Source organism: Zootoca vivipara, chromosome 13 (assembly GCF_963506605.1).
Source record: "Zootoca vivipara chromosome 13, rZooViv1.1, whole genome shotgun sequence".
Lineage (NCBI taxonomy): Eukaryota > Metazoa > Chordata > Lepidosauria > Squamata > Lacertidae > Zootoca > Zootoca vivipara.
Window position 1 is genome coordinate 23,868,490 of NC_083288.1, and position 141,797 is coordinate 24,010,286.

Below are 141,797 nucleotides of genomic sequence, written 5' to 3' on the forward strand. Positions count from 1 at the left end.
AGTTAATGCGATAGAAACTTATTATTCCACCCTCCTCAACCCAGCAAAATGAATTTGCTTCACAAAATTGTTTGCTGCACATATTGATGCTTAATATATACTGAAAAGTTACCAGTTCGTTCAAAATTCCACTGACATTTGTATTTGCCAAAAGGCAATGATCCCACCTCCCCACCCCAGTTATAATAGCAGGCATCAATATTAAATTTCAGGTTGTAAAATGTAGAGCTTCTGTATAGTTGTATGGCCAAACTAACTTCAGAGCTATTACACTAAATTTAAGCCAGGGTTGTTGAGTGGTTAGAGCAGGCATCATAGCTGCCAAGTTTTCCCTTTTCTCGCCAGGAAGCCTATTCAGCATAAGGGAAAATCCCTTAAAAAAGGGGATAACTTGGCAACTATGGGTCAGGGATGATGGATGCTACAGTCCAAAAAACCTGGAGGGCATCAGTTTAGGGAAGGCTGCTCTAACCAATCCACACACTGGCTTAAATTTTGAGTAAAAAATTCACAACAACAACAAAAACCGTGTATTGTGAGGACCATGCCTGTACACAAATATCAACACAACAATAATTAAAAATGTTAAAATTCATTGCATACTATCCCAACAAAACCCTCATCCCAAAAAACAGGAAGAGAAGGAAAACAAGCAATGAGTTAAACAGACGATGAAGGGGTCTTTACTTTATCATCCATAAATCTTTCCCTGGCTTTCATGGCCTTCATCACCGCTACCACATGGGTAATTCATGGGTTAGCATCAACTAACAAAATTTTTACTCTGTCTTCAGGATTGATTATAGTGTTGGGTATAATTCGCAGCATCGCAGCTCTAAAGCCCGAGTAAATGGGGCAATAGAGGAGGTAATGTATATAATGTATTCAACCTTTGATTATTTGTGAATATTCAATCAGCATTTGAGTGATAATTTTCAGCTAAATATTGAATTGGGAAACATAACTGTTTTCAAGCTTAAAACGGGTCACGTTTCAAATCTACTAGAGTTGTGTGTGGAATATCCTTAGATTTTGATTTTGGGGTGGAAAATAGAAATGTGCTACTCCCCCCCCCCCAAATTCAGTGACCTTGTTCCTTCTTAGCTACAGGAGCTTTGGTACCAGCCACCCCCAGTCTTAGCTTCTTTCTCCTTCCTAAATGGGTTGTAAGAGGGACCCCCCTAGCAAAGCAGGAGTCCTTGGATGAATACAACGACACAACGATGTGATATATGCAAATCATATCTGACTACAGAATAAAGTTACTGGGGCAAATCAGTGAAGCTGAGAATGAGGACAATGCTTCTGGGACATAGGTGAGCCCAGCCAATCAGGGATCACATAATGAATAGAGCGGCACCACCAATACCACACAGTCAATCAAATTTGTCAACTCGATGACATCACCGAGGGCTAACGAAATCCATTTCAAACAAGATCAAGCCAGGCAGATATTTCTCAAGAAGTGTCAACATCCTTCAGTAGAAGGAGGCACTTTTCAACACTCAATCAATCTAAGTTCGAAAACTGAGTAGTTTTGTCTCATCCTTAAATTTACGAAATTGCATTCCAGCTGTGGAACAAAATTAGGCTGGCTCAGGAAAGCCGCGTTTCATCCTGTAGGCAAAAGAGGCTATTATGCACTGCAGCGCCGCATTCTGTTGCCAAGTACGTCTCACAAACAACACAACATTTTACTCCTAGTTGGGTTTTTTTTTCTCCCAAAGAGCTGCTGACACGTGCAGCATCTTCTTCAGATCCCATTATATCTTTGCCTTTGGGAGATTATCCGTGGCACGGATAATTACAGTATCCAATGCTACGAGTTTAGAAGAAAGGGGAGGGGGGGAACCACCTCACACACAAACCAAGAAAGGAGCTCAACCAGTACTTGGCGACACCCTCTGCAGAAAGTATAAATAGAGACCTGGTGGGGCCCGGAGCCTAGCAGTCTTCCTATCCATCCAGCGGTGCCTCTTGCTTTCTGCTTAGCACTAGAGATCCCCCATCACTGTCACAATGAGCTGTAGCGCAAGGCACACCGTCTTAACAGCTGGAAGAAGCAGCAGTGGCAGCTGCAACCTTGGTGGAGGAAGGGTGGGGGTCTCCTCGGTCTCCTCCGGACGATACACTTCCTGCGGGCTAGGCAACGGGAGAGCCAACTTCTCTGGCCGGAGCCATGTCGGAGGAGGTTCCACTTGTGCCTACGGAGCGGGAAGAAGCCAGTTCTCAAGCGGAAGTTGTAGTGGAGCCTTTGTTGGTGGCGGACATCTTGGGGGAAGTGGCGGCTTAGGCGCCGGCTCCCACGCTGGGAGCGTTGCTGCTAGGAGTGCTGCGGTTGGTGGTGCTGGTGGCGGTCATGCTGGTGTGGTAGGAGGCATGGGTGGCATGGTCGGAGGCCCCCATCCTGGGATGGTTGGTGGCATGGGTGGCGTGGTTGGAGGTGTTCCTGCTGGCATGGTTGGTGGCATGGGTGGCATGGTTGGAGGCCCCCATCCTGGTATGGTTGGTGGCATGGGTGGTCCTGCAGGAGTTGGCGGAATGGTCAGTGAACCTTTCTGCGGAGGCATGTTCTCCAACCTTGATGGGAAAATGACCATGCAGAACCTCAACGACCGTCTAGCTAGTTACCTGGACAAAGTCCGGTGCTTGGAGGAGGAGAATGCTGAGCTCGAGTGTCGGATCCGGGAATTTTATGCCAAGCAAGGCCCGCTCTGTGAACCGAAGGACTACAGCCATTACCACCAGCAAATTGAAGATTATAAGAACCAGGTAGGGTGCCAGTGGACAGCCAACATTGAGTCACTCTTGCATGCTTTCCTTTGAACATGACTACAGACCGCAGGCCTTGGCTTAAACTCAGATCTGAAATGACAGTGGTGTGAAGTCAATTCATGAAAGATGAATGACTGAAGTTCTTCTTAAGCTTGTTCTTGGAATTCCCAAACTCATTCAGTAGATAACTCTGTTTCCTTAAAACTCGGCATTGCTATTTTTCCAACGTTGAAAGATTTGTTCAGATGTATGATGTGGACTGTACGAAACTAGAACTGCAATCAGGAAGACTTTAATTATTTTTTTTAAAAAAATCCTACAAGTTGATTATCTTCATTTCATATTGGTGTACCACCTATAATGTTCAGCTGCAGTTTCTACTGCTATCATTCCAACTGTGTAGGAGCCTGTGGATAGTTTGGGTGGTTTGTGGTGGCATGGGTGGCATTTTGCTAGGCCCACAGTGCAGTAGTAGACTGTGTGGTGGGGCATCAGGGCTTACCTGACCTCCTGAAAGCCGAGTCGCTGCTGCTTACCTGGAAGGAGTGGAGGCGGGATGATGTGCCAGGGAGGTTGCCATGACACAAATGCACTGTCAGGAGTGTGGATTGGCTTTGCAGATGTGCTTCCATTGCACTGACCTCCCCACCGTGTCTCTCCTTTCCCTCCCCTTCCCGTTAATCAGCATTAACTCAGCTATTGGAAGATCAAGTGAGCACTGCTGCCTCACCATGCTGTCTGCTACTGGCATGCATGCGCGTAAATGGCGTACTACAGGTGAAACTCGGAAAATTAGAATATCGTCGAAAAGTGCATTTATTTCAGTCATGCAACTTAAAAGGCAAAACCAATATATGAGATAGATGCATGACATGCAAAGCAAGATATGTCAAGCCTTTATTTGCTGTAATTGTAATTATTTGTCGTTAGGTGGGTCAATTATAAATGGAATGCAATTAATGAAATCTAATAGCGATGTTTATTTTTGTATTATTGTAACTATTTGTTTTATTACTGTGGAATTTCCAAAAGAAAGCATTTGTAATAATAATAATAATAATAATAATAATAATAATAATAATAATAATAAATTTGCATTAGTGAAATAAATGCACTTTTCGACGATATTCTAATTTTCCGAGTTTCACCTGTATGTGGAAATAGCTTCTACAAGTAGGAATTTAAGTGGTCTCTGTGCTTCTTGGCACACCAGCCCTAAAGGAAGCAGTACGGCTACAACGTATTAATTTCTACCCACTTGTGATCATGGTGGCTTGCTGACTTGTGGTTCACCTGTTATGCACTGTTATGGACCAGTTGCACACATGGCTGAAGACTGGCATGAAGATAGAGTAAGGCTTATAAACATCTGGCGTGGATGGATGCACTTTAAATCTTAATACTAGGTCTTCACATTCAGGGGTGGTAACTGGTCTCTTGTTAACTTTGTCTGTACCCAGCTCATTTGTACAAGTGTGGAGAACAACAAGCTCCTCCTGTGCATTGATAACAGCAAGCTGACTGCTGATGACTTCAGAACCAAGTGAGTACTTCTCAGAAAGCAAGGGGGCGTATGGAACAAATCTGTGTGCGTAAGATGGGGTCCCATTGTTCGGGTGAGGGAATATTCTCGGTGGCTCAGGTTGTCTGCTGTTGGGACTGTCTGAAGATGGGGGTGTTTGTCCTTCCAAGCATCAGGGACTGGAAGTGTCTATTCTGTGGGAATACATGGAGTTCTGCAGAATTGAAGGCCATTTCTGCTCTAGGGCGGGGAACCTTCTGAGGTTTCTGGGCTACAAGTCCCCTCACCTCTCATTATTAGCTATGCTAGCTGGGAATGATGGGAGTTGGAGTCCAAACAAAATCATCTTCTTTGTTGAACATTTCCCTGCGTCTCCTCTTTCTATAATCTGTGGCATACAATCTCAAGTTAGAGATGCATTTCTCACAATGTGGGAAAGCCCATCAAAGCTAGCAGCCCCCTGAAAGCTAGGGGGTAACAGCAATGATCACAATTGGCCTTCTCTGCGGAGGGACCAAAGTTATAATCCAGCAACGAATAATGGAATTCTCGTGCTCTGCTCCTTGCGGCTTAGGTATGAGACGGAATGCTGCCTCCGTCAGAATGTGGAGGCCGACATCAATGGCCTGCATCAGATCCTGGATCAGCTGACTGCCTGCAGGTCTGACCTGGAAGTGCAGTGTGAGAACTTGCAGGATGAGCTGTGTTGCCTGAAGAAGAACCATGAGGAGGTGAGGGACACCATCTTCTCCTTTAATGAAGTCAAAATGGAACATGTGGAACGATGCTTTCTTGATCCCAAGTGCATTTTTGAACGTGGCACAGCTTTATAAAATGAGTAGATTGGATCTAAGACTTGGATAGCTGAGTGCGTTTCCAGCCACTGAAGAAACTTTGATCTATTAAGTGGCAGAGCATCAGTCACTAGCAAAACTGCCTAGAGCAGGAGTGGGCAACCAATGACCCTTCAGTTGTTGTCAGACTACAACTCCTATCATCCCCAGACATCAGGACATGCTGACAGAGGCTGATGGGAGTTGGAGTCCAATGGAAACTGGAGGGCCACAACCTGACCACCCCTGGCTAGGGACTCTTCCTTTCACTTTCATAGTTAACATATCACTACAACGAGGGAGCCTCTTTATATTAAGGGATATTCAGTCACGTGCATTTTGAAGTGGCACAGCCCCAGAATGGCACTGCCATTCACTGTTGGTCCAGAGAGGATCTATCTCACCTCCTTGAGACAGATCTCCTGTTTTGAGTCTTCATTGACTTCTATTATCATGGTAGTTCTCATCATTGGGGGGGTAGAATGGATAGTAGAAAATGGGAGGTGAGAATCTGCCAAGGGGGTGGGCAGCGGTTTCATTTGGCTTGCAACCTTATTTTGCAGGAAGTCACCTGCCTGAAGAGCCAGTCAAGCGGCGATGTCAATGTGGAAGTCAATGCTTGCCCTGGACCGGATCTGAGGAAGATCCTGGAAGAGATGAGGTGCAAGTATGAGGCAATGATAGACGGCAACCGCAAGGAGGTCGAAGCATGGTATGGATCCAAGGTAAGGTGTACACCTCCAAGTCTATAATACATAAAGCAGAGGTACAACGGGGACTGTAAAGAGTTCAAGTAAAATTGAGAAGTGCAATGGACAGTCAGTGGTTAATTCCAAATATTTCAAGCCTGCTTGGATGTCAACACCTAGACATGGAGAAACTATTTACACCTATTTCTAGTTCCATGTGGGCTGCTTGCTTAGTTACGCATTGGGGGGGACCACTCTGAATATGCTCAGAGGCACTCTTCTTTCACGATCTCTTACATTACTACAGATATTATACATTCTCTATAGACTGCTCCTCCATCTCATGTTGGCCAAGCAGGTCTACTCTTAAGGGCAGGTGCTTTTTGGACAAATAGCCAGCATGGGAATCTCTGTCCAGATCAGGAGTCTAATTCAGGGGTGGGGCTTAGGGTGTTGTATAACCTCTGCTTACTCTGGGCCCAACCCACATCAGGACCTTTGCGCCTGCAATTGATCCTGCCAAAAAGGATCCCATTCATTGGGACACTTTCATGAGTACTTTCCCCTTTGCATTGTCACATATTTAGAAGGAAGCCCCAGAGAAACCCTCAGCGAAGAGAAACATAGGCAGCTGCTGTACACTTAGTCAGACCATCTGTCTTGTCTAGCCTGACTGACAATGGCTCTTCCGAGACTTCAGGCTTTGAGATGTCAGGGATCGAACATGGGACCTTTTGTGTGCAAAGCTGAGTTGCATCCTTTCCCTAATTCCATGCATTACAGATCGAGGAGGTGAATCGTGATGTCTGCACCAGCAGCCAGGAGATCGAAGAAAGCAACAACAAGGTCACGGAACTGAGACGCCAACTGCAAGCCCTGGAGATCGACTATGATGCCCAGTGCAGCCTGGTAAAAGAGAGAGCAAGAGCTTCCCTTGGCATCACTGGAGCTGCATGCTGTTGGGGTGGCAGTTCATTGCCTTCATGCAATGAACTGGAGTGGCACAAGCCATGACTGGAGAAGGGCAATGAGAAAGAAGGATGATGGGGAGCTGGTGTGCTCATCCCTGCTCTCCTCTCTTGGGTTTTACTCTAGACTCTAGTTTCAGAATTCCCAAAGAAGGCTTTAATCCAGCTTCACCTGATCTTTCTCCACCCCTTTCCTTGCCATTGTGCTTTAGTGGCTGAAACTGAACAGGGCAACCCGATGCACACTTGCATCGCTCTGTGCAAGGAAGTGTAGCCCCAACACTATGCTAATCACTGGGGCATGCAATGCATGTGGCTTTGCAAGCCCAAATCATCAGCTGTGACATCAGGTGATTGACAGGCTGGCAGCCAGTTTTCCATACCTGGGGACAGCCACGTTCACAGCCCAGCTCACTTATGGATTTTTACTTACAGTGTAAATCCAATGGGAGAAAAAAAACTTACAAGGAAACATTTCTGATGCTAGTCTGTGTCCCTCCCTTTTGCCAGTTATGGCCCCATTCATGCCATACATTTAAAGCACTATGATTCCACTTTAAACAGCCATGGCCTCCCCCAAAGGATTCTGGGAGCTGTAGTTTGTTGTGAGTTCTGAGAATTGTTAGGAGACCGCCCCTCCCCATTCCCCTTCCATAGTTTCCCTCCCCTGTGAAGAGGGGTTGATAGTTAAAGCACTGTGGCAACTGTAGCTCTGGGAGGGGACTAGGGGTCTCTTAGCAACTCTCAGCACCCGCAACAAACTACACTTCCCAGAATTCTTAGGTATGATATTGCTTTAAATGTATAGTGCAGATGGGGCCTAGAAGCATTCATTCATTCATTCATTCATTCATTCATTCATTCATTCATTCCACTTATATCTTTCGCCCCAATGAGCTGAAAATGGTGTACACAGTTTACCCCCTCATTTAATCCTCACAACAACCCTGCTGAGTGGAATTAAACCCTTTTTATTTTGTATTAATTAACACAATTGTTATGCTTATCTTCCACAACTGTACTCCTGTTATAAAAGAGAAACAGTGGGTTCTGTTTTGTTTCCCAGAGGGACACCCTGGAAGCCTCCTTGGCTGAAACAGAGCACCGCTACAACAACCACTTGGGCGAGCTTCAGGAGCGCATCTCCTGCTTGGAGCAGCAGCTGGCAGAGCTGCGCTCGGAAATGGAGTGCCAGAACCATGAATACACAGAGCTCCTTGATGTCAAAAGCCGCCTGGAGCAAGAAATTGCCACGTACCGCTGCTTGCTGGAGGGCGGGCAGCATGATATTGTGTAAGTAGCGTGCAGAGACGTCAGTCACCTCCAGACTGTCAATGTTTTGCTGGTGGGATTCAAGCACCTACCAGACATTCAGGTTTGTGCAGTTGAAGCAGCTTAATGCAGCTTAACAAATGCACTTTTCCAGAAGAGACTTTTTAAAGGATGAGGGAGCAATTCAGGCCAATGTGCATTTAAAGACAAACCTACCCAACTCACACTTCTCAAAACTGAAACACAGGCATTTTTCGAAATTTGGACTTTGCTGATTTTGCAGTGCAATTCTTCAGTCAAGTAACAACAACAACAACAACTTATTATTTATACCCTGCCCATCTGGCTGGGTCTCCCCAGCCACTCTGGGCAGCTCCCAACAGAATATTAAAAACACAATAAAACATCAAACATCAAACATTAAAAACTTCTCTCAACAGGGCAACCTTCAGATGTCTTCTAAAAGTCAGATAGTTGTTTATTTCCTTGACATCTGATGGGAGGGCGTTCCACAGGGCGGGCGCCACTACTGAGAAGGCCCTCTGCTTGGTTCCCTGTAACCTCACTTCCCACAGGGAGGGAACCTCCAGAAGGCTCTCGGAGCTGGACCTCTGTGTCCGGGCTGAACAATGGGGGTGGAGACGCTACTTCAGGTATACTGAGAAATGTGTATAGAAATGTGTGCTCTCTCTTACACACACAAAATACTAAGTGCTATTTTTATTAAAGCATCTAGTTCTTTTGGATGTGGGAACTCAAGAGTCAAATCCTCGCTCTGCTCTGAAGCAGCTTGGGTAATCTTGGGTGAACCGTTCCTTCTTAAGGCAAACCCAAGTCACTGGTTTTTGTGTGTGTGAAGGCTGCCCCAAACTCCTCGAAGGAACAGCAAGCACTTAACAAAGAGTTAAGCATTGATCCTCACCACTTATAACCTGATCACTTTGGGGGCATGTATGTCACCTGTATGGGAAGGATCATACTAGGGTGTGGAACAGTTCACAGGTCCTTCTCTTTTGGCCCATCAATTTCTCCCCAGGCCTTGCCCACTTTCCTTGGCTTCCTTTCCGCCACTGCTGAGCTTAATCTATAATAAGATGAATAGCATGGAGGGAAATCTCCCCCCTGCACTGCCCAATTATTTTCAGTTTACAGCTCAGCTGTGAGGAAGAGGGAACGTGACTAAGTCCAGCTGCCATGCTGCCTTTGGAGGAAGGGATTAAAGGATCGCACCCTTTTTCAATGGACAGTTTGCTATGCTTTCATGCCACACAGTGAAAAAGGGACCTCGTTTTTCACCGCACAGCGTGGTATTGAATAGGGTTGCTTTCTTATTATTGAATATAGGATTTAGCATCATGTATCCAAGTCATGGGAGGTAATAAGCTGCAATCAAGTCCATATGACGCACAGTTCATTTTAGGACACAAGTGTGCCCCTTCTTCAGGATACTCTTCAGGTGCTAGATTTAATATCTTATTTGTTTCATAGATAGCCTGCTGTCCCCTTGACAAGCTCAGAGTGCTTTGCATCAGGTTTCCAGGAAGTCTTTCATGCAGGCGATTTACATAACAGTTTCAGGACTGTGTCGCCTGTGGTATTAAGGCACACTTTGCCACCTCCTTGCTAAAGCTAAGCAGGTCTGAGTCCAGTCAGTGCCTGGATGGGGGACCCCTGAGGAGATACACACATACTATACTCCCTTGGATTCCACATAGGAAAAAAGGTGGAAAATACATGTAAGCAAGTTAATAAAAAAAGACAAATAACTGCGTCCTAAGCAGCAGATCTCCCATCAGAGATGTGGATGTTGAGAACTGTCATGGGTGCTTTAGTGGTGATTCCTGCATGGCAGGAGCTTGGACTAGATGACTCTCAGGGTCCCTTCCAATGCTGCAATTCTATGATTCTATGACTAAGTGCAGGTGCAAGTGATTCTTACACCCAAACAATTTTCTCCAGCTTATAAGGAAATATTCAGCTTAGATAGAACAGCAGCTGATGGCCAATGCGCAGGGCTGGGGCTGCTGCTGTATTTGTCAGAATTGATTTGTAGCCTTGCTGATCAAAACTCTTCTTCTTTCTCTGCAGTGGTGGAGGGGGAGGAGCGGCTAGAGCCAGCAGCACATCAGGTGGAAGATCTGGCGAAGTCCGGACATCCCACACTTATGTGACCCATTCTGCAGGTCATGCGCACCACGGGGGCCATTTACACCACTAGATTGCAGGAACAGAATGCATAAGGTAAGAAATGCCCCCCACTCTGTTCTAGCCTTTGCACCCCCAACACCTATAAGGAAATGGGGGGTGGGAAAACTCTATAGCATTTGGTCCCTGTGTCATGTGCTGGCACAAAGGTGGTGCCTGGGGTAGAATCTGGTCCTCCAAGAGCATTTTAATCAGGAGTGGTGAACCTGTGGCCCTCCAGATGTTGATCATTGGCCATGCTGGGGGCCAATGGGGGCTGGAGTCCAACAACATCTGGAAGGCCATTGATTCTTGGATCAAGGCTGGATTGAGTAGAAATTCTGACTGAGGCTCAAGCGGATGGTGGTGTAAGGACAGGCAGAATGTCAGAGCTATGATGTCTTGCATATGTTTTATTATTTACGGCAAGTAAAATGTCTTAAGCTTGCAATTAAAAAAGGAAGGAAAAATGGATGGGAAGGAAAGAGGAAGATAAACAAATTCAGGCACTGGTCTCTTAACAAAGCTGGTGAAGGGGTCCCTGGAGTCCTAATATTACATATGCAGTTATAGAAACCCAGGAGCTGACATACTTGAACCACTGAGTGATAGTTTCTCAACTGACTGAGTCGTGTGGTTTCCTTAGAGGAACAATTCCTGGTCTACTAGATAACTTCCAGGATCTGCTATCTAAAGCCTAGTTTCCATATGCATTTTCCTCCCATTTGCATTCAGAGCTATAAAAAGATGCTATCTCTAAATGGGCCAATCATTGTTTCAAGAGTTTTTGAGTTTCTGGGCTTTATGGAGCAGAGCCGTCTTTGAGAATAAGGGAGCAGGAGAAGAAAATTATTCGAACTCGCACAACTACATCTTGAGCTCATTGCAAATCTGTGCAGTTATTTTATTTTCTGAGCTAGTTATGTGTGCCTTAGAGAAAGTGGGCCTAGTAAGGACCACATGGGTGAACTGGCTGGTCACAGATCGACATGCTATGAACTATTTTACAATGTACCTACAGCTGGATAGTAATGGATCTCTGATTTGCTGAATGATGCAGTCATCTAAAATGTATTACGTGTACATGAACTTAAAATGTTTTCTGTTGAATAGAATGGTAATGGACAGCACCATTGTGTTTTTTTTTTGCCATAGTAATTCAAACTTGTTTTTTCTTAACTTTTCTAGAAAACTGCCAGAGAATGGGCAGAGAGCATGCTACCCACAAGAGAAGTATTCCTAGTAGTTCATCCAAGCTGTTGTTGGTCCATCTGCCCAGCGGTATCCTTCAAAGTTGATCAGATGCCCTACTTCACTGTCTCCTGTGCTGCTTCCCCATTATTTCCCAGCATGCCCTTTGCCCAGACTCTTGTTTCTTACCCAGCATGCACCAGTGCCGTGGTTGGCAACCTGCTGACCACTGAAAACAAAAGAAGTCCAAATAAATAAATAAACAAATAAACCCCTTGCTTCCCTCTTGATGCTACCCAAGGCTTCTGCATACAAAATTGTTTTTTCTTTTCTTTTCTTATCCAAATGTTTTTTTAAAAATCATATGGAGAATGCTGAGCCCTCCCCGCAAATGTATTAAATTATCCATGCTGTGGAGAAAGTGGATGGGGAGGTTTTCTCTCTTCCTCATGACAACGAATGGTGAAGCTGAATGGTAGGGTAAACAATACCTTGAAGACTAACGAAATTATTATGGCAAGAAACTAACACACACAGCTAACGTGGAAATTGCTGTCTGGTGGGAGATTCAGGACACACAAAAGGAAATTCTTCACACAGTTCATAAAAGCTTCAGAATTTGCTACAACAGGATGTACTGATGGTCACCAACTTGGATGAATTTATAAGGGGATTAGACAAATTCATGGAAGATAAGACCACCCCTAGCTATTAGTCATGATGGGTATATATTATTTCCACTATGGGAGGCAGGATGCTGCTGAATACAGTGTTGCGGGGGGGGGGAGGAAGAGTGGGAAAAGACTACTGTGCTCATGTTCTCCTTGCGGGCTTCCCAAAGTCATCTGGTTGGTCACTGCAAGAACAGAATGCTGGACTTAGATAGGTTAGGTGTGGTAAGCCTGTGGTCATTCAGATGTTGCTTAGCTACAACTCCCATCATCCTGACCCTACCCATTGGCCTTGTTGGCTGGGGCTTATGGGATTTGTAGTTCAGCAACAACATCAGGGGGGGGGGGAGGTTCTCCACAACTGACCCAGCAAGGCTCTTCTCATGGTCTTTCTTTCTTAGACAGGGGGAAGGTTTTAAGTCCAATTCTTGGAAGTTAATAAATTCCTGTCAAACTTTCCGGCTACAGGCAAGTTAACTGCATCACCGTTCTCTTAATGGGGCAGACCGACTTCCTTTTTTAATATCCTCCCGTGGCCAATTCATTTCAATTATTTTTTTTAAAAAATTCTTTCCCTTACCCATGGTGTCCAATGTCTTCAAATCCTTTGATTTGGGAAAACAAGTTGCGATGAAAAACATGGACGCCATTTTCCAGGACCCTGCTCCCATGCAAGTCACGTGACCTGCATGAGACCACAGCCCCGGAAAAAGCATTTTTGTGCATGGTGCCCAAAAACGGGCATTTTGGGAGTACCGTGCAAAGATAGCAGCCCTGAAGAAAAGCACTTATTTCAGGGGCACAAAATCGTGTGAGATCATGTTGCCCAAAATGGCTGCCATGCTCTTGTGAAGAAAGAAAACCCAGGATGTCCAGGTTTTACCGGGACAGTTGAGGGATATGTACCATATCTTTAAAGCACATTCAAGGCACATTCCTCCCTCAGTAATCCTAGGCACTGTAGTTTGCTGCTCACAGTTACACTTCCCAGGAACCAAAAACATATGACAGTGGCAAGAATTCTTTAAGGGGGAAAATGTGCTTTGAAGGTATATTGTGTACACAGCCCTTATCTCTGTACAGTGGGCCGTGGGCCAGCCACCACATGGAAGCCAGAGGTCTCTACACTTGAATCTCTCCATGCAGGTGAGCAAGTGGCCTTAGGACAGTGGAAGGACATAGCCCAGGCAGGGGAAAGATCTAAAGCAGGGTGTGGTGAAGCAGGGCTGGTGAAGGGTGTGCAGCCTGGAATCAGGCCTAGAAGGCCGCATTTGACCCTCCGGTGTGAAGTTACCCACCCTTGCTATAAGCAGACATTTGTAAACTGTGGAATCCTCTCATAGCTCAGCCCTGCATTCCTCTAAAGAACCTCCACCTTACTGCCCCTCTGCTAGCACGAGACTTTTCTATTCTGTCATGGAGATTATATAACAGTAGGGCAAGTCTGCCGTGACTGTTTGTGTTGGAGGAATGCCAGTTGGAGGATGCAGGTATTTATACTAAGAATGTCGGATGCTCTTAAAGGATTACAATCCAGCGCAGTGTGATGCACTCCTGGGGTTACCACAAGTTCTCTTACATCAGATAATCATCAAGATAAATTCTCTTACATCAGCTAACCTGGAGGAATCAGCTTGGTTGCCAAAAAGTGCAGAATTAGCTGTGAGACGTTCTCATTAGCATCTTGGTCAAAAGCAACTCTCACAAACATACAACATGGAGATGTTCACACTTGCAATTGAGATATTTTGCTGGGCTTGGCTGGGAAGAATAGCTAAACCTAGATCTAGATCTAGGGAAGTAATAGTACCACTGTATTCTGCTCTGGTCAGACGTCACCTGGAGTACTGTGTCCAGTTCTGGGCACCACAGTTCAAGAAGGATACTGACAAGCTGGAACGTGTCCAGAAGAGGGCAACCAAAATGGTCAAAGGCCTGGAAACGATGCCTTATGAGGAACGGCTTAGGGAGCTGGGTATGTTTAGCCTGGAGAAGAGAAGGTTAAGGGGTGATATGATAGCCATGTTCAAATATATGAAAGGATGTCATATGGAGGAGGGAGAAAGATTGTTTTCTGCTGCTCCAGAGAAGCGGACACGGAGCAATGGATTCAAACTTCAAGAAAGAAGATTCCACCTAAACGTTAGGAAGAACTTCCTGACAGTAAGAGCTGTTCGGCAGTGGAATTTGCTACCAAGGAATGTGGTGGAGTCTCCTTCGTTGGAGGTCTTTAAGCAGAGGCTTGACAGGTGTATGTCAAGAATGCTTTGATGGTGTTTCCTGCTTGGCAGGGGGTTGGACTGGATGGCCCTTGTGGTCTCTTTCAACTCTATGATTCTATGATTCTAACCTTATCTACCTCCTTACCATGACTCCCACCTCAGCTTGGTAAAGAAAGGTGGGAGAGATCTCAGCAACATATCTAGAGAGAGCAATACTTGGGCTTCAGAGCACCTGACATGAGCTCCATTTCTTATTAGGTGGCCATGACTGGGCTGCTTTTTCCTCTTTTTTGCCCCAAAGCAAGGGCATTGGGTAGCTGGTTGTCCTCTCCAGGACAAATGTACCATCTAGCCATTAGTTGAGGTGGCCCCGCCTATGGAAACCGCATAGCTTCATTGATGGTGATGCAGCAGAATGTGATTCCCCGTCCAAATTCTGCACCAGGGACTGTCAAAACCTTGCACCCAGAATCAAGGATGCAAACCACACAATTTGTGTAACATACTCTGATTGTGACATTCAAGTGATTCACACAATTTTGAATTCTTAAGCACGCCAGAAGAACGTGTGAATGAACAGGAAGAAAGTGTGAATATGTGGATGTAAAAGGAGGTGGGTGGGTGGTTGAGAGACAAAGAACAAATCAGATGGTCGGTGTTTTCAGGTGTGAATCAGTCACATATTGGTCGGTTCAGGTTGTCCAACTATAGTGGATTGGGTGGTCTTGTGGCACAAACACACTTCCCCCAAAGATCAGGCTTTTGTGACAAGGATAAGGAAAGTGACCCGTGGTTCCTGAGGCAGTGAAGCCAAGTCTGACAATGGGATCTGCAAACGAAGCCATTTTATTTGTTGGATAACTTCCCTGCATCTGCTCTTTCTATACTCTGCAGCATATGATCTCAAGCTGGAGATGCGTTTGCCACAATGTGGGAAAGGCTTGTCTTAAAGCCCATCAGAGCTTGTGGTCTTGTGATGCCACAGTGGCCAACTGGATGTTTCTAGAAGTCACAGCCCTCCTTCAGTAGGGAGGGAGGGACCTGTCAATTTCAATTCTCTTGGTTTCTCATTTTTCCAGTCTTAAATTCAGTGCTCCACATTTCTTCAACCATTTATGATTTTTCTAAAACAAAATCCCCATGAATATTCACCAGCATTTTAGTGCAAATTTCTCTGAATAAACACATTTTCCTGTGCAATTTAGCCCAAGGTACACATTTTTGCAAAGCAATTTCTCCTAATGCAGGCATGGCCAAACTTGGCCGTCCAGATGTTTTGGGACTACAGTTCCCATCATCCCTGACCACTGGTCCTGTTAGCTAGGGATGATGGGAGTTGTAGTCCCAAAACAGGTTTGGCCATGCCTGCCCTAATGTAACAAATTTTTAATGATATTTTCACAAATATATATGCATTTTTATGCCCTCATTACCCTAGTATATGCATATTTGTACACATTACTTTGCTGGAGAACTGCATTGCACAATTCAGAGAAGTGGGAATTTCAAAGGATGGCTGTGTTTTGGTTCACATAATGCTTCTGAAAGTGTGGAATTGTCAGGTTTGCCTTTAAAAGCGCAATTTTTTCCCTCCCACACCCCTACCTTGAAATAAAAGTTGTACAAGTGTCCTGAAGGAAAAGTGTGAGTAAAATCTCATGATGAATAATATTACCTTATTTTTAAAGCAAACAAGCATTCTGCATAAGCTGCAATTAAAGTAATAGGTCTGCCTCCTTGCCCAGAGGGGCTTTTGAACTGGGTCTTTGAGTCTTTGCTGACTTGCATTTAGGGAGAAGCTGTGGTGCTGTTTCCCCATTGGGTAAATTGAGTTGTTTACCATAGTAGGGCAAGGCAAGGAGATGGGGGAGAACTAGGCTCTCTCATTTGTATTTCAAGATAGCATGGAATAACAAACAAGAATTGCAAGAAGAACTGAAGAACTGGTGTGTGGCCTTGAGCAGTGCAACATTTCCCCTCCCACAGAGTTGAGTCCATTCCCAGAGCTGTCTCTCCCTCCCCACCCACAATCCCATTGGAGAACATTGCTGCTTCCCCTTTTGTCTGTCTCATCACATAATCATGGGTGTGGGAGAAATGTAATTCAGTTTGCATCTGAAGACCAACTCACCAGTTCCACACTTTCTGAAACAATACACAAACTAAAACATAGCCATCCTTTGAAATTCACGCTTCTCTGAATTTTGCAGCGAATCCCTCAGCCGAGGGATGTGCATGGAAATGGACATACTGTGGCAAAGCGCGCACATAAATGCATATATCAGTGACAATAGTATGAAAAAGTGCATTGTATTAGGCAAAACTGCTTTGCAAAAACATGCTTATTGGGAGAAATTTGCAAAATGCTGATGAAATTTCACGAGGGCTTAAATAATTGTGTTTCAAATTGGCATGCAAATGTGGAGAACTGAACTTGAGATCGGGAAAATGAGAAACTGAAATTAATGTACTTTCCGATCCCTAATGGCAAAGCAAGACATTTTAAGGTTTTGGCCTGAGCAAGGTTGGTGGAAGTGCCTTTACTTATTTATTTTCTATACTGCCTTTCACTTGAGAATCACAAGGTAGTTTACTATATAATTTTTTAAAAAAACCACACAATAACTGTCGGGGGGGGGACACCTTCCTACAGGGAACCTCCCTCCTTCCTTCCTGCCAACCAGCACTTCGCCCAGTGAGAGCAGCAGCAGCAGCGGGTCAGGTGGGGGAAATGAGGAAGTTAGCGGGATGGAGGAAGCAAGGCTCAGCGATGTTGGAAAGCCCTTGCAACGCCTTGACCAACAGGTGGAGGGGAGCAGGCAGCCCCTTCCAGTGCCTGAATTAAGGTGCGCCATTAAAAGTAAGGTTGGGAGGAGGCGTTTCGGGGTGCCTAAGCTCTTATGCTGGTCACGCAACAGGAAATGTCCACTCCCGGATTCTGTGAGTGACTAGGAGGTTATGTTTTCTGCTATCTCTGCACTGTAAATATTATGCACAATAAAACCTTTAAAGACAAGCACGGACTTGGGCGCCTTTACTTGAGAGTAGCTGCAACAATGCCATTACAATAACAAACAAAACAATACACCTTCCCCAGTTTAAAAGGTCATATATTGTTTAATTTGCCAAAACTCAGGAAGAAGAGGCATGTTTTTCCTGGCACCTAAAGATAAGTAATGAAGGTGGCAGGCAAGCCTCCCTGGGGAGAGCATTCCACAGGTGGGGAGCCACTGCAGAAAAGACCTGTTCTCCTGTTCCCACCCTCTGGACCTTCCATTAACAGGGCACACCAAAACTGTCTCTGCTTATGATCACAGGGTCCAGAATGGTTGATATGGGGAGAGGCGCATCCTTGAGGTATTGTGGTTCTGAGCCATTTCAGGCTTTGTAGGTCAAAACCAGCCATTTGAATTGGGCCCAGAAACTGATTGGCAGCTAGTGCAGTTGGGCCAAGATTGGTGTTATATGCTCAAACCATCTTGTCCTGGTGAGCAACCTGGCTGCTGAATTTTGCACTAGCTGAAGTTTCTGAAATATCTTTAAACGTAGCCCCATGTATAACACATTGCAGTAATCGAGCCTAGAGGTTAGCAGAGCATAGACAACAGAAGTTGTCCCTGACCAAATAGGGGCATAGCTGCCAAGTTATCCCTTATTTTAAGGGATTTTCTCTTATGCTGAATAGGCTTCCTCGCGAGAAAAGGGAAAACTTGGCAGCTATGAATAGGGGCACAGCTGTGCCACCAACTAAAGCTGATGGAAGGGACTCTGAAACAGATGGCTTTTAGAAAACGTCTGAAGGCAGCCCTGTTTAGGGAAGTTTTTAATGTTTGATGTTTTATCATGTTTTAAATATTCTGTTGGGACCCACCCAGAGTGGCTGGGGAGGCCTGACCAGATGGGTGGGGTATAAGTAATATATTATTATTATTATTATTATTATTATTATTATTATTATTAGCAATGGATCCAGAAGTACCCCCAAGGTAGCGAATTGTCTTTAGCCAGCATCGATTCCGTCTCACAATATGGACAACAAAAGGGTTTCCCCCTCAGTTGCTTCAAGGAACTGGCGTTTCCTCTCCTTAAGAAAAACAAGGCAAACTTTTGATGATTCTGTACAACTTTAATAACATCTGGTGTGGTAACTTTGTTTAAAACGAGCAGTTGAATGTGTGAAGAAACTGCTTGTTTGGTGGGGTATCTGGAGGCAAATTGCCAGTGGGACGAAGGAGAAGCCAGCAGCAAACCTGTGAGAAGAAAAATCAACTCTCCTCCCCAATGGTGACACCCTTAGCAAAAGGTATAAATCGAGACCTGCAGGATAAATGCGGCACACTCTGACTGAGTGTCAAACCTTGAGTGTTGTCTTCTGCTTTGGGTTGGATCTCCAAGTCGCTCTCGCTATGAGAAGCAGCGCCGTGCACAGTCCAGTAATTGTGGGAAGAAATAGCGCAAGTGTTGGCTCGAATGGGAGGTCCATGTTTTCCTCTGTCTCTTCCAGCTATCACACCTATTGTGGGCTAGGTAGTGCCAGAGGCAATTCCTCCCGCTTTGAAGGTCGTTCCACCTATGACTATGGAATTGGCCAAAGCAACTTTCTGAGCAGCGGTTGTAGTGGTGCATTTATCAGGGGTGGCCATAGGAGGAGAATGAGTACAGGTAGTTGCCCCAGCGGTTATCCTCCATTTGGCTATGGGGATGGGCTAGCTGAAGTCAGGTCTGATGGAGCTGGCAATGGAGTTGGCGGGGTGGGCGGTAATCCCGAAGCTTGCGGCATTGCCTTTTCTTCTACTGACGGAAAGGCGGTCATGCAGGACCTCAATGACCGCTTGGCCAGTTATATAGACCAAGTGCGATGCCTGGAGGCTGGAAATGCTGAGCTTCAGTCCAAGATCAGTGATTTCCATGCCAAGAACAGGTTGGCTGGTGAACCGAAGGACTACAGCCACTATTACCAGCAGATTGAGGAGCTTCAAAGCCAGGTAGGAATGTCATCTCTCAGGAACACTCAAAGCATTCCCGGTGGCCTGGTTTACATGACATGATAAGCCCAACGATGGCTTGCTGGGGTCATGTGGATGTGTGGGTGCCTACAGAGGGACTTAGAGCCTCTTTGCTTCTCCACAGTAATTTTTGGTGCTGTACTGAGCTAAGCCAAGGATCGATTTAGCACAGGCATGGCATAGGCAAACTCTGGCCCTCCAGATGTTTGGGACTACAATTCCCATCATCCCTGACCACTGGTCCTGTTAGCTAGGGGTGATGGGAGTTGTAGTTCCAAACATCTGGAAGGCCGGAGTTTGCCTATGCGTGACTTAGCATGCTGTACAAGCAGGGACTTGTGGCTAAGCTCCGTCCTCACCAGGGATGGCCAAATCTGTCAAGTTCAGTTTCTCCTTGTTTCTCATTTTTCCAATCTTAACCTCAGTTTTTCACATTTCCATATCGGCCTGTGATTTAAATAAATAAATAAATAAATAAATAGATGCCATTGTGAAAACCGAGCAACATTTTAACGTGAATTTCTCCCAATATACACGTTTGTGTGTGTTATTCTAATACACACATTTATGTAAAGCATTTTCTCTGAAAATAATGCATTTCAGCATATCATTTTTTAGCAATATATGCATTTCTGTGGACACTTGACCCCAGTGCATGCATTTTAAGACCCATCACTTGGCTGGAGAACTGCACTGCAAAGTTCAGAGAGCTGCGAATTTTGAAGGACGGCTGTGCTTTGGTTCTTGTCCTGTTTCAGATCGCGGAAATGAGGTAGGCTTGGCTTAAAAAGGGAACCTAATCGACTTGCTTCCGCATCCCTTGTCCTCGCTAATCACAAGCTGTAGGAAAGATTATAGCTCGTGGTTGGTGAGGAGAGTTCTTAACCATGAATACTGGTCCGGATTGAAGGCTAAGCCAAACCATTGTTTGGCTTACCCCGTTGTGTGAACCAGGCCAGTGTGTGCATTGTAGTTCTTGTGTTGTAGGCAATGAAAGCCATCTACCCAAACCAGCTCTTTCATCATTCAGCTCTGGACTTCATTCTTTGGTCTTTGTATAGATCAGGAGAAATTAACAAATTCCATTTCTTTCTTCCATCCCACCCCAGATAGTATGTAAAACAGTGGAGAACAACAGTATAATTATCAAGATTGACAACAATCACCTGAACGTTGAAGACATGAAGCACAAGTGAGTTACGCATCGCTCTGAACGTCTCCTCTTGCCTTTTGAGCCCGAAATCTTTTTGTCACTGTTAAATTCATATTTGCAGAAAAATTGGGTTAGCCTGGGAAAGACAGCTGGAATGGGTGCATATACAGGGTAGGTGTGCAGATGTCTTTAAGACCGTAAACACCACACTAATTTATGTACACTTTAACCAGACACATGCATTTTTGTCATAGCTGCCAAGTCTCCCGCTGAAAAGTGCGGGATCAGCAGCGGCGCGGCACCGGAAGTCGCTTCTATGCATGTCTGGACATGCGTAGAAGTGACTTCCAGTGCCGGCGCTGCCTGATTTCCGGTGCCCAGACATGGGCAGAGCGGCACCCGAAATGGAGCCTCCTTGGCAGGTAGGAAATCCGGGGGATTTCCAGGATTTTTTTTCTATTTGGGATAACAGTGGGAAACGGATTAAAATCCGGGGGTTTCCTGCGAAAAACGGGAGACTTGGCAGCTATGATTTTTGTACAACCTCCTCGGTTGGAGAACTGTGCTGCAAAATTAAGAGAAGTGTGACTTTTGAAGAATGTCTGTGTTCACATATTGCTTCTGAACGTGCAAATTTTGAAGAGCCACTGTGTTCCAATCCCTGTCTTGTTTTAGAAAGTGCTGATGGTGCAAACTCGCTTTAAATGAGCAATGAGTTAATCTTATCTCCCATCCCTGCTCTGGAGAGGGGTTTTTATTGGGATTGGGGCAGTGGCAGAAAGACGCGAACTCCCTCTCCTCCTCTACCCCCGCCCCGAGTGGTGACCCCCTGCTCAGGTTCACCCACCACTACACTGCTATTTATTTAATAAGAAATGCATGTAAATTGCATTAATGCAATTAGCGTTGCATCTAGATTGGCCCTTGCTAAACAAGGGACCCAGGCCTGCTAACTTTGTCAGTAATCCCAGTTCTTTTGCAATGTCTCATTTAATTTAATTTGATGTTAAGAAACTCAGAGGAGGAGCACTAGCTGGGACAGAACATAAAGATCCCAAATTGCTTTTATCGTTCAAATCACACTAAAGCCAGCCTTTAGTCATTTCCGTTTATGGCAAACACCCACCAATTTTAGCGTGCCACGAATGAATCAGGGCTGGGCTTATCATGAAATGCATAAAGCTAATTCGTTCATTCTAGGCTGGGCATCATTTCCTAATAATAATAATAATAATAATAATAATAATAATAATAATAATAATTGTACCCACTCTGGGCAGCTTACAGCATATACAGAAACATAATAAAACATCAAGCATTAAAAACTTTCCTATACAGGGCTGCCTTCAGATGTCTTCTAAAGGTTGTATAGTTACTTATCTCCTTGACATCAGACAGGAGGGTGTTCCACAGAGCGGGCACCAACACCAAGAAGGCCCTCTGCCTGGTTCCCTGTAACCTCACTTCTCACAGGGAGGGAACTGCCAGAAAGCCCTTGGAGCTGGACCTCAGTGACTGGGCTGAATGATGGGGGTGGAGATGCTCCTTCAGGTATACAGGGTCGAGGCTGTTTAGGGAGTTAAAGGTCAGCACCAACACTTTCAATTGTGCTCAGAATGTAGTTTCTCCCATGCTCTGCACACAGGCTTCCCATGGGCCACTGGTGGGCCACTGTGAGAACAGGATGCTGGACTGGTTGGTCACTGGCCTGATCCAGCAAGAGCTCCCATGTTCTTACTGTGTCTCAATAAACATATAGCTCCAGCAGAAAGCAGTGGATCATTTCTGTGGGTTTAGCTGAAGTACCTCTGTCAGGTGCACAGATTTTGAAGGCCTGTAAAAACAACAACCCCAGCTTGCTAAGAAGGCCCAGCTAACCCCATCTCTCATAATTTTCCACCAGAAGACGTATGAGTTTTTATTCAGCCGGGTCTTGTGTCAAATTGTCATTTTACTGGCCTTACTTTGGTGTTTTATTGTATTTTCATTTATTGTGTTATCATTGTTTTGTTATTATTAGCCCCCTTGAGCATCGTTTGGTGGAAAAGCCACTTCCGCATTCAACGGAGGTGGGGTTGTGGGCCTCCCGACTGTACCATCACGTAGGGGCTGCGAGCTCAGCCCCTGCGCGGTGGAGGGTTCCTGCCTGCGTCACCCCCGGGCCGACCAATAAGGTCGGTCGGGGGCGGGGCTCAGCAATTTAAAGCCCCCAGCAGGCGGGAACTCGGCCTCTTTACCTCCCTGTTCGCCGGAGCGAACACCTCACCCCCCCCACCCTCCCTTTAGGCTAGGAAGATGCTGCTATGGACGTCAGTTGGTTGCCTGGTTAGTCAGGGACCGGGTAGGACTTTTCCCGCTTGGGCTAGCCGAGATGGGTTTTTCGCCTACCTCATAGCAATTCGTCACAAATTTGGTTTGGCGGTTAGGTGTTGGAAATTTGCATAACAACAAGATGAAGGAGGGGCAGGTCACGTCAGCAACTGCCCAGAATTGGAGAAGTAATTATTTAAAGGAATTCTGGGGGCGGGGCTTGGTCCAGAGCCTGGAGACGCCAGGGCCGTAAGGCACGCCCCTAGGGTGGTCACAGGAGGAGATCCGGTGGATGTACATCACTGGGCTCCTTTCTGGTGGCTAACTTCTCACGGGCTTCAACACACGGGTTGGAGTCGGATATAGTCTGATAGGTTCCAACACCTAAGCCAATACCGCTCATCATCCATAATCAATAAAGTTGTGGCCTTAACCACCCAATTACAACTTATTCCGTGTGTCTTTATTCTTGGGGAAGGAGGGACATTGCCACACAATGCAAGATACAAATAACAAATAAGAAACCAACACATTTTTTTTAAAAAAAATTACTGTTGCTCCCTGATGTCTAGCCTCTGAGTCAGTTGTTGCATTTGAGCATGTCCATACTCAGTAGTGTTAAAATGGGGGAAATCTATTGAGTTTAATTTTTAGCGGCTGCACTGGCCCTGCAGAAATAAGCATGGTTACTAAATAAATAGAGTGCAGCTAAGTCTGAGAGCCCTTTCCCTTTTTTTGGTCAATATAGGCTTGATACTGAATGTGGCCTTCGTGAGAATGTGGAGGCCGACATTAATGGCTTATACCCCATTTTGGATCAACTGGCCAGCTGTAAGACTGACATGGAAGCTGAGATGGAGTCACTGCAAGAAGAACTGTCTGGTCTCAAAAAGAAGCACAAAGAGGTACATGGTTGGCTCACCAAAATATGAGCCCCCCGTTATCATAAAAACAATGCATGTATGAATTGCTTACTTTATTTATACAAAAAAATGGCACAAGCCACTTAGTGCCACAAAGTGCCCCCAAACAGATTACATTCATGATTTCAAACACACACAAATTCAAAGAGGATTGGGCAAACTCATGGTAACTAGCCATAAGGTCTATTCTCTTTCTCCATGTAGTAAGTTACGCTTCTGTATACCAGCTGCTGGAAACCGCAGGAGAGGAGAGTTCTCTTGTGCTCTGGTCCAGGCATCTGATTGGCCACTGTGAGAACAGGATGCTGGACTAGATGGGCCAATGGCAGCCTCTTCTTATGTTGTTCTAAAGGTAAAGGGACCCCTGACCATTAGGTCCAGTCGTGACTGACTCTGGGATTGCGGCACTCATCTCGCGTTATTGGCCGAGGGAGCCGGCATACAGCTTCCAGGTCATGTGGCCAGCATGACTAAGCCGCTTCTGGCGAACCAGAGCAGCACACGGAAACACCGTTTACCTTCCCGCTGTAGCGGTCCCTATTTATCTACTTGCACTTTGATGTGCTTTCGAACTGCTAGGTTGGCAGGAGCTGGGACCGAGCAACGGGAGCTCACCCTGTCATGGGGATTCGAACCGCCGACCTTCTGATCGGCAAGTCCTAGGTTCTGTGGTTTAGCCCACAGCGCCACCCGCGTTGTTGTTCTACAGGAAAGGTTGAACAGTTGATGCTGTGCACAGCCAGCCCTTTCATAATATGACAGCAAAGGCATGGTTCTCATCCAAGTTCTCTTTGCAGGAATTAATCTGTTTGCAAGAATGCTCAAATGATGTCAACATGGAAATCAGTGTCTGCCCCGGTCCAGATCTGAAGAACATCCTGGAGGAGATAAGATGCAAGTACGAAGCAACGATCGACTCAAACCACAAGGAGGTTGCAGAGTGGTATGAAGGCAAGGTAAATGAATCCGCCCCATGTAAGGAAGCAAAACTTTAAAATGAAGAAGAAGAAGAAGCCTGATGGGAAAAGGGCAGGGGCTGTAGGAGACTCCAGGGGGATGCTGGTGGTAGGGTGCTCTGCATTGTTTTGTTATTCACTACTTTTACACCCACACCTTCCCCCAAAGATCGAGTGTGGTTCCTCACACCTTCTCCATTGTATCCTCACAACAAGCCTGTGAGGTAGGTTAGGCTGGGAGATGGTGACTGATTCAAGGTAACCCTGCAAGCTTCATGACCTTGCATGGAGATTGGAACCCAGGTCTCACCACTGCTCTTCCCTTTGGCTAATCAAAGAAGTAGGAAGAATACCGTGCAGCAGTATATCCAAAAGCGCAATGTTATTCAGGTTGCAATAACTTGAGCCTCTAAAAAAAGAGGGTGTGTGTGTGTGTGTCAAATCCTGGCTCAGCATCTCTAAAATAGAAATGAATGGGCTCTTTTCTTTTCTTTTGTTCTGCCAAAGCCAGTGTCCTCCCCCCCCCCCGCATACTGAATAGTACACAAAACCTCTGAAAATGCTGATGTTTCAGTCAATCTGTGTTTCAGCTGGAGGAAGTGAACCAGGAAATCTGCACCACTAGCAAGGAAGCTGAGGATGGCAGCCATAAGGCCATTGATCTGAAACATCAGCTGCAGGCCTTAGAGATTGATCTCCAAGCCCAGTGCAATCTGGTAAGGAGGGCGAGTGTGGGATGCATCTTATTGCTCTGTCCTTTTTGCAGCTCAGAGCAACTCACATGGTGGAGTTACGGTGGGTCCTTCAATCATGCCATGCCATGGGGTCTTCTCAGTCGGGACATTCAGTTGGTACAGATGCTTGAGTGCATGAGGTGAGAGTGCTCAGTTAACTTAGGTCCAGTAGTGGTTGGTGGGGCAGGACGAAGCAGAGTGGCATTGGAACACTGTTGTAATCATTAATACATAAAATAATTATCTCAGTGATTGAGCTGCGATATAAGGTTTCAAAAGTCCCTAAGCTTCTCTAGGTTGTTCAGGGCTTTGTAGATTAATGGAAGAGACTTTGAACTTGGCTTGATAGTAGATGAGGCTTCAGCAAAAGGTAAAGGACCCCTGGACAGTCCAAGTCCAGTCAAAGGCGACTAAGGGGTTGTGCTGCTCATCTCACTTTTCAGGCTGAGGGAGCTGGTGTTTGTCCACAGACAGCTTTCCGGGTCACGTGGCCAGCATGACTAAACTGCTTCTGGTGCAATGGGACAGTGTGACAGAAACCAGAGCGCACAGAAACGCTGTTTACCTTCCCGCCGGAGCGGTACCTATTTATCTAGTTGCACTGGTGTGCTTTCGAACTGCTAGGTTGGCAGGAGCTGGGACAGAGCAACAGGAGCTCACCCCATTGCAGGGGTTCAAACCTCCAACCTTCTGATCGGCAATCCCAAGAGGCTCGGTGGTTAGACCACAGTGCCGCCCGAACCCCCGCACACACACACAGATGTTATAGGCCATGTTGAGCATCATTGGCAGTCTGTTCCTCAGCAACTGCTCAATAGCACCCTGATCCTGGGGGTAGTATACAGACATCATGGTTAGTAGCCATTGATAGGCTGATTTGATTTATGTTCACCTATGTACTTTCTCTTGTTCCCCCCCACACCCTTAGAGAGACACACTGCAAGTGTCATTGGCTGAAGGAGAACATCGCTACAATGCTCAACTAGCCGAAATACAGGACCGCATCTCCTGCATGGAGCAGCAGCAGGCAGAGCTGCGCTTGGAAATGGAGGGCCAGGACCGGGAATACAAAGATCTCCTGGATGCCAAGAACCGGTTGGAGCAAGAGATCCAGACCTACCGCAGCCTGCTAGAAAATGTGCCCGGCAAAGTACATGCCACCCCATGAAAGAACGGCCCAATTTCTTATCCCCTACCATTTCCGTTGCATGACTAGATTGGGACTGAGGTTAATTTCCAGCATATGCCAACTATGTTGAAATAACTGCATCTTCATTCTTGGTTTCAGTTTTTAATGGCTTCTGGTCATTTCTACTTCTGAATAAGGCTGAGCTGAAAGAGGGGGGGAATTCTGCAAACATGTTGGTCAATACTAAAGGAAAAACTCCTTTTGGTAACATACAGGGGACTGCAGTGAAAGCGGGAGAAAGTGCTCAGGAAGCATTGCTCTGCGTCAGCCTTCTGTTGAAGTGATCCGCTTTCTGTATTTTATTTTATTTTTGTGCATCTGGCAGCTATTCTGCTAATCCACACAACTTGCTCATTTTGCTGTTTAATCAACCCACTTGTTTCCAATAAAGGCTAACAAAGGCTTTGCAACTGAACCTGATCAGCAGCTTCGTGATGTTCTGACTGTGTGATGGTGACAGCCATATGAGAAACCACATTTAAGAGGCATCACAAAATGACAGGTTGCATTCACCCTACACTTTGGATGTCCCCATAAAACTGCCTTAGACAAGACTAGTTCAAACGTGTCATTCTCATGAATAACAAACCATTACGGCTAATGATAATAATACAGATGGTCTTTGAGAAGGAAAACAGGTGCAGATGAGTTAGGCCTCACTTCTCTGCTGTCATCCGCCAGGCAGGTTCTCGGCGAGTTTCCATCAACTGCCAAGTCAATACTAAACCCATCATCACCCCAGCTTCGTTGTATGCCATGGTTCTTCCAAACAGACCTGCTATGCACCAGGTAGACCCACCTGCAGGCATGGCTTCCAAGTCCCCTTTGCTACCTAACAGGCAGCTGATGGCCTTGAGACCCCAGCAACCACATTCAACCCCACCTCTGAGCTAAGTCTACACAGCAGTGTAGAACTGTTACAATTCTGGAGGCCATGCATTCAGTGGCATAGCATGGGGGAGGGGTAGCCATGGTGATGGTCTGGGACACATTTTAGGGGTGCAATTTGGGAGGATGCAAGTTTGGAAAATATAAGTTTTAAAAGGCCACAAGAATAGAGAACCGTCTGGGTGGGGGCCTTTTTCCTTTTCGTTAACTATACACAGAAATCACACGATATTGGAGGAATCAGGGGCGTAGCGAGGCGCCGCGACACCCGGGGCGGCAAATTGCCATGCCCGGGGGGGGGGGGCATCGCTACATAATGATGCATGCGTCTCAACGTAAAGGGGGATTGCAACCCCCCCGCGAATTCAAAACGGAGCCTGGACACTCCGCACCAGTGGGCTATCTACCTGGACACTAGCCACTCCGTTTAAGCTCCATTTAGAAGTCATGGGGGTGCGACCCCCTCTATGTTGTACACATGCGCAGCATCCTGCTGCACATGCATGCTAGGTAGAGGGGGATCACCCCCCATGACTTCTAAATGGAGCGTCTAGGCTCAGGCACTGATCGCGGGGCGGGGGCATGGCCCCGAGTGCCACCCCCCCTCCAGCAAGCATCCGCACAGTGCCCAATTGCTTGCCCGGCGTGCCTGCAGCTCCCTCCCCCAAGGCTGCCGTGCAGAGGCGAGGGGCGGGGGCGTGGCCCCGAGTGACACCCCCTCCAGGGCAGTGCCCGGGGCGGACTGACCCTGCCCCCTGCTTGCCCGCCCCTGGGAGGAATGCAGATTGATCTCTGGAATGATTTGAAGGGCACATGGCTGTTTCCAGCAGCTGCATTATTGGGATTTTGCAAACTCCAGAGCTTGGTGTTGCACCAGCTGCCTGCACCCAAAAAACACATGTGAGCTGGGTGGCTGCAGAGAGCAGGTTCCCTGCAATGAAGTTGCAAGGCAAAGAGATCATGTGATGCCAAGAAGTCTCTCACTCTTGGAGTTAGTTTTTGCATTGCTCCAGCAAGCAGCAGCCAGCTCCTTGGGAGATTAGGATGGAGAAGGGCGAATTTGGGGTTTTCTTCAGCTGTATGCCATAATCATCACAATTACAACAAATAAAGGCTTGACATATCTCGCTTTGCATGTCATGAGTTTATCTCTTGTATTGGTTTCACCTTTTAAGTTGAATTACTGAAATAAATGAACTTTTCGACGATATTCTAATTTTTCGAGTTTCACCTGTAAATGTCACAGATTGAGTGAGGCACATAGATTGAGATATTGACTTCTATCCTCCTCACCTACCTTTCTTTCACTTGCAAAATCCTAACATTTAAAAGTCCACTGAAGAATGTGGCATGTCCAAGGGTGTGGGGAAGGGCTGGGAGTCTGTGGAACAGGCAGAGTGAGGCCTTGAATGCCAAGACAAATGCTTTGGGATAACAGAATGTGCCTCTCAGCTGGAGAGGAGACCTTTGAAATTCTTCTGGAACTTTCCCCCTTTAACGTTCAGGAAGAATGTGAAAACATTCCTATTTACCCAGACATTCAGTGGCTGAAGAACACCATTCCTGACAAACCTGCCAAAAGAATGCTTTTAGCTGTAATTGTTTATAGATATAAGACAAATTTAATTCGCTCCAGGACTCAATTTGTCCTATGAAAAATTCGTCTTGCCAGTCGCGGTTTCCCATAGGAATTCATTGAAACTTAATCAATGCGTTCCTATGGGCTCCGGGGGGCTGGCGGCGGCATGGGACGGGGCTTCGGAGAAGGCGCAGCACTTTTCTGAAGCCCCATCCCATGCCGGCTGTGTGCGAGACGGCGTCGGGGAGAAGCGGAGAATTCTCCGCTTCTCCCCCCCTGCTGCGGACACCCGGGAGCATCGGACGTGCCTTCGGAGAAGTGCTGCACCTTCTCCGAAGCCCTGTCCCATGCTGGCTGTGTGCGAGGCAGCGGGGGGGGGGAAGAAGACAGGCGGGGGCAGCCCCCGCACCGCCGTGCTTTGGCTCTTGGGGATGGAGCCAAAGTACGGCACTGCTTGCCGGAGCTGCCGCCGCCTGGCTTCCCCGAGCTAAGGGGAAGCCAGGCGGCGGCAGCCCCCACACCGCCGTGCTTCAGCTCCGTCCCCCGGTGCCGAAGCGTGGCGGGCGCTGCTTGCCGGGGCTTGCCAAGGCAGGCGGCGACAAGCCACGGCAAGCAGCACCCACTGCGCTTTGGCTCCGGGCGCTGCTTCCCGGGGCTTGTCGCCGCCTGCTTGGCAAGCCCCGGGGAACCAGCTGTAGCGCGAGAAGAAGGCAAAGGAAGATCAGCTGTCAGCTTCCCGCGCTGACAGCTGATCTTCATTTGCCAGCTTCCTGCGCTACATTCTATGGCTGCACTTCGCAGGACGAAGCGGCGGCCATAGAAAACCTCGCCGTCTTGCGAGTCCCTTGCACAACGCAAAACTCTTTCGTCTTGCGAGTTTTTCGTTGCGCAAGGCATTCGTCTTGCGAGGTACCACTGTAGATATAGATATATATTTATACTGAAACTGCTTGTAGATGTTTCTCATTGTACTGTAACTGTTTTTAGAAAGCTTTAAAACTTTTGGAGTGTTTTGTTTTGAACTTGTGTATCCATTTGCTACTTGAGGAGGAAGGTCAGGATATAATTCCACCATGATGTGATAGCCTCCTTTGGATACTGGATTTTTTTTTAAATGAATCCGCTGTGACACCAAGAAAAGGGGATGAATTAGAATAAGGGACACCCTGTCAGCCAACATAATACAGCCAAATATATATTAAAGGCAACCCCATCATTAAAAAGAAAAAAAAATGCAGCACTAACATTTTCCAGGTTGTAGCTGCACCTCCTGAACTGTAATGAATACATGAATTAAGTAAACATGTAATATAGAATTAAAATTTAATTCCTCTCTCTGTGTGTCTAACACGCAAACACAAATTAAAAGCCCACATTCATTACTTTTCCTATGTTAATTTCTTCCTCAACATTACTTCCCTAGCACATCAAAGACATGGAAAAAGTCTTCATCAGATGGTGCCTGCTAGGCATTATGTAAATCAAGCAAGCTCATTATGACAGGACAGGCAACAATATATATATATATTTTAAAAAAGCTTTGCACAATTGCTGGTGGAAGCAAAGCATTTCTCAGGGAATGGAAGAACTTCTTAGATATTCTGTTCTCCTAGTGGGACTGGGGGTTTAGCCAGGCATGCCCATTTCTAGGATACAGCCATACCTTGGTTTTTGAACAGCCTAGTTCTTGAATGTTTTGGCTCCCGAACGATTGAAACCTGGAAGTCAGTGTTCCGGTTTTTGGATGTTCTTTTGGAAACCAAACATCCAACAGGCTTCTGCAGCTTCTGATTGGCTGCAGGAGCTTCCTGCAGCCAATCAGAAGCCGCGCTTTGGTTTTTGAACGTTTTGGAAGTCAAACAGACTTCCGGAATGGATTCCATTTGACTTCCAAAGTGCAACTGCACTCCATTCGACACCCCCTTGGTTTTCTCCAACAATTAGCAAGCCTTCTGTGGCCACAGAACATGCTTAGTTCTTAGAGGATGCTTTTCGTCCTCTTCTTGTTTCTTTTCCCACGTTTTTTCTAACTACCACAAACCTTGGGATTCATCCAAACCTGCTGCTATCCCCCTCTTGTGCATGGCTTGTGGGTTTTTTGTTGTTGTTGTGCAGAATCCATACCCTATACAAATTACCAGCAGAGTCAAAGCACAAAGCAGGGGTCAAAAGTACACACAGAACATAAGTCAGAAGTCAGGCAAGACGAGCATAGCTGCAATTACATGTCAAGGCATAAGTATATATGTAGCGTATTATTAAGGAATTAAACCTTTAGTAGTTTCTGGAACACATTAACCCATTTCACAGACAGAGAACATTGAGAATGAAATTAGTCCTGAAAACAGTTAGTGAGTCCATGGCAGAGAATGCAAAGGCATGTCAGAAAAGGTTATTTATGTATGCAACAACTGCGGCCCATTTTCTGTTAGCCCAAAAATGGAAAGTGAGCAAGGTTCCAACTAAAGAGGATTGGCAACTTAAGTAGACAAAAATGTTCATGGATGCAGAAAACTAACCTCTTACAGCAGCCTTGTGTTACTAAACGATTGCCTGGTCACCATCTCCAGTGCAGTCGGGCTGGGATTGGTGCTATGTGCCCTGGCTGTTTTGCCCTGGTGAGCAGCCTAGCCACTGAATTCTACACTAGTTACAGCTTCAAAACTGTCTTCAAAGGTAGCCCCAGGTATAATGAACTGCAGTAATCTTGCCTAGAGGTCACGAGAGCACAGAAGCAGAAGGTTTGTCCTGTCCTGATTGGGGCATAACTGGGCCACCAGGTGAAACTGATGGAAGGCACTTCATCATAGGCGCCAACTCCCAGATTGAAAAATCCGGGATCGGCACGGCGTGGCACCGGAAGTCGCGCTGCAGCCATTTTGGAACTGGGCAGAGCAGCACTGGAAGGCGCTTCTTCACATGCTCTGCCCATTTCCAAAATGGCCGCAGCTCCAGAAATGTCTTCTGCGCATGTCCAGAGTTTCCAGACATGCGCAGAAGGAGCCTCCCTGGGCCGGTAAGAATCCGGGGGATTTACGGGGGTTTCTAAAATCCGGGCTGCCAGCGGGAAACGGTTTCGAAAAACGGGGTTTTCCCGGGGAATACAGGAGACTTGCCAGCTATGCTTCCTACCACTGAAGCTGCTTGAACCTCAAGGAGCAGAAGGGGACCCAGAGGTTGTGTTGTGTAGGTAAAGTGGTTTGTTGCAGACAGTTTGTTACGCAATTCCATCACGGATGCGACACAGTGCAATCAAAACAAAACAAAACATTATGCTAACACCTGTCCTCTTGCACAGCCACTCCCCTAAACCAATTAGGATTCCCCGAGTCTCCCCTCCTTGCCCACAGGACCTTTTCATCCATGATTTCAATTTTGGAGTTGGCTGGTATTTGCTGAGCTTGTACTTGGGGAACGACTTGAGTGCTGCCCTGAGGGGAAGGATGAGGAACTGTCTGCAGAGCTGAGTTTCTGTAGGGACCAGTGGTGCACCTCGGGGCGGATTGCTCTCAAACCACCAAATCATTTACGGTGCTGTTGCCAACCAAGCTTGTAAAACAGGGATCGGAGAACCTTAATACTTAAATGGGGATTAAGTATTCTACTGAGATGTCAAAGAGGAATCGAGGAAACCTAATCCCTTTGCTGGATACGTGGCAGCAAATCCACAAGCTCAGACGTGGTCTGTGTTGCACCACTTGTCCCTGAGGCAAGGTGGGGCACCTGCCTTGGGTGGCAGAATTCAGAGGGGCAGCCGATCTGGCCTCCAAGGAAAGCATCACTCACTGCTACCACAGCTGCCATAGTGGCAGCAATGGCTGTGATACACTGCCTGGAGGCTGGATCTGCTGTTTTCTTGGCAGCCCCCAACAACGCTGTCTCTACAGTGGTCTCTTGGTGGATAGGATGAGCTGCTGGTCTCCTCCCATCCCTAGGAAGGAAATGGTGGGGTCTCCTGGGTTCTGCACCTGCCCAACATGTTTCAGACAGGCTCCCCCCCCCCTGCAATGACCTTCAGGGGCATAGGAAGATAGGGGTGGTGGGGGCGGTGCGCCCCGAGTGACGCGATCCCAGGGGCGCCATCGCCGCTGCCCGCCCCAAAACGTGTGCCCTGCCCCTGTGTGCAGTGCGCCCCGCCCCAAAATGCGCACCACGTCATGGCGCACCCCGCCCCCAGAACATGCGCCACGTCACTGGGGGCAGCACGCCTGCTCTCCGCCCCCAGTGGCGGAGCATGAAGCTCCGCCGCTGATGACCTTTGATTTTCAGGTCAACAACTGGCTAAGTTTGGTTTGATTCCACCCCATTGTACTCAGTGTAGATCTTCCTCCCCGCCCCCTTGATGTAGGTCTTCACTCATCTCTTTTGTGGTTTGCCTCAGGTGGCAAAATGTCTTGGACTGGCCTTGCTGGTGCTGGGTTACAGACCCAACTGGAGGCCATCCCTTCTGACTGCACTTTCCTGAACTTAGGGTTGAGCTCTCTGTTCAGAGTCCCCCACCTTCCCCTCACTGTCTCTGCCTACTCCTGCACTTCTCACCTTGGGGGTTATCCCAGTCTTGCTTTGAATAAGGTGTTGAGTCTTAGAGAGGCTGCCCATAGCCTCAGCCTGGTCTTTATACCAAGATTGCAATCATGGCTCAAAACACAATGGTTTTTCCAGGTTATAGAGATTAGCAATAAGAGTGATTAGCAGAAAGCGTGTGTTAAAAAAAAATGCACTCCTGAAAACAGCATGCAAATTTCTCACCTATCATATCTGGCCTACAAGAGTAGGACATGGGAGGATCTGGTGATCAGGTTCCTCACTTCTGCTATAGAGGTAAAGCACACTTTAGTGGGGAGACTAACCCACAGCTGTGGAGCCACTACCAAAAAGGATCTTCCATGGAGCCTTGCATTGTGCACCTCATTCAGAGGAGACCCTCACCTGTTGACTTGAATGAATGGGCAGGTTTAAACAGGAGAATGTGGTTTCTCAGATATCTCAAGTGTTCAAACAAACCCTACTGAATCTAAAGAGCACATTAACTGGCTCATGAACTGCTAAAAGGTAAAGGTAAAGGGACCCCTGACCATTAGGTCCAGTCGTGACCGACTCTGGGGTTGCGGCGCTCATCTCACTTTATTGGCCAAGGGAGCCAGCGTACAGCTTCCAGGTCATGTGGCCAGCATGACAAAGCCGCTTCTGGCGAACCAGAGCAGCACACGGAAACACCATTTACCTTCCCGCTGTAGCGGTACCTATTTATCTACTTGCACTTTGACGTGCTTTCGAACTGCTAGGTTGGCAGGATCTGGGACTGAGCAACAGGAGCTCACCCCGTTGCGGGGATTCGAACCACCGACCTTCTGATCAGCAAGCCCTAGGCTCTGTGGTTTAACCCACAGCACCACCCGCGCCTGCTACCGTATGACAAAACCAAGAATGGCTATCAGTTTGTGTAGATAGCCAAGGTTTCCCCCTGCCAGCCACGGACACTTTTCCTAAGGGAGACCCCACACCATCTTGACAACTGCTAAATTCTCTTGCCCGGCATTGTGAATTTGTCCTCCGCTGGATCAGTTGCTGGTGCTTCATCACGAGAAAGAAGCGCCTCGCAGCAGCCTGTTTTCTTTCGCCAACACAGCTTTTCCGTTGCCTTTCCCTGGCGCCACTTGTGATGGTACGTTTGTAATAAGGAGGTACAGCAGAAGGTCCCCTAAAGGGCTCAGTAAGTGCATTAGGCCCAACTCAAAAGCCAATTACTGTTAATAGCTGCTTTCTGCCCATAAAAGGAAGAGTGCCCTTTCTGCGCGCTGGGGAGGAGGAGAAAAAAAAGTGCTCTGAGATATGCTTTAAGGGGTAGATTTGAGCCAAAGCTCATGCCACTTTGGGCGTGCCTTCAGTGTGGCTGGGAACCTCCTTGGGCCGTCACTGGAGTGCAGGTGCAGATCTCTGAGATTCCATGAATGTTTCAGGTGATTGCTGTCCAGCTGAGATGGGATAGGCAGATTCTCCTTCATTCAACTGAACCTTACACCCGCTCTGCACATTATGTTTTCCAGATCGACACCTATTGACTTTTAAGTGCACACCTAAATACGTGTCAATGGGGGGTGGGGAGTTGATGTGATGCTAATTGACTGAATGCAAACTACGTACAAGTTTTTGTTGAAGAAAGACAAGAACATCACAAGAGCCTGCTGGACCAAAACCAATGGCCCATCTTGTCCAGCATCCTGTTCTCATAGCGGCCAACCAGATGACTATGGGAAACTCACAAGCAGAATTTGAGCATTGTCCCCTTCCGTGGTTCCCAGCACAGTTGCTGTCTCAAACTGTGGAGGTAGAGCTTAGCCATCATAGCTATTGGTAGCCGTGGGAGCAGGTTTCATAGTTTAACTATGTGCTGAGTGGAGAAGTATTTTCTTTTTTAAAATTATGGGATGCCAGAGTGACTTTGGTGGGGATTGGATGGGAGAGTTTGTTTGGTTTTTTTAAAAATGTTTATTGATTTTTTCAACAATACAACATAAAAAAACAGAACAAGAAAAACACAATACATACACAACATAACAAAATATCACCATTACAACAAAAACCAAAAATTTCCCAATCAATCTTATATCACATATCTTTGTCGACTTTCTCCATTCCCTCCCAACTACGTTTCTATATATCGCTTCCTTAGTACTTTCCAAATCTTGATTCCAATCTTTTAAATAATTATTTAAACCTATTAATACTCTTAATACCTTATCAATACAATAAATCTCTTATACTTATCTTAAAATATAACTCTATTCTGATTAAATCTTAAAAATTCAATATCATAATAACACTTAACTGCATCTTAATACACAATCTAACACTCTTCTACAACCTCCTTTTACTTCCAAATCTATAGCTAAATACAGCTAATCTTACAGTTCTTCTCTAAATAAACTTTAAATTTCTTCCAATCTTCTTCCACTGATTCTTCCCCCTGGTCCCGGAGTCTCCCAGTCAGCTTGGACAGTTCCATGAATTCTATCAGCTTCATCTGCCATGGATGGGAGAGTTTTTGAGTGCTTTCTGCAATATGTCCTTGATGCAATCATAGTGCAATTGCGGTAGATTTATACTGGACTGTCCACACATCATTCCACTTTATTGGATATTCAGCAGTGTTTCCCCATTCTTATTGCATTATTGTTGCTTGGAGATAGACTCTTGCACTGTGGTGTCAGAGAATAAGAAACCGTAGCATTTGTGGTATAAAAAGTTACAGGATTTCAGCAGGACGTTACAGGACGTTCACAGAATGGAAATGAAGCAGTATGTCTGCCCTGAAACTTTTGCAGGCAGAAACAGCATTGAAAGTGGGATTGTATATAACTGCCCTGATACCACCATGAGCACAGATAATCATCATCACAAAGGGAAACCAAGCATCTAGAAGTTAGCAGTGGAAAAGATCTTCTTGGCTCATTTTTGCCACTGAAGCAACAACATAAACATAATGCTTGAATGGCAGGTGCTTGTTTTTGTGGGTTGGCGACAGGGGAGAACCGAGGCTGAAATGGCCTTTTTGCACAGATTCCTGTGAAATCCACAGGGCTTCCTAAATTTGGCATTTCATAATCGGAGCTTTTAAAAAGGCTGGAGTTCACGTCTTCCGAGTCAGACTGGAACATCGAGACAAACTGGAGTATCGCTCATACTGAACGCTGGCTGGCACCAAACCCGAAAGCTTCAAATGCGAATTGAAATGTAGATTCTGAATTTCAGCTTCCTTTATCTGAACATCTGAACAACTGTGAATATGAATGAGAATTTTCCCCAACGGCATCACATTAATGTGTTTTTCAAGAAGCTCCAGATGTTTTCATACTGTCTTCCCTTGGTTATGCAATACAGCCTCCTGGAGCAGAGAGGATGGGACATATCCCAAATATGTTATGGATTGTTAGGGGTTTTTTTAAGTGGAGGATGCACACACAGACAGAAGGATAGACAGAAAGAGAAGGAGAAAGAAGAATGTTTATGAGTGCTTGTTGCTGGAATTGCAACAGCAGAGATCGTTCCATGTGCAACTTAAGGGTTAATCTTGTTAGTGTTAAAAGTCAACTAGCCAAGAGGGGATGGGTGGAGGTGTTGCTTAGCAACCATGCAGAGTAGCATGATGTTTGCTGAGGTAGTCTGTGCTCTGATTGGTTGCGTAGTTCTGAGGGAGTTTTCCTCTGTGAGTTTGATTGTATGTTTTCCTGATATGTACAAAACCTGAGCTAAGAAAGAAAAAATCTCTCTGGTCCTTTCTCATCAAATTATACATTGTTTTAGTTAAGTTCCCTCAGTAAAGCATTAGCAGGATTAATTTCCCTGCTGGATTCCATCTGCACTATTTCAGTGACTTTGCTAACACCTTTAAGTAGAGACCTCTAAAGAAAACAGAATAATGGATTAGAGAGATGTTGTTGTGGTTCAGCAAGTACTTATGAGATACAGAAAGAGAAAGGTGGTCAAGTGAGAAGGAAGGACAAACAGAGGAAAAGAAAATCAGCAATGTTAACAGAAAATGGAAGGGGTAGTACTTGCCTCAAGGCTATATTAGTATTCAGGGAAACTAAAAATATTTAAGTTACAGGTAGGTAGCCGTGTTGGTCTGAGTCGAAGCAAAATAAAAAAATTCCTTCAGTAGCACCTTAAAGACCAACTAAGTTTATATTTTGGTATGAGCTTTCGTGTGAATGCATGAAGAAGTGTGCATGCACACGAAAGCTCATACCAAAATATAAACTTAGTTGGTCTTTAAGGTGCTACTGAAGGAATTTTTTTATTTTGCTAAAAATATTTAAGTAAATCAGAATCTTTTACCAAAAATCCAACATTATTTGGGGAAAAACCAATTACACAGATTTGACCAGCATGAACTTTGTACCCATAATTTCACCTTCCTGCACATATGCAGGAGACAATGCTTATAGAGCGTAACTCATATAACAAGGGGGGAAACACAGCTAGTTATGCATTATTTCTGTTTCAATTTTTTACAGACTTTGGTTTCAATTTCTTGATCTCTCTCTCTCTCTCTCTCCACTTCTAATTTTGAATAATAATTTTGAATAATTTTAAAATATTGATACTTTTTGTACAAGATCTTTGGGTCTTGGAAAGGAAGAGGCAGATTTTCTGTTTCATGCTGTCATATTCCTTCAGACTGTAAAAGAAATGTAGGCATTCAGAGAGTTAGGCGACGGGTGCACCATGGCAGAGATCTTCACTGCATGAGTAACTTCCACTCCCTGACTTGTAAAAAGCCCCACCAAAAGTGTCTCTAGTGCAGAAGCATTCAGCAAAAATACCTATGACTTGTTTTCCAGCCTTTTCTCTGCAAATATGAGGACAAGAGATCTGTTTTAAACACCGTGGGAGGTTAGAGTCTTAGGACTGTGCAAATCAACAGCTACTAGGATATAAATGTGAAGGCAGGTATGTTACGACTAGCTGCCTCTGGACACCCCATTCTTTTGTCAAAGCAAGCCTAGGCTATGGAGAGTCTTTGCAGGGTCAGATCCATAACAAGAAGTGGGTCTGGCTTAGGTCCAGGAAACACCAAGGCAGCTGGCAAGCAGGTAGGCAAAATGAACTCAGGAACATAGCAAGGGCCATAAGGTAAAGATAAAAGGTAAAGGACCCCTGGATGTTTAAGTCCAGTCAAAGGTGACTATGGGGTTAAGATAAGATAAGATATCTTTATTGTCATTGTCCCCTTGGGGGGGACAGGCCGAAGGAGCCAGCGTTTGTCTACAGACAGCTTTCCGGGTCGTGTGGCCAGCATGACTAAACTGCTTCTGGTGCAACGGAACGCCATGACGGAAAGCAGAGTGCATGGAAATGCCGCTTATCTTCCCGCCACAGCAGTACCTATTTATCTACTTGCACTGGCGTGCTTTCGAACTGCCAGGTTGGCAGAAGTTGGGACAGAGCAACGGGAGCTCACCCCGTTGCGGGGATTAAAACCGCCGACCTTCTGATCGGTAAGCCCAAGAGGCTCAGTGGTTTAGACCACAGCGCCACCCATGTCCCGAGCAAGGGCAATAGTCTAATGTAGAAGTGCAGAATCTGCGTTCCTCCAGATGTTGTCAGGCTCCAGTTCCCATCAGATCCGGCCAGCATTACAGCTGATCAGGAGTGCTGGGAACTGTAGTCCAGTAACATTTGGAAGGTGGCTGGTTCCCTGGTGTTAGGGGAAAGGTTTCTTTGTGACGTCCAACAATATCCCCCATTATGAAACTATTCCCCACCCAGCCAGGAACCTCTTTCTGCTTCCTTTTCATGGGATGTTTTGGATTTGGCCATCCTTCTAGGGACACGTACCTGAATGATTTTGGCCTTGTATCCATGGTTTGATTTGCTGCTCTGGTTGTTCCAAGGTGAAGCAAAGTGGGATTGACTGAGAGGTGTTATGACAGCCATGTTCCCATATCCCAAGGGCTGTCACATGGAAGATGACGCAAGCTTGCTTTCTGCTGCTCCAGAGAGTAGGACCTGAACCAACAGATCAGTGCAGTAGACCAGTGTTTCTCAACCAGTGTGCCTCCAGATGTTTTGGGACTACAACTCCCATCATCCCTAGCTAGCAAGACCAGTGGTCAGGAATGATGGGAGTTGTAGTCCCAAAACATCTGGAGGCACACTGGTTGAGAAACACTGCAGTAGACAGAACAGTAGGACCTGAACCAACAGTCGTATCTTGATTGTTGAACGCCTTGGTACTCATCCATTTTGGCTCCCGAATGCCGCAAACCCGGAAGTGAGTGTTCCAGTTTGCAAACATTCTTTGGAAGCTAAACGCCCAACGTGACTTATACGGCTTCCAATTGGCTGAAGGAAGCTCCTGCAGCGAATTGGAAGCCGTGCCTTGGTTACTGAATGTTTTCGGAAGTCGAACAACTTCCGGAACAGATTCTGTTACACAACCAAGGTATGACTGTAGGCGATTTCAACTAAACATTAGGAAGAACTTCTTGGCAGTAAGAGCTGTTTGACAGTGGAACAGACCAGCTCAGAAGGTGGTGGACTCTCCTTCTTTGGAGGTTTTTAAACAGAGGTTTAAAAGAATCTGTGAGGGATTCTTTAGCTTTGATTTGTGCATTGCACGGTGTCAGACTAGATGACCCTTATAGTCCCTTCCAACTCTACACTTCTATGGTTCTATGACAAGGGAAGCTCTCACATTCAGCTTTGTGTCTTTGTTGCTAGTTAAAGAAATCCCCAATGCTCATTAAGTCAAAATAAAATTAAAATGAAATCAAAATAAAATATCTCTAATGACAGCAAAAGGTTGCTTTGTTGCAATGGGCTGTAATTATTTGTTCTCCACTCGTATTTTGGGCTGTTTTATTTGATGATGCTCTCCGGTGAAGTGTTCAGTATGGGGCAAAGCCTGATGATTCATGGGACATTGCTGCAGATGATATTTTTGGAAGCAAGGTGCTGACGCCATGAAATGCCTCTCTCGTGCAACTCAGATTTCCAGAAGCAAGTTTGCCTCAGGGACAATTTTTTCTTGGCAGAGGCAGCCAGGTGAGCCAGCCCCGTGGAGGAAGAAGAAGAAGAGCAGGAAGAAAAAGCAACACCCTCACGGCTACACCCACACCGTGGAAGGTATAAATAGAGACCTGTGTGGATGCCAGAATCTGCAGTCTTGTCTTCCATATCGAGCTTTTGTGTCTTTGGGGCTTCTGCTTAGTCTTTGGGCTTCTTTCTGAAGGTCTTTCATGATGAGTTGCAGCACCAAACAGGCGTCCACCATGTACTCGAGAGGCAGAAGCAGCAGTGGGAGCTGCGGTGGAATCAGGGTTTCTTCGGGAGTCTCCGGGAGGTGTGCTGCCCCTACCGTAGGTAGCGTTAGATGTGATATGTCTGGGAGGAGCTTCTGCAGCGGAGTGAGTTTCGGAGGGGGCCTGAGTGGAGGAAGCTGCATTGATGGTGGCTTTGGTGGTGGGTACGTGTGTGCTCCTGGTGGCGGCGGCGCTCGCTTTGGTGGCTTTGGCATTTGCAATGATGCGCCCTTGATCTCCTGCGACGAGAAGATGACCATGCAGAACCTCAACGACCGCTTGGCCTCTTACTTGGACAAAGTGCGGTGCCTGGAGGAGGAGAACGCTCAGCTCGACTGCAAAATCAGGGAGTGGTATGACCGCCAAGGTGCCCTCTGTGACCCCAAGGACTACAGCTGTTACTACCAACAAATTGAAGACCTTAAAAACCAGGTAGGGAAATGTTTCCTCTGCAGTTTAGAACCAGATGTAGCATCAAGCTAAGTGAGCTAGGGAGCAGGGCTCCTTGCTCTGACAGCAGAGCACTCATTCGTTATTATTTACGGCAACAGATCTTTCCAATTTGGCTTACGAAGAACGTAAAAAATGAAATAAAATTCATTCTCCGAGGATTCTTGTCAAATCCCTTGATGCTCGAAAGTTTATACTGTTGGGTGAATGATGGAGTTTCTGGTTGGGCTTTGAAAAACAACAACATGCTTTTGATAGCACCCCAGAATAATTAGAGGACATATCATTAATTAATGTATTCCTTTTTGGGGAGAGCATCTTAGACTTTTTTTTTGAAAACGCTATTGTCTAAAACAATTAAAAGAAAGGAGAAGAAAAGAAAAGGCACCAGCTTATTGGCTGTTGGAATGGCTATATCTACAAATGTATAGATCACAAACACATCAATAAAACAAATCAAGAGTGGTGTCGTGGCCCTCAATGGTGCTTCTGCTGCAGTAGTGGTAAAACTGATAGGGAAAAAAGGATGTGAGGATGGAATGAGACTTAGGGATGTCCTGGCACAGAGCTGTGGGGTAATAGGTTGTCCAGATTTAGCCAGACATTGATGCTAAATTGATATTGTGTGATACATTCCAAGCATCATTATAGCACTTCACACAGCCATGGCTCCCCCCCCCCAAGAATCCTGGGAACTGTAGTTTGTTAAGGGAGCTCAGAGCTGTTAGGAGACCTCTATTCCACTCGCAGAGTTATAGTTTTCAGAGTGGATTAAAAGTCAATTCTCCTTCCCAGAAAACTTGGGGAATCGTAGCTTGTGATGGAAATAGGGGTCTCCTTACAAATCTCTGCACCCTTAACAAGCTACATTTCCCAAGATTGTTTGGGGGAAGTCACGAGTGGTATGCTTTAAATATAATAGTGCAGATGGGGCTGTTCATGGAAGCAGAGAGTTACACGATGGAAGAAGCCCAAAGGTCAGTTGGGCCAATACAATCCTTCTGGTTTCGGGATGACCCTGTAAATGAATCATAGACTTTGAGACAGTAGGATGAAAAATCGAAAACTGCATTTTGATGCATGAAGCTGTGGGCATCAAGAAGAAACAGATGGACAAGCTCAAACGGTTTTATTCCCCAACCCACAGATTATCTGTGCCACTGTGGACAACAGCAAGCTTGTTCTGGATATTGATAATAACCGGATGACAGCAGATGACTTCAGACTGAAGTGAGTTGTACGAGGGGCTCTGGGTGGGTGGGGTGAACCCTTTATTTTGTTTCCCTTAAATCTTAAATATGTAGTTCCCAAAGGGCCCGTAATGAGTAATCACCCAAGTCCACTGACGAGCTGTATACAGAAGGGCAAGAGCTTCCTTTGTATATAAAGAAAGCCCCGGCAGAAATATATAACACACACACTTTCTCTCTCTATTGGCCCCTGTAAAGGTAAAGGGACCCCTGACCATTAGGTCCAGTCGTGACCGACTCTGGGGTTGCGGCGCTCATCTCGCTCTATAGGCCAAGGGAGCCGGCGTACAGCTTCCAGGTCATGTGGCCAGCATGACTAAGCCGCTTCTGGCGAACCAGAGCAGCACATGGAAATGCTTGGAGCAGTACCTGTTTATCTACTTGCACTTTGAGGTGCTTTCAAACTGCTAGGGGGGCAGGAGCAGGGACCGAGCAACAGGAGCTCACCCCATCACGGGGATTCGAACCACCAACCTTCTGATCAGCAAGCCCTAGGCTCTGTGGTTTAGACCACAGCACCACCCGCATCCCTATTGGCCCCAACAATTCATCCTTTCTTTTTTTGGTTCTGTAGGTATGAGACTGAGCTGGCCCTCTGCCAAAATGTGGAAGCTGACATCAATGGCTTACGTCAAGTCCTGGATCAACTAACCCTTTGCAGGTCTGACTTGGAGGCTCAACTGGAAGCCCTCCGAGAAGAGCTGTGTTGCCTCAAGAAAAACCATGAAGAGGTGAACCTTGACCCCACCTGCCCCTTACAAAGGGAAGGAGGGCCTACAAAGGAAGGGTGTCGTCCCCGTCCCCCCAGTCAGCTCCTGGCACAGGAAAGCACATTTAATAACACCCAGCAACAAAAAAGTCACATTCCAATTAACTGGAATTTCCTTTTCAGGAGATCAAGGGCCTGAGGAACCAAGCAACTGGGGACGTGAGTGTGGAAGTCAACTCCTGCCCAGGCCCAGACCTGAAGAAGGTCTTGGAAGAAATGAGATGCCAGTATGAAACTATGATTGAGAACAACCGCAGAGAAGTTGAACAGTGGTATGAATGTAAGGTAGGTTATATACTGTACGCTGCAAGGTATTGAAAGAAAAGAAGCTTGAAATCATCCATGCATATTTGGCAGGGGTTAGTAGCAGGCAGCTCTGAGCCAGACCACACCCTTTAGGGGGAGCTGGTTTCGACCCTCTCTCCCCTCTATGTTATGTGAAGTTACTCCGAAGCTAAGGGGCTGGCGGTAGGAGAATAAGCAAGGAAAGACACTCCTTCTCTCCTCCTGAGATTCTCCTTAGCCACTGGCAGGGGCGGAGCAAGCGGGGGGCGGGGGGGCGGTTCACCCCAGGTACCGCCCTGGAGGGGTTGTCACTCGCCTCTGCACGGCAGAGTGCGCTGCAGGTGTGCCTGCCGAAATCGCCACGCGGGGGCCTGCTGGAGGGGAGGGTGGCACTCAGGGCCGCCCCCCGCCCCGCGATTGGCGCCTGAGCCTGGACCATTTAGGCTCCGTTTAGAAGTCACGGGGGACGCGATCCCCCCTCTACGTAGTGCGCATGTACAGCATCCAGGCTCCAGATAGATAGCCCACTGGTGCGGCGGGCTGCCGTCTATGAACGCTTCAGTTTATGAACAGACTTCTGGAACCAATTGTGTTCATAAACCGAGGTACCACTTTATCTACCGTGTTTAGGAAGGATGAATTCAAGGTGGAAGTGGTGAAATGAAGAACAAATATAGCGAACTTGCCTTTTGGGCAAGATTAAAAGATCTTGGCTTCATCAGGTTAGGAAAGAAGAACACCGAGAAAGGGCTATACGAATAGAGGTAGCTCAGTTTAAAGAGAAGTATTTGGTTTAGTGAATATCATGAACCAATGGCCACAAGTGATCCTTCAAGGAAGTGCAATTGAAAAGCAGAAGAAGGCAGTTAACCCTTAGAGTTAAGCCGCCCAGAGTGGCAGGGTACAATTAATAAATAGTAATAGTATAATAATAATAATAATAATAATAATAATAATAATAATAATATTTGCAGACAAACTTTGGAATCATCCTCATGAAAGAGTTTTTTAAAATCTTCATGGCATATCTTTAGTTTTTTCTTAAAATTTAACCTATACCCAAATTTGCCATATCCAACCAATTGCTCCCTGATTAATTTTTTTAGTGGATCTTTTTACATCTCCACCATCCTTACCGTCATCATTTGCGGTTGTCATTATTATATCCTCTTGCTTGGCTGAAACTCATCATGAAATCAACTCAACAATTCCCCCAATAAGCCCTAAACGCCACCACCCCCAATTTTGTGTTTGCTGCCTTTTCAGATGGAGGAAGTGAACCAGGAAGTCTGTAACAGCAGCAAAGAGGTTGAAGACTGCAACAACCAAGTCGTTGACCTGAAGCGCCAACTGCAGACCTTGGAAATTGATCTGCAGGCTCAGCTTAGCCTGGTAAGTGTTTATGCGGGGCAGTCCTCCACCTTGGACCCAATAAACCTTACCTTTGTATCTGCTTCCCAAAACTGTCTGAATTAGTCCTGCTAACAATGCTGCCTGTGCCACTAGGTTTATATTACTGTCCTAAAGTAATAGTATCAGTAGCTGCTCAACAGCTATGGGAATCTGGAAGCAGGGCCGTCTTAAGCATATCTGGCACTGTGGTGCAAAGATCCCACTGGTGCCCCCCCCCCCCATTTCCCAGCGCGGCTGTCTGGCGGGCGCATCAGTGCGGCGCCCCCTGGCGGCCCGGCGCCCTGGTGCATTGCGCCACCCAGCCTTGCCTTAGGGCCGGCCCTGTCTGGAAGGTTGTAGCTTTGAGGCAGATGCGGAAACACACACCAGCTTAGTGTGCACAGGGGGCCTTCACATACTTCCAGCTGTCTGGACAATTCCACATTCAGATCCCTCTTGCATGGGACAACTGTAACCAGCAGGCGACTTCTGACAGCATTAAAAGGGAAAGTGGGGACCTGTAGGAAGGAAAGAGGCTGAGCCAAAAAGAATCCACAGGGAGGCAGGAGTTGTGGCGAAAGCAGGAAGGAAAAGGAGACATATTCTGTGGAATTGCCTGTAACGGTTGCTAAAGTACCACAAACTATTCTAGAGAGTGTTTCCTCACACGCAAAAATGTGCAGGCATTATGAGCAAATGGCAAAGTTTAATCCCATGTAAATGATATTCTCCATCCACTCAGCAAGTTCTCTTCTTTCCACAATAGCCCAATCTCCCTCTCTCCCTCTCTCCCCTCCCCCAAACTTATTTGTGCTAAAAGTTTTGCCTTTGCGTTTTTTTTAATTCTTCAGAGGGACACGCTGCAAGGATCCTTGGCTGAGACCGAGTGCCGATATAACAGCCACTTGTGCGAAATACAGAACCAGATCTCTTGCGTGGAGCAGCAGCTGGCAGAGTTGAGGGCAGAGATGGAATGCCAGAACCGAGAATACAGGGACCTCCTGGACGTCAAATGCCGCCTGGAACAGGAGATCCAGACCTACCGTTGTCTGCTAGAGGGAGGGCAGAATGACCTTGTGTAGGTAGACCGTAAAGTTCTTGGGTTTCCCCTGTGCTTCCCCTATCGTTCGTGAGTGACTAGGGAGAAACTCCATGGAACAGATTTGCTTAGAACTGAAATGAATACTGGCAAATTTTTAATTCCTAAGAAAAGCTCTGCTGGATGACATCAAAGGCTGTTCAGCCCAGCATCCTGTTCTCACAGTGGCCAACCAGATGCTTATTGGGAAGCTCACAAGCAGGACGTGAGTGCAAAAGCACTCTCCTCACTATTGATTTCCAGAAATTGTGTCCAGAGCAGTGTGTGGCTTAACCACCTGGAGTGGGGCTGATGTATTAATAAAATAAAACAACAACGACAACAACAACAACAACAACAACAAATTAATTTATACCTGCCCATCTGGCTGGGTTCCCCCAGCCACTCTGGGCAGCTTCCAACAGATTACATCAGGCATCCCCAAACTTCGGCCCTCCAGATGTTTTGGACTACAATTCCCATCTTCCCCGACCACTGGTCCTGTTAGCTAGGGATCATGGGAGTTGTAGGCCAAAACATCTGGAGGGCCGCAGTCTGGGGATGCCTGGATTACATTAAAATACAATAATCATGATGACCCTGCTTTGCATGAGAGGCCTCTTGATCCCTAGTTTTCATATATATATATTTATTATATTTATATCCTGCCTTCCCACAGGAAGCACAAGCTGGTGTCCATAGTTCTCCCCTTTCCCATTCTATCCTCACAACAGCCCTAAGAGAAGGTGACTGGCCCAAGGTCATCTAGCGAACCTCAACGGGGATTTGAACTCGGGTCTCTCAAGTCCTGATCTGGAGTGTGCAGCCAATCCAAATCAGAGTCCAGCACCAGTATCCTGCCAGCCCTGTCCTCGATTGCTGTTTCCCACACTGCCAAATATGCTGTTTATACTGGCATTGTTTGGGAGTACATAGACATAGAGTCTGCTTAGGAGAAGTAGTCCAGCCTTTGTCCTCAAAGCCATTGCTTTAAAAAAAAAAGCCATTTTGGCTTAGGGAAGCATGAGACATACCATACCAATATGATTCAGTTCACATTTAAAGGCAAATCTATCAAATTTGTACTTTCTGAAGCAATATGAGAACTGAAACGCAGCCACCCCTCGAAATTCACACTTCTCTGAATCTTACGATGTACTTCTCCGACCAACCAATGTTTACAAAAATGCATAGATTAGGTAAGAATGAATATATTCCTGAAAAACACACCCAAGAGGCATTATATTAGAAGAAACTGCTGGTAAAAAAAAGAAGAAGTGTACCTTAGTTAAAACTGCAGACAAAAATGAGTCTGTTGGGAGAAATGTGCACTAAAAGGCTGAAGAACTTTCATGACGGTTAAAAAAAAATATGCGGAGAACGAGATGTGAGATTGGAAAAAATGAGAAAACTGTGAGAATTGAAATGGACAGATCTTTCCATCCTGACTTGGAACACATCAGAAACTGTTCAAATAACACTTTTTATACTGGAAGTGAAGCATGCATGGATTTGATATACAGTCGTACCTTGGCTCCCAAAGGCCTTGGGAGTTGAACGTTCCGGCTCCTGAACGATCAAAAACAGAAAGTGACTGTTCTGGTTTTCAAACTTTTTTTTGGAAGCCAAACGTCTGATGGGGCTTCCGCGGCTTCCGATTGGCTGCAGGAGCTTCCTGCAGCCAATCAGAAGCCGCTCTTTGGTTTCAGAATGTTTCGGAAGTCAAACGGATTTCCGGAACGGATTCTGTTCAACTTCTGAGGTATGACTGCAGTTGTCTCCTCGAAACATCCCCTCATCCCCCCACTCCAGCCCATGGTGTATGACATAAAAGCACAAGTATTGTTCGCTTCCAATGCTATTCACTGACTTTTGATCTCATCCAACGACCCGCTTTCCTTCTCTGCACTAGGGGCTCGAGCAGCGGTGGTTCAGGAGGTGGAGCCTGCAGGCAATCAGGAATAGGTGTGGCTAGAACTTCCCACACGTACACTGCCTCCTCTTCCCAGTGCCAGCCTTGCCAGCCTGATATCAAAGGTAAGTGGGGAATGATGGGGTCTCCTACATTCACCAAGTATTGAAACTTTACAGGTATTCAAGAATGAATGAACTTTCTTTCATATGTGGTGGTCCTGTAAAAGGGTAAAGGAGTATTGGGAAATAATTTATAATGAATTAAAAAAAATGTTTAAAAACATTCCCCCCCACAAAACCAGAGTCCTTTTTGTTGGGGATAATTCACATGGAAATTCCCAGGTGTCAAAAAAGGTTATTTATGTATGCCACTACTGCAGCCCATGTTTTGTTAGCCCCAAAATGGAAAATGAGCGAGGTCCCAACTAAAGAAGAATGGCAACTTAAACTGATGGAATATGCACAGCTTGCAGATCTAACATATAGAATAAGAGAACAAGAAGAACATATGTTTAGTGAAGATTGGAAAATGTTTCTGGAATATATGGGGGGATTGTGTACACCTGAAAATGTTGGCAGCATTAAGACAAATTCAACAGTGTAAATAAATTTTGATGGAGGTAATAATGGAATAGTGAACGGTTTAGTTTATATAAAATATGCAGGATACAAGATCTCAAAGTAGCTGTTTTATTACAGAAAAAATTCAGAAACAGGCTGGAAAGAGAAGTTGCTGAATCGCAACTCATTACCAAGCTTAAAACCATGGAGAGACCTGGTCTGAATAAGGACACTGGATTCTTATCTCATTATACATGATAAAGCTTTCTTTAGCACCTCAGCCCTTGTTTTTCCCTGCAAGACCAATTGCAGTCGTTAACAGTCATTAACAGTCATCAACAGGTTTACCACTCCTATCAGCCAATCACCCATTCCCACCACCCTTCTGAGTAATACCCCTCCCCACCCTCTGACTATACATAAGGGTCTGGTGACTTCTGTTTCAGTGTATCTGAAGAAGTGTGCATGCACACGAAAGCTCATACCTATGGCAAACTTAGTTGGTCTCTAAGGTGCTACTGGAAGGATTTTTTTTATTTTGCATGGAAAGAGAAGAAGGGAAGTCACTGATATTTTAAGGTTGTTTAAATGAGTATTCTAAATTGTAAAACGGAAAATTAAATAAAAATTATATATATAAACTTTACAAGTATTAATCTGTAACTTCCAGTCTAATTTAAAAACCATATGAAAACCATATAAATCCCCTAGCAAATGTCCTCTGGAGCCTTGGGAAGACTCCTTCCTTTCTGGCCAGGCTATCCTCAGCATCTCCAGGGTTAAGGAGAAAAAGGCCACATGCACTAGCTTGAAATATTCTTTCTTTGGTCATAGCTGAAGTTTCTCTCTCTCTTTTTCACTCTCCAGGGTACAGCAGATAAGAGCTGGAAAGAGAAGAGCATCTTTTGTAGATGCAGCTATTGCAATTCTATCCTGTAAACTTTCTGGGCTCATATTGAAAAGCAAGAGGAATGGCTTTTCCTAGCTACCGAACACTATAAATACCAACCATCCACCAGTGGGCTGACCTACAAGCTCACTATACTACTCACTTCTATAAGCTTTGGGATATTATTAACCATGGCTAAATGTTAACCAGCATTGTGGGGTTGGTCTTGGGCATTGTGGGACTTCAATAAAACTATGCTTCTGCCTGATGCAAACGAAAACTTTGTGTCTCTGTGTCATCATTGTGTGGCGATACCCCGATCCCTCCCGGAATAAATAAAGACATAAGGTTAATGGGCGTAAAAGGCCACAACTTTATTGATTACGGATGTAGAGAGGTATTGGCTTAGGCATTGGATCTAACTGTCTATATCCGACTCCAGCCCGCTCTGCTGGCAGTCTGTGAAGGGTTAAGCACTGTTGGGTGAGCCCTGCAATGCAGATCAACTAGGAACTCACCCTGGGGCCACCTCTAGGGGGCGTGCCTTAGGCCCTCACCTACCTCGGCTTCGGACATGGCCACGCCCCCGGACTCCTTAAGGGAGTACCCTTCAGCATTTTGGGGGAGGTGATGGCAGCATCCTCCCCCCCCCACACACCTGTAACCTTTCAACCAAAGTTGTGACGAGTTGCTACAAGGTAGGCGAAAACCACCAGGGCGGAGCCAATTTGCCAAGTGGGAAAATTCTTACCAGGCCCCTCAATGGTGACCAACCAAGGTACATAGCAATGTCAAAAGGAGAGCCTTGCCTAAAGGGAGGGTGGGCGGGAAAACGAAGCGGCTGGGGGGTTCAGAAAAGAGAGGCTGACTCCCGGCTGCGCTCGCTTAAATCAGCATGCCACGCCCCCTTGGAACATCCGGATTGGACGCGCCAAGGGAGCACCTGTCCGGGAGCCAGCCAATGGGTGGGGGGTGACAACCATCCCCCCAGCACGTGAGGGCCTCGTGGCGCCCACAATCCCCCCTCCTTCTATGGCGGAAGGGGCTTTAACTTACGGCTGATCATTTGGAGTTATATCTGTTGTTCCTTTAGATGCAGACCCCATAATGACAGGCATCCCAAAAACCCGCTCTCCCCAAATATTATACTTGTGTAGCTCTTCTTTCATGGGTCCCTGCAAAATATAGTTTCTATTTCCACCCCAGGCCAAATTCCTAGTTTTTAATAAGGTTTCCTAATTATGTTTTTCCCCCCCCTTCCCTAAACCATTTAAGGTACCGCACGTGTATTATCTCAGCAATCTTTGCAATTATAATTTAAAGTATGCAGGTATGGTTCCCCCATTTTACAGATACGCCAGACCTCACAGAAGTGGGTCCATTTCTCTTCCCTGCCTCTGACTTTGTGATGTGATTTCCACCTTCGTTTACTCAAAGGCTTCATGATGTAATCTTCCAGGAAGTTATTTTAATGACATAAGGTTCACACGCTGGCACTGACTGGCCTTTCTCCGTTTCCCCTTTAGAGGGCGCTCTGCTGCCAGCCTCGACAAGGGCGCCTCTTATTTCATTTTTCTAGAGGCTTCAAGCTGTGTTCTAAAACATGTGCCTGCTTTTTAGTGTGTTTTGCTTTGCTAATTTGGGGATTAAGTAATCTTTGGCTGCCTGACAAAAATGTGCTCAATTATAAATATGCCTGAATGTGGGCTTAGCATATTATTTGCATTCTTTATTTTTATTTTTATTTCGTGTTTGTGGGGAGGGAATCCAGTTCAGTATTGCAGCACTGCAGGTGTGCATCCCTTGTAAACTTTCCACTTAAATGGTTATTTCTAGAAAGAGGTGGTTGTAACCTTGGTTGCAGTAAAGACAACCCTTTCTATTGCTGTTGCTGCTGCTTGTGTTGTTGTTGCTATTTATATAAGAGAGGAGTGGCTAAGCTTTCCTTCGCCTGGTTCACCCTTGCCCAGTCCTCTGGGATGCCAGGGGGTGGGGGTGGCCAAAAGTGGGTGTGGCCACCAGGGATGAGTGAACCTGTCAAATGCATTTTCTATCACTTTCTCATTTTTCCAGTTCCATTTGCCACATTTCCAAATCAGTTTGCAATTAAGAAGAAAAATCCCATGAGTATTCATTTATACATTCATTCATTCATCCAGTTAGTATATAGCCCTATACCCACAGGTCTCAAGGAGGTTACAACATAAAATCACTGTCAGGGGTTCTTGTGACTACTCTAGAGTAACGACGCTCCGCATGCTTGTCTTTAAACAGTTTTTATTAGTGCAGTCTATTTACAGTGAGACAGGTGTGTAAAAACATGTCTGCTCATTCCGATGCAGAATCCGGCACTGCCCCCCCCCCCCACGTGATTTTCTCCAACATAGGAGTCTCGGGACAGTGAATCTCCTCCCTTTCTTTCTCCTGCGTAATTCCGGAACCGGAGGAAAGGGTCTACGCTCCATGCTTTCCTTTCCCCCATTCTCTCCCTCTCTTTCCTCCATCCTGTGTAGCCGGGGCTCTCCCATGCTGCTGGAGCCCTGGCTCTCTCTCTCCATTTCCTGACTGGCCTCCTCAGAGCCCTCGCTTCCATCACTGCTTGGGGAGGAGCTACTTCTGATGCAAGGGGGAGGTTCTCTGTACTTTCTTCCCCTTACAATCACAATATATAAACACATTTTAGTGTGGATTTCTCCCAGTTTTCACATTTGGACATGCAATCTGGCCTAATATACTCGAGTCTAATGGGCCACTGAATCTAATGCACACCTCAATTTTCAGAACCTTGAAACAAAAAAAGAGGATTTTCTGGTGAATGTAAATGTGCCATCGAATCTTAATCACACCTTAATTATCACAACATGACTTGGTCGGAAAAAGGCGTGCATTAGATCCGAATAAATATGGTACTTTTTTGTGGCAAAGCATCTTCCTCTAATATAATGCATTTTTGTATGCTATTTTCACTAATATTTACTTTATATGCAAGTTCAGCATGGCACATGAAATTTCGTAAATGTTATTTGGGACTCAGCTACATTAGTCAAAAAACCATCGTGCTGAATGCTTTTTAAACATGCAACACCAGATGGTGGCTGGGTTTTGGATCATGTATTGTTTCAGAAAGTGCAAATGAAGCAGGTTCAGCTTTAAGTGTGAACTAATCTTAACTTCTCCCTCAACCCTTTTGATCACCCAACACTCTCGCATGTGCACCCACCCACACAGACAGAGCCCCCCACAGCTGATCTGTGCAGACCTGATGAGCAGGAAGTGCAGAATTCGCATCCCTGTCAGGGCACTGTCCTGGGCAAAGATATTCCGGTGCCTCCAACAACCACAGCACTATGTGCACTTTATTTCTGCCTGACTCTATGCTGCTTCCTCCAATGTCTTGGGGGTCCACAAAAATTACTTGGTGGTACAGTTCAGGCCCTCAGATTAGGAGTGAGACGCCCCTGAGTTAGGCTTTTGGCTAATATCCACCCAAGATTGCCAGATCAAGATCCTGAGAACATTTTTGTTCCTTAATGAGACACACAAAAGAGAGGAAGCAGTTAGTGGTCAGATGCAAAGGGCTGAATTCAGCTAATGAGTTCTGCTAATGGAAGCTAGTGCAAGGAGTTCCATTAGTGCAATGGGGTTTTTCACCCCATCTCCGCCCCCTGTGAACCCCAGTGCCCCCCAAAATCGGCTTGTGCTGGGGTTCACGAGAACCCTGGAACAGCATGCGAGGATGGAGAGGCAGGATTGTTCCAACTGGCAAGCTGAAATTATTGTGCTGACAGAAGGATCGCCGCAGTGCTATTTTGCAAACTTCCCTTAGTGTCTCGTTTCAGCCAGTTTCCTGCTGCAAAAAAAATGCCCTAGAACCAGAGCCGTAGCTAGGTGATCTTGTGCCCCTGGCAGAACCGTCCAGATTGCGCCCCCTAACCACTGACAAATTAGCTCTTCTTTTTGCCTCTCCTCCAACCCTCCCCCATTCAATTCACTCTCTATTAAAAACCTTTTCTTATGAAGCAATAATCAATATTTTTATTTATAGACATGTTTACGGACATATTTTTGCACGCGCCCTCGCCTGCGCCCATGGTGGGGCCCCACCTTGCCACCCCCTAGCTACGGCCCTGCCTAGAACATGCCTTTGGTACCAGGGCTTTCCTATACAGATTATGATCTGCAGAGGGTGCTCTCAGCTGAATTTAGAGGTTGTGATGGGAGGTGAAACAGAATTAGAAATTCTACTTTGAAAAGTCATAAGGAATTCTGTACAATAAAACTGAGCGAACTACGCCAAACAACTGATTCAAAGATACCTGAAGGTAACAGCCTCACGGGTGTGGAACTCAGCATGGAATTTTAAATGATGAGAAGTGGCTTGAAAATCCCACCCACATATGCATAAATACTAATTGAAGTGAATACTGTACACATTTCATCCCATGCATTTTCTTTTAAGCTCTTATGTGTTCGGGGATTTTTTGGCTAGACAGTCTCATTCTACTTTATAAACTAGGCCCTGATCTACAGAGCATAGCTGAGAGTATAACATATGTAGACCACACCAGGAAGATGGAAAGATAGCTGTTTTTATTTCTTGGTTTGTTTTGACACAGTTCTCAGTCTGGTGTCTATTTTGGAATTGTTCCCGTAAAATCACAGGCATAGAGCATGCTCAGTTCTAACTTTTCTAAAGAATCACTTTTCCCATTTGCCCACATAAACCTATCGTATTTTTAATTTTTATGTATTTTTATTAAAGATTTTCTTGGTTTACAAAAGTATGTACAATGTCTCTCTCTTTTTTCAAGTAACATTTTTTACAGATCAGTTTTGTTTGTTGAAACATTAGGAAGAAAAGGGGGAGAGAGGTGGAGGGGGAGAGGTGAGTGGGGGTGGGGTGGCAATGTTTCTATTTTACATAATATATGTGGGGTTTTGTGTCAGCGTCGCTTGTACAGGTTCTTTGCTATTCTCTTGTGTTCCTTTGGTGGTGAGAGAGGTTGGGGTTGGCCTAGGGTGTGGTTGTTCATTTGTGATTGGCTGTGGTGATCTTTGTTTTCATGTGTGAGTGGATTGGGTGGGTGTTTTGGGTCAGGTTAGCCATATTGATTTGTATGCTGTTGGTGGGCTTTTGTCATTGTCATGTTGAGCTGTGTATGCGATGAAGGGGAGCCATATTTAAACCATCTGCCTTGAGGGACAGCAGAACACCACAGTCCTTTCATTTAAAACAGTGGTTCTCAACCTGTGGGTCCCCAGATGTTGTTGGACTACAATTCCCACAATCCCTGACTGCTGGACCTTCCCACTAGGGATGATGGGAGTTGTAGTCCAACAATGTCTGGGGACCCACAGGTTGAGAACCACTGATTTAAAAGATCAACCCATTCTTTGTTGTTGTTTAGTCGTTTAGTCGTGTCCGACTCTTCGTGACCCCATGGACCATAGCACGCCAGGCACTCCTGTCTTGCACTGCCTCCCGCAGTTTGGTCAAACTCATGTTCGTAGCTTCGAGAACACTGTCCAACCATCTCGTCCTCTGTCGTCCCCTTCTCCCATTCTAACAACCTCAAATTGCAGGTTGCAGCTACCCACTCCAACCACTTGGAGGAGGCAAAGATTAGTTGTCCAAGTTTGCTAATTGACACATTTGTGGACATGAATCACATCGCCCACGCTGACCTGCAACACTTGCTTGCCACCCACACAACAAGACAGGTGTGCTGTGTTCTCCTGACACCTGGAGAGCTGGAGACATCTCATGAACACCCTGCCTAGCCACCAAGGAGCACTTCTCAATTTCTTTCAATGCAGACAACAAGATGTACATAACTATGGTGCATCTTTCCCCAACCTGGTGCCATCCAGGTATTTTGGACTACAACCCCCATCAGCCCCAACTAGTGTGTGGCTGTTGGGCAGGGATAATGGGAATTGTAGTCCAGCAAGATCAGAAGGGCATCAGGATAGGGCTGGCTGGTGTAGTGCTCTCCTCTCTAGTCTTTCTCTCCTTCTTTCAAGTCATTCCTTTCCATTACCAGAGGACATGCCCTCGCTCTCAGGCTAACGATTCAGGAGACTATTTTGTTCACTGAACTTATATCCCACCTTTCCTCCTGAAGGAACCCAGGGCAGGAAAATTGTTCACCAGCTGATTGAGATGGTTCATCAGCTAGGAGCATCAGTCACTGTCCCTAAAGATCAGAAAACATTTCAGGCCAGAAGAGTCATCTGCTCTCCTCAGATCCCATAATGTGAAGCATAGGAGCCAACTCTTAAGAGGCCAAGGTCCCTTCAGTGCCCCCAAACAAAATATTTGAGGGAGCTCCCCCCCAAAGTTGATGGGCATTGCCATTCAAATGGTGTGTCTTGTGATCGATTATGCAAGGTGGGGCTTACCTGAGCCCCCACAATATTTTATTCAAGTTGGCTCCCCTAAGAAGGCTGCATCAATACCATCAAATGGATTTGCTCAGCTTAATTTGGTGTCTTCTGGGGCAGGTTTTACTTTTGAATAGTCTTCCCTTTCCCCGTCAAACATTTGTTCCAGAAAGTTTCTAGGTTCAGGAATTGTAGGAAGAACCATCTCTTTAATCTGTTTACGGTAAATGAGAAAAACGACAGTCAGGACGGCCACACATAATGGAGCAAGAATGTATGGGATACATGATGTGTGGTCTCTCTCATCCCAGTCCACCACCTCGCTCCAATCACTGGTCCAGTTGTTGAACTTTGCTCTCACTCGAAAAGTGTGGCGTGCCTTAGGCTTGAGACTGATTGACATATTAGTATTGTGAGTTGGCTTTATCGCCGATCCTGAGTTATTGATTTCTACATCATAGTTCATGCCACTCCATAGGGATGGTTTAGTCCAGTTTAAAAAAACACCTCCATTGTTCTTTGTGATGTTCACAATCGATGGAGTCTTCAGTCTGACTGGAAATCTGCCTTCTCCCGATATTTCGCTTAGGATACACACAGGCTGAATGTCCTTGGAATTGCCTTGTATTGAAATGCTGAGTTCCGTCCAGACATATTTCAAGCCAAATGCACATCGAAAGGCACCCCCTTGCTTGGTGTAATTTGTGCATGGCTGTTCTCTTTTGAGGTCTGGGATCCACAAAGTCAAGCTGTAGTTTGTGTCACGACTTGCATTCTCTCCACGAAGCCATGAGCACTCCAGGTATCTCTCAATATGCCAAACACAGCTGACATTAACCGCTCCTGTACCTGGAACACCGTTGTGTGGAAGAGAGATATTAAGCCACTCTCCTTCCTGTTTCTGACATACCGTTCTGACTCCAAAAACAACTTCTTTACCCAAAGGTACCTGCACTGTTCGGGAGGTGTTTGTAAAAAACACATCTCCGACCCAATTTCCTCCGGTCCTTATAGCACTCCGATACTCTACATCGCAGGCACCTTCCATTCTTACAGGAGCCCACACCACATCCAACTGGCAGCGTGTTTCATTGAGGGTATAACTCACATTTGATGGGCGAGGAAGAGCCAGCGTGCCTCCTTGGACAGTCCCAGTGAGGGTGACAAGCAACAGCACCAGTGTCCCCATGATGTTTACCTGCCCCATCTCGTCTCCTGATCTTGACCGAGGGCTGGCTTTCATGGGAAGGGCTGCTGGCGGGGCTTCTGCTCATTGACGCGTCAGCTGAGGTTCGCTCACCTGAGAGACACAGACAGGGAAGACAGGAAGTCACATATAACAGTTTGATGGAAGCCATTACTTCCAAAGGCATTTCCTTGGAAGTGACTTCAGCTGAATCGAACCATACATTATTCGTACCGGTACTTGGCTTCACTTATCCCAGCTTTCAGCTGCAGCAACTGGAGATGGCACTCTGGGTGTGGCTGGTTGTGTGGGTGAGAGACCGACATCACGGTTGTGTTGAGCAACGAGACAGAAGGGGGCAAATCCTTCTCTGTAAAAGTTGCTAAATCTTGCTGCAGTAACGCAGCCATCTAAATGAGCACGTGTCAAAAGCATGAAGGGAGGCATATTGGGAATGAAGTGCATGAGAGATATACAACACGCCAGGCATTTCAGAACAAACAAGGCCAGTGGGGGCTGATGCTGTGTAGTCCACTAGAGAATCAGCAGGCAAAGCTCAAGATGTTCTAGGCTGGGATAAAGGAATATATTTGAGATATCAGGTGTACCTCTTGCAAACTCAACAATTTGGACGGATATCCCTTCTGTCCAATAGCTGGGCCTGTCTGCTGATACCGCAGCACAAGGCGGCCCTCCAGACTGGTGCTCTATTGTGAGCATATTCTGTAAGATGTTATTGACAGAACAAATAGCCCATTAGTGGGGGATTCATTCTGCAGTGTGTCCCCAATGCTAACACATTATTAGGGTCTGGTGGAGCTATAGCGCAACAAGAGCAGGACAAAAATAAACCAGAATATTTGTGGTTTAAAGGGTTACAGGGTGCTAGCAAGAAATTACAGGGTATGCACTGACTAGAAATGAAGCTGTGTGACCACCCCCCAACACTTTTATAGGTGCAAACAGTATTAAAAGTGGGATCACATATGACAGCTCCAATAGCGTCACATCAGCATGAATGTGCAATACAGGCCCGGCTCTAGGGGTAGTCCCGGTGGCACGGGGTGCCAGGGCGCCGGGCCGGCAGGGGGGGCACTGCGTGGCGAAGCACCGGGGGCACCGGAGCGATCTCCATGCCACAGCGCCAGGGCGCCCGACCTCCTTGAGGTGGCCCTGGTGCAACAGAAAAGGATGTCCAGAGGAGCCCACGGATTCTAGTACATGTTATATAGGCAGATGCAAATGTTAAACACGCGCGCGCGCGCACACACACACACACACACACACACACACTATAAAATGTAACATGGATGCACAAATTTCAGGCTTGCCAAATCTACTCCATCTTTTGCTAAAATGCCAAGCTATACCAACCAACCAAATGCAAAATACAGGCAACTGGAATTAAAGAACAGGGTGCCTCTGATCACATCCTGAGCCTAGGAATTTGCTTTCACTTCCAGAACTGAAGTAAGCTCACAGTCCTTTCCCACACAGAAGTCCACTCCTGGTTACAAGCCCCCCCCCCCGCCCCCGCCGGCAGCCTAAGAACAAGTTTTGTCATTGCAGTGGTTCAGCAATTGAGAGACAGAAACATTGCTGGTTTTCTGGTTTTCTGCAAAACCAATAAGGCATCTTCCAGTAGATCCTGATTTGCCCACCTCTGGAGAAAGATTCCATCCCTGTATGCACTTTGAAATTCTTAAGACTATTGCAGTGCATCTTCTTAATAATGGCAGAATATCAAAGGGAGGAAGGACACCAAGCTCAAATATCAAGGAATATTACCTATAGGTGGCCCACAGTTCTCTGACAGAGGTACAAAGCATCAAGAAACCTTTCTGTTTGAAAAGGTATTGGGTGACAGACAGCAGCTGATTGACGCTGTGTTTGCATACCACCCTCAGCAACCCGTTTTTACATATCTTATGAAGCAAACCACACATGCTGCTGGAGAACAGTGATAAGATCTCCCCATTTATTTTGTTTGACTTTATAACAGCTCTGCGTGTATGCACAGCTGCAGCGCTGGGAGAAGATGTGCTTTAACCCTTCCCCCCTTGCCATTTCCCTGATTTGAATATAGCCCACCTCCTGGTTGCCACATGGGCAGGGGAATATAGGCTTGTGCAATTCCCTCATCCTATCACTCTCATCTTGATTAATTGCATGGTTTAGAAAAATAAATAAATCAGGAAAACAGCATGGTGAAAAGTGAAACACCCCTCCCTCCAGATCAAGTTTGCTGTTCCTTTCATCTGCTTAACATTAAAAGATGTGGATCAGATCACTAATCACCACCACCACATGCAGCAAAAACACATTGCAGGAATTTCCAGTCTGTTTACATCCACACCATACTTTTAAAACCACTCTTATACCATTTTAACCGTCATCCTGAGAACTGTAGTTTGTCAGAGGTGCACACACTGAGCTACAGTTCCCAGGATTCTCCATGAAGAGCTCAGGGCAACGTAAATTCTGTGTAGATTGTTTCATTATAACGTTTAATCACTGGGCTTGTTTTCATCTGGTTGGAGTCAGGAGTTTCCTGTGGTTATTCTGTTCTCAAGATAAAAATCATTGAGTCACTTCCTCCTGACTGGTGGGTCCTCTAAGCCAGTGTTTCTCAACCTTGGGTCTCCAGCTGTTGTTGGACTACAACTCCCATCATCCCTGACCACTGTCCAGCTAGCTAGGGATGATGGGAGTTGTAGTCCAACAACAACTGGGGACCCAAGGTTGAGAAACACTGCTCTAAGCCTTCCATGCCAAACCAGGTAGCTTTTAACCACTTTATCCTCACCTCTGTCCTGTGAATTCGAAGCACAGTGAACTTCATGACCAACACAGGATTTGAATACGTACAACTCTTCCTGATTCAAACGGAAAGCATTCTCAAATGCTGAGTTTGGTCAGTCCTTTTAAGTAAGGGGTGGGGGCTTAAGGCATCGTGGCACCTGAAGTGAATTTGAAAATTGCGCTCCAAGGATTGTAGTTTGTTAAGGGTCCAACACACAGACGGAAGAGTCAAGCTTACCTCTTATAGCAAACAACTGTTGATGGCATCCGCCTGTCTTGGGAGACAATAGAGGAGGGCATCTTTGGCGAGTTACAGTGCCTACTATTGCGGGACCAGGCAACAGGCTCCCCATACCCCAACCCATATAAATAAGAGACCAGTAAGACTGGTTTGGGGTCAAAACAGGCCACAACTTTATCGAATACAGATGAAAGAGGTTTGGCTTGGGCATGGGGCAATCTACCATATTTTTCCATGTATAACATTGCCCCCGTGTATAAGACCCCAAATTAAGGAAATGGGTAGTGATTGCTCAGAGTTGTTAAGCTTTGGGTGGAGGGGGATTCATCCAATCGCATGCCTTGCCAAAGCCGCCAATCGCCCGCCCAATTGCCGCCGCAGCTAATCGTCAGCAGGCCTTGACGCAGCCACCAAGCAACTGCCCAATCGCCACTGACAATCTCCTGCTCGTGGCTGCCACCAATCGCCTGTCCCTCCTCTGCACTATAAGACGACCCATAATTTTAAACATTTTTAAAAATAAAAAAAACATCATCTTACACGCGGGAAAATATGGTAAATACTTCCGGCCTGCCTGCTGGAAGTGACGTGTGGTCAATCCAGGCGGGAGTTTCTAAGGTGACCATCCAATAGGGTGACCCCTGCAGAGACCGCCATCTGCGGGAGTGCCTTTCGGCCCTGGCTCCACCTGGGCACGCAGACATGGCCACTCCCCCCAGATCTCTTTAATGGGACCCTCCAGCGTTTGGAGGGGCAGGTGGAGACTACACCCTCCCCTCCATCCAAAACAAAGGATTGCCCCAATGCCCAACCAGTTGCTATGAGGTAGGCAAAACCACCAGGTCAGTGCCAATTAGCCCGGTAGGCAAATTCCTACCTGGCCCCTTAAAGGACAGTGACCACCGTATCCACAGCAAAGTCATTGACTATCAGCTTAAACCGAAGGTAGGTGAGCAGGGGAAAGCGTTGAGGAAAGGAGCAGGTAGTGCCTCAGGGGCAGGCTGCTTAAACAGGCAAGGGCCAGATCCGAGGGAAGCCCAACGTCGGCTCCATCAGCTTCACCCTGTCACAGCCCAAGTCCCAGCCTGCATCCCCATTTGCCAAAGCAGGGTGCAGGCTAGGATCTGATTCCTGATAGGCGGCGGAGGCTTCTGCTGCCCCCTGCCTATCAGGAAGGGCATGGCAGTTCCAGTGCCCACATCGGGGCCCCAGGGAAGCCTCTGCCGTCCTGCAACGCCGCCACACCAAGAGGGGTGAGCGGACTTGCAGAAACTTCATTGCTGTTGTATATGGGGCTTTTCTCACTCAATACACAGTTTAAAACAAAAGACAGTTCAGGAAGGGGAAAGGAGGGGATGTTGGCTGCCCTCCATCTTAGTTTTCTGTAGTTTGCACACCAGTGGCAGCAAAAACAAACAAACCCCAGAAAACTAAGGGCTTTTTGTTCTGTTTTGTTTTGGTTTTTTTTGCAGGGGAGGGAAAGCAGCCAGCACCAGCAGCAGATCCAGGGAGCTGTGAACCGCTCAACACCTGGGCGAGAAGCACACTTTGCACTTAAAAGGAGACCAGTTGAAACGCAGGAGGTTTATTTACAAAGGGGAAAAGGAATTCAAGAACAGGAGAGTAGAGGGACGCAGAAGACTTACTTGTAAGTCAGCCACGCCATTTAAACACACGCGGGAATGGAAGACTTTTGCTTGCTGGTTTCTCCTTGCCCTAAGGAGCGGAGTCGGGGAGGGGAAACCAGGAAGCAATGCTGGAGAGGAAGGCCTTGCTGGAATTCTTAGTAAAAGGGAAGTGCAGTGCAGGCAAGACTTTGCTTGCTCATCTCTTTCCACCCAGAGGCAGGGAAACACAGCTGGAGGAAAAGCTTCAGCGGCTCATGCATGGAGGCAGCAATCGTTTCATCTTACTTCATGGGTGGGGGGGCTGGTTCCGCTTTTAAGACCCTGCTATACTAAGGCTGGCAGCAGCAGCAGCACAAGGTTCCCATATGGGCTGAGCAGGCTGCAATCCAGGGCTGCATAAACAGGGTATTTGGGGGGGGGGCTTGGCTTCTTGTCATTTTCTTTCTTAAGAAAACAGACAGATTTCTGTCAGAGCCAAGTTGCGCAGTAATGTTAAGCGTGTGACGTATCTGTCTATGACTGTGTAACAGTCACGCAAGTGCTAACTTACTGTTTACTAAAGTTCGTGGAAGCTTTCAAGCTACTCAGAATCGTAAAGTCAGCTATGAAGCAATACGATCGCTGCCTATCGTTATAGCACGCATTCTGAGAGCAAGTGAGGACTCATTTACATGTCGCTGTGAGTCGCAGTAATACTTAATTTAAACTTTTTGTGAAAATTAAAACGAGGAAGCACTACGAAAGTTTGTGCTAGTAAAAGAAAACAAGAAGAAGAACGGAAGGAAATGCTCAAAACATTTAAAGCCAATCACGTCATGTGAACTGGAACAACAGGCAGAAGCAGCCCTACACAACCCCTCAGATTCAGAACATTTGTGTTTACAAACAGAAGGAAATCAAGTAGATCAGTGTTTCACATACTCGGGTCGCCAGCTGGTTTTGGACTACGTACAACTCCGACCATCTGTAGCTAACAAGACCAGGAGTCAGGGATGGTGGGAATTGTGTGGTTTTTTTTGTAAATACTTTTTATTGAGGTTTTTCACCAAATTTTAACATATTCAGAAATTTAGATTACATTTTACATTTTCAGTTTTAACCCCCCCCCCGACTTCCCCCGCCTTTCCTTTCTGGTTTAGAGTATATTATTTCTGTTCTGCATATAATTTTGTGTACCTTCTATGATAAAATAAATTTATTTCCTACTCTATTAACCTCTTAGTCCCTATTTGTATTTGCTGTTTGTATTTATGCATTGCAAGTGTATTACTCAAATCGTGCAAGTGAGTTCATTTCAATGTATTGCTTTTGTATATCTAAAGAAGAAGAAGAAGAAGAAGAAGAAGAAGAAGAAGAAGAAGAAGAAGAAGAAGAAGAAGAAGAAGAAGAAGAAGAGTAGTAGTAGTTTGGATGTGATATCCCGCTTTATCACTACCTGAAGGAGTCTCAAAGCAGCTAACAATCTCCTTTCCCCTCCTCCCCCACAACAGACACCCTGTGAGTTGGGTGGGGCTGAGAGACTTCAGAGAAGTGTGACTAGCCCAAGGTCACCCAGCAGCTGCATGTGGAGGAGCGGAGACGCGAACCCGGCTCCCCAGATTACGAGTCTACCACTCTTAACCACTACACCACACTGGCTCTCAAGGTTTCCAATCCTTTTTAAAGTCATTGGGCTGGGAATTGTAGTCCAAAAACAGCTGGAGACCCAGGTTTGGGGAACACTGGACTAAATGATCCTCAGGGTTCCTTCCAACTCATCTCCAGTCTTTACTGAGCATTTGTTCTGATCTGCTTGCAATGAGGTTGTACAGTGGTACTCGGGTTGCAGACCCGATCCATTCCGGGGTGCCGTTTGCACCCCAAAAAGTCTGCAACCTGAGTGGCGCTTTTGCGCATGTGCGTGGCGAAACCCGGAAGTACCGTAAACACTTCTGGGTCCGCTGCGTTCGTAACCTGGAAAAATGCAACCCGCAGCGGACGCAACATGAGGTATGACTGTACCGCAATGAGCATCCATCACACATCCCTCCTGATTTGCCTGCAAGGTGATTGCACATCTTCTCATTAATTGTTTGCTCATCCCACACATTTCAGTACATGTCCTCATCAGTTTCCTAACTGCAAACAAAACACCCCAAAAGTTGAATTGTTGCACCAAGGTGACAGAACCTTTAATCCACTTTAATTGCACAAACTTAAAACCCTGGCATGCTCTTGAATCCCTTCTCCAAAGCATTGACAGTCTGGAGGTGACCTTACTTTAGAGTAGGAAATATTTCCACATTCCCTCGTGTTTCTAAACATGGATGTGAAAGGTTGCAGCACTGGCCTGGGTTTTCTTTGACCAGTTAGTTGGTCCAGATAGGATTTTTTCTACTTACGAATCTTTAGATAGGGTTGCTTTGACTTACGATTTTTTTCTCCCAATGCATTCCTATGGGATTTGAGTTACAAATTTTTTCGACTTACGAATATTCGTTCGGAACGCATTAAATTTGTAAGTAGAGGTACCACTGTATGTTCTCACCAAGACTTCTCAAACTATTTTCGTCTAACCACAGCCTGGAAACACAACGAAGTCTTGTGTGCAGCAAGGAAGTTTATTATAGTAGCAACAGGTAAATCTTGCCGCTCAGTGCCAGGCAGACACCCAATGACAACAAAGCATGACCACAAATCATCTGCAGCATGCTTCCAAAATATAATTATGACATCTTTTCTAAACACACTGCCTAGGCAGGTGAAGGCACTGCTGAAGTCATCTATTGATTTAAAACCAGCTGCTTCAGGTGATGCACTGACAGTGCAGGATTTATGTACAGTGGCACCCCGACTTATGAAGATGATCCGTTCCGCGGCCATCTTTGTAAGTCAAAGTCTTTGGTTGTCGAAGCGTTGCTTTTGCACATGTGCGATTTCGTGCTTCTGCGCATGTGCCGAATGCGCGCGCAGGACACACGTGGTGAAAAGGCTTCCGGGGTTGTCGACTTCAGAAGTCGAAACCTTCAGAAGTCAAATCGTTCGGATGTTGAGGTACCACTGTATAGGCTAAGTAGGCCGAAGCCTAGGGCCTCTAAATCTAGGGGGCGTCGCCAGCCTGCCCTCTCCCCAGCGCCACAGTCTCCCCTCTCCCAAAATTGCAAACCCAAGACTTCATGCGAGGGCAGGGGATCTCGGGCCTCTAAATCTAGGGGGTCTCACCAGCCTGCCGTCTCCCCAGCACTGTAGTCTCCCTTCTCCCAAAAATGGAAACCCAAGATTTCATGTGAGGGCAGGGCAACTTGGGCCTCTAAAGGGCAATGGGAAAGTTTCTTTTTTAATTTATTTTAAAAAGAACTTTATTTAAGCTTCCATATTTACAAAAAAACATAATATTTACAATAACAATAACAATGGTGATAACAATAACAATACCCATAATGATAATAAAAGAAAAGACATTTTAAAATTCAGTTAGAATATTTCCCGGAAACTCGATATTACTGTATATATAGATTGATATTAGCATATAGAAATTTTCTAAATGCAGTCCGATTTGTATTTTACTTTGTCTCATTTACCGTTTTTTTCCAGGATGTCCGCAATTTATTGTAAAGACCATAGCTGCCAAGTTCCAGCCTGAGAAATAAGGGACTGGACCAGAAGTAGCAGACCGGAAGTAGCACTGCTGCCATTTTGGAACTGGGCGGAGCATGCTCAGAAGCTACTTTTGATGCTGCTCTGCCCTGTTCCAAAATGGCCGCCGCACCAGATGTCGCACTGCAGCCATTTTGGAACTGGGCAAAGCAGCATCAAAAGTCGCTTCTGAGCAAGCTCCGCCCAGTTCCACAATGGCCGCCGCGCCAGAATAAATCAGGGAAAAACAAAAAAATCCGTTTTTTCGGCTGGGAACAGCTGGAAAAACGGGGGTTTCCTGGGGAATACGGGAGACTTGGCAGCTATGGTAAAAACCCCAAAGAGAAAATGGAGGATACAAAAGAAGAAAATAAAGAAAAAGAAATAAAGTAGAAGGGGAAAAAGTTTCATGGAGAAGACTATCAATCGCTAGTTGCCATGACGGCAATGCTCTGTTTCCAAGGTCTGAGGGAATAATTGCCTAATCCTCTTCCAAAGCCACTCAAGTTACTTCCGGATAGAGAGCACTGGTCTTCCCGAGAACCCCCGACAAAATCAGAATCCCTCCATTGCAGAGGACTCGGTTGTATTGGACTCCAACTCCCATCAGTCACAGTCAACAAGACCAATGGCCAGGGATGTGGGAGTCATCGTCTAGCAGCATTGGAAAGGCAGCAAGTTAAGAAAGGCTGAGTCTCGGGCCACATATGAAGAGATTTTGATGAAATCAGATAAAGGTTGCAAATTGAGGCCATATGATGAAATAAAAGAGGTTTTAACTGGATGGTTGCAGTACCACCAAGTAAATGATGTGTTTTCAAAAGATAAAAAAGTAGGTTTTGAAGAAAAAAGGTCCAAATTTCAAATAGAATTGTTGGAAGGCAGAGTGAAATTGTTGTCAAAAATGTATAATTTTTTGCCAGAATGGTATACTAAAGATGAAATGACTAAGGAGGTGATGATAAAATGGGCAAAAGATTTTGGGCACAGTATTGAATATGATGCGTGGTTGAAACTATGGAACGAAACATTGAAATTTACTGCATGTACCTCCTTGAAAGAAAATGTTATGAAAAAGATGTACAGATGGTATTTAACACTAGTAAAATTAGCTAAGATGTACAGGACGAGTAGTAAAGCATGCTGGAAATGTAAAGAGAAAGATGGACAGTTTTATCATATGTGGTGCACATGCGAGACAGTAAAAAGTTTTTGGGAAAATCTATATAACGAGTTGAAAAAGATATTTAAGTACACTTTTACCAAAAAACCCGAAGCTTTTTTATTGGGACTAATGGGTTGCTAAGGGGGACCAGAGACTATTTATGTATACCACAACCGCGGCGAGAACTTTATTAGCCCCAAAGTGGAAAATGCAGTATGTACCGACTATTGAAGAGTGGCAGACAAAAATGATGGACTATGCTGAACTGGCAAAGTTGACCTGTGGGATCCGAAACCAGGGAGAGACAAAGTTCCAGAGAGAATGGAGTAAATTCATTGACTATATGGAGAAAAACTGTACAAGTTTAAAGACACTTGCAGGACCGAAATAAATCCTACGAAATTTGACTGAGTTTGCAAAAGGAACTGTGAGATAAGAGTGAAATAATAAAGCCGTATGAAGGGAGGGAAAGCTCAATAGAGTGAAAGGAGATGAGATGAGGAATATATGATGTAATTAATAAGTTTTATTTTTGTGCATGTGTGTGGAAAATCGAATTTTTTTTTAAAAAAAGAAAGGCCGAGTCTCACACTCTCCCCCAGTGTTCACCTAGCAGAAAAAATTGGGCTCCTTCCAGGAAGCACATGTCGCCCACTTAACTGGAAAAGCTTCGCATGTGCCCAATAACATGAAACTTTCCCTTTGCCATTTTCAGGCTTTCCATCATGCCTTGTATTTGACAACACCATTCTTATATTAATATATAATGCTGAGCACCCTTCAGCTCATTCACACCCCACGGTAGCTCCGAGGAGAATATATATCCTTTTGAGCACATTTTTCCAAATGGGGAACCTGAGGCTGGGGTTATTTCTCACAAAAGATGCAATTTGCATATGAATGCTTTTGGAGTGGTTCCCATGCAAGCAGAAACCAGGCACGCACGTGGCTCTCTCGGAAAGAATCCTGACAGGAGAACTGATCAAGAATCTAGAACGCTCCTCCTCAAGAATTTCATGTGGGTGCTTAGTTTCGGCATCACATTAGCCAAGGAAGTTGCTTTAGAGCAGGCTTTTCATTGTCCTGTCATGGCCTTAGCCTTACGGAACAGGCCACCCAAGGAGAATCCAAGCTAGCAATCATCCTGTCAATCAGCGATGCAAAATAGGCTCGGAGAACATCTAAACCAGGGGTCCCCAGACTACGGCCCCTGGGCCGGATGCGGCCCAATTGGCCTCCCAATCCGGCCCGCGACGACCCCCGCCGCCCGCTGCCGCCGTCCGCTCTTACGGCGCGCAGCGCGGCGGCGATCTTCCAAATCAGAAAAAAATCGCTGAAAATCCTTTGTGCGCATGCGTATGGGCCTCTCCCGACCCAGAAGAGGTCATTTCCGGTGCACTTCCGGGTCGGGGGAGGCTCATACGCATGCGCACAAGCGATTTTCGGCGGTTTCCCCCCCCGACCGTGTGTGTGTGTGCGCATGCGCACAGGCGCGCACTCCCCCGCCCTCCGGCCCACTGCGTGCGCACTCCCCTGCCCTCCGGCCCGCCGTGCGGACGGCGCGGCGGGCACCGGCCCGAAGCCCGGTAAGTCTGGGGACCCCTGATCTAAACCTCAGCTCCCCTCCTCTTTTCTCCACCACTTGCAAAGCCACACTCGTTTATTTACATTGTATCTCATGGGGACTTTTAATTGTAACTCACACAGGGAGCCAATCTCATCTGAAAAGCTGGGTATACAGTGGTACCTTGGTTCTCAAACTTAATCCGTTCCGGAAGTCCGTTCCAAAACGAAAGCATTCCAAAATCAAGGCGTGCTTTCCCATAGAAAGTAATGCAAAGCGGATTAATCCGTTTTAAAAACAACCCCTAAAACAGCAATTTAACATGAATTGTACTATCTAACCAGACCATTGATCCATAAAATGAAAGCAATAATCAATGTACTGTACTATAAAACAAATAAGACAGAATTGTAGATGATAAAAATTAAAAATATTTTTTTTCTTACCTGCACTGATGATAGTAATTGTTTGGATGGGGGGCTTTTATCCATTTTCACAGTCACACAATCAATCAATCAATCAATCAATCAATCGTTGAACCGGGTTCCACACAGTCCTTCCATCAGCTGGCTAAGACTTTCCTTTTCAAACAGGCCTTTGAAAATTGAGGTGCAGATGATGCTGACCACGAGGCCACGGACAAACTGTTTTTAATTGCTCACATTAAATGAGCTTTGATGTAGCTTACTTCAGGGTTGCCATATTTCGAAAAGTGAAAATCTGGACTCAAAAGTTGTTGAGCAACACTTCCGATATGGGCTGCCATTATCAAAAATTCTGCCCAGACGCCATTTTAGATGGATGAATCCCAGCTATGTCCAGGAAATTGTGAACGTATGGCAGCACTAGTTTTAGGGTTGCCAGACTCAATAGTGGACAGGACTTCTGTGCCTTTAATTGCCCTGCTCTCTTTTGAGTCTGGAAACCTTAAAGAGAAACCAGCAGATCCTTTGTTTAATTTCCAAACAAAGGATCTGCTGGTTTCTCTTTAAGGTTTCTAACTAGTTTTTAAGGTTTTTAACTAGTTTGTTTTTATTACTTTGTTATTAAATATTGTAAGCCACCCCGAATACCAGCTTTGGAGAAAGGTGGGGTATAAATATATTAAACAATAAAATATTAAATATATCAAATATATTAAGCTCTCTCTCTTTCTCTGGATGTCGTTGGACTAAAACTACCACCACACCTGACAGTTGCCAAATTACCTGGTGCTGATGGGAATTGGAGTCCAATAGCATCTGAAGAACACAGGTAGGCGAAGGCTGACCTGTACAATTCTATGACTCTTCTGTTTCAACTTTCAAGTCCCTCTCTAGGAGGTCACTTATGTGGGCCAAGCAGGCTGTATGCAATTGCATTTCTACCCATAGATCTCAAATAATCCTTGCTGCAATGTTCATGTTATTGCAGGGCTGAAGGCGGCTAAGTCCAAACTTGCAGGAGACACTTGGGATGTAAAATCGTGGAAGTGATCAGAACGAAACACGGAGCCACCCAGGAGAAAATTACACCGTTGGGATTTTAAACAAACAAACAAACAAACTCACACAGACCGGGATTGTTCGAAATAATGATAAGTCTCCTTTGGCAAATCATGCCTGGGATCAGCAAATAAAGCCAGGCAAACCCACATGGGATGGAGAAACACCTGGAGTAGAAAGTATAAATAAAGATCGCTTTGGACAGAATCCCCACGGAGCCGTCATGATGAGCTGCATCTCTAGCTTCAAGCAGACATCTATCTGTGGTGGTGGTGGTGGTGGTGGTGGCGGTGGAGGAGGAGGGTATTCCTCAGCCTCCTCTAGGAGAAACACTTCCTCCATGAGAAACAGCCAAGGGTTTTCTAGTGGAAGTTATAGTGGAGGAAGATCTGGCTCTGGAGGGGGGATATGCCACGGCATGCCTGGAGGGTTCGGTGGTGGATTGGGTGGTGGGCATAGCTATGGAGGTGGTGGCAGCTTTGGAGGCGGCAGCTTTGGAGGCGGCTCTGGGGGGTTTGGGTTTGGTGGTGGCGATGATGCCGGGTTCCTATCCAACAACGAGAAGAGCACCATGCAGAACCTCAACGACCGCCTGGCCTCTTACCTGGACCAGGTGCGGAACCTGGAAGCAGAGAACAACCAGCTGGAGCACTTGATCAAAGAGTGGCATCAGAAGCATGGGCAGAGTGGCACACCGAAAGACTACAGCTCTTACTACGACGAGATTGACAAGCTCTCCCATGAGGTAGTGTAATCACCCTTGCCCGTCAGAGTTTCTAGCCAGGGCAATCAGAATAAGGTCCACTATTTGACTGCTGATTCAGGACTCTAAAGTGTTTTATATACAGTGGTGCCTCGCAAGATGAATTTAATTCGTTCCGCGAGTCAATTCGTTTTGCGAAAAATTCGTCTTGTGAATCGCGGTTTCCCATAGGAATGCATTGAAATTTCTTTTTTTGCCCATAGGAATGCATTAATTACATTTCAATGCATGGGAAACCACGATTCGCAAGAAGAATTTTTCACAAAACAAATTCGTCTTGCGAGTCACCATCAGATCGCAAGACGCATTCGTCTTGCGAAAATTCGTCTTGCAGGGCATTCGTCTTGCGAGGTACCACTGTAATCGACTTTTTATTTTGTTCATGGGGGTTATGGTAAATGGATTGTGAGAACTGCTCTATAGCAGGGATGAAGGAGTACTGCAAATGGTTTACATTTTAAAGCGAACCAAACCAGAATACTTTATTCCAGATTTATACATATGGAGAAATGTGTATTTTAGGGAAAGTGGTTTTTTTTTTAAAAAAAGAACAAATTACAAAAATTTGTTACTTTAGGGGTAGAATGCATATAAAATGTGCACAGTTTCGATGTGATTTGTGTGTGTGTGTTTTTTTAAAAAAATTCATCAAAAAGAAAAAATATCAGGAAACAGATCTATGATTAGAATATAGCCTTGGGGGAAAGTTCCCACTGGTTCTTTTTAAAGAAGCTAGATTATTGTCACATACCAACCCCTGGTGCCAGTGAATACTTTTTCCTTAAGGCACCTAGGACTCAGCTACATTAGTCAAGAAACAGCATTTTGGATGCGTTATAAACATGCAACACCAGATGGTGCTGGGGAGCAAAAAAAAAAATTCTAACCGATTTTCCATAGTGTTTTTTCTTTTGTTATAACGCTTTAATTTCTTAGTTTTATAGTGTTTCCCCCCCTGTGTGTAGATCCACCCCTAGCGACATGTGTGTTTTGTTCAGATCACAATTGGGAGGGACATAAGAATATAATGAAGGCCTTGCTGGAACAGGAAAAAGGCTCACCTAGTGCATCATCCTGTTCTCACAGGTGCCAGTGAAAAAAACACAAGTGCAATGACATTCTGCAGTTTCCAGCAACTAGTATTTTACTTTATTGTATGTATTTTCCCATAAAATTTATGCACCGCTTGATTGGGGGAAAAACACACACCTCAGAATGGTTTACAAAAGATAAAACATTAAGAAAAAAATAACAACTCTACTTTGAAACATGCAAAAGCTAAAATACTAAAAGAGATAAAAATTGCCTCTACTTTCTAAGTGCTTCCTCTACCTCTCCCCCTCCCTGTATATCCCATGAGCCTCCCTAAATCTGTTCTGGAGTTTTCCTCTGGAGCAGAATTGGGGAGGGTGTGGGGCGCATGGGAGAGGAGAGGGAGGGGAAGCTCCATAGGGAAAGTGGAAATTATTACGCCTGCAGATCTATTTTGTTGGGTGCCACCCTACAGAATGAGAAGGAGAATGAATTGGCTTGCTTGAGGTCCCACCAGCTTGTGGTATCCTAGAGGAAAGCGCGGCCACTTCAATTAAATGTTACTGGGAATTGTGGGGAAGAGCTGCAGCTCGATGGCGGCCACAAGTTTTAAGTAGTATCTAGTTAAGCATTAATGGCAACAATCAGAATGTCAATCAGAATGCCAGCTTTCCATACATTATTTTTTTTAAAGTGATGCTTTGCGCCAGGTATTTCTTCCCTTTGTATCACTGTGGGAAATATGGAGGTCCCGAATCCTTAGCAACCAAGTGTGCCCTTTCCCCTTCTTGCAGCTGGTTGATGTGATGGCCGAGAGTAACAAGATGCTCCTGGACATCGATAACACAAAGATGGCTGCTAATGACTTCAAGATGAAGTAAGACCATTATACAGCGATGCTTCCTATTGGGCCACATCCACACCCATGCTCTTATACCACTTTAAACAGCCATGGCTTCTCTCAAAGAATCCTGGGAATTGTAGTTTATTGCAGGTGCTGTGAGCTCTTAAAGGTAAAGGTAAAGGGACCCCTGACCATTAGGTCCAGTCGTGACCGACTCTGGGGTTGTGGCACTCATCTCACATTATTGGCCGAGGGAGCCGGTGTACAGCTTCCAGGTCATGTGGCCAGCATGACAAAGCCGCTTCTGGCGAACCAGAGCAGCACACGGAAACGCCGTTTACCTTCTCGCTGTAGCGGTTCCTATTTATCTACTTGTACTTTGACATGCTTTCGAACTGCTAGGTTGGCAGGAGCTGGGACCAAGCAATGGGATTTCACCCCGTCGCAGGGATTCGAACCACCGACCTTCTGATTGGCAAGCCCTAGGCTCTGTGGTTTAACCTATTCCTCTCATAAAGCCAGGGTTTTTTTTTCCTGGGGGTACGTAGAGGCACGCATACCCCTTAACATTTTGTGAATCTAAGTTTGGCCTCATTGAGGGGCAGTATTTCAATATGAGTAGGAAAATGAGAGTACCCCTAAACATTTTTTTTCTAGAAAAAAAAGCACTGCATAAAGCTATTATTCCCAGAGCTCCCCATCGTTCACCCTGGACACTGAGGTCCAGCTCCAAGGGCCTTCTGGCGGTTCCCTCACCGCGAGAAGTGAGGTTACAGGTAACCAGGCAGAGGGTCTTCTCGGTAGTGGCACCCGCCCTGTGGAACGCCCTCCCATCAGATGTCAAGGAAATAAACAACTATCTGACTTTTAGAAGACATCTGAAGGCAGCCCTGTTTAGGGAAGATTTTAATGTTTGATCTTTTATCATTATCATTATCATTATCATTATTATTATTCTATTGGGAGCTGCCCAGGTTGGCTGGGAAAACACAGTCACATGGGCTGGGTATGTATGTATGTACCGTATAAATAATTCCTGGGAAGAGGGATTGATGGTTAAACCACTCTGGTTCCATAAACAACACCAGCAAATGAAACCATAAAATCATTAAATATCTTTACAGCTACAGCAAATTAAAATTCCCATAGACTATACTTCAACACAATGATACTTTACCAGGATGACAAAATGTGTGTGAGTGTTTTGCTTTGAGTATTTGCTGCTTGCAGTTGTATATTTCTATCTTGCTTTTCCTCCCGGCAGTTCAAGTGACTTTCCCAAAGACCTCTGTAATTGGGCAGAGACGTAAGGGATTTGGCAGTCCTTGAGGTATTCTGGATCTTAAATACTTAGGGGCTTATAAATTAATATAAGAATCTTGCATTCCTGCCTAGCTTTTCCTCTCAGGGGCCCAAGGTTGTGTAAATTACCCTCCCTCTCCCCTTTTCTCTTTACAACAACCCAGCAAGGTAGGCTAGGCTAAGCTGGACACATGTACTAAAACAGAAGTTCCTATTGATTGATGGCAGTGGCAGGTGGAAGTGGGGTTGAGGGGCAAGAAGAAGCAGGTAGCTCAAACCACATCCAGTGTACCAGCCTCTGGAAATCCTGTTGGCATCCCTGGAATTTAGGATCGGTCCCTGAGAGACGTTTAAAGCAACAGCAACCAAATAGTTTTGTCGCAAACAAAATTGATCGCTGCAGATTGTGCCTTTGTTGCCTTTCAGACTAACTTCCTTGGCTTTCTTAGGTATGAGACGGAGGCTGGTCTTCGCCAAACTGTAGAGGCTGATCTACAAGGTTTACGTCCCCTTTTGGATAAGCTGACATTGGAAAAGTCTGACCTGGAGATGGAGTATGAATCCCTGCGGGAAGAGCTGAGCCATCTTAAGAAAAACCACAGTGAAGTAAGAGCCACCCCCCCTCCCTCTTGCCTGGAATGAAATCCAAGGCCTTTGGAAGACACGTGTTAAATTTCAGAAAGGAAGTTTACATCTTCTTCCTCCCTGCACTGGGATCTACTAATATTTTTCTGAAACCCCAGAATATACCAGGAGCTGAGGGACGCGGGTGGCACTGTGGGTTAAACCACAGAGCCTAGGGCTTGCCGATCAGAAGGTCGGCGGTTTGAATCCCCGCGACGGGGTGAGCTCCCGTTGCTCGGTCCCAGCTCCTGCCCACCTAGCAGTTCAAAAGCACGTCAAAGTGTAAGTAGATAAATAGGAACCGCTCCGGCGGGAAGGTAAACGGCGTTTCCGTGCGCTGCTCTGGTTCACCAGAAGCGGCTTAGTCATGCTGCCCACATGACCTGGAAGCTGTACACCAGCTCCCTCGGCCAATAATGTGAGATGAGCGCCGCAACCCCAGAGTCGGTCACGACTGGACCTAATGGTCAGGGGTCCCTTTACCTTTACGGGAATAAAGGACACAACGGCTCTGGCCTTGTGGCAACTCTTGGGAACTTTAAAACAGAGGAGGAAACTGCGAACTCCCAGGCAAGGTTCAGCATCCCACCCACAAAGGATCCCTCCCCGGCTCCCCAGAAACCCATCAATTTTGCACATAGCGTGTGCATAGCCTTGGCAGAATTGGGAATTGTGGGCATGAAATTGCTGCACATTTCAATGCCCAGTCAAACATGAGCTCAAAGAAGGATGCAGTCTAACCACACTCCATTGCTTTGAATGGGATACGCTCCATCCCTTTGAATGTGACTATGTCGGTGGGAGAGATGGGAAGCAGAGTTTACTCCATCACCTCTGCCGTAACAGTGTGGCTCCATCACATACCTCTTGCTCCTGAACTGTGCCAGCTGGTTATTATAAGAAAAGCTAGTTTGAGAATTAGTGCCTGGGTTTTGTTTCCCCCTCTTCCCTCCCGGTCCATTTTTCTGTGTGTCTTTTATTTATTTATTGCAGGCATCCCCAAACTTCGGCCCTCCAGATGTTTTGGCCTACAATTCCCATCATCCCTGACCACTGGTCCTGTTAGCTAGGGATCATGGGAGTTGTAGGCCAAAACATCTGGAGGGCCACAGTTTGGGGATGCCTGATTTATTGTAAGCCTGTGGACAGGGACTGTCTTGTTTTAACTGACTGTATGTGAGTCACTCTGGAAGCCTTTTTTGGGTTGTGGAGTGGGGTACAAATGCTCTAAATAATGAGTACCCGCCATCCGCTGACTCAGAAAACCATTTGCACATTAGTGTGCCAAAGGAAGTGTGCCCACTGTGTGTGCCAGGAGGGTCTCGATATATCATTTGTTTTGGACATACAGGTAAAGAACAGTTTGCAACACCAGTCCGGTGGGGGTGTCACTGTTGAGGTGGATTCCAATCCTGGTGAGGATCTGAAAAAGAGGCTGGATGATCTGAGACATGAATACGAACAGATCATTCAGGAAAACCGCAGAGAGGTGGAACAATGGTATGAGGCTAAGGTGAGTAACCCCGGGAGTGCAGTGAACAGGGTTGAAGGATGCTTCTCCGCAGCCTACCCCAGCTCTAAAAGAAAGAAAGAATTTAAACTCGTTAGGGGTCTGACACAAGGAAAAGGTACTCAATTGCTTGCCTGTTTGTAGGTAGCTGTGTGGGGAGCAAACACTGGAATCTGTAGCACAGTCATAAATTGATTTAACAGTCATTCCCCAGCTTGCTGCCCTGAAAGTCTTGAGAAATCAAATTGTATGCAGGAGGCTAGCGATCGTTATCAGAAGATGTTCAGCGCCCTCACCGGGCTACAGTTCCCAAGTTCTTTAGGAAATTGAATCAAATCGATGTAGCTTTATAATGAAAAACAATACCTTCCCAGTGCTTTCCCCAAGTGCCCTCACTTCAACCGTTGGAAACCCAGTGCAAAATTAAACTATGGAACAGGCTCCCACAGCAGGCAGGGATGGCAAAACAGCTTGAGTGGCTTTGAAAGAGGATTAGACAAAGTCACAGAGGACGAGGCTATCAGCAAGAGGAGAAGGCTACTAACCCTGATGGCTAGGTTCTACTTCCTCTGTTGGAGGTCATGTGACTCTGAATACTATTTGACTCTGAAACCATAGGAGGGGACAGTGCCATTGTGCTCATGGCTTACTTGTGGGCTTCCTATAGGGATCTGTTTGGCCACTGTAGGAAACTGGAACCTGAATTAGATGGGCCTCTGTTCTGACCTGGCAGGCTTCTTATACACCTTGGATCCCAAACGCCTTACAAGTTGAACATTTTGGCTCCCAAACACTGCAAATCTGGAAGTGAGTGTTCTGGTTTGCGAACGTTCTTTGGAACCTGATCGTCTGATGTGGCTTCTGATTGGCTGCAGGAGCTTCCTGCAGCCAATCGGAATAACAACAACAACAACAATAATTTATTGTTTATACCCTGCCCATCCGGCTGGGTTTCCCCAGCCACTCTGGGCGGCTTCCAACAAGAGATTAAAATACAATAATTCATCGAATGTTAAAAACTTCCCTACGCCTTGGTTTCCAAACGTTTCGGAAGTCAAACGGACTTCCGAAATGGATTACGTTCGACTTCTGAGGTACCACTGCATTAAGATTTGAGACAAGTTTAGTAACATGTGTAGAAATATTATTGAAAAAATACTTCGTTACTGTTGTCACTGAAGTGTGAAAAACACAAATATTCCCATCTTTTAAATTAATGATATTTATTAAGTTTGGGCAGGGGGAAATAAACAAATTGTCCATTATTTCAAGTGTCTGCATAGGAACAACTATGAAAATCCATCAAAGTTGCCATTCCTCTGTTTTGCACAAAAACATTATGCTCATTTCCCCCCACTTTGATTTGGAATGTGTATTCTTCTTCTTCTTTGGTGATCACTCGTAGCCAAGTAAGATTGTCTTCCATAAACACGATTTTAAAAATGGGTCCGTAAGTGACTGTGGAGGCCAATTCTGGATCCACACGTCCTTCCACAGTAAGGACATTGGTTTCTAGGCGGGAGCTGATCACGGTGTGGATTTGCCAAGCGTGCCTTCCTCTTAGCACGTTTCTCCCTTGCGTCCTGAGTTCACGTGTCTTCAAAGCCCATGACACCTTTGGTAAAGGCTGTTCTCCAACTGGAGCGCTTGTAGGCCAGTGTTGCCCAGTTGTCAGTGTTTATACTACATTTTTAAAGATTTGCCTTGAGACAGTCTTTAAACCTCTTTTGTTTATGCTACATTTTTTTTAAGAATGTGTATACTTGTGGAAGGCCCAATTCATGGCCCTCTGTTTGTGTTTTCCAGATGGAGGAATCTCGTCAGCAAGAAAAGTCGAGCGACCAGGATTTTGGGACCGGTAACAAAGAAGTGATGGAGCTCAGTCAGCAATATCAAACCCTGGAAATTGAGCTGAAGTCACAGATCAGTTTAGTGAGTCACAGCTTCCAATTCTGCGCCATCATTCTGTAGAACTAGTCTCAGTTGCTTGAGGCAGTTGAGATCTTTTGGTGCAATGCAGCTTCACACCATACCAGAAAGAAGGCTATGCTAGACCTGACACCTAATGCGGAACAGGAGTGGGGACACTTTGCCCCCCCCCCCAATGTTGCTGTTCTAAATCTTCCATCAGCCCCAGCTATTGGCCATGCCTGCTAGGGCTGACGGAAGTTGTTCAGTAACATCTGAAGGGCCAAATGGTCCCCACACCTGATATGCAGGAATGAATGAACAAAGCTGGGCCTACGTTTTGCCCCTGCTCTTGAAGGCTTTGTATTTGCTTTGCAGCTCCAGTCTCTGCAAAACAACCTGAACGACACAGAAGGGCGGTACAACATGCAGCTGCAGCAGATCGTGAGCCTCGTTGAGCCCCTGGAACATGAGCTGGCCAGTATTAAGCATGAGATCCAGAATCAAAGCCAGGAGTACCAGACACTCCTTGGCATCAAGACCCATCTGGAGGGGGAGATCAACCAGTACCGTCAACTGCTTGAGGAAGGGAAGCACCTTGCGTACGTAGAATTCACACAGGAATGAGTCAAATAATACGTCAGTTTATATATAAAGGATTGTGGGAGAAATGGCCCCTGGGAATCTCCTCCTGGAGAACATCTCTCCCAAAATCTTGCAACTGTTACGTATTACACCTCTTGAGCGCTTTTTGTCCTGCAAGGCTGGGAGCCGCTGGGAGAGATCATCAGGGAGTTTGGGCTGGGTGTTCATCAGTATGCGGATGATACCCAGCTCTACCTCTCTTTCAAATCAGAACCAGTGAAGGGGTGAAGGTCCTGTGTGAGTGTCTGGAGGCGGCTGGAGGATGGATGGTGGCTAACAGACTGAGGCTGAATCCTGACAATACAGAAGTACTGTTTTTGGGGGACAGGAGGCAGGCAGGTGTGCTTGGTCCTGAATGGAGTAACTGTGCCCCTGAAGGACCAGGTGTGCAGCCTGGGAGTCATTTTGGACTCGCAGCTGTCCATGGAGGCGCAGGTCAATTCTGTGTCCAGGTCAGCTGTCTACCAGATCCATTTGGTACGCAGGCTGAGACCGTATCTGCTCATGGACTGTCCCACCAGAGTTATTTCTCGCTTGGACTACTGCAATGCGCTCTATGTGGGGCTACCTTTGAAGGTGACCCGGAAACTACAACGAATCCAGAATGCGGCAGCTAGACTGGTGACTGGGAGTGGCTGCCGAGACCACATAACACTGGTCTTGAAAGACCTACATTGGCTCCCAGTATGTTTCCGAGCACAGTTCAAAGTGTTGATGCTGACCTTTAAAGCACTAAATGGCCTTGATCCAGTATATCTGAAGGAGCGTCTCCATCCCCATCATTCTGCCCAGACACTGAGGGCCTTCTGGCGGTTCCCTCGCTGCGAGAAGTCAAGTTACAGGGAACCAGGCAGAGGGCCTTCTCGGTAGTGACACCCACCCTGTGGAATGCCCTCCCACCAGATGTCAAAGAGAAAAACAACTACCAGACTTTTAGAGAACATCTGAAGGCAGCCCTGTTTAGGGAAGCTTTTAATGTTTAATAAATTATTGTATTTTAATACTTCTGTTGGAAGCCGCCCAGAGTGGCTGGGGAAACCCAGCCAGATGGGCGGGGTATAAATAATAAATTTATATTATTTATAATATATCAATATTATTGATTCACTTTCACAACAAACCTTTGAAACCGGATGATAGACTGAGGAACTGCAACTGACAATTGAAATTGTCAGTCCCTACTCTACAACTCTATTCACTGGACCAGACTGATTGGTACTCAGTGGTAAATCCAGCTAAAAATGGCATGCTCCAGTAGACATGCCCTTTACTGGTTCTGGGGCCAGGGGGAGGGTGGGCACTTCTCCTGCTTTATAATGTCTATCCAATCCCAGTTTTGACCCCAGGTCCATGCCAAATTTTGATCCAGTGAATCTTTAGTTGCTGGTAAGCTTGAACAATTTTTGCTCTGCTTCTTCCTGAAATCCTTTTGACCATCTAAATATACACTTCTTCCTCAAATAAGAGACTTTCCTGCACTTTTGTGCCTGGTGAGATAAATTACAGGCAGCCTTGGGATTCTGCTTTGTGGGGTAGACATTAAATTGTACGTTTTCTTGGTGTTATAGAAGGCGACTGTGCTAAATATTATTAACCTGTCAAATATTTTACTTATATACTTCCCATCCCTCACACCACAAATCTTCTGCATTCAACAGCATCCGTAATGAGGGATGTTGAGTAGAGGGAACTACCTTATAAATTAGAAGATTTGATTTCGATCCAGACTGTCCTACTTAGATCCCACCGAAATCAATGAAGCTTAAGTTTGTTGCTGTTTTGTTTATAGTTGTATATTTATTGTGTGAATTGTTTCCCCACTTTTGTGCACTACCCTGGGATCTTCTGATGAAGCATAGTTATGTTATGAATAAAATAAGCCATGGCTAACTTTTCACATTGATATCAAGGAGAGGCAAGTTGACCTACTTAGTCGCAGCCATCCCAGTGCGTTTAAATTTTTGCAAACACATATGCACTTGGGCAACCTGCTCAAAATATCACTGTACTCTTTATGATGTCACCCACATTATTTGATTCAGGCTGGGGCACAGTGATAGAGCAAAAAATGATATAAATACAAAAGAGTAGTTTCCGTCAAATCATGCAGCTGATATATCTCTTCCCCCATCTAAAATAGCACCTCTTTTTATTTGTTAAAGGGCTGATATAGGGCAAGGAGGAGGTGGATCATCTGGTGGAAGTTCAGGAGGAGGACGATCATCTGGTGGAATGTCATATGGAGGAAGTTCTAGAGGAGGAGGAAGTATAGGACAGCAATCACCTGGTGGAATTTCACAAGGAGGAAGTTCTAGAGGAGGAGGAGGAAGTGGAGGACAGCAATCACCTGGTGGAATTTCACAAGGAGGAAGTTCTAGAGGAGGAGGAAGTGGAGGCCAGCAATCACCTGGTGGGATTTCTCAAGGAGGAAGTTCTAGAGGAGGAGGAAGTGGAGGCCAGCAATCTCGTGGTGGAATTTCACAAGGAGGAAGTTCTAGAGGAGGAGGAAGTGGAGGCCAGCAATCTCCTGGTGGAATTTCACAAGGAGGAAGTTCTAGAGGAGGAGGAAGTGGAGGCCAGCAATCACCTGGTGGAATTTCTCAAGGAGGAAGTTCTAGAGGAGGAGGAAGTGGAGGCCAGCAATCTCGTGGTGGAATTTCACAAGGAGGAAGTTCTAGAGGAGGAGGAAGTGGAGGAGGACAATCACCCGGTGGAATTTCTCAAGGAGGAAGTTCTCGAGGCGGAAGTGGAGGAGGAGAAAGCAGTGGAGGAGTACAATCACCAGGTGGAATTTCACAAGGAGGAAGTTCTGGAGGAAGAGGAGAAGGAAGTGGTGGCCATTATCAATCTTCTCCCTCATCTGAAAGCAGGCCTTCATTATGTCACAGCCATTCATCCACCCAATCCCAGTCTGGCTCTTACGAAGGGCAAGGTAAGAAGAACAATGCCATGTTTATTATTTGTTTGTTTGTTTGTTTGTTCGTTTGTTTATAAAAAAATATTTTTTTAAAAAAAATGATCAAAGCAGTTTTCAATAGTAACAATACATAATAAAAAAACAATTAAAAAACTTAAAACCAGACACCATCAACTAAAAATCTCATGCCTGCATAATCTTTGCAGAAAGAAAAGTTTTTGTTTAAAGGTGTTTAAAGGTTCTGAACTTCCTGTAACCAGCCTTTCTTGCCTTGGAAACATTGATTTAACCTTTCTCAATCTATGCATTTCTGTAACAGGATGTATACATCTGTGTGTATATATAATTTTCATTCCATCTTTCCACCAACATTTTATGCTAATTTACCATCAATTAGCCCTTGTCTATACAGTTGTACCTTGGAAGTCGAATGGAATCCATTCCAGAAGTCTGTTTGACTTCCAAAACATTCTGAAACCATAGAGCAGCTTCTGATTGGCTGCAGGAAGCTCCTGCAGCCAATTGGAAGCCACGGAAGCCCTGTCGGACTTTCAGGTTCTAAAGAACATTCGCAAACCAGAACATTCACTTCTAGGTTTGCTGCATTTGGGAGCCAAAACATTCAACTTGCAAGGCATTCGGGAGCCAATGTACAACTGTAACTGCAGGAGAAGAGGGAGATTCAGAATGTGACTATGAGAGGGGTAAAAGGGTTGAATCTCCCCCGGATGCTACTGTTCTGATCCAGCTTTGGAGAAGTGCTGATTATTTTTAAAAGAGAAAACCAGCTACACAGGACCAAACTATGTGGTAAATGTAGCCATGAGTCTGTTAGAATATTGGGGTGTAAAGCCCAACATTCTTCCTCTTGCCACTGGCTTCGGTAAAGAAGACAGCAAACAATGATCTTATGTTTGGGTCTAGATTATATATGTGTTTAAGGCTACAGCGTTGTGTTTAAATGAATGGTCCTTAATTCTCAGCAAATTAGAGCATTACTGTATTGATTTTAGGATCGTGTTATATTGTCTCCATTTTCATTATCTGATATGTTTGGCACTGTGAGTTTTATGCAGATGATGCACAAACACATCTCTGGAATAAAACAATTGCAAACAATTTGGTTAATAGTAGGCAGCCGAGATTTGCAGATCCGGAATATGGGAACCCTGTCCATTTGAGCAAGGGGTGGGGGCAGGAATAGGACTTAAAATGTGTCCTGATCTCCCATTCTTTGTTTTCTAGAGTTGCTTGAGTGGGCAGTAGCGTCTTAAGCTTGTCTCGCGCCCTGGTGCAGGGATCCCTAGGGTGCCCCCACCCCCTGGGGGTCCCCCCCACCCTCCCACACGCACGCCTGCCACCTCGCCCACACTTTCGTCAGCGGCTGCCTTTGCCAGGGAAAAGCAGCACCAAAGCCTCCTGGGGAGCACAGTGCGCCTTCCCGCTAGGCCCCGACCACAGTGCCTTGTCCTCTGCTGCCACCACGTCCCGCAACAGGCCCGCCGTACTCACTGCCTCCCCCTCGCCGGGAGGCCTCACTGCTGTGCCTCAGCTGAGCCATCGCCGCGTGGAGAGACACAGAGCCGGGAAGGGGAGAGTGCGGCCTCCAGAAAGGCTTCACCACCAGCGCAGGGAAAAGGAGAAGGAGGCGCTGCGCGGTGCAGTGCAGCGCGGCGCGGCGGCAGGACCAGCATAGGGCTCAGTGGATGGTTGCACCCCGCCAGCACCCCCCAGAGCCTGGCGCCCTGGTGCAGCGCGCCACTAGGCCCTATGGCAAAGACGCCTCTGTGAGTGGGTCAGAATGTTAGAAAGAGGAGTAACAATGGAAGAAGTGGGGGAAGCCAGAAAGGCCAGAAAGTCTGCTAAGGTTTCTGGCTATGCATGGTTTTCCAACTCCATCTGGGTCTTGTTCCTGACTGGTTCATTGGTGAGCACTGAGCCTTTAAAATGCAGAAACATGTTCCTCTCTCTTTCAACAGGCTATTCACCGAAGTACTAAGGCACGACGACATCTCCCTCTTCCCAATAAAAGAACGGATTGAAGCAAGAGCAAAGAGCAAGAAACGATTCTTCTTCCATTTGACCGATACTGCTGATAGCATGAAGTCAGTGGGGCCGGTCCCAAATGCATGCCCCCCTCCCTGCAGCCCTTGGGGTCCCTTCCAAAACTATGATTCTAAACATTTTCCAGATGTGCTTAGTTGCTGCAGCCTTGTTGGATAACATCTTTAGACTGAGCTGCAAAGCAAGAAAAGGGACGTTCTATGTGTTAAATTGGCATATACTGTACAAGGCTATGTCCAAATATTGTCCAAAATAGCGCTGCAACGGAAGCCAATATGCATAACAAAATGTGTGCTATAACATACCTGAAATGAAATGGCACACACCTTCGGAATTCAGCAGAGTCTTTGAATTTGAATCTTCTTACATTTCAAAAATTTATTATACTTTTGAAATTTCACTTAAAAGGAAAAAGAAACTAAACCCTTAGGCGTTTTAAAGTAATATTGTTAAGTAGATTAACTTGCCCCAACCTATATCTGCCATCAAAGCATATGTGATCAAGAAAGTTCAGAAAATTTAGGTGGATAAACATTTGGATTTTCATAAACAAATTGGAGTCCCACATCGTCTAACCTCTCTCCTGTAGGTGGCAAGGAGATAAAGGGTGTGTGCAGATGGATTCCCTCCCTGCCTTTGATGTATACCTGCTTTTCCCATTCTCTGCAATCTTCTCTGTGCTTGCACCTCTAATAAAAGTTTACTCCTGCATAAAGCAATTGGGAATCTGGGTTTCCAAAGTGATTCTGTTTCACAAATGTTGCATCCGGCTGCCTGGCTGTTTTGTAACCATGAGGTACAGAGTTGGGAAGGCAGCAGAACGTTAGTTCTAAAAAGTTTCAGAAGCGTGCTCCTTCTTGAAATCTCGCAGCATTTGGGAATGGAGGCGTTGCCACCAAGCTGATCACCCACACACCCACACACACACACCCTTTTGACTAACAGCCTAGGCACACAGGGGTAGAATAATGGTTTCAGATCTTTGGTTCCTGGGCAACCAGAAGCTGGGATAGCTCAGGCCCTGACACTATCAGTGGTGCAGAAACCTATCAGGTGAATAAACCCGTAGGAATGTCTACAGAACTGGCAGGGCATGCCAGAAAGAGAGAGCTTGAGAGTGGGTGGGGGAGTGGCAGAGAGTGAGAAGGAGTGACTCCTCCCACTTTGGGCTCTGGCCCCACCCATCACTAGCTATAGCCCCACCCAGGGCCGGATTTAGGTTTGATGAGGCCCTAAGCCAGGCATCCCCAAACTTTGGCCCTCCAGATGTTTTGGACTACAATTCCCATCTTCCCCGACCAGTGGTTCTGTTAGCTAAGGATCATGGGAGTTGTAGGCCAAAACATCTGGAGGGCCGCAGTTTGGGGGTGCCTGCCCTAAGCTACTGAAGGTAATGGGGCCCTTTATATGTCCAGCTGTCCTTTGTCAACAACAAATTGCCGCTGTTTTTTGTGTTGTATCTATGCTATATGGTAATTTATGGACCTAACAGGTATCTAAAGCCATTTGCGCATGTTGCCATGCAACCAGTCCATGCAGAAGGTAGGCACCCTATTTATAGAAATGAGCAAACCAGTGATATTTTAGGGAGCAGGCTAGCAGGTGGAGCCCATTACTTACATCATAGGAGCCCACACAACACTGTTGCTGTATGTAGGTTTTTATTTGTTTTTTATCTTATATTTTGGAAATGTACATCAAGTTTTTTTCTTTTAATTTTTTTTGGGGCCCCCAAGAGAGTGGGACCCTAAGCTATAGCCTGTTTTGCTTATATATAAGTCCGGCACTGGCCCCACCCATAACTGGCGTGTGCGAGGAGCACAGACTAGCCCTAAGGGGGTTGCCTAAATCACAGCAGCAAAAGGAGGGGCATGCACATAATTCCTTCGAACCCTTCCAATACTTTTTTAATTGACCAAGGATTGTGTCCAGGATCCAGTTGTAAGGTCCACCAGCAACAAGGAAACATTGCCCCCCCCCCGTTTTTAGAGTGAAGCAGTGTGGGAGTTGGACTCGCCGATTCCCGCTGCCGAGTCATGAAACTGGCGATTGCCACGTAGCTTAATCCTCTGATGGCGCAATGGATACTGGCAGCCTGATCTCTTTTGCAGCCCCGCCAATAGCCCCACCCAAAATTAAAATGGCATCATGCATATCTGGAGAAACCTGAGATCGAGCACGTTGCTGGGTTATCCTTATATGAAGTCGCAGCTGATGAGCGTTCCACCCAGCAGTGCCTTTGCTCTCTGGCCATGTATGCTTGAAGACTGCAGTCGCCACAAACCTTCCTTGCTGTGCCCCCCCTCGTATACTAAGGTAGATGTTGGAGAGGCCTTGTGGTGGAGGTGTCCAAACACAGAATCATAGAACTGTAGAGCTGAAAGAGACCTCTAATCCATGTATCAATGTGATCCAATTTTTTTGGAAAGGGGTTCAGGGAGGTTACCCCAGTGAGATTTGAGTCCTCCAAATAATTTTGTCGTGTTACTTGCAAAAATGCCACATCACCTTAAAATCACCTATATCCTAGGAACATAAGGAACTGTCTTATACCAAGTCAGATCACTGTTCCATATAGCTTGGCACTCTTGATGCCGACAGGCAGAAGCGCCCCAGGCAGGGCCGTCTCAAGCAGGTTGGGCGCCCTGGCGCTGAGATCGCTCCGGCGCCCCCGCCCTTGCAGCGTGCAGCATGGCTTCCGCATGGCTTTGCCGTGCAGCGCCCCTCCTGCCAGCCCGGCGCCCTGGCGCCCCGCGCCACCGGGACTACACCTAGAGCCGGGCCTGGCCCAAGGGATTTGGGCAAAAGTCTTCCCCTACCTGGAGATACCTGGGTTTGAACCCAATGCCTTCTGCATGCAAAGCATGTGCTCTGCTACTGAGCCACAACCTTCCCCCAGAGCCTAACCCAGACATTTTATACTTAAAGCATCTCTGTTTCATCAGAAGGAAATCCGAGAATCTCCTTAGGAAAATGCCTCTTAGGGCCAGTTGACAGTTTGGTGTTGTCAAACCTCCAGCTCTGACCTGAAGTCTCCAGGTTTGCCTGCCCTGCTCCAGGTGGCAGGTGGAGGGCCTGAATCTCCAGGTGGGTGAGAGTGCCTTTAATAATAATAAAAAATAATTAAGAAGATTGTGCCTACAACTTGCAAGATTCAGCTTAGTAACAACTAGCTCCAAATTGTAGCACAGATACAGCTGCCTTCCTCCCTCCCTTCTCCCAATTAACCCCCATCTCCAGGGCCCACCTCCATGACATCTTCAGGAACTGCCCCTAGGTCTCAGGTTTGGGCCCTGAAACCTCAGGGTCTGGGATGCTCCTGTCCTTGCAACCCTACCTCCAGGTGTGTTGTGACTGTGAGTCTTGAGCTCTCACACACTCTCCTTTCCTTGCCACACATTAATTCTAATTTAAACCCAGTGTTCAAATCGCATTTCCCAGCTGGCTTCCTGCTTCTCTCCCTCCAGTTATGGCCTCGAATGCCAACAGCCAGGATCTTTTATAAGGCAGTGGCAGAGAACACCTCCAAACACACCTCTGTGATTGGAGAATGGCCAGGCGGAGACGCAGCCACAGCAGAAACTGGCATCCTGGAGGATGCTCCAGAATCCAGAAATAAAGGAACAAAGAGTGAGAATGAGGTCGCATCATTTTGCAATTAAGCTTATCTTATTAACACTAATGACACACGCCCTGTCTGCTGAATCCTTCCCTTGCCCATCCCTTTGACTCCACCTTTATCTGCCTTCACGATCACCATCGGTCTCTGCTTTGCTCAGCCGACTCAGGATACCATTTGCTTCCTGGCCCAAATGCTCCAAGTTTGGTTTGATGGTGTGGTGTGTGTTTTTTTGCCCAGGTATTTCCTTCTCTAGTGGTTTCTCTCTACTCCTGCGATTACAAGGTTAACCACGGCCAACAACTTCATTTAACTTCAACGCAACAAGTCCTGCAGCACTCCTGTCCTTGGCATGGATCATGCCCACAGCTGCCCCTACCTTGAGTGGAGTCCACAGTAGCTGGCTAAGCTATGTTGCAAACAACACACATGTGAACTGACCGGCTGGTTCCAGCATTCCAGAGCTCCTGCCTCATGGCCATCACAGGCCTGATTTTGAGCTAACTAGGCTGGGCCATGTGCCAGTGAGGCTGAACAGGTTTCTTTGCTGAGCTAATGCTTAAGATGAGAAAAAATCTGCTTCTGTTTCTTCAAATCTCACCTCCCACTGCTTCAAGGAAAGATCTACACCAGCTCCTTCAATCTAGAGCAAAGGTTGTCAACCTGATGCAGACCCTCCAAGTGACCCTATTTCCCAGAGGCAGACCTGGATTTACAGAAGCCCTCCCGGTTTCTGATTTGATCCCAAATGTCCTGCTTTTCCTTAGGACACCCCTATTTTCATCAGAGAAATGTTGGATGGTATGATAGGATGTCCCTTTTTTATTGGATAAATGTCGGAGGGTATAGAGTTATGCAACCTCTGAGTCAAGGAGATAAGTAACTACAGGTGAAACTCGGAAAATTAGAATATCATCGAAAAGTGCATTTATTTCAGTAATGCAACTTAAAAGGTGAAACCAATATATGAGATAGATGCATGACATGCAAAGCAAGATATGGCAAGCCTTTATTTGTTGTAATTGTAATTATTTGTCATTAGGGGGGTAAATTATAAATGGAATGTAATTAATGAAATGTAATAGCAATGTTTTTTTGTGTTTTTTTGTATTTTTGTAACTATTTGTTTTATTACTGTGGAATTTCCAAAAGAAAGCATTTGTAAAAATTAAAAGAAAAAAAATGCATTTACTGAAATAAATGCACTTTTCGATGATATTCTAATTTTCCGAGTTTCACCTGTATACAACTTGTAGAAGACATATGAAGGCAGCCCTGTATAGAGAAGGTTTTTTAATGTATATGTGTATATATATTAATTGTTTTTTCTGTTTTATTGTAATTCTGTTGGTGTCAGCCGCCCTGAGCCCGGTTTTTGACTGGGGAGGGCGGGGTATAAATAAAATTATATATATATATATATATATATATATATATATATATATATATATATATATATATTGGAAGCCAGCTAGAGTGGCTGGGGCAGCCCAGTCAGATGGCTTGGGTATTAACAACAACAGCAACAGCAGAAATAATAATAATGGAATAGGACGTCCCTATATTTCATTGGAGAAATGTTGGAGGGTATGCTGATGCTCTCCAGATGTTGGACTCCTACTAACCCTAACCATAGATCTTGCTAGCTGGGGTTTATGGAAGTTGTAGTTCAACAACATCTGGAGAGCATTACGTTGACTTCCCCTAGTCTAAAGAAAGGTTGCCAACCAATTACTGATCAAACCACATCTAATTAGATAACCAGTGCTGGAATATGAAAAGCCAGCAAACTTCAGATTCTTTCCATCTCCACCTTGAACCCAAGAGGTTCTTCCTGGCTTTGCACAGAACCCACCAAATCTTAGCTTCTACCTGATTCATCGGGATATCCCTGCCCCACCCCATTCACTTCCTGGCTCCATCCTGGAGGATGGTGCTTTTGAAATGCAACGTTGCTAATCCTTTCAGTCTCCCTGCTTCAGTTCTTCAACACTTGTTAAAAACATCGGGAACTAACACCACCCCTACTTTGCATAAAGCTTCCAGCTGATGACAAAGTTGCTTGCAAAAGACCCTTGCCATTGGCGATATTCTGAAAGGATGGAAGATCACACAGCCTCCACCACATGCTGTGAAATTTTGGAGCAAGAATTTGCAACATCTGTGGCCTCTCTGTCACACACACACACCGATATACACACAGACATACACAGCAATTTTATACCTGTACTGCACATATTTGTCATGAATATTAAAAGGATTACATGCCATCCGTAATAAGCATCTATTGTACTATGATTGCAGTTAGCAAAGCACTCCTTTGATCCTTTCACGTAGGGTGTAGTGCCTGAGCACAAATTTTTGCCCTTCCTCTGCACCTCGAGAATGTATATTTATATTCTACACATCCACACCTCTTTCTGCTCTCCATACGGGCAAGCTGGAGGCATTTTTAGATGTCACAGGCACATTCGAGAAAGATGCAAAGCAGGGCTGGTGAGGGGCATGAACTTGGGGCAGTGGGGGTGACTAGAGAGGAGATACGGCCTGAAGAGAGTCCCAAGGGCCATGCAGTGAGTCTTTGAGGGTCACACTGAGCCCCACCAACCTGGGGTTCCCCACCCATGGACTGATGAACCAACAGTTTGATCCGGGGGGGGGGCTGTTCTTAGGTTCTTGTCCTTTGGCATGGCAGAGGAACCAAAGGAAGCTATACTTTACAGAGCTGTGCAAAACGATCCCATAAGCAAATGCAAATTAAGGGATGTGCATAAATGTCATCTCTCTCTCTCTCTCTCTCTCTCTCTCTCTCTCTCTCTCTCTCTCTCTCATTGTTGTCGTTTAGTCGTGTCTGACTCTTCGTGACCCCATGGACCAGAGCACGCCAGGCTCTCCTGTCTTCCACTGCCTCCTGCAGTTTGGTCAAACTCATGTTCGCAGCTTCGAGAACACTGTCCAACCATCTCGTCCTCTGTCGTCCCCTTCTCCTTGTGTCCTCCATCTTTCCCAACATCAGGGTCTTTTCCAGGGAGTCTTCTCTTTTCATGAGGTGGCCAAAGTATTGGAGCCTCAGCTTCAGGATCTGTCCTTCCAGTGAGCACTCAGGGCTGATTTTCTTCAGAATGGATAGGTTTGATCTTCTTGGAGTCCATGGGACTCTCAAGAGTCTCCTCCAGCACCATAATTCAAAGGCATCAATTCTTCGGTGATCAGCCTTCTTTATGGTCCAGCTCTCACTTCCATACATCACTACTGTGAAAATCATAGCTTTAACTATACGGACCTTTGTCGGCAAAGTGATGTCTCTGCTTTTTAAGATGCTGTCTAGGTTTGTCATTGCTTTTCTCCCAAGAAGCAGGCGTCTTTTAATTTTGTGACTGCTGTCACCATCTGCCGTTATCAAGGAGCCCAAGAAAGTAAAATCTCTCACTGCCTCCATTTCTTCCCCTTCTATTTGCCAGGAGGTGATGGGACCAGTGGCCATGATCTTAATTTTTTGGATGTTGAGCTTTAGACCATATTCTGCGCTCTCCTCTTTCACCCTCATTAAAAGGTTCTTTAATTCCTCCTCACTTTCTGCCATCAAGGTTGTGTCGTCTGCATATCTGAGGTTGTTGATATTAAGGCTTTAAAAACCTTGGCAAGAACTCAGCCAGGACCTCTCCAACCTGGTGCCCTCCTGATGTTTTTGGACCAAAGCTCCCATCATCGTTGACTATGCTGGTTGTGGCTGATGGGAGATGTAATCCAAAATATTTGGAAGGCTGGACTAGGGAATAGAAGGAGGGGAAACTGGACCTTGGTGCAGAGCAGAGAAAATAATCCAAGGGAAGGTGGGATGTTGAATTCCCACCCTCTGACCAGCCATTTCTCAGCACCTGAGATCTTAGGTACTACTAGGGTTGCCATATTCTGAAGAGCAAAAAAGAGAACGCTACGGCGACTCTCATTTTAAATACTCTTACAATATGTAGGCTATAGAAGCTGTGATATATTGCTGAGGGGGGCAGGAGAAGAGAAGAGGAAAGCAAGTCTTCAGCCACCAGTTATGTCTATGTCTCATTCAGAAAGTATAGCCGGAGACATATTACAAAAAGCAGCATAATTTACTTTACGATTACTGATATCAAGTTACATCATTCGAGTAACCTTCAGATCTGATTAATGAAAAATGAAGGCCTGCAATGTACTAATGTTTTAACCATAGCTAAAAGCCCCACAAAATTACTTGAAACGTTTAAATATGTTGTACATAAGTTCCTTGTATGAGGGGCTGATTTTGTCTGATTGTTCTGATTCCTTTATGTCTTTATTTTGTCTGATTGTATGTATGACGGTTTTATACTGTTCTATCCTTGTTTGCTGTGTATTATGGTCCTATGGCCGAAATAAAGTTTATCTTCCATCTATCTTCCAGAGACATATTGGCAAATTTAAAAAAAACCCACCTGGACAGAAATTTTACCCCTGAAAAAGAGCACATGTCTGGAAAAAGAGGACATGTGGCAACCTTAGACTGCTCACGTCTTTTCAAGCTGTTACATGAAGGATTGGAAACTTGATTTTCTTTTCAACAAAGGAGTAATGGCCTTATTTCATTTGAGGATACAGAGCTTCATGCTTGCAAATGAATACTCTGAACGCAAACAGTTGTACCTGTAGGGCTTCATTTTTCTGTCTTCTAGACATTTTTTTTTTTTTACTGCTATCATTTATAACACAGGTTAACTTTATAACTTATTATTACTGCTATTACTTTACAAGAGTTGGTCTGCTACAGAATATTATACCAGGTCAGGCCAGGCCACGCCAGGAATGGATGGATGGAAAATTAAAGTAAGGTTTAACTGAGGTTAAGAGACTCTGTATTTTACTGAGGTTGCAGCGTTTATTGCTGGGATGAGATTGTGCATAATTTGATACTGCAATTAGGCTTCTTATGAACTGTGTCCATCATGAATTGTTTATTGCTATGTGTTGCTTATTATTATGAGCTGTATTTATAATAACTGTTTTAATTTTAGTATTGTACAGATGTTATGCCTCTGTAAAATGGGGAGCCTAATACCGTAACATCAGCTATTGTGTTGGGTGCAACTATAAAACGTTTGTCTCAGAAGACACCTGGATGAAGAAGGCGCCCAGCTTGATCAGGGAAGCAAGTGTGGTTGGTTCACCTTAAATTCATTTTGCTCCAAATATTTTGCCAGAGGTAGCCCTTTGTGTGTGTGTCGGGGGGGGGGGGCAGAGAATGCCTTTGGTTTAGAATTGCCTAACCCCCTGTCCAGGTGGGGGACCTGATCCCAGACCCCTATGCACATTCTTCTGCCCCACTGATTTCGGGAGCAGTGGCAAAAGAAGACACAGACCCAAAGTGGGTGGAAGGGCTTAAATATATTTTTGTCTAGCGCAAGCCTGAGAAAAAGCTGGATTGGTTCGGCTGGGGGAGCAGGTGAGTTCCTCAGTCCCTGGAGAGTTGATCAAGGTTGAATGGAGGGGAGGGAGCTTAGCCACCCGCTTTGTTTTAAAGGAAGGCATAATTGTCTGTAGTCTCTCAGATACCCCTAAATTCCACCTTGGAATATAAGCTTGCTTTGACTCACTTGGCTCAATTGCTCAAGAGCACCCTCTGTTTTGAGCCTGAGCATGACCCCACCTGGGAGGAACCCTGAAAATCCCTCTTGGGGAGCTGAGTAGGCATCTTCGTAGGCAAGGTTACACAGCTTTCTCAGGGTGCACTGCTCCACGCCCATACTCACCTAAATCAATCAGCAGATAAAGATAAAAACGTAAACAAAGTGTTGTTCTCTGCAGCTCTAACTATGACCACATCAGCAGCATACATTTGAAGCACCCTCACACCACTTTAAGAGTCGCTGCTTCCCCTTAAAAAAATCCTGAGAACTATATAGATCCCTTTTCAAATCACAGAGCGACAATTTCTTCTGAAACGTTTGACTTTCAAACCTTCTGATTGGCTGCAGGTTTTCGATCTCACTTCCGGTTTTCGATCGTTCGGGAGCCGAAATGTTCGACTCCCAAGGCGTTTGGGAGTTGAGATACGACTGTATTCGGAATGAGCGAAGTTAATGAAAATAAGAGATCAATCTGATAGTTTACAGAAGAGTGGAAGCCTTTTTTTGATTATTTGAAAAAATATCATCAAATGAAATCGCAGGCAGGATTTGAAATTTGAACATCAAGAAGAAAAGGAAGGATATGAAACAGAGGAAGATGTATCAGATGAAATATGTGATATGTATTAGATGGGGTTGCCATATTTCAAAAATTGAAAAACTGGACACAAAAGTTGTTGAGCTTTTCTTTTTTAGTTTTGTCCAAAGTTGTTGAGATTTTATTGGCAAAATCTCGACAACAACAACAGTTTTTTGAGCCATTTTTAATGAAAACTGCCAAAACCTACAGTACCGACATGGGCTGCCATATGTCTGGATTTTCCCAGACATTTAAGCGATTTCTCACAAGGGGCACAGATATTAAAAAGGTGGTTGTTCATGCATTCATTCATCTATTTATACAGTATTCAGGTCACCCATTCATCTATTTATAGCAATTTATATGTGCTCAATGCCAAAATGTACATTAGGCACACTTGCATTTGTTTTCACTATACTTCCTAAATTGTTGGGGAGCTGAGGCTAAGGCTGTCAAACTATACACACACAAACACACACCCGATTGAGCAATACATCTGAAGTAATTTGCATAATACCGTCTCGTTACTGAAAACCTCTTGAGATATTAAATGCAATGTGGGATAAATTGCAATTTTAAAAGACAGCTGACTCACCAGTTAAGAGCCAGCCATAATTAAGACAGCCCAGCAGACTTCTTCAGAACAACATCACCCCGAGAATTACCTAACAATAACCTTTAATAAGTTCCATGAAAATTAGGTTGTGTAGTTGAATTAACCATGAAAGCCACAATAGGCAAGTCAATGGGTTGTAATCCAGTCTGTGTTGCACTTCGCTCTCATCTAAATAAATGAGATCTACATCATGACTTATACAACCCATTGATTTCAGTGGGTTCTATCTTAAACTATGGAACAAAGTCTACCCAATAAGCTTCCAAGGAGCCCTAAGTATGTCTAGAACACTTAGAAAACCACCGAGCTCATTGATTTCGACAATGCCTCTCCCCCATATTTAAACAGTTCAAATACCATGAAAGTTGTGACATACAATGGAGTGTCAAGTGCCAGTCAGAATCCACATGGTAGGTGCTATTGTCCTAGCTGAAGCTTGGATACTGGGCTCAAGAAATCATTGGTCTGGCACAGTGAGGCCCCTTGAAGCCATTTGCAAGCAAACTGAGCCAATATTTCTGTATTTCAACAAGGAGGCCAGGACCACAATGCTGCTATAGGCCAGCTCCATCTCAATATCAACAGACCCTGCTGTGGGAAAGCCAATGCTCCACTCTTCGTCATTGCACGCCGTATCCTGTTGCCATGCACTGCTCTAATGTGCTCCATCAGCTTTTTCCTCAATTCTTTAATGAGCATCACATGTTGCAATCCCTCAGATTCTATCGCAGGTTTCCATTAATTTTCCGGGTTGCTCACAAATGCGCAGGTTGGTACAAGGTGGCTGGAATGTCCCTGGGCAAAACGGGAACCTCGCCCAGCTGCTGCTACGCATTCTGCAACTCAAAGGGGGAAGGCTCATAAATAGTACCGGCTGAGAGAATGAATTATTTTTTTTACAATCAAATTTCAATTTGCCCAAGATAGCTTATAATTAATTGCAGTGCTCTTTAAGATTAAGTAATTTGTCAAAGGCTACAGAACATTTCCTAGGAAGATCTGGAATGGACAGGAAAACATAACTTTTTGGTATTCAGAAGCATTGCTGCCTCTATCGATGCTGTTAAAGTGCTACACCCAATATGCCAGCAAGTTTGGAAAACTCAGCAATGGCCAGAGGATTGGAGAAGATCAGTCTACATCCCAATTCCAAAGAAGGGCAGTGCCAAAGAATGCTCCAACTACCGCACAATTGCGCTCATTTCACACGCTAGCAAGGTTATGCTTAAAATTCTACAAGGCAGGCTTAGGCAGTATGTGGATCGAGAACTCCCAGAAGTGCAAGCTGGATTTCGAAAGGGCAGAGGAACCAGAGACCAAATAGCAAACATGCGCTGGATTATGGAGAAAGCTAGAGAGTTCCAGAAAAACGTCTACTTCTGCTTCATTGACTATGCAAAAGCCTTTGACTGTGTCGACCACAGCAAACTATGGCAAGTTCTTAAAGAAATGGGAGTGCCTGATCACCTCATCTGTCTCCTGAGAAATCTCTATGTGGGACAAGAAGCTACAGTTAGAACTGGATATGGAACAACTGATTGGTTCGAAATTGGGAAAGGAGTACGACAAGGTTGTATATTGTCTCCCTGCTTATTTAACTTATATGCAGAATTCATCATGCGAAAGGCTGGACTAGATGAATCCCAAGACGGAATTAAGATTGCCGGAAGAAATATCAACAACCTCAGATATGCAGATGACACAACCTTGATGGCAGAAAGTGAGGAGGAATTAAAGAACCTTTTAATGAGGGTGAAAGAGGAGAGCGCAAAATATGGTCTGAAGCTCAACATCAAAAAAACCAAGATCATGGCCACTGGTCCCATCACCTCCTGGCAAATAGAAGGGGAAGAAATGGAGGCAGTGAGAGATTTTACTTTCTTGGGCTCCTTGATCACTGCAGATGGTGACAGCAGTCACGAAATTAAAAGACGTCTGCTTCTTGGGAGAAAAGCAATGACAAACCTAGACAGCATCTTAAAAAGCAGAGACATCACCTTGCCGACAAAGGTCCGTATAGTTAAAGCTATGGTTTTCCCAGTAGTGATGTATGGAAGTGAGAGCTGGACCATAAAGAAGGCTGATCGCCGAAGAATTGATGCTTTTGAATTGTGGTGCTGGAGGAGACTCTTGAGAGTCCCATGGACTGCAAGAAGATCAAACCTATCCATTCTTAAGGAAATCAGCCCTGAGTGCTCCCTGGAAGGACAGATCGTGAAGCTGAGGCTCCAATACTTTGGCCACCTCATGAGAAGAGAAGAATCCTTGGAAAAGACCTTGATGCTGGGAAAGATGGAGGGCACAAGGAGAAGGGGACGACAGAGGACAAGATGGTTGGACAGTGTTCTCGAAGCTACGAACATGAGTTTGACCAAACTGCGGGAGGCAGTGCAAGACAGGAGTGCCTGGCGTGCTATGGTCCATGGGGTCACGAAGAGTCGGACACGACTAAACGACTAAACAACAACAACATCCACAAAGGCAGGGTATAGCCATTGATAGCCTTTTCCCTCCATGGATTGGTCCAATTCTCTCTTTTTTATATAGCAAAATTTCTTTAATGGACACCAAATAACAGTATTTTTTTTACATTGCCAGCATTTCCACATATACAACTTGTCCCACCACTTCTTAAATCTCTTGATCTTATTTTAAAGGCATGTAACATTTACTAAAAACCCAAATATATATGGCATTTGTTTCTGTACATTTATGCGCAAATTCACCTGATGAAATACAGACAGTGAACACTACAGATTCAGCTTCCGGTAACATGATGTAAGCGCCATCTTTGTAGTGTTTCATGGATTCCATTTGTTTTGTCATCGCAAGGACATCTTGAAATTTCTGTACTGAGGCCATACATATGCTGAAAATAGGCTTCTTTTTCCACTTGGACAGTTAAATGATTAATGCCACCAACCTTAAGAATTGCTGAAACCTGCCATATAATTCTCTGCTCCATCACTTCTGACATTACTTGCACATGTATAGTGCCTGCCACAACATAAAAAAGAAAGGGACCCCTGACCATTAGGTCCAGCCGTGACCGACTCTGGGGTTGCGACGCTCATCTTGCATTATTGGCCAAGGGAGCCGGCGTACACCTTCCAGGTCATGTGGCCAGCGTGACAAAGCCGCTTCTGGCGAACCAGAGCAGCGCACGGAAATGCCATTTATCTTCCCACTTGGAGCGGTACCTATTTATCTACTTGCACTTTGACGTGCTTTCAAACAGCTAGGTTGGCAGGAGCTGGGACCGAGCAACAGGAGCTCACCCCGTCGCAGGGATTCAAACCGCTGACCTTCTGATCAGCTGCTAACCCACAGCACCACCCACAACATTAGCAGAATGACAACGAAAATGAGGACCCCTATAGGATAGGACACCATCAATTTTCTGGATGCCTGTGAGGTGCTCTTGTTGAGGCTGCCATTAGGGCATGACAAAGATCTGCGCATGGCTTTGGAAAATGTCCAATCCTCTTTTAAAGCCATTTAATTTGGGGGGCCATCAGTGGCTCTTGGGGAAGTGAGTTCCATATTTTAACTATGCACTGCATGAAGAAGCACTTTCTATTATCTGCCCTGAGAAAGTACCCCTTCACGGTGCAGCGCATAGTTAAACTATTGAACATTCCATATCCAAGGCCAGACTACACATTATTTCTCAAAGTTAATATTTTCTGCCCAACCCCCGCTGCTTGGCAAAATGAGCTGCATCAGAGATAACAACCCAACTGGTGAACAGCATAACTCAGCTGGGGTCCTCTTTTCCTGAAAGGCAAGGGATGAGTGCAGGGCCGGCCCTACGGCCAGGCTGGGTGGCGCAGGGTGCCAGGGCGCCCGCCCGCCAGGGGGGCATTGCACAGCTGTGCCCACCTGCCCGCTGCGGAGCTGCACCCCCGGCAGCTCCAGCCGCGCAGCTCTGCCCGCCCGGCACACTGGGAAACGGGGTGGGGCAGGGGCACCAGAGGGATCCATTGCACCACGGCGCCAGGGCGCCAAATATACTTAAGACGGCCCTGGGTGAGTGTATGGTTTAAGCCTCACCATTGTTCTTGTTTTGTTGGAGGGTATCTCCAGAAAAAAAGAAGTTCTAAACAGGAAGAGCCAGGTTGCTCTCCATGGGCTGTGATGTAACACAGTTCCCAAAAGATCAGCCCTCTACTGAGGCTATATGCACTCAACGTAACACGTGAAGCAGCCCTTAAGAGACAAATTAAGAAGCAGAGCAAATTTATGTGTGCGTATCTGTATATTATTAAAGTGGAACTTCAGTTTGGGATCTAGTCTGCCCTACATTCAGCTTCCATTTGGTGATAGTATCCACCCAAACCACCGGACTGTGGAATGGAGATGAGTGCTCACCAGATCATCAAGGAGTTGGAAGTATTTCCAAAGCGATTAAGCATAGCAAGTGTCAAGATAATCATCGCAGAGAGGGAACATCTTCAAAGTGTGCTTGCATCACCAGCACCCAAGGAGATCTATATTTGATTAGGCATCTCCTGAGCTGGAACCAAAGGAGGTTTAGGCACAGGAAGTGTTTGCCTTCTTACTGGCTGGCCAAAACAAATGAAAAAAAAAGACAGACAGGGAAACTATGTTTAAGAATAAGCTTGGTCATGCAGCTTAGAGTAACTGTATTGGTTAAATTTACGAAGATAGTATTTGCAGATCATACACTGGGTTGTTTAGAAATCCGCTTAGTTACCAAATGGGTCGTCTTAGTAAAGAGCTAATTGATGAGGAAACTCTGGGTGTGCTCCCTGTGGTTGGCACACAGGGTGAAAATGATTCTCCTTTCATCAGTTGTTTAAATCTGACAAACAGCGGCACAACCCAAAGAACAAAAGAGGCACGACACTGTTCCCCTTCTACCCCCCCCCCAAAAAATAGGTTAACGCCCAGTAAGCCTATCTGATAGTTGCTTCAATCACAACTGCTTGTAGGTCCACGTTTTAGAGAGGGAGAAAGCTTACTGCTATATTTTTGAATATTGGCATGTTGGCTTTGGGAGGTTGGTCTGAACCAACCACAGTTTGTGGGTATGCAACATTGTGGGCACGTAATTAATTGGGCAATGGTAACCGTATTTTCAAGATTGAGTTCTCGCCTTTGAAAGAAAATTAAATGCCAACAGAAAAACCTTGGAGGAAAAAGGATGTGTTTTGCAGGCTTAGACAAAGTGTGTGTGTGTGTGTGTGTGTGTGTGTGTGTGTGTGTGTGGATAGAGAAAAGGGCTTGTTGGGAAATGAAGTCCAAACATGGGGGGGGGAGGGCAGCAATGCCCATCAACTTGGGTGGTGGGGGACAGTCCCCTCAAATATTTTTTGTGGGGGCAGAAGGGACCTGCTTGCAATGATGGAACAATTGTCTAGGCACAACATTTAATTCTACCCTGAAGAGCAGGGTGGTGAGGCAAAACATGCATACAGTGGTACCTCGATTTATGAACTTAATCTGTTCCGGATGTCCGTTCTTAAACTGAAACCATTCTTAACCCAAGGTGTGCTTTCCCTAATGAGGCTTCTCACCACCAGTGCCCTTCCACTGTTCGGATTCCGTTCTTAGACCGAGGTAAAGTTCACAAACCGGGACACTACTTTTGCGGAGTTCATAAACCGAATAGTTCGTAAACAGGGCTGTTCTTAAGCCGAGGTAACACTGTATATACTTTTCACAGTTTAAAATGGAGAAGGCTAATTTTAAATTCCCATTAGCTTTCCATTTGACATTTCTTCATTGTGTTCCCTGCTGAGTAGTGAGGGATCAATTAATCCGTTTCCAGTTCATGACAGTTTCTCTCGTGCTCTTTCGTAAATCTGTTCTGCCATCCTTCTCCCTCAATCTGTTTTTCTTCAAAACACATTCATATTATTATATTATTTTGCACTTCCCTCCCCCGCAATCTGCACTTTCTGTTTGCATTTTACTCTAAAAATCTGAATTTTGTCAAATGTATTTCAACTTAACAACCTGCATTACTTTGGAGCTGAGAACCTGAGGGCAAAATCTGGATAAATAAGCAAACCAAAGGATAAGTGTGTTCTGATACATGCATTGATCCAGGAAGTGTAGATTGAATTCAGTTTGCTAAAAACACACACACACACAAAACAAAACAAAAGTGGACTGTCTGAAATCTTTGAGCATCCCTACTTCTGAGTTCTAAGGAAGAACAAGACTTTTTTTACTTTTCAGACACACAGAGACTTTGTGGCTGCATGTTCTTCACAACTGATGCGTTCATGATGGTTGATGGGTTGGAAACAGAGCAGACTGCAGCTTCAAGGCGCAGGATGAAAGGAAAATCTGATGATGATGCAGCTCCATCCTAGCAACACATCCCCATAGAGTGACAAAACCCCAGGCAGGCACTTGATTGTTGTAGATAGCCTTCAAAAAAACCCCTCCCTTTGGCAGATAATTTTTTTTGGCATAAACAATGAGATTGGCAAATGCCCTGGGAGGGGCAAGGAACACCCATTGTGGCAACACCCAAATGGGAAGTATAAGTAGGGATCCGCTGGGAAGAATCATTTGCAGTCTCGATCTCATTACCAGGCTGTGCAGCTGAACTGGGGCTTTTGTAGGGCTTACATTCTCCAGATCTTTCACTATGAGTTGCGGTGTTAAGGGTGGTGGCGGTGGCGGAAGCTGCAAAATCATCAGTGGTGGAGGTAGCAGCGGTGGTGGTGGTGGTGGTGGCAGTGGTGGTAGAAGTATTAAAATCACAAGCTCATCCTCCAGGTCCTCCAGAGGGTTTTCTGGGGGTAGTTATGGCGGAGGAGGATCCAGAAGTGGCTATGGAGGAGGAGGTTTCAGCAGTGGTAGCTGTGGAAGGATAAGCAAAGGGAGAATAAGCTATGCCGGCAGCAGCTACGGCGGTGGCTATGGTGGTGGTTATGGTGGTGGAAGCTATGGTGGTGGAAGTTATGGTGGTGGAAGTTATGGTGGTGGAAGTTATGGTGGTGGAAGTTATGGCGGCATGGGCTATGGCGGTGGAAGCTATGGCGGTGGAGGCTATGGCGGAGGCAGCTACCCATTCAGCAGTGGCAGCTTCGGTATTGGCGGTGGTGAGGGAGGCCTCTTCAACACCAATGAAAAGTCCACCATGCAAAACCTCAATGACCGCCTGGCTAACTACATAGATCAGGTGAAACGCCTGGAAGATGAAAACGATCAGCTTGAGGTCTTGATCAGAGAGTGGTACCAGAAGCATGGAACCATAGATGGACCGAAGGACTACAGCCAATACTACCAGCAAATTGACCAGCTCTACAATGAGGTATGCTATTTTGTTTTGAACAAGTACTACAAGGCCTTAGGGAAGGTTGGTTGTTCAAATCCCCATGATGTTGTGAGCTCCCATTACTTTGTCCAAACTCCTGCTAACCTAGCGGTTCGAAAGCAATCAGATACCGCTGTGGCAGGAAGGTAAACACCGTTTCCGTGCGCTGCTCTGGTTTCCATCACGGTGTTCCATTGTGACAGAAGCGGTTTAGTCATGCTGGCCACATGACCCTGAAAGCTGTGGACAAATGCCGGTTCCCTTGGCGGGAAAGCGAGAGGAGCGCCACAACCCCACAGTCGCTTTTGACTGGATTTAACCGTCCAGGGGTCCTTTACCTTTTTACCTACAAGGCCTTGGATTTCTTTTTAAAAAATACTTCATCCTGTCACCAAAATGAGAGTTACTGACTAGGTATAACTTAAATGCCTTGTAAATGACATGGTCATGCTTACTGCCTGGGTTGAGGCACCTGCTGTTCTAAAAAGCCATGTTCATCAAGGGCAGCCAACAGGGTGTTCTTAATATGCATCCATCATCCCTGGCCATTGGCCATGGTGGCTGGGGATGATGGGAGTTGGGAGTTCTACCATACCTGGAAGGCACCATACTGGCCACCCCATACTATAACCTTTGCTAATTCAGGCAAGCTTGAGTATTCACCCCAAGATTGTTCTCGGCAACAATGCCTACCCAGTCTATACCCACTGCCCCTCTCATCATTACAAATGAATGCACAGCAAACTTATCAAGATCTGCTCAGAAACCAGGTCCTTACCTGCACTAGACCTTCAAAGCAGTATCATATCACTTCAACAACCATGGCTCCCCACAAAGAACCGAATTTTGTAAGGGCGTTGAGGGTTTGTTAAGGGCCCCCCATTCTCCTCACAGAGCTACTTTTCCCAAAGTGGTTTAACAGCCAATATTTCATCCCAAGGAACTCTGGGAAATCAAGCCTTGTGAGGGGAATAGGAGTCTCCTAACAATTTCCGAATCCCTTAACGTACTACAGTTTGAAGAGGTATAATATTGCTTTAAATGCAGAGTGCAGACGGGCCCCAGTTCTAGTAGACAAGCCAATCTAAGTCAGTTCTAGGTAGATGAGACGCTGGGCCTTGAGATATTGCCTTCCAGAGACCTTTGAGACCCCTGATCTATAGAACATGTTGCTTGGTTGTGGTGTCTTGCTGTTGCATGGAGTTTATAAAATGGGCTTTGAGATTATAATTAATATCGCTTTAATTAATTATGGCTGTTGTGAATGTTGCGACTTGACTTGTAAACCAGTCTGTGCTTTCTTATGAAGAGCAGTATGCTAATGATACAACACAACACCAAAACACAACACAATACAATCACCATGGGGTTTTATTACATTGTCACCTTGGACAGACTGAAGGAATTGAACATAAACATGTACATTCCCCCCTTTTCCAGCTTATTGGTGAAACAGATGATTACAACAAAATCCTTCTGAATATTGATAACACCAGGATGACTGCTGAAGATTTTAAAATGAAGTGAGTATAACTTCTCACTACTTTCCTCAGAAGTAGCTGAAATCTGTATCCTGCTTTTGTTTCACAGAAACTTAAAGTGGCTAATGATAGTGCAAATGGCAAGTGGAACCTGTGACAAAATGTTTACATGTGGAGCGCCTTGTTCTTCCATTCCAAGCCCCCAGGTTTACCATTCCCTTCTCCAATAGTTGAACAGCATTCCATGGCCAATGAGCATTCTCTGTCCCACCCCAGAGGGCTTTCTCTTTGAAAAAAGCTTGACAGTACCTCAGTGGATGTATTAACCTGGATCTCCATGTGCTCAGAGCAGATTTCAATCCATCCTACAAAATCATCAAAACATAAATCTAACCAAACAGGTGGAGTTCAGACTCAGTTAGCAACATTGGAAGCTGCCATTTACCTTTGGCCATCTATTCCAATGCAACCTGTTTCGATTGCAGCAGCTGTCCAGCATCTCAGGCATTGGACTTGAGATCTTCTGCATGACCTTCTGCATGGGAATAAAAAAAAATCATGGTTAATCCATAGGCATGCAATTAACCCAGGCCTGTGATTATGAGACATGTGATAAGAAAAGTAACATCTGTGAAGCCTGCCACTCACTGTGCTGCACCCTACCTTCTTTTCCTGTGTGTTAGGTACCAGACTGAAAGTGGCCTCCATCAGAACGTGGAGGCTGATATCAATGGGCTGCGCCCTCTCTTGGATCAACTGACTCTTGCCAAGTCTGACCTGGAGATGCAGTTCGAGTCTCTGAGAGAGGAGCTGATCTGCCTCAAGAAGAACCATGAGGAGGTAATACAGAGATCAAACGAACAACGAACAAAAAGTCAACCTTTAGAGCTTCCTGCGAGGGTTTTTTTTTTGTGTGTGTGTGTGTAAAAGGGTAGCAACCAACAATTTAGTTTGGGGTGCAAAATGCAACAAATGCGTTGTATGGTACGAGAAATACTTGATATCTGTGTCCCTACAGATATTGTGGGACTCCAACTCTTGTCAGCACCACCCACCACAGCCAACACTCAGAGATGATGGGACTTGCAGTCCAGAAATATTTCTGGAAGGCCAGTGGTTCCCCCATGACCACTTTTCAGCTCTGAGGGAGATTCAGCTGAGCAAACCTGGATTAGCCTTGATTTAAGGATCCCCATGCAGGAAGGATCCCTGCAGTTCCTTTCGTTGGCCAGTGCTGAGTGTTAGCAACTGAATGTTGTGAACTGCCTTGAGATCTAGGGATGAAGGGTGGTATACAGATTTAATAAACAATAATAGTAACTGGGCTGAATCCCTTACTGACACCCCTCACGTCCTAGCTTCAGGGACCTGCTGATGCCTTGGCTGAAGGTGGCCCAATTCCTTCTCCACCCCTCCTCTATCTGATGTTTCATAGAGCAAGACACACTAGCAGAATTTCATGATTATTATTATTTTTTAAAAGAAAATAATGGTGGGGGTTTTTGGGGTGGAAGGGGCAGATTTCATTTCATGATGTGTTTTCCTTCCCCCTCCCCTTGCAGACCCTGAGAGGCCTGAGAAACCAGCGTGGTGGCGATGTGAATGTTGAGGTGGACTCTGCCCCTGGTGCGGACTTGAAACAACGCCTTGATCAGCTCAGGGCTGAATATGAAAGAATCATCGCAGAGAACCGCAGAGAGGTGGAACAGTGGTACGAATCCAAGGCAAGTGGTCTCTCCAGTGATTAGAAGATATATGACAGCAGATGACTATATCCACCATAGTGAGAGGAACCTGGGTGGCAGGCTTAATCTAAGGGGGGGAAAAGGGGGTTGATGCTAGTAGCCGGGGTGCGTTCAGTAGATTGCCCCCCAACTGTCCACAGCTCTTGTCATAGTTAAGAAGACCACTCTAGGGGCCAATGGAAGCGATCTGAGGAGTGTATGAAAAAATGTGAGCTGAAATAAGGGGAGCAGGTTTAAAAAGTAATGAGAGTCCTGCAGGTTTAGATGTTCCTCACATCCCATTTCCCACAGGGAGCAACTTCTGGGAAGCCTATAAGCAAGAGATGAAGGCCAGTGGGAAAGTTTGTTGCTACCAGAAACTGGCTTTCCATGGCACACTGCCCCATATAGCTGTCATGAAGGATGCCCAGGGCTTGGTGTTTTCTAAGAGGTGGGATGGAGATGACCCCAAAGAGAAGGAAGATAAATTACTCAAGAGCGGTCATAGAAAAAGCCTGACATACAATTCCTACTGGTGATAGACAGTGTGCTTTGGTGATAGACACAGAGACATGAGAATCAGCTATGTTCTAGACACAGGGGTAGAAAGTTGACAACACTGCCCAATATTATGTGTAGACCTGTGATAGTACAATCCTTGGCTAACCTCTCATCTTCTTGACATTCCCAAGTTTGCTGTTCCACTTTTTGCTGTTCCAACTTTGCCTTCCCCTAAGAAGCAAATAGTCCAGCCAGTCAGAATATCTTCCTTTTTGTCTTCTAGATGGAGGAGGTTCGCCAGCAGGTCAATTCAAGTGGACAGGAGATAAATACCGGCAACCAGCAAGTCTCAGAATTGAGACGGGAATATCAGACCCTGGAGATCGAGCTGCAATCCCAGCTCAGCATGGTATGTGGTAACAGGTGCAAAAGTGATACGTCTGGGTGTTTTCTTTCTTGCATTCACTAAAAACATGGCATTACATCAAGGCATAGTTGTTTCTTACCCTTACCCTCCCCACACCCCGCCCCAGCAGAGGAATGAAAATGGAAGGTGTAAGCAGGACAAAGGGACAGCAGCTTTATTAACATAATGAGGTATGCAAAAAGAGCAAACATATTAGCTACATAAGTTAACAGCCGTGCGGTTCCCTGCAAGCCAGGGAAATAATTCTCCCACAGTCGACCTGGGATTGCCAGATCAGGCAATTCCACCCTGGCTCCAAGCGACAGGTGAATCAGCTGGCTGATCTGTGCTTGCTCTTGCCTGTTCATCCACAGGGTGCCCTGAGAAGACACTTGGCTGCCCCATGTTACTATGGCTAGATATCCCCAAGTTACGAGGAGGTTGCCCAACTCCAAGGAGAGCTCTCCTTGCCAATGAGCTGGGATGGCTTGGTCAGACAAATTCTTGGTTTGCACCTAGGGGTGGAAGGACCTGTCAGTGTTGGTTCTCCCTATTTTCTCTGCTTTTCAGCAATTTTGTGCAGCAATCTGTGCTTTAAAAAAATCCTCATAAAAATTCACCAGCATTTCAATTGCAATTCTTTCCCAATGAGCACTTTTTTGTATATACACATTTTTGTGTTTACCCGAATATAATGCTTTTTTTGTATGTTCTTTTTGATGAATATCTTCATTTTTTTTATGCACACTTTTTCCTAATATGTGCATTTTTTTTAAAAGCACTAATTGAGAACTGCATTGCAATATGTGGGAAAGTGTGGATTTTGAAGGATACACCTTGTTTCAGAAAGTGCAGATTTGATAGATTTGCCTCTAAATGAGACCTGGATTGAATTTTTCTCCCATCTCTATTTGCACCATCACTTGTTCTTCATCACTGCTAAAGTGGGACGAGGGTGGGAATTGCCCGAACCTGAAAAATGGGTAGGAGAGAGAGCAGCATTCCTGAAGGTCATCTCGTTGTTTTCCTTCCCTCCTATCAGATCCAGTCTCTGCAAAGCAACTTGGCGGACACAGAGCGTCGGTACAACATGCAGCTGCAGCAGATTCAGGTCATGATTGAACCAATCGAATCAGAGCTCGGCAGCATCCGATGCGAGATCGAGAGCCAGAGCCAGGAGTACCAGCTGCTCCTTGGCATCAAGACTCGCCTGGAACAGGAGATCGCCCAGTACCGCCGGCTGCTTGAGGAAGGACAGCAAGAAATGTATGTTGACTATAGGCCATATTGGAGATATTAGTCCTCTGCTGCGAAAACTCACCCAGAAACAATAGAGAGCCAAAGAGGGAAGGCCCTACATGCCAGGAACAAATAAGGGAGGGATGGAGGGACCACCTACAAAGGATGCTTCCAGGCTCTAGAGCACTCCAGAATCACTTCTTCATTGCAAACATCCCAGTACTGTAAATAAAAGAACTGAGTATCTCTGTGAACCCACTTGCAGCAAAATATTGCCAAGAAGGGACTCTGAGGCCTTCTAGAGCAGTGCTCCCCAAACTGGGGGTCCCCAGCTGTTTTTGGACTACGATTCTCATCATCCCTGACCACTGGTCCTTCTAGCTAGGGATGATGGGAGTTGTGGTCCAAAAAGAGCTGGAGACCCAAGTTTGGGAAACTCTGTTCTAGAGCATCCAGGGGCCACTGACTTCTTAGAATACCCTAGAACAGGCACCCCCAAATCTCGGCCCTCCAGATGTTTTGGACTACAATTCCCATCATCCCTGACCACTGGTCCTGTTAGCTAGGGATCATGGGAGTTGTAGTCCAAAACATCTGGAGGGCCGCAGTTTGGGGACGCCTGCCCTAGAATATTCTGTACCAAGGAGGGAAATCAGGGGTGGATAGGTGTGACGAGTTAAACATACAAAACTGCCTTATGGCAAACCAGGCCACTAGCCCAGCTGTGGCCCCACAGGTGACATTGGACTGCCTGCTCCCATCCATCTTTGACCATTGGCCATGCGGGTTGGAAGTAATGGGATCCAAAGAGCATTTGGAGGGTCCCATCCCTTATCCAGCCCAATCCTTTCTATCCTGACTGGATAGCTTCCAAGGCCTCAGGCAGAGGCTTTCCCCAGACTAAATGAGGGTATTTGGCATGAGCATCGACGTTCCGTCTACAAGGCATAGTCCGCCTTATATGCATTTTCTTTGTGAAGTTGTTTGCAGTGTTCTTCATGGTTATGTTTCTGTTTCCCAGTAGCTCATCAGGAGGAGGAGGAGGAGGAGGATACGGAGGTGGCTACGGAGGAGGCTACGGAGGTGGTAGAAGGGGGAGCATCGGCAGAATTGGAGGAGGAGGCATGGGCGGAGGAAGCATGGGCGGAGGAAGCATGGGCGGAGGCATGGGCGGAGGAAGCATCGGCGGCGGCATGGGCGGAGGAAGCGGCGGCGGCGGCGGTTCCGGTATTGGAGGAGGAGGAAGCATCGGTGGAGGAGGCATGGGCGGAGGAAGCATGGGCGGAGGAAGTAGCGGCGGCAGTGGCGGCACCTGTATCGGTGGAGGAAGTATCGGTGGCGGTGGTGGCAGCGGTTCCTGTATTGGCGGAGGAAGCAGCGGTGGCGGTGGAGGAGGAGGTGGTCAGAGCTACCCCATGCCTGTACAGCCCTGCAAACCAGGTAAAAACCCTCACAAGGGGGATTTTGATTCTCTTTGCCTTCCCTTTCCTTCCTAGTTGCATCAGGCAGCTGGAATATTTAACCAGTAAAGGCTGCTCCAAATGCAATAAGGTCCATTTAGCTTCATAAGGGAAAAAAATGTGCCAACCTTGGGGAGTGTTGAACATGCAAGAATTAAGCAGTCACAAAGCAGCACTTGCCCACCGGACATGCAGCAAATGTGAGGCAGAGGCAACGATCACGCACCAGAATCTGTGGGCAGTTTGTCCGCTATCTTTCTAGACAATGTGCCTTATCCTTGGGTTAGGGTGGGCTGTGGGAGATGATGGAGACCACACTGGGATTTAATCTAGAGCTGTGTAGCCAGTTCTCATGAGGGAACCTTCAATTGCCCTACAATTAGACCTTGCATGCTCCATTTCTCAGTATGCTCTAAACTGGATTAGAAGAGGGAATAATCTTGTCCATAAGACATCGGGGGGGGGGGAATAATTCTCTTTATTCACTTCCACATCACCTATCTCAAGCATGATTATACCACTTTTTAATGATCAAGGCTTCTCCCAAACAATCCCAGGAACTTTAATCTGTTATAAATTGTTAGGAGACCCTTAAGAAACTACAGTTCCCAGGATTCTTTGGGGGAAGCCATGGCTGTTATGCTTGGTATAAGAGTGCTTTAAATGGATGCTGTGGATGTGAGCACGGGCATTTTCATTCTATTAGAACAAAAAAGACATTTTGGTCATCAAATCTGTGCAGACCGTGCTGCATTTAGGAAGTTAGAAAGCAAGTTTCACATGCCAGTGTTGAACGTAGCTTACACCTCAGTCTTTGTCATTGATACATTCCTGTGCCCCTAAAGACTCATGTTTTCCCTTTTCTCTCTCAACAGTACACGGCAGGAAATCCTATGACTAACTATTTGCCCCTTGTCGTCGCTCCAACTTCAAACCCAGCAACTGGTTTCGCTGATATAGGAAGCACACACCTGCCCCTGTGCTCCTTTCTGCTTGCTTGTCCCGTTCTTCAGAGTTCTTCCTTGCAGGATGTGTCTTGCTTTAGCTTGTTAGTGGCCAATACATGACTTCTGTCATTGATGAAGGTTGTCTAATAAAGCTCCATTGCTGCTTGATGCAATAAGAAAAAACAACAACTTTGTGTCTCCTTATTAATTGTGCCAAGCAAGCATTTGACGGGTGCCTCCAGATACACTTCACAATCTTAGCTAATGGTCGATTATACCAGGCTTACATGGTGGTGACACTTGAAATAGCCCATTTCTTATACTAGATAAAGAAGAAGGAGAAAGAGAAAGAGAAGGAGGAGAGAATTAGGTGGGCCATATCCAGTATGTATTGAATTGTGGGGCCACAGCAATTTCCTGCTTTCCCACAGATATACACTTTGCACCCAACAAGTTCTTATTTTGGAGGTAGTGCTGCAGTCAGCAAAAATGTTTCTTCATGCCCAGACTTTCTGGAAACCTGATTGCAAGAACTTACCAGATCCAATATGTGGCATTGTTTTCTTGCTCCCCCCACCAAAGACCTTAGGAATGAGCAAGTTTGCAGATGACACCAAATTGGGAGGGGTGGCTAATACCCCAGAGGACAGGATCACACTTCAAAATGACCTTAACAGATTAGACAACTGGGCCAAAGCAAACAAGATGAATTTTAACAAGGAGAAATGTAAAGTACTACACTTGGGCAAAAAAAATGAAAGGCACAAATACAGGATGGGTGACACCTGGCTTGAGAGCAGTACATGTGAAAAGGATCTAGGAGTCTTGGTAGACCACAAACTTGACATGAGTCAACAGTGTGATGCAGCAGCTAAAAAAGCCAATGCAATTCTGGGCTGCATCAATAGGAGTATAGCATCTAGATCAAGGGAAGTAATAGTACAGTTTGTATTCCTCTCTGGTCAGACCTCACCTGGAGTACTGTGTCCAGTTCTGGGCACCACAGTTCAAGAAGGATACTGACAAGCTGGAACGTGTCCAGAAGAGGGCAACGAAAATGGTCAAAGGCCTGGAAACGATGCCTTATGAGGAACGGCTTAGGGAGCTGGGTATGTTTAGCCTGGAGAAGAGAAGGTTAAGGGGTGATATGATAGCCATGTTCAAATATATAAAAGGATGCCATATAGAGGAGGGAGAAAGGTTGTTTTCTGCTGCTCCAGAGAAGCGGACACGGAGCAATGGATTCAAACTACAAGAAAGAAGATTCCACCTAAACATTAGGAAGAACTTCCTGACAGTAAGAGCTGTTCGGCAGTGGAATTTGCTACCAAGGAGTGTGGTGGAGTCTCCTTCTTTGGAGGTCTTTAAGCAGAGGCTTGACAGGCATATGTCAAGAATGCTTTGATGGTGTTGCCTGCTTGGCAGGGGGTTGGACTCGATGGCCCTTGTGGTCTCTTCCCACTCTACGATTCTATGAATATATTTTGGGATGCTTCCCAAGTACCTGGTTTTAGAACACACACAAACACACAAAGCAGGAGCATGCTATTTATCCATTTCATATATGAATCACTTCCTACAAACACCCCGAAGCAATTTAACCAAAAAAGGGCATCAGCAATGAAAACATATAGAAATGCAATTTCTAGGCCAATACAGATAAAGGGTGGGATAAAAATCTCCGCTCGGAAAGGCTTGCTGGGAGAGGATGGTCCTCAACAGGTACCAAAAAGACAATAAAGATGGTGCTTACATGATATGTAAAGGAAGGGTAGGCAGAGTGTTGGACAAGGGCAGGGGTCCCCAAACTTACCTCACCGAGGGCCGGTGCCACCAGCGCCAAGCGTGCTGCGGGCCGGAGCGTGTGGGAGTGCGCACCCATACGCATGCACACACACGATTTTCGGAGCACTTCCAGGTCACCGGAACACCGAAAATGACGCTTGCGCATGCACACAAGCTATTTCTGACGCTCCAGTGACCCGGAAGTGGGCAGCTGCGCCGTTAAGAGTGGGCGGCGGCAGCGGGCAGTGGGGGTCACCGGGGGCTGCATAAAAGAGCCTCACAGGCCGCATCCAGCCCCCCCAGGCCTTAGTTTGGGGAAGCCTGGACTAGGGCCTGGGAGGTAAAGGTACAGTGGTACCGCGACTTACGAACGACTCGACAACCAAAATTTTTGACTTACAAATGGGGGTAATGGCCACGCACATACGAATGTCTTGACATCCGGAAAAAAACCGCGACAGTTTTAGATAGGGATTTGTCAACTTACGAATTTTTAGATAGGGTTGCTTCGACTTATGAATTTTCCCGTTTCCAATGCATTCCTATGGGAAATCGCGTTTCCAATGGCGTTTTTCGACTTACGAATTTTTCAACTTATGAAGGTGCCTATGGAATGGATTAAATTTGTAAGTCGAGGCACCACTGTAAAGGTAACCCTGACCATTAGGTCCAGTCGCAGACAACTCTGGGGTTGTGGCACTCATCTTGCTTTACTGGCCGAGGGAGCCAGCGTATAGCTTCCAGGTCATATGACCAGCATGACAAAGTCGCTTCTGGGGAACCAGAGCAGCACACGGAAATGCCGTTTACCTTCCTGCCGGAGCGGTACCAATTTATCTACTTGCACTTTGATATGCTTTCGAATTGCTAGGTTGGCAGGAGCAGGGACCAAGCAACGGGAACTCACCCCGTCGCGGGGATTCAAACCGCTGACCTTCTGATTGGCAAGCCCTAGGCTCTGTGGTTTAACCCACAGCGCCACCTGCGTCAAATCCCCTCTCGGCCATGAAGCTCATGGAGTGACCCTGGGCCAGGCACTGCCCCTCAACTTAACCTACTTAACAGGGTTGTTGTGAGGATTAAATGAGGAGCATGTGAATCCTGTACTTGAGGTGGGATATAAATGCAGTAAGTAAAGAAATGATAGTGGGACAGTTCAACCAGCTCATCTGGAGCCGCAGCCTATGGTAGATAATACAAAAAACACTTAAAGAGTGACACCTTCAGGACATAGCAGGTAAAGCCTCTTTCATAAACCCTGCGGCATGTAGAGAAGGAAGCTTCTTTCTGCTGGAGGTCAGGCGGATGAGGCAGGCACAAAACTTCTCTTCCGTATGTACGAGTGCCCAGTGATGTTTAACAGCTGCACATGAAGTTCTCCAGCAGGTGGCATGGCATGCACTCTCGCATCATGCCATTTGTGTACACACAAACACACACTGGCTACAGAATGATGATTGGTTCTTGGATGCAATGGAAAACAGGAGGGGCGGGTCAACGGGAGTGGCTAAAATGCGGACCGGTGTGGAACATTTTGTCACTGCTGGCCTCACTTGAATGTTCTGTTTGTTCCCGTCTGCATTCAAACACACAACTTCTGGTTGGTTGGTTTCGCATAAACATGTGTACTGTGGGTTTCATCCCTATTACGTTATCTTTACAGCAGGCCCATGGAAGGCAGTGGACTTCAGTTAGCCGTGCCTAACCATGAATTTCAGTGTGTCTCCTCTCTGAGTATGATTAAGTTGGCTAAAAGTTTATCACTTCATATACTAATGAAAGCAGCAATAATCTCTCTCTCTCTCTCTCTTTAAATATTGTTATTGGTTTTCTAATGTTACAAAAAAAGATAACAAAAACACAGAAAAAAGAGTACAAAAAGAAGAATAATTAATACACATCAAAATCTCATTTGGGGATCCTTATTCTTATACCTTAACAATAATACCCCTTAACCAAATTTGCTCCCCTATGAATTCTTGACCCTGTTTGACTTCCTCCTTCCCCCCCCCACCCACGTTTCTATTTATAACTAACATTGGCACTCATTAATTCATTCCTCTATTCTTGATTCTAATCCGCTTATTACATTACTATTCCAATTCTATTTTACATACAAATATAAAATAATTTAAAAAACTACTTAGAATCTGGAATCTATAATCACTATTTAACACATAACCATTTCTCTCCTTATATTTAACTTCTCGCCTCTTCAGCCTCTTATACTTCCCCCTCCCTTCTTTCTTTAACCTTATCATTTTTCTCTAAATACGGTAACTTAAACTTCTTGAAAGCAGCAATAATCTCTCAATGCTTTGGAAACAACGTGGCCGCGGCTTGTCAATGAATTCAAAACATCATCCACATGTGAGAGGGCTGGCACCAGGGGATAAGCATTGTGTGCCCAAGCGGAGACCCCCCCACGGCCCCGAGAGACCCACCAGAAGGAATAATGACCCGTGACTACAGGTTATGGAATTAAAAATAGGCCACAACTTTATTAAACCTTTCAGATGTAGGAAGACCTTGGCTTAGGCATGGGGCGTGTATCCCTCCCAGCCCCCCCCCCCCTGCCGGGCTCCTTAGGGTGAATGGGATATGGGAGGGTGCACAGCAAGACACTTGCGTACAGTGGCAGTCCACCCCATATCCCCAGAACTTGGAGGACAGAGGTCTCCTTACAACTTTCAGTGTACGGCCAGTGACTTCCATATACAAACCCCTTTAAAAGGGGACCCTGGAACTGCCATCATGGGGGGGTGAGTCACCACTTCACGTCCCCATTTAGGGAAGATAGACTAAAGGATTCAGCTCAAGGCCTAAAACTGCCAAAGTTGAGGTGAATTGCTACGGGGAAGGCAAAACCTGTCAATGCAGGGAAATTCCTTCCTGGCTCTTCAACAGCAACCATCAAAAGACCGTAGCAGCGCCCACTGAACAGGAAGGGAAACGGTTAACTTGCAAGCAAGCATTGGACAAAGGGAGGGTTGGGTGGGTGAAGCTCTGGAGCCGACTGCATGGTTGCTGCCGCCTCCGCCTCCTATTTAAGCAGTCTGGCCCCGCCTCCCTGCAGGGCTGATTGGCTAACTGAGGTTTGGCAGCAACCTCCAATGACTAGCACAAGGAGGCAGGCCAGCCCAACCAGCTGGTGGGTACAAAAACTTATGGAATATGTAGAAATGGCGAAACTTACCGGAAGAATAAGAAATCAAGATAGCAAACTTTTAAATAAAAGAATGGAGATGGTTTATTGAATATTTACAGATAAATTGCAAACAGATAAAAAACATTAGCAAGATAATTGAAATAACGTGCAGTTTCATGGGAGTATATATTGAAAGTAGATAATTAAATGAGCAAATTAAATGAATTTGGATATGCAGAAGATATTAAAAGATAAATTTAAGGAACAGCAGAAAGAGGGGGAAGGAAGTCAGACTTTGAAATGTTAAATTGATCATAAAACTAATGAGATGTAGAAACTTGAGAAGTATAAATAAAAGCTTTTAGAAAAAAGATTCAAACTACAAGAAAGAAGATTCCGCCTAAACATTAGGAAGAACTTCCTGACAGTAAGAGCTGTTCGGCAGTGGAATTTGCTACCATGGAGTGTGGTGGAGTCTCCTTCTTTGGAGGTCTTTAAGCAGAGGCTTGACAGCCATCTGTCAAGAATGCTTTGATGGTGTTTCCTGCTTGGCAGGGGGTTGGACTGGATGGCCCCTGTGGTCTCTTCCAACTCTATGATTCTATGACTTCTGGGAGCTGCAGCTTGCTATGGATGCTGAGAATTGTTAGGAGAACCCTATTCCTTTCACGGAGCGACAGTTCCCAGAATGGTTTAACAATCAATCTCTCTTCCTGGGGAACTTGGAGGACAGAGGTCTCCTTACAACTCTCAGTACCCTGATAAAACTACAGTTTCCAGGATTCTTCAGGGGAGGCCATGAATGTTTAAAGTGGTACTGCTTTAAACACAGAGAGCAGATACATACAGATACAAACAAACAAACAAACAAACATACAGAGCAGATTTAGCGGCCACCTTGCCCTTCACCTCAAGTTGCAAAATGACTTGGGTTGGCCCTGACCTCAAGGAGTCTGAGTCATAAGGGCTGTGCACAAATGGGGTTGTGATTCTTCTCCGGGTGGGGAGAGAGAATTTTTGCTCTGCTGTTGTGTGATTGATTCCACCTCTAAGAGCAACAGCCTGCAGCTTAAGTCCATAGGCATGTTTGTTTTCTCTTAAATCAGGGAATTAATAACTTAATCTTGTGCCAGGGAGGTATGCGGAGAAGTGGATGAAGCCACTTGTGTGGAATGCGATCACCCATCACCTACTGGTGCGTACTGGGCAGGCTGGGAACACAATGAGCTCTAGCAAAGAGCCCATCCTGAGGTTCAAACAGAGTTCAGTCCAAGGCTAGGCTGCTCCTCCTTCGCAGCATGGAATTTAATGAAGTTCTGCTGGCAAACTGCTATCGGAGGAAAGAGTTTCAGGAATGAGAGAACTTAACCCCAGGAATCAGTTTCCAGCAGGGATGGGCAGATCTACCAATCCCCTCCTCCCTCCGTTTCTCTCTCTCTTTTAAAAAACCTTAACTTCATTTCTCCACATTTCCACATCAGCTTGCAAGTTTAAAAGCGCTCATGAAACTTCGTTTGCATTTTGGCTCAATCCCTGCCACCAATTTTTACACATTTTTTTTTTTGCAAAGCAATTTTCCTTGATAGAATGCATTTTTCTGTTATTTGCATTAATGTATACATTGCTCCGCACACTTTACCCTAGTATATGCCTCTCTTTGCACACATCCCTGGGCTGGAGAACTGTGCTGCAAAATTCAGAAAAGTGCAAATTTCAAAGAATGGCCGAGTTTTGGTTCATGCATTCTTTCACAAAGGGTGAATTAGCTGAGGTTGCCTAATCTCTCCCATCCCTAGCTGTAAGGGCCGTGAATTTAACCCACAAATGTCTGATCTGGAGAAATCCCCACCCTCCACCAAGCAGTCTATTAGAAAACTCGTCAGCATGATTTCCCCTGCTTTTTAGGAAAAGACCCATCTCAGCACCTCCTACAGAGCATTATGCAGCCACAAACTATAGTTGTACCTCTACTTACGGACACGATCCATTCCGGGGTGCCATTCACACCCCCAAAAGCCCATAAGTAGAGTGCTGCTGCGCATGCGCGAAGCATGCATATTGCTCCTGTGCATGTGCGAAGCAGCGAACCTGGAAGTAAACACTTCCGGGTTTGCCACGTTTGTAACCAGAAAAAATGCAACGTGAAGCAAACGCAACTCGAGGTATGACTGTATTGCTTTCCTAAACAAAACAAAACAAAAAGCTGCAGAATTTTGTTAGATCCTCTTTTGTACTCTGACTATCATAAATCACACCCAATGCTACACTGCAACCAAATACCCAAGATCAAACATTAGAAGTTTAAAGAAGTCCCCATTCTTTTCTGCGCATTGAGTTCCCTGACATTTACATTTCCCAAAGTTTCTTTGCTCTCACTTGCACCCGCCACCCTTCCTCTCTCCCTCCCCAACTCTGATTTCCTTGTCCCTCTGACAGGTGAGTCCAGAACTATTCAGACGTTTGAATAAGGATTTTCTTAATACTTTGGAGAGGTGTGGGGTGCCGTTGGGCATTGAGAAGCAGGAGGAAGATAGAGTATAATTAATACGACTGTTTGGTCACTAATAGTAAAATAGAAGCTATTTTTTTCCCTTCCTAGAGGTGTAAAAGTCAAAGACGGGGGGTGGGCAGGAGAAAATAGGGGAAAGAGTTCTGCAGACCTGTTCTGCAGGATTGAAGCCACTCCCACTAATAAGAGCAGTACTGTTACAGGGAAGGGCAGTGGCTCAATTGTAGAGCTTCCGCCTTGCAGGCGAAAGGTCCCAGGTTCAATCCCCGGCATCTCCAGTTAGGGCTGGGAGTGTCCCCTGCCTGAAACCCTGTAGAGGCACTTCCGGCCAGTGTAGGCAATGCTGATCTAGATGGGCCAATGGGGAACTTCCTGTATCAGTCAGTTTCCTGTGTTCCTAATACCATGTGGTTGGGTCCCATGGCATAGCCAGTGGAAGTACAATACCATAACCGAAGAAAACCAAACCAACCCTGGGCTAGAGCATGTGATCATGTGATGGGCAGCCTCTTGGTGACCCAGCAACCAATTAGAGATGATTAGATCATTCACCCATCAAGAGGGACTAGCGGGTTGCGGGGATGGAAGGAAAAAACACTTTGCAGTTGTCTGCCACCATTATTGCTCCTTAGGCGCTTTACAGGTGGGAATGGGTGAACCTGTCCATTTTTTTGGTTTCACTCAGTGTCTCCTTTTTCCATTCTCCACATTTCCACATCAATTTGTGATTTTTTTAAAAAAAAGTCTCATGAAAATTCATCAGCACCTGAGTGCAAAATTCTTCTAAGGTACCCATGCTTGTTTGCCATTTTCTCCAAAACAGTGGTACCTCGGGTTACAAACGCTTCAGGTTACAAACTCCACTAACCCAGAAATAGTACCTCAGGTTAAGAATTTTGCTTCAGGATGAGAACAGAAATCGTGCTCCGGCGGCGCGGCGGCAGCAGGAGGCCCCATTAGCTAAAGTGGTGCTTCAGGTTAAGAACAGTTTCAGGTTAAGAAAGGACCTCCAGAACGAATTAAGTTCTTAACCCGAGGTACCACTGTACACACATATTGCAGAGCAGTTTTAATACACATTTGTTGTGTATGCTATTTAAAAAAAATATACGCCATTTTATGCACACTTTGCCCTAGTACAGTATGCAATTTTTGCACATGTTCCTTGGCTGGAGAAGTGCACTGCAAGATTTAGAGACCTGTGAATTTCACAGGGTGGCTGTTGTTAGGAGGTCCTTTATTCCTCTCCCTGAGCTACAATTCCCTGAGTGTTTTAACACTCAATCCCTCTTCCCACAGAACTCTGGGAATTGTTGCTCTGTGAGGGGAACAGGGGTCTCCTAACAGCTCTCAGCACACTTAGTGAACTACAGCTCCCAGAATTCTTTGGGGGAAGCCATAACTGCCTGAAGTCACATGGCACTGCTTTAAACGTATGGGGCGGGTGTCGCCTGAGTGTGTTCCGTGGCCATGGAAGGAAGGGCAGGGTGGTAAAGTGGGTGTGAAGGGGCATTGAATGGAGTGTCATGAAGGAGGGTAGTCTAACTGTATGGAACACTAGGAGCACCTGGCACTGCAACATTTTGTTGCGGCTCCTGCTTGTAACACCTGCTCTTTTGTCCGATAAAAACCCCTTCCCCACTCAACTCAATAGATATTTAAAAGACTGGAGGATTAAACAAAACAAATGGCAAAATTTGTTTGAAATCTATCTAGGCAACAGGCCAAGATTGTTAATATGTGTGCAGTGTATTTGGTGCCAAAGACTTCTAGGATTAGTGAAATAATTTTGCAGATGGTGGCGCCAGAAGGAGGGAAATTGGGTAAATTTAGCAATGGGGTGGTTTGGCACAGACACCATACAGCATTTTATCAGAAAGGCAAGGCAGAGAAACCCAGAAATTCCCTTTGGCGAGTCAGTGCAAGGAAATTTGTAGTTAACACATAACCTTTGGGAGACAAATGACTACTCGTTGGGTGTGGCTTTGGAGGTTGGTATGAATTCCCTTGTAATAAATGCTCCCCAAATAGACTAAGGATTCCCCTTTCCAGCTGTTTTACTATTCTGCTGGAATTAAACACAATCCTATGCTGACAACTAAAGTTCACTTCTAGAAGCTGCTTCTCACCTATTTTTCTTTTAAAAAAACCAATACCAAAGTAAGAGCCACTCCAAGCAATAGGCTACCAATGGCTTCCACTACCATCCTCAAAGCCGTGCCACACTGCAACATTTGAGCAAGAGTGCCGTACGAAAACTTTCAAGGGTTAAAATGTACGAACAGGTGCGTGACAAGGTAGAAAAATGCAACCCAAAAACCCTGGAAGAGAAGACATGTCTGAGACAAGAGTCCAAGGCAACTTGGGCTTTGCTTTGTCTTCTTTCCAAGACAGTTTAATGTGAACACCCCTTCCTTCCTTCCTTCCTTCCTTCCATCCTTCCTTCCTTCCTTTATTTCTGAAAATAAGAATATGAAAAACAATCTTTGGCAAGAAATGCAGTTAGGCTGAATTTCTTCGTACTACAGTAGATGGGTTGTGTCACACCTTCCTTGAATAGTAAGAAGTGAACAGGACAGAAATTGGGGTACTGCAAGGGTAAAGGTAAAGGTAAAGGGACCCCTGGCCATTAGGTCCAGTCGTGAGTGACTCTGGGGTTGAGGTGCTCACCTCACATTATTGGCCAAGGGAGCCGGCATACAGCTTTCAGGTCATGTGGCCAGCATGACTAAGCCGCTTCTGGCGAACCAGAGCAGCGCATGGAAACGCCGTTTACGTCCCGCTTGGAGCGGTACCTATTTATCTACTTGCACTTTGACGTGCTTTCATACTGCTAGGTTGGCAGGAGCTGGGGCTGAGCAACGGGACCTCACCCCATCATGGGGATTCGAACCGCCGACCTTCTGATCAGCAATCCCTAGGCTCTGTGATTTAACCCACAGCCCCACCCACGAGGGTAGAGAACCCTTTTTTCCAGCCCTGGGCAAGGCCGACCTAAGGCAAGGCTGGGTGCAGTGCCCACCAGACAGCTGCGTGCCCGGAAACGGGGGGGGGGGCGCCGGAGGGATAGTTCACACCACGGCACCAGGGCGCCAGCTACGCTTAAGACGGCCCTGGCCCTGGGGCACATTTCCTTCTTGATAACCTTCTGAAGTCCACATGTCAGTGGTGCAAGGGGACAGAGCCCAAAGTGGATGAGGCAACATATTTACATTTTCCCCTTTGTGCAGTAGGCTAGTTTTTCCTCACACTCACATGCTCCTCTCTGCCCTCCATCGTGACAAACTGGAGGCATTCTCTGAGTTCAAGAACACATTCCAGCCTGGCAAAAAAGAAAAAAAACCCACCACTTGAGGTGCAAAGCAGGACCATTGGGGGATGGCAGTGGCCTGGGGAAAGTTCTGAGGGCCAGATAGAAAAGGATGGAGGGCCACATTCATCCCCCAGGCCTCAGTTCCCTCACCCCTGGGCTATAAACTACAGGGATGTCTCTGTGTTTAATTATTCTGGCCTGACGCTGCTAAGGTGTTGATTGCTCTGCAATTATTTCTAAAAGCTCATAATTCAGGAACCAATGCTCAGGGGCACGTAAGGGTGGCTGGCTGCGGGGAACACCTTTTGCCTGGAATGTACTGCAAGTGGTGCGTAGCATAACATCAGCTGTCGTCAGAAAGCAGTGCTTTCCAAGCCTCCTCGAGTCACGTCAATCTGCACACTCACAAGATTCCCATTGAAACCTCCTTTTATTCCAGTGGCGCAGGAGGAGGCTGGGGGGCGGGGAGAGAAAGGTTTGCCAAAATGAAGCCATAAATACCATTGGAAAGAGAGCAAATTTGAGAGCAAGAAGCTTCCAAGACCGAAGTCCTGTTTATTTATTTGAAATGCTCCCCTGTCTTTCCTCGAAAAGACTTTGAGGAGAAGAACAATGATCAATTTGGGTTGCAAGCCCCAGGGACACTGGAGTTTAGTTCCAAGGAAAGATGCACTGGAGTGGGCTGTGAAACAGTTAAACAAGAATAATATTGCCATGTTAAGAAGATACACAAGTGACTATTTATGGCACTGTTTATCGTGGCATAGTTCCTGGAGTTCTCCGTGGAATTTTTCGCATGCCTTTGTTTTTGGCTAGCATTAAGGAATTATGTACCATAAAAGCCCAGCTTTTTCTTCTGCTAAAGACAAAAAATAAAAAACCCTGACTTTTGTGAAAGATCTGGAATGGATTCTTGCTATTTTCATTCATTTGGAAGGTGCACAAGCATCCAGCTCCGAGGGCCTTGTGGTGGTTCCCTCGCCGCGAGAAGTGAGGCTACAGGGAACCAGGCAGAGGGCCTTCTCGGTGGTGGCGCCCGCCCTGTGGAACACCCTCCCATCAGATGTCAAGGAAATAAACAACTACCTGACTTTCAGAAAGCGTCTGAAGGCAACCCTGTGTTGGGAAATTTTTTAATGCCTGGTGTTTTACATTTTTTAATAGTTTGGGGGTTGCTGAGCGTGGTTTTTGAAACAACTGTTGTGTGTGTCACTTCCCTCTAACTGCTACCAGCTTACTCCCAGGTAAGTGGGGTTAAGGCCTGGGGTTCCCCGTTTCTCACTCCTTGGGCCTTCACCCCCCCCATCCTTGACTTTGTACAGGAAGTTCTGACAGTATTGCGGGATTGTGTTCTATGAATTGTTCACTTTGCAAGAGTGTGAGACATGGGATGTGGGAGAAATTCAGTTCCGTTCACTGTTCAAGGTGGACCTAATTTGCACTTCCAGAAACAATGCCCAATCTGAAACAGCCATCCTTCAAAATTTGCCCTTCTTTGAATTTTGCAATGCAGTTTTCCAACCAAGGAATGTGTGCAAAAGATGGCCTTCATTAACTACAAACCCCAAAATCTGGGATCCCCTCAAAACCAGCGCCAAAGCTTTGCAGCCGTTTTGCAACATTTTGCAGCGCTCCACAAATGGAGTAATTGATAGAGCAAACCTGGGTTCGTAGTTAATGCCCCAAAATGCAATATCTTTGGCAAAGGTTTTGCGGTGTTTTGCAGCAAAAACCCTGTGTTTTGCAGCACCCCACAAATGGAGCGATAGCCACTCAAACCAGGAGGTCAAAGGGTAACCCAAAACCCAACCTTGTCTGGTTCACTCCAAACCAAAGCCAAAAAGTTTTGCAGGGTTTTGCACCAGCCTCCGCCTGCTTTGAACTGTGGCTGAGCATATTCTGGTGGGTGCAGTTCCTTCCTTTTGCCAGTAGTTGGCGGTGGCAAATGGGCTCAACTGCTTCCTGAGTTAGGCCATAGGTTCTTGGTGCCTTGCGGGCTTGAACCTTACAGATGCAGACTCGGTGTAGCTGTGGTTACAAAAAGACAAATGTTGCAAGGTCGCAATTATCACGGTGCCTCCTTGGGCTGATAACAGAGCCAGAGAGGAAAATGCCCCACAGGCTGTTTCCTAAGTTCCCTGACTTCTAACTTTGGCTGCAAATTTGATTCAGAGCTGATCTATATCTGTCCCGAGCAATATGCAAAGGTGTTACTGGATTACCTGTAGCGTGAGAGAGGCGGGAAAAACCTCTTTGGCAACTGGTGCCCCTCTGCAAGGAGCTTGTTCAAACATGACTGTGTGGGACAGAATAGTTCCCTTGTTTTCAAAATTTGGCACCTAATTATGATCGCTAGTCTCAACATATCCCTTTTGGGATTTTACAGGGCACATATCTAATCTGGGGCTAGGCAGGTGCTGCAAGGATCAGGCTGCCATGTCCCCCACCAGCTCTAATAATAAGAACAGTAAGTGTGGAGGACTCCCTGGTCTTGAATGGGGTAACTGTGCCCCTGAAGGACCAGGTGCACAGCCTAGGAGTCATTTTGGACTCACAGCTGTCCATGGAGGCACAGGTTAATTCTGTGTCCAGGGTGGCTGTCTATCAGCTCCATCTGGTACGCAGGCTGAGACCCTACCTGCCCGCGGACTGTCTCGCCAGAGTGGTGCATGCTCTGGTTATCTCCCACTTGGACTACTGCAATGCGCTCTACGTGGGGCTACCTTTGAAGGTGACCCGGAAACTGCAATTAATCCAGAATGCGGCAGCTAGACTAGTGACTGGGAGTGGCCGCTGGGACCACATAACACCAGTCCTGAGAGATCTACACTGGCTCCCAGTACGTTTCCAAGCACAATTCAAAGTGTTGGTACTGACCTTTAAAGCCCTAAACGGTATCGGTCCTGTATACCTGAAGGAGCGTCTCCACCCCCATCGTTCAGCCCAGACACTGAGATCCAGCACCGAGGGCCTTCTGGCGGTTCCCTCATTGCGAGAAGTGAGGTTACAGGGAACCAGATAGAGGGCCTTCTCGGTAGTGGCACCCGTCCTGTGGAACGCCCTCCCAGCAGATGTCAAGGCAATAAGTAACTATTTTACTTTTAGAAGACAACTGAAGGCGGCCCTGTTTAGGGAAGTTTTTAATGTTTGATGCTGTACTGTTTTAATATTCGGTTGGAAGCCGCCCAGAGTGGCTGGGGAAACCCAGCCAGATAGGCAGGGCATAAATTAATAATAATAATAATAATAATAATAATAATAATAATGTATACCCCATTCATCTGGCTGGGTTTTGAAGCATACTTCCTTTTGTCCTTCTGCCTCATCACACTTTGCATGCTTAATCTATTTTCCATTTATAGTCAAGGTAAAGGACCCCTGGATGGTTAAGTCCAGTCAAAGGTGACTATGGCGTTGCGGCGCTCATCTTGCTTTCAGGCCAAGGGACCAGCGTTTGTCCACAGACAGCTTTCTGGGTCATGTGGCCAGCATGAGTAAACTGCTTCTGGCGCAACGGGACACTGTGATGGAAACCAGAGCACATGGAAACACCATTTACCTTCCTGCCGCAGCAGTACCTATTTATCTACTTGCACTTTGACGTGCTTTCAAAGTGCTAGGTTGGCAGGAGCTGGGGCAGAGCAGCGGGAGCTCACCCTGTTGTGGGGATTCGAACCACCGACCTTCTGATCAGCAAGCCCAAGAGGCTAAGTGGTTTAGACCACAGTGCCACCCATGTCCCATGTAATAGCCAGGTTCAGGAGGCACATAGTATTGGTGTAAAAGCCCTATGCAGCTTGGGGTCAGGATACCTACAAAATCACCTCCTCATGCACTCCATGCCCAACTGACCACTGTGCTCTGCAGTTGCCGCCAAAACCCCATGGCTGCTCCCTCTTCCTTGGGTTACATCTACAGTGGTGCCTCGACTTACGAGGTCGTAGGTCAGAAATTTGTAAGTCGAAAAGTGCCATTGGAAACGCGATTTCCCATAGGAATGCATTGGAAACGGAAAAATTCGTAAGTCGAAGCAACCCTATCTAAAAATTCATAAGTAAAAAAAACCCTATTGTCAGGGTTGTTGCGACTACTCTAGAGTAATGACTTTCCACATGCTTGTCTTTTAACAGTCTTTATTGATGCACTCTATTTACAGTGTAACGAGCTGTTGGATGCATGTCTGCTCATTCTGATCCAGAATCCGGCACTGCCCCTTTTCGCGATTTCGACCAACATAATAGCCTCAGGACAGTGAATCTCCTCCCCTTTCTCCTCCTCCCTAATTCCGGTGCCAGGGGAAAGGGTCTACGCTCCGTCTTTTCCCTTTCCCCCCTTTTCGCCTCTCTCTCTTCCCGCCTGTGGAGCAGGGGCTTTCCCATGCTGCCAGAGACCTGGCACTCTCTCTCTCTTCTTCCTGACTAGCCCCTTCATGGGTGCTTGGGGAAGAACTGCTCCTGATGAGAGGGGGAGGTTCTCTATACTCTCTCCCCCTTACACCTATTTTAAACCTCCGCGGTTTCCATTCGGATGTTGAAAAAATCGTAAGTGCACGGCCATTTGCCCCATTCATAAGTCGAAAAATTCAGTTGTCGAGTCGTTCGTAAGTCGAGGTACCACTGTATATCTTTTGCCCAGAGGGCAAGGGCAGACTATGTGGTTTTATACCACATTGACTACACACCCAGGTGTGGCCTGTGTGGCACACAGATACCTACCAATATACTCGTCCTATATTACAGCCACTGCTTAGCTGGTGATGAAGAAGAAAGCAAGCATGCCAGGGAACAAAGATGCGCATCATGTCAACGACTTATGTGCTGTGTCACCAGAACCGCTTCATGATTATGCTTCCTGGGTGACTTAGGACCAATCACCTGTCCTACGTCACAGGGTTGTTGTGAGGGTAAAGTTAAATTTAGCAAACTGATGTGTGCATCCGTTCAGGGGAGAACTTTAAAAGGAGGCGGGGCTTAACATGAGAGGGGAGGGGCTTGGGACAGGTTTTGGGAGGTAGGCAAAAAATTTTTTAAAGGGAATCTTTTTTGTCAGATGTGGGGGAAGGGCAAAGGGAGAGGTGGGGTTGGTGAGCAAGAGCGGCATCCCCTAGGGAGCAGGATGCAATTTCGGGACTGAGGCTGGAAGCATGTCTCTGCTCCTGCTGCTACACAGGAACTCCCTATATGGAAGTAAATTTATCGTCTAAGCAGCATGGGGCATAAGAGCAAGACCTAGAACAGGCGTGGGGAACCCGTTACAGCCTGAGGGCCACATTCCTTTCTGGGCAACTTTCCCAGGGCCACATGCCAGTGATGGACAGGGTCACAGGCAAGTGTGGGCAGGGTTTTGCTTTTGCACAGTAGACCGGTGTCTACATGCATGGACACACCTTTCCCTGTCCTCCATCCAGTCAAGCAAGAGACATGATTGTATTTCAAGGGCAAGAAATGCTCAAAGTAGCAATCAAGCTCAGTGAGGGGTTGGGGTTAGGGCAGGGGTCCCCAAACTAAGGCCCAGGGGCCGGATGCGGCTCAATCACCTTCTAAATCCGGCCCACGGACGGTCCAGGAATCAGCATGTTTTTACATGAGTAGAATGTGTCCTTTTATTTAAAATGCATCTCTGGGTTATTTGTGGGGCCTGCCTGGTGTTTTTACATGAGTAGAATGTGTCCTTTTATTTAAAATGCATCTCTGGGTTATTTGTGGGGCCTGCCTGGTGTTTTTACATGAGTAGAATGTGTCCTTTTATTTAAAATGCATCTCTGGGTTATTTGTGGGGCATAGGAATTCGTTCATATTTTTTTCCCAAAATATAGTCTGGCCCCCCACAAGGTCTGAGGGACAGTGGACCGGCCCCCTGCTGAAAAAGTTTGCTGACCCCTGGTTAGGGCTTGAGAGAGATGGATTGTGGCTTGGGAGAGTTCAGAGGGCCTGGAGGTCTGAGGTTCCTCACCCCTGAACTAAAAGTAGAGTGGCCATACCCTCCAACATTTCTCCGATGAAAATAGGGATGTCCTATTCCATGATAATGATAACAACAACAACAACTTTATTTTTTTATATCCAACCCATTGGACTAGGATGCCCCAGCCATGCTGGGTGGCTTCCAACATATATAAAAACATAATAAAATGTTTTAAAAACTTCCCTGTACAGGGCTGCCTTCAGATGTCTTCTAAAGGTTGTATCGTCACTTATCTCCTTGGATTGTGGGGGTCGCATAACTACATACCCTCCAACATTTCTCCAACGAAAATAGGAACGTCCTAAGGAAAAGTGGGACATTCTGGGATCAAATCAGTGGCTTTCTGTAAATCCAGGACTGTCCCTGGAAAATAGGGACACTTGGAGGGTCTGAGATTAGCCCACCATTAACATTTGGCCCCTAAATTGTGACTGGATAGCTGCTCAGTTGGTTAGAGTGTGGTGCTGGTAATTCCAAGGTTGCAGGTTCGATCCCCATATGGGGCAGCTGCATATTCCTGCATTGCAGGGGGGTGGACTAGATGATCCTCAGGGTCCCTTCCAAACTCCACAATTCTATGATCCTAAATTACTGCCTTTCAACTGGTGGGTTCTCACGACCCACAACTGAATAATGCTCTGAGCTAGCGTAGCTGCCATACATCTGGATTTTCACTGTTGGGAAAATGGCAACCTTATCTGAGCTAAGGTGATTCGCATCACTTTAAGGAAAGGGTTATATTATTTTTTTTCCTCTCAAAGAACAATAAGAAAATGTTTTTAAATGTAGGTTCCATGTGGCAGGCTGTGGTTACAGGTGGGCCCTGCCTCTGAAAAGACTGGGGATTAGTGGCCTAATCCAATTGAGGGTTGCCCCACCTCCACCCCACCCCCACCCCTTCTCGATGAACAGCTCATGCAACTTGCACAAGGCCTGTCTTTCCCAGGCTGCGGGGAGCTGGTGTGTTGGGACCTGTCCTTTAAGACGCCCGCGCCTTCTTGCCTTTGCTGATCTGTTGGCACCTCCAGCATGCATCCGGCACAAGCTAACACCGCAGGGATTTGCAGGTGTATGATTAATGGTGGGATATGCTGCGATAGGCATCAGAAGAACCCCCAAGGATAGTTATCACCCAAAAGGTGTTTGCCAAACACTGAGTTGCCTTGACTAGCACATCGTTGGAGCACCTCTTTCCACTTCCGCATGCCAGTCAGCCTAGCAGCAGGAGACAGAGCGCTGGTTTTGCAGGAAGGAACCTTCTGTTTTCTACCTGGTAATCTGCAGCCATCATTAGAGTGCTCCGGCAAAGCTATTATCACAGGCAGTGATGCAAGCGGAAGAGGCACAGGGAGGAAAGACTCTGTGGGCATTTGGGGCTAAGTAATAATATTCTCCCCACTCCTTCTGGCTGATTTCTGCTGTAAGAGCAGGATTCTCTAATCCAGACAATGCCAAAGCAAACAGAATCAGCTCCTTGCAGATCCGCAAGAAGAACAGTTCACAGTGGATAAAGATGATCGATGTCTGCTGATCACTTAACACCGTTAAAACTTTCTAAAATGTACAAAAAATACCTCAAGTAAATGTTGGAGATGTGGGGAAGCGGAAGGTACAATGCTACATATGTGGTGGAACTGTAAGAAAGTACAGTCATACCTCAGTTTAAATTCCTTCAGTAGCACCTTAAAGACCAACTAAGTTTATATTTTGGTATGAGCTTTCGTGTGCATGCACACTTCTTCAGATGAAGAAGTGTGCATGCACACGAAAGCTCATACCAAAATATAAACTTAGTTGGTCTTTAAGGTGCTACTGAAGGAATTTTTTTATTTTGCTTCGACTCAGACCAACACGGCTACCTACCTGTAACCTCAGTTTAAGTACGCCTCGGTTTGAGTATTTTCAGTTTAAGTACTGGAACTTAAAGTCTGGAACGGATTAATCCACTTTCCATTACTTTCAATGGGAAAGTTCGCTTCAGGTTAAGTACGCTTCAGGTTAAGTACAGACTTCCGGAACCAATTGTGTTTGTAAACCGAGGTACCAGTGTAAAGGATTTCTGGGAGGTAATATATAACGAGCTCAAAAAGATGTTTAAGATCTCTATTTTTAAAAAGCCAGAAGCTTTCCTTTTGGATATACTAGGTTCAGAAATCCCTTAAAAAGCCAGGAAAATATTCTTGTATGCCATGGTAGCTGCAAGAATATTAATCACTACATACTGGAAAGGGGACACAATCCCGACCAAACTGTTAGAATATGCTGAGCTGGCAAAAATGACAGGGAAACTGAGAGAACATACTGAACAAACATTTATTAAATAATGGGACATGTATAAAAAATAACTAGCAATGCAAGGGATCAAATGTTTTGCAAACAAAGCAGGTGTGCGACTACTGAACTGCAACCCCTTGCTTTTCATTTTGGAATCCCCTACGCCACCTGACACTACCATGCTGCCTGTCCTCTTGCCTCTCCTGCTGGCACTGCTGCCACAATTCCCATCACGCCTCTGCCAATTTCTGGTGAGTTCTCACGAATCTCACTGAACTCTCATGAGATCTCTCATGCCCCATTAGGTCTACCAGAGATGAGCTGCTGTGCTCATTAGGCCTGACACTCTGACAAGTCTGTGCAGATTCTGTTCTTGCTAATACAGAGTTAACTCCAGCTTGCACAGTGTGATTTACTTCCGGCTCACTCCTGACAATCAGGCAGCCCTTCAAATAGGGGGCACCTTCAAATAGAGAACTGTCCTCTTTAAAGTAGGGCACATGACCTCCCCAAAGTCTGCCTGAATGTACCCTGTCTGTTCTTTTGATTTCTGCTTGCTGATCCTGCTGCCTACTGGGTTCCTGGTTCCTCAGACATTTGACTTGATAAAGAGTGCAACTAAGCATGTGCAAAATTCAGGAAGTGGGTTTGTGTGTCAGAGCCCTTGGGTTTCAGGCTAGCGTGATTTTTCAGTTCTTCTCCTTTTAGAAATGAAGGCCTGGCAAGAGTTAAACCTTGCAGTTTGGGAAAGAGCCTCTCTGTTTGCAATACACATGAAATGATGGCTTCCTACTGTCGACACTGACCATGTAATTAATGTTTTCATTTTAGGAGAACTCTGCAGGTGGTAAATCAAAGACACCCAAAGAGCTTTGAAATGATTGTTTTTGTATATGACGTTGATAGTGATAAACAACATTAACGGAACCACAGATGAGACGAGAATCAGGCAGAAACATGCTGTATCACCAGAGATATCTTGTTTTCACTAAGTGCTGGAGTCTGATGGCCGCAAGAGACATAAAGAGTACAGGAAGGCAGAAGTTAGATCAGGATCTACTCTGAGTGACTGCAGTAGATCAACAGAACATTGCAGATCAACCTACATTGAAGAAATGAAGAAAGCTAACCAGGAACAGATTTTTTTTTTCCAAAAATTTTTTATTCGTTTTCCAATATTGCCAAAATACAAAAACAACATTACAAAAGCAAAAAGACAAAAAAGACAAAAACAAAACAAAAATAAAGCATAAAAAAGAAAAAAACATCATTTGTTACATTTTTACTTAACATTGTTGACTTCCTCGATTCCCCTCTCACTGGGTCCATTTTAGAATTCCATTTAAGCAATTTTCATCTTAATTCAATCTAATACCTTTTATCATTATCTTTCAATTATTCTATTCTAGAAACATCAACTATATTCCACCAATAATTAATCAATTAATCCCAATCAAAAATTTATTCCCCATCCTTCAATCTTCTATTTCTCCCTTTAGCCTAAATTTTATTACCAAAGATTTCCCATAAATTCAAATATTAATTCTTATATCATAATAACATTTAACACTTAGGACTAATACAACCCCCCCTTCCCCTGGGCTCAGGGTCTCCCAAATGTTTCAGCGAGTTCCATAAGTCATTCCAGTTTCAGGCCATTCAAATCCATCAATAAGAATTACATCCATTAATACCCCTCAACCTACTCCCACTCTGTCCCATCCTACCCACCATTCTTCCTTAATCCTCCCTTGCTGCCTCCCCAATTCTTTAAATATTGTAGCACAAAACCATCCAGTTATATTTCCACTTTCCAGCCCTATCTCAGCCCCCCTCTAAGTTCTGGCCCCAGTATGGATCCTGCCCTCCCTCTCTCACTGGGAGGACATTATTCCATACTGGTTCTTCTGTGAGGGCTCCTTGAATCAATAGATTTTTGTGCTTGAAAGGAGCATCAGCCTTATTCCATCCTGGTACTGAAACAAATTCCTGGGCTCAGAATGTTCAGAGGCACCCTGTTCTTTCATCCTAACTATGCTTTTTGCACCTGGCTCTGATGGGTACCTCCTAGAGTTAAAGTATAAAAAAAGTAGAAGATGAGGCAAGTCATGAAGCCCTCCCACCCCTGATATACAAGAGCAGTAGGGAGACTTTATTTTTTTACTGTGAATGTGGTCCTCAGTTGTACCAAACCTCACTCTAGATTTTTGTACAGCTCAATTATTTGTGGTGGACAGCCAACATCCTGATTCATGGCTGTTCAGGTTGACAATCAAGTTCGAGGAATACATGTGTCACACTGCACCAACCCGGGCAGAGAGCTTAAAGAAATAGTTTCAGAGCAAAGTACTTGCAAGGTCTTCAGTCTCCTCAAGAAGGAGTATTTTGCTCCAAAACATGTAGAGCTAAAATAAAGGTATTGTATCAGTAAACACCAGAGCCTGTTTGAGGGCGCAGTTGTGGCAGCAGGGCCAGCAACAGCATTGTGGCAATGGTGCGGGGCAGGGAAGGGTCCAGGAGCTGCAGGGTGGCGGCAGGGCAGCCGTCAAGGGGGGGCAGTGTTTTGCCTATAATGGGAAAAATATAATGAGCTGCCCCTGGCACTATCTCACTGCTAGCATAGAAGTAAGATTCAGTTGCCTGTCTGGTAAGCTTCTGTAGTGTTATGATTTGTGGGTGCCAGACCTCTCTAAGCCCTGACCCCAGTAAGTGTTAGAATTTAATCAAGGCTTTGGGGTGCTAAGATGAGCACCAGACTTCTAATCCCTGGATCCAGCAAGTGTTAAACACTAATTAAGCCAGGCTTGTTTCCATAGGCCATTAAGAAAAGAAAGGATCAAGAGGGTTCGGTGTGAGATGGTGCCAGGCTTAAGGGAATTCGATCCCTCCCATCCATGGTGGCAGCCAAGAAGCAGATAAACAAGAAGATTTCTCACCAAGTAATTTATTCACTATGCACAGAGAGAGGCGAAGGAATGCAGTCTTCCTAAGATGATGACATTGCTCTGAGTAAAGTCCCACCCCCTCCGTCTCTCCTATTCTACACCACCACTGCATCGTCTAATCTGAGCTTTCTGCCTCTGAGCTTTCTGTTCTACTACTCTCAATGCTTGGCTGGTCCTGGGAGGAGGGTCAGGAATGCTTTCCAAGGACACTGAGTCTGTCAGCTGTCTCTCCCCTGGTGCTTCTTCTTCTTCCTGCTGTTCCTCTCCCAATATTTCCCAGCTTCTCCCCTCTGCAGCCTCTGAACTATGCCCTTCTGCAAACCACTGTTCTAAATCTATACTGTCCTCCTCTTCTCGGGAAGGTTCAGGAGAAGGGGGAGATGGCCCCCACCATTCCTCCTCAGTCCAGTCCCTGACAAATGGGTGGGCCCCTCCTTCCTCAGCAGATAAAGCCAAAGTTTAGAGAGGTTAGGTGAGCTAGAAGTTGGGGCAAGTTGAAAAACCAGAAAATACAATGTTTCAGGAATGCCGGCTTGGCCGAACGACTCTGGGTGCCTGGGGCAATGGGTGCCATGCAGCGTGCATGGCCCTGGCACCAAAATTTCTGGGTGCATGGCCCCTTCATGAGGAATTTTGCGGGCGCTCAGGCTCCCAGGGCCCCAGGGAGTTGGCACCTATGCAATGTTTGATATCTGCCTGAATCCAAGGCTGCGGCTAGAGGATAAACAAGACCCTTTTGGGGTGTTAATGCTGTGAACCCCTCCATCGTATGCTCCGGTTGTATATATGTGTAAATAAAATATATATCCTAAAGACACTGCAGTCTCTGTTGTGCCTCCTTACCAAAAGGAAACACGAACTCTGGGTGAGTGGAATCTTGCACCGCTCAGAGATTGGGGTGTCGTGCCACAGTACAGTGGTGCCTCGCTAGATGAATGTAATTCATTCCACTGGTCTATTCTTATAACAAACAATTCGTCTAGCGAATCCCATAGGAATGCATTGATTTTTGGGGGATTTTTTTTTGCCCATAGGAACGCATTAATTGAATTTCAATGCATTCCTATGGGAAACCGCGATTCACTAGACAAATTTTTTGTAAAACGAATTTGTCTAGCGGGGCAACCTCCGCTAGAAAAATCCTTTCTTTAAGCAAAAAATTCGTCTTACGTTAAGCGAAGGCACCACTGTATGTTTGATTGTACTTGATCCCGATGGCTAGCTTTCTGTCCTGAGGCCTGTCACCACTGTTCAAACATCCCAACGTTAACTTTTCACCTCCTTGAGAAACATCAGGAGAGTAACTTATGAAAAGAAAAGAAACAAAGAAGGGTGACTTGTTGGACAGGTTTTTCTTGACTCGGTTACAGACAGGATGTAGCGATATGGGGGAGAAACCTCCATATCTGACAAGCAACACCATCATGCGTGTGGTTTTAGCCCACAGACTAGTGAGAGGTGGATATACACACACTGTGCTATATGTCAATGAGCAAGAAAAGCAAGCTGACCTCAAGCTGCTCTAGGGCTGGCCAAACCCTCGAGGACCCACATACGGGACAGCAGCCATTGCCAAATAGCGACTGCTACGTGCAACATCACTGCATGCGCTTTCAAGGATAATTCATGAATCTTCCATGATTTGTACTAGAACAGGAGTGGGGATCCATTTTCAGCCGGGGGGGGGCACATTGCCTTCTGAGCAAGCTTCCAGGGGCCACAAGCTGGGGTGGGCAGGGCCAGAGGCAAAAAATTGGGCAGATTCTGCGTGCCCCAACACAACGCTATCTTCCATCCAGGCAAGCAAGAAGAATTATGGGAGTTGAAGGGCATATTCCAACCAGGCAAAAATGTTCAAGGAGGGTTCAAAACAGGGCATGTGGGGGGTGGATGGGGTGTCCTGGGGAGAGCCCCAAAGGCTGGCCATATTTGGCTCCCTGGGCTGAAGTTCCCTACCTTTGCACTAGGAAGTGGAAAACACGCTACTCTCAAGTGAGATCTGATTCATAGTTATCTAGCTGAAGATCACAGGATCTCCTTCCTTCTTGGTGCAACTCTTAGTTCAATTTTCCTAAACTATGGTATGTTGTTGTTGTTGTTGTTTAGTCGTTTAGTCGTGTCCGACTCTTCGTGACCCCATGGACCATAGCACGCCAGGCACTCCTGTCTTGCACTGCCTCCCGCAGTTTGGTCAAACTCATGTTCGTAGCTTCGAGAACACTGTCCAACCATCTTGTCCTCTGTCGTCCCCTTCTCCTAGTGCCCTCAATCTTTCCCAACATCAGGGTCTTTTCCAAGGATTCTTCTCTTCTCATGAGGTGGCCAAAGTATTGGCATAGGGGAGTATTGGCAAGTATTGGCAAACTATGGTATAGGGGAGAAGAAATTCTGGGGAGCTCTGCTCTGGTACTTCATTCACATGAATGTTGATATCGCTCGCATCCACACCAGACATTGAAAGCACATTTAAAAGCACATGGCTTCCCACAAAGAAATCTGGGGACAGTAATTTATTAAGGATTCTGGGAACTGTAGCTCTCTTGAGGGATAAGCTAGAGTTCCCTGGTTGGTTGGTTGGTTTTAAAAAAAGAAAAAAAATGTGTTTTTAGCTCCCACTTTTATGTTTATGTGAATGCGAGTAAAATTGCTTTGATTGGCATAGCATAGGTATGCTTATGTGGAGTTACATGAGGGGAATAAAATAACAAAGCAACAGATTGAGATAACACATTACAGTTGGCTTTATTGGATATTTTTTACAGTAGACAGCTCAGATCTACACAGGAAAGAGCTTATTAGAAATCTGTTACAATCTGAAAGGGCTTTTAGGCATTGGGAAGATCTCTCCGGTGCAATGCTGTCAAATTGGTATGGGAAATGGCATAACTAGAAAAAAATAACAAACAAACTGAGGATTGTACAAGGCTAGACTAAGGGAGATAACATTACAGTAGTGTGGTCTGATTTTATAATATTTACTAAGGTTGAACAGCATGGACATTCCCCGTTACCTGTATACAACAAGGTTTGGTTGATGTAAGATCTCACATGGTACCTCTAAAACCAGCGAAAACTTTGAATAAACTTTGTGATTTATTTTGAACTCATCCATTTTGAGAGAAATGAATAACAAACTTACCTGCCCAGTGGATGTCATTTGGATATGGTATACACTGCAGAGCTCTCGATTTATTGGTTTTTGTTTAGTTTTAAATAATTACCTACTTTTGTTTTATTTAGGTACTTGTTTCTCTTTTTCTCTTTCTTTTTTTAGTATTTTATTGGCTGCTAATCTTAGTTTGTTTCTTTGAAGTGCATAATATTGTTTTGACAACTGTAATATTTTCTTTTCTTTTAATGTGTTTTAAAATTGAATAGTTTCTGTCAGAGGTTATTACGGCTACTCCTGAGTAACAACTCTCCAAAAACTTGTCTTTCAGAGTTTTTATTGGTGCACATTATTTACAGTGTGATGAGCTGTCGGTTTCATGTCCGCGCTATTCCGTGTCAGAATCCGGCACTGCCCCTTTCCGCCCCTGGGACCAACATAAGAGCCTGGGGACAGCGAATCTCCTCCCTTTTCTCCTCCTCCTTAATTCCGCTGCCAGGGGAAAGGGTCTGCGCTCCGTCTTTTCCCTCTCCCCCCTTTCCGTCTCTCTCTCTTCCCGCCTGTGGAGCAGGGGCTCTTCCCTGCTGCCAGATCCCTGGCTTTCCCTCTCTACTTCCTGACTCGCTCCTTCAGACCCTGCACTTCCATGGCTGCTTGGGGAGGAGCTGCTCTTGATGATAGGGGGAGGTTCTCTATACTCTCTCCCCCTTACAGTTTCTTTTAAAAAAAAACCTACATATATTGGGCCGTTAGCTCATTTATTCAGAAGAAGAAGAAGAAGAAGAAGAAGAAGAAGAAGAAGAAGAAGAAGAAGAAGAAGAAGAAGAAGAAGAAGAAGAAGAAGAAGAAGAGTTTGGATTTGATATCCCGCTTTGTCACTACCCTAAGGAGTCTCAAAGCGGCTAACATTCTCCTTTCCCTTCCTCCCCCACAACAAACACTCTGTGAGGTGAGTGAGGCTGAGAGACTTCAGAGAAGTGTGACTAGCCCAAGGTCACCCAGCAGCTGCATGTGGAGGAGCGGAGATGCGAACCCCGTTCACCAGATTACAAGTCCACTGCTCTTAACCACTACACTACACTACACTACACTACACTACACTACACTACACTACACTACACTACACTACACTGGCTATCCCTTGAGAGGTGGTGGACTCTCCTTCCTTGGAGGTTTTTAAGCAGAGGTTGGATGGCCATCTGTCATGGATGAGATTCCTGCATTGCAGGGGGGTTGGACTAAATGACCCTTGGGGTCCCTTCCAACTCTACGATTCCACACCAAAAAAAGGCCTGTGGCTTTGTACTCATGCAAAAACATTCCAGAAATATCCACTTAATTCGAAGAAGAAATTAGGGCCTGTCATGCCAGAAGTCTTTTTACCGACTGGCTTAAACGATAGAAGAAACTCGTTTGAGGCAGGCTTCTGTTTTCCTTTCACAGGGGACCCCTTGTTTTGCAGCAGGCATTGAATCTGGGACACTTTGAAGACATCCAGATCACCTTTCACAGGGACCTGATTGTTATCTGAGCTGCATCTATGCAAGAGCCTTTTAGCAACCACATCGCTCTCGATTTCACCTCCAGCAACTTTGCCTGGTGACTGGCAGCTACAAGTTCACCCCACCCCACCCACCCAAACTGCTCCTACAAAGGAGTGTGTGTGTGTGTGTGGACAGGTGTGTGCGCGCAGACAGGTGTGTGTGCTCAAGGGTTTAGCTGCGGCTTAAGTAAACTATCATCTAGGTTTTACCAATGCCTTTCCCCTGAGCCAAAAGCCACCTACCGTGAATCACACCTTTCATTGGCGTGGGGGGGGGGGGACACACAGCAAGGTAAGACAAAGGGGAAAAGGGGAGGGGAGGGGAGGAAAATGCAGTTTCTTTGCAAACACTTGGGAAAGAAACACAGCCCACTTCGTGCTGACTGACCAATGAGGGTTTAGGGCTGGTCCGTTCCAGAGGACTCACATATCAGCTTTGTTGGGTGGACAACCCTCCCCACCCCCACCCCCACCCCCAACCCAGAGGCTGACATAAAAGGAGGCATGTAGAGAAGCGTTGCTCACATTTCTGCGTCCAGAACACACACTTGCCAAAGAGCTGCTTTCAGAAATCCCCTCTCAATGGCCAGTTACAGCTTCAGGCAATCCGTCTCTGGTGGGGGGTATGGCGGGTCTTCCTTCAGAGCTCCAAGTATCCATGGCGGGTCTGGAGGCCAGGGCATTTCCATGTCTTCTGCTAGGTTCGTCTCCTCTGGGGCTGGAGGAGGCCTAGGGCTTGGCTATGGCGGAGGAGCTGGGGCTTGCTATGGTGGGGGCTATGGCGGGGGCTATGGCGGGGGCTTTGGGGGAGGTGTTGGAGGTGGCTTCGGCGGCAGCAACGACGGCCTCCTTTCCGGAAACGAAAAGGTCACGATGCAAAATCTGAACGACCGCCTGGCAAACTACTTAGACAAGGTGCGCGCTCTGGAGGAAGCCAACACAGAGCTGGAGGTCAAGATCCGAGAGTGGCACCAGAAGCAGTCTCCCACCAGCCCATCCAGGGACTACAGCCACTATTACAAGACCATCGAAGACCTCAGAGACAAGGTAGGACTTCACATTTGTAAGCCGAATGCCGGGAGGGGACATGGAGCGCTCGGCAGGCAGCAAGGGCCTAGCTGTGAACTCCACCAACCATGCAAATAGCTGAGCTGGGTAGGTCCTGTTAGGAAGTCCCGACCTCTCAGCATTTCCATCTGTAAAGTGGCAACCTAGCTTGGGTGATTGTGCATGTTTGGTAAGAGCTTGCACAATGAAAAGGCTGCAATTCAGATACTTGCACCTCAGTTTTGTCCTACTGAGGATGGGCATCACAGTAGTCTCCCTTACCAGATGAACGGCACAGGGCTGGTGCAGTATCTTCACAACTGGGTGAATGAGACAAGAATCAAAGCCAGGCTTTAAATACTGCAGCTGCACCTGTCTCATCCAGGAAGTGACACAGTGGATTAATTCCACATGCTGTTTTTTTTAGCAATAATTTCCATTTAGCCCCCTTTCCTCTGTGGAGAATATATGTGCTGGTTGCCCTTGCAGTGGTTAGCCCTGCAAAAGTCCCCCCCCGCCCCCAGCCCTTATTGGAAAGATGTGGCTGCAAGATGTTGCATTTGCAAACAGTTTTGTTCTGTGCATTGCTGCAAATTCAGTCATTTTGCCCATTCTGGTGTGTTCATAGCACCAGAATGCAATGCAATCCATCTCTTTATCTGTCCGATTGCAATGGAATTGAATACAGCCAGTTTCCTTATCTGTTTTGCTTCCTGGCTCCAAGACTGCAGCAAACAATGTCTGGCTTCAGTTATTCATGCCCTCCGGCATTATCAGAGTTTGGTTACGCTGGGCTACCTTTTCTAGGACAACAGCTATGTGAAACTATTGCAGGCACTGCCTTCAGTTCAGCAGTATTCTGATCCTTGGTAGCTCCTATTGGAACTTGGCTGAGCAACCACCAAATATCAAATTCTAGAAGCCAATGTTCACAATCCATCTTAGAACTGAGTGGGAATTTATTTGCCTAGATTTATGCTCCTAAGACTCTGTCTCTCATACCTTCCCACATGAGGTTGGGCATTATCCCTTCCCATGCCATAAGGTCAGGGATGGAGACTGAGAGGTATTTTCACCACATCCTGAGTCTGCTCTCACATGGAATAATATGTTGGGTGAGCCAGAACCAGTTATGGATACATACCGTCAGCTGCAATTCTTTTGGTAGAGCATTGCTTTTCTAGCAGCAGTGGTGGGTGGAAAACTCATGGTCCTCCAGGTGTTTGGGTCACCTGTGACCATCAGCCATGCTGGCTTGGAATGATGGGAGTTGTAGTCCAACAATATCAGGAGGGTGTTAGGTTCTTCATCCTAGCTGTAAGTGCTTTTTTTTACCACATCCATCTTGCACACGGCCTATGAGAGATAAATACTTTTCTAGTTCTGAACCTCTCTTGCAACTGGAAAGTTCTTCCTAATATTTAAGCCTTTGTCTCCGTGAAGTTTAAATCCTGTGCTCTCTCTGGTGGATAGGGTGAAAGAGTGTCCTCACTACTCCTTACAGGTAGGTAGCCGTGTTGGTCTGACGTAGTCAAAACAAAATTTAAAAAAACCCTTCCAGTAGCACCTTAGAGACCAACTAAGTTTGTCATAGGTATAAGCTTTCGTGTGCATGCACACGAAAGCTCATACCTATGACAAACTTAGTTGGTCTCTAAGGTTCTATGGGTACTGGAAGGATTTTTTAAAATATTTTGTTTCTCCCTACTCCTGCTCCTGATTCTTTCACCCTTCATGCATCACCGCCCTAACTTACCAAGAAGTTTCACACAGACATGAACTGCTTCCTCAGCAGAGGCCTCTTGGTTCTGAAGTCAACCTTGTTACCGCAAGACTGCTGTGGCTTTGTTCGAGGACCTGTGGTTGAACCTGCTGTTATTTCGAAAAGGGGGAAAAAATAGTCAAGGAAACTGTGGATGTTGACTAAGCTATGTGCACCGTAATCTTCTCTCTTTGTGTACAAGACAAGATTTATTTTGCTCTAGCAGAGTCATCGGCACACAATGGGAGTTTGTTTATGAATGAAGCACACACGCCCTCAAGGCACACACGGAGAAGCACAAAAGCAAACAGTTATTGTAAGGAAATCTGCACCAGCCTTGAGAGTTCATGACCATCGCCTCCCAAGCAGGCTTGTCACTTTTCATTTTTACCCTTCAGGTTCCTGAGCAGGGCCTGGAAGAAACTAGAGCCAGCAAGGAACTTACAGTAGCACATCACCTATAGAGCTGGGTCAAAGCCATCAGGCTATGGGCAGAGCTTAGGGTAGATTCTGGTGGAATGTGGGTGAGGGATGAGTAAAGATGTCAATCCATTGACAGTTTACAGATGTCACTGTGAATTATTCAGCCTATGAGTTTGGGATCTGTCACAACATAATCTAAGGGTGGAGAACAATGCTGGGCCAGTCACAGATCTGGTGGAGCTGGTATTATTCTAAAATGGGAATGAGGAACCTATGGTCCTCCAGATGTTGTTGACTACAGCTCCCAGCATCCCTGACCACAGGCCATGCTGGCTGGGATGGATGGGCCTGATCACATCTGGAAGGCCACAGGAATCACATGCCTATTCCAAGTGGTAATGTAGGCTGAGTCACATCATTATGTTATGGAAAAATCAGTAGGTAACGTGATGCTATGGACCTGGGCGAACAAGTGAATCCAGGGCTGACCTAAGACATTTTTTTGCCTGGTGCAAAAGGGAAGGCGGTACCTCCCACATTGCACTTGCCAAAGTCAACCAGATTGGTGGTTTTGTATCGTGCTTGGATGCTGGCAACAGGACAGCATCTTGCACTGCCTCAGGAGAGCAGGCCAGACAATGTGCCCCACAGCGGAAGCTGGTTCATATAGGCAAATGGGGAGCTGCCCCTCCAACCTCAGTCTGCCCTCAACTAGCTCCCACTTGCCTGCCTTCTTACAACAATCAGGGAGTGGCTCCGTCTGCCATTGGCTCTGGCTGCACCTACTGTTGATCTCCCAGCCTTCTGCAATACTAGCCCCAATGGGTGCCAGCCATCACTGGAGGCACATAAAGCTCAGTTCATTCCCTGTTCCTCAGCATTAGGCCTCTGACATAGCTGCATCACTTTGTCTCATGGTAGGGCCGGCCCTGAGTGTTCCAGCTTTGATCAGGATGTAATAACGAGCAATGGTGATGCACATTCAGAAGACCATTTCCCCTCCACAATGTGCTGAATCACACCTTTCACACATCATTACAAGCAAATCAATCAATCAATGTGTGTCCATGGCCACCAAACTTTTTTTTTAAAAGAGAAAACTTACAATACATATGAAAGCAAATAACCCAACATGGGTCGCCTCTTCTCTTGCAGATCCTTGAAGCAACAATTGACAACAACAAGGTTATCCTGCAGATTGATAATGCCAGGCTGGCGGCTGATGACTTCAAAACCAAGTGAGACAACTTTTCATAGGCAGAGAAATAGAAATGGGTTAACTGTGGATCTATGACCTTAGTATTAGGGCATAGCAATTATGCCAGAGTATATCGAGCAATTATGCCAGAGTATGTGGGGGAAGACTAGTTTTCTTGGCACTCTACATTTCACAGTGATTAGATTAAGCCAGCTCAGAAGATTTTAGCAATTGATCGTCATTTGCTGGCATTGATTTGTTTTAAAAGGTTTGAGTCTGAGCAAGCCCTGCGCATGAGTGTTGAGGCTGACATCAATGGGCTGCGCAGAGTCCTGGATGAGCTGACCTTGGCCAGAACTGATCTGGAGATGCAGATTGAAAATCTGAAGGAGGAACTGGCTTACCTTAAGAAGAACCACGAGGAGGTAAAGCAAAACAGCATTCATCATTTTGAAGTATGGTGGCGTAACAATAATGCAACAAAATGACAATTTGTTGTTTATTATTAGTTTATTGTTGCTGTTGCTGTTTCTGATACTAATAATATAATAATATAATATACCACACTTCTAAAAGTAGAGTAGAGGATTAGAGTAAGTAAAATTCAGTATTAGAAGACCACCAATGAAACCATAAAGCCACCATTGCCATTGCCACCATAAATAACCCACAGCAGCACAGAACATCAACATCCAGCGATGGGTGAACCCATCTCATTAATCATCAAAGGCCAAGTGGGACAGATCCATCTTCATTAGGTGATGAAAAGGCGCTAGGGGGCAGACATATCTGCAAGTTCCAAAATTAGGGAGCCATAATTGAGAAGGCCCTGCTGCAGAAGCAGTTTCAGATTGCCAGATGTTAGGGGGATAAGAAGGATGACTCTGAAATAGAGAGGGATGGGAAGCTTGTAGCCTTCCAGATGTAGTGGGCTCACAGTACCATCGTCTATTCCTCATTACTGAGGCCTCAGATTGAACGTACGGTGAGGCATCATGCACAGAGGGCCACATACAAGGTGGAGAAGAATTCTTGGCTTTCTACCAACCTCTGCCACCCTCTGCCACCCCCCCAAAACCAGCCTCCACCAGATGCCAAAGCACACTCCCACACACACCCTTCCGTGGTGGAGGAGGGCATAGCAGCAGAGCTGCATGGCGAGATGAGAGGACATAGGCATGGTCTCTCCTCTCTCTGTTGACCTGGCCCATGACACACTGCAGGGCAGCATGCTGGGGAATGAGGGGCGGGTGGGCATAGGAAGTCTCTCATTTTAAAGCACGCTTCTGGCGCTGCCCCCACTTCCACGTCTTCAAGGGAAGGAGGAGTGTGATCGAGGAGCAGGAAGATGCAACTTTCGCTTCCAAGGAAGGACAGTGGATAAAGGATAGTACCGTATGCAACACTAGTCCTACTCAGAGTAGACCCAGTGAAGACACTACTAACTTGGGGTCATTAACTTAAATGGGTCTATTCTGAGTTAGATTTGGTTGAACACCACCCCTAGTTTTTCCTGATACCCCCTTGACCGTCCCCCCAACAATCTGAGACTAACTCAGAAGGTTGTGGACTCTCCTTCACGGGAGATGTTGAAGCAGAGGTTGGGTGGCTATTTCTCAGAGATTATTTAGCTGTGGTTCCTGCATTGCATGGGGCTGGAGTAGATGGCCCTCGGGGTCACTTCCAGCTTTACAGTTCTACCGGTATGATTTTATGACACACTCTCTCTTTCTTTCCAGACAACCTCAGATAATACCTGTGTTAGCCCAAAGGGAATGTGGAATAGCGTGCCTATCCCTAGATAAAAGGATAGCTGTTAGGGATTGTTGATCTGCTGACACACCTGGAATTAATGCCTATGTCTTGGTCTCTCTTTACAGGAAATGAGTTCCATGTCTGGGCAAGTGGGAGGCCAAGTGAGCGTTGAACTTGACTCTGCTCCTGGCATTGACCTCACCAGGGCTCTGACCGATATGAGAGACCAGTATGAGAAGCTGGCTGAGAAGAACAGGAGGGACGCCGAGGCTTGGTTTACCACCAAGGTGAGATGGAAAACGCCTGGGAGAGAGGGGGGGGAAGGGAAGGTCTTTAAAAAACAAAGGGAAACAATTTAGCAGAAGAAAACTGGGCTGC

The 141,797-nt window shown here is 45.9% G+C and overlaps 7 protein-coding genes across 10 annotated transcripts in view; 6 read left to right on the plus strand and 1 right to left on the minus strand.

Annotated features, from left to right (window-relative positions):
• Positions 1–2,019: 2,019 nt before the first annotated feature.
• LOC118094620 (keratin, type I cytoskeletal 19-like) lies at positions 2,020–10,277 on the plus strand. The gene is made up of 7 exons (XM_035135174.2): positions 2,020–2,772; positions 4,236–4,318; positions 4,872–5,028; positions 5,694–5,855; positions 6,603–6,728; positions 7,854–8,080; positions 10,148–10,277. The coding sequence occupies exons 1-7, from the start codon at positions 2,020–2,022 to the stop codon at positions 10,275–10,277; spliced, it is 1,638 nt and encodes a 545-aa protein (XP_034991065.1).
• Positions 10,278–18,733: 8,456 nt separating this feature from the next.
• LOC118094621 (keratin, type I cytoskeletal 19-like) lies at positions 18,734–26,577 on the plus strand. Its single transcript, XM_035135175.1, has 6 exons — positions 18,734–19,312; positions 20,443–20,525; positions 23,545–23,701; positions 24,517–24,675; positions 25,266–25,391; positions 26,338–26,577. Exons 1-6 carry the CDS (start codon positions 18,734–18,736, stop codon positions 26,575–26,577), a joined length of 1,344 nt encoding a protein of 447 aa, XP_034991066.1.
• Positions 26,578–40,812: 14,235 nt separating this feature from the next.
• LOC118094622 (keratin, type I cytoskeletal 19) lies at positions 40,813–49,452 on the plus strand. Its single transcript, XM_035135176.1, has 8 exons — positions 40,813–41,304; positions 42,470–42,552; positions 43,147–43,303; positions 43,465–43,626; positions 44,893–45,018; positions 45,870–46,096; positions 48,009–48,133; positions 49,439–49,452. Exons 1-8 carry the CDS (start codon positions 40,813–40,815, stop codon positions 49,450–49,452), a joined length of 1,386 nt encoding a protein of 461 aa, XP_034991067.1.
• A 4,089-nt stretch (positions 49,453–53,541) lies between these two features.
• On the minus strand, positions 53,542–61,902 carry LOC118095792 (interleukin-13 receptor subunit alpha-1). 3 transcript variants are annotated; one of them, XM_060281478.1, is made up of 3 exons: positions 61,720–61,902; positions 57,043–57,144; positions 53,542–56,693 (listed from the first exon to the last, which is right to left on the minus strand). In XM_060281478.1, the coding sequence occupies exons 2-3, from the start codon at positions 57,116–57,118 to the stop codon at positions 55,936–55,938; spliced, it is 834 nt and encodes a 277-aa protein (XP_060137461.1). In that variant the 5' UTR covers positions 57,119–57,144; positions 61,720–61,902; the 3' UTR covers positions 53,542–55,935. The 3 variants fall into 3 exon arrangements, with proteins under 3 accessions (XP_060137461.1, XP_034992927.1, XP_060137460.1); XM_035137036.2 differs by having other exon boundaries at positions 53,542–57,144; XM_060281477.1 differs by lacking the exon at positions 61,720–61,902 and having other exon boundaries at positions 57,043–57,965.
• Positions 61,903–69,919: 8,017 nt separating this feature from the next.
• Positions 69,920–83,182, plus strand: LOC118095791 (keratin, type I cytoskeletal 10). The gene is made up of 8 exons (XM_035137035.2): positions 69,920–70,274; positions 72,119–72,201; positions 73,920–74,076; positions 75,446–75,607; positions 77,411–77,536; positions 77,891–78,114; positions 80,320–81,089; positions 83,054–83,182. The coding sequence occupies exons 1-8, from the start codon at positions 69,948–69,950 to the stop codon at positions 83,071–83,073; spliced, it is 1,869 nt and encodes a 622-aa protein (XP_034992926.2). The 5' UTR covers positions 69,920–69,947; the 3' UTR covers positions 83,074–83,182.
• Positions 83,183–100,122: 16,940 nt separating this feature from the next.
• LOC118095790 (keratin, type I cytoskeletal 10) lies at positions 100,123–108,833 on the plus strand. 2 transcript variants are annotated; one of them, XM_035137034.2, is made up of 8 exons: positions 100,123–100,883; positions 102,327–102,409; positions 103,051–103,207; positions 103,930–104,091; positions 104,876–105,001; positions 106,041–106,264; positions 107,262–107,677; positions 108,573–108,833. In XM_035137034.2, the coding sequence occupies exons 1-8, from the start codon at positions 100,215–100,217 to the stop codon at positions 108,596–108,598; spliced, it is 1,863 nt and encodes a 620-aa protein (XP_034992925.2). In that variant the 5' UTR covers positions 100,123–100,214; the 3' UTR covers positions 108,599–108,833. The 2 variants fall into 2 exon arrangements, with proteins under 2 accessions (XP_034992925.2, XP_034992923.2); XM_035137032.2 differs by having other exon boundaries at positions 100,124–100,883; positions 107,259–107,677.
• A 26,889-nt stretch (positions 108,834–135,722) lies between these two features.
• Positions 135,723–141,797, plus strand: part of LOC118094774 (keratin, type I cytoskeletal 19) — a 12,246-nt gene continuing 6,171 nt past the window's right edge. Inside the window, exons 1-4 of the mRNA XM_035135431.2 lie at positions 135,723–136,281; positions 139,622–139,704; positions 139,933–140,089; positions 141,545–141,706. Coding sequence (XP_034991322.1) covers positions 135,817–136,281; positions 139,622–139,704; positions 139,933–140,089; positions 141,545–141,706 — 867 coding nt within the window. The 5' untranslated portion in view covers positions 135,723–135,816. The remainder of the gene's footprint in view (positions 136,282–139,621; positions 139,705–139,932; positions 140,090–141,544; positions 141,707–141,797) is intronic.

Excerpts from the sequence above, each read along its gene's own strand:
- LOC118094620 (XM_035135174.2), top strand. The coding sequence starts at position 2,020 with ATGAGCTGTAGCGCAAGGCACACCGTCTTAACAGCTGGAAGAAGCAGC. Across the intron at positions 2,773-4,235 it reads TTGAAGATTATAAGAACCAG|CTCATTTGTACAAGTGTGGA; the intron begins GTAGGGTGCCAG and ends GTCTGTACCCAG. Across the intron at positions 5,856-6,602 it reads AAGCATGGTATGGATCCAAG|ATCGAGGAGGTGAATCGTGA; the intron begins GTAAGGTGTACA and ends CATGCATTACAG.
- LOC118094621 (XM_035135175.1), top strand. The coding sequence starts at position 18,734 with ATGAGAAGCAGCGCCGTGCACAGTCCAGTAATTGTGGGAAGAAATAGC. Across the intron at positions 20,526-23,544 it reads GTTGAAGACATGAAGCACAA|GCTTGATACTGAATGTGGCC; the intron begins GTGAGTTACGCA and ends TGGTCAATATAG. Across the intron at positions 25,392-26,337 it reads TCCAAGCCCAGTGCAATCTG|AGAGACACACTGCAAGTGTC; the intron begins GTAAGGAGGGCG and ends CCACACCCTTAG.
- LOC118094622 (XM_035135176.1), top strand. The coding sequence starts at position 40,813 with ATGAGTTGCAGCACCAAACAGGCGTCCACCATGTACTCGAGAGGCAGA. Across the intron at positions 41,305-42,469 it reads TTGAAGACCTTAAAAACCAG|ATTATCTGTGCCACTGTGGA; the intron begins GTAGGGAAATGT and ends CCCAACCCACAG. Across the intron at positions 43,304-43,464 it reads TCAAGAAAAACCATGAAGAG|GAGATCAAGGGCCTGAGGAA; the intron begins GTGAACCTTGAC and ends TTTCCTTTTCAG.
- LOC118095792 (XM_035137036.2), bottom strand. The coding sequence starts at position 57,087 with ATGAAAGCCAGCCCTCGGTCAAGATCAGGAGACGAGATGGGGCAGGTA.
- LOC118095791 (XM_035137035.2), top strand. The coding sequence starts at position 69,948 with ATGCCTGGAGGGTTCGGTGGTGGATTGGGTGGTGGGCATAGCTATGGA. Across the intron at positions 77,537-77,890 it reads TGAAGTCACAGATCAGTTTA|CTCCAGTCTCTGCAAAACAA; the intron begins GTGAGTCACAGC and ends TTTGCTTTGCAG. Across the intron at positions 81,090-83,053 it reads TGGCTCTTACGAAGGGCAAG|GCTATTCACCGAAGTACTAA; the intron begins GTAAGAAGAACA and ends CTCTTTCAACAG.
- LOC118095790 (XM_035137032.2), top strand. The coding sequence starts at position 100,215 with ATGAGTTGCGGTGTTAAGGGTGGTGGCGGTGGCGGAAGCTGCAAAATC. Across the intron at positions 100,884-102,326 it reads TTGACCAGCTCTACAATGAG|CTTATTGGTGAAACAGATGA; the intron begins GTATGCTATTTT and ends CCCCTTTTCCAG. Across the intron at positions 104,092-104,875 it reads AACAGTGGTACGAATCCAAG|ATGGAGGAGGTTCGCCAGCA; the intron begins GCAAGTGGTCTC and ends TTTGTCTTCTAG.